The following is a 144,179-nucleotide window of genomic DNA, read 5'->3' as shown; positions in this document are numbered from 1 at the left end:
TTCTTCTTTTATACCCTTTCTTGCCAGCCACGCTGTGGAGTACTTGGACGCGTGTGATGGAGCATTGTCCTGCATGAAAATCATGTTTTTCTTGAAGGATGCAGACTTCTTCCTGTACCACTGCTTGAAGAAGGTGTCTTCCAGAAACTGGCAGTAGGACTGGGAGTTGAGCTTGACTCCATCCTCAACCCGAAAAGGCCCCACAAGGTCATCTTTGATGATACCAGCCCAAACCAGTACTCCACCTCCACCTTGCTGGCGTCTGAGTCGGACTGGAGCTCTCTGCCCTTTACCAATCCAGCCATGGGCCCATCAAGACTCACTCTCATTTCATCAGTCCATAAAACCTTAGAAAAATCAGTCTTGAGATATTTCTTGGCCCAGTCTTGACGTTTCAGCTTGTGTGTCTTGTTCAGTGGTGGTCGTCTTTCAGCCTTTCTTATCTTGGCCATGTCTCTGAGTATTGCACACCTTGTGCTTTTGGGCACTCCAGTGATGTTGCAGCTCTAATATATATGGCTTAACTGGTGGCAAGTGGCATCTTGGCAGCTGCACGCTTGACTTTTCTCAGTTCATGGGCAGTTATTTTGCGCCTTGGTTTTTCCACACGCTTCTTGCGACCCTGTTGACTATTTTGAATAAAACGCTTGATTGTTCGATGATCACGCTTCAGAAGCTTTGCAATTTTAAGAGTGCTGCATCCCTCTGCAAGATATCTCACTATTTTTGACTTTTCTGAGCCTGTCAAGTCCTTCTTTTGACCCATTTTGCCAAAGGAAAGGAAGTTGCCTAATAATGATGCACACCTGATATAGGGTGTTGATGTCATTAGACCACACCCCTTCTCATTACAGAGATGCACATCACCTAATATGCTTAATTGGTAGTAGGCTTTCGAGCCTATACAGCTTGGAGTAAGACAACATGCATAAAGAGGATGATGTGGTCAAAATACTCATTTGCCTAATATTTCTGTACAGGGTGTATTTAGTCTGGCTTCACCCATCATGCTATGCGGTTGATGACTTCAGTTTTGTATTGGAAGAGCTGGTGTGTTGTCCTCTGAGTTCCTGCTCGTCCATTTACTCCAGAAGTTAAAGGGGTAGTCCCATCTTAATGATCACTGTTAAATCTGTTAATGATTTAACAGTGATCATTTTTCTAAATATATTTAATTAACTAATTCCCACCCCTTAGAAGAAAATAAACATATACTTACCTGACTGTTGTCTTCCGTCTCCCCTGGTTACGGTCACCGCTCTTCTCAGGAATCGCGGTGACCGCGATTGCGCAGAGGACTTCTTCTCTTTTCCCGGCCGGCCGCGCGCAGTCCCGAAAGCGCACGCCGAGGCTGCGCATGCGCTATGGTGATTTCTTCCTGGCCAGTATAGTATACTTGCCAGGAGGAAGTCACCAGGGCGCATGCGCGGCCTCGGCGTGCGCGTTCAGTCCAGCGCGGCGGCCCGGCCGGGAGAAGACTTTAATCAAGATGGAGCCCGCCCCCTGCCGAGTGCCGAAACCAGGAAGTGGACAGCGCGCCGGGAGCAGGTAAGTATGAAATAGCGTATTGAGAATACCCCTTTAAGTGTTACTTCCCTTTTATATTTAGTTGTTTCCCCTCTGTGTTTTGTTACTAGGCCTCAGGGAGACGCTTGTTCATTCATATCGGAAGGAACAGGTCATCTTAAGCCCTGACTCTATTCCAGGGCAATTCAGGGTTTCCAGGGTCATAGGTTCCAGTGTATGAACATTCCTACCCTCAAGGTCCGTTCATATGGATAGGAGTCAGGGCTAGGTTTAGGGTTTCCAAAGGTGGTGACTGTTTCCCTTTCCCTAGCTTTGAGGCCTAGTTCCTTTTCCCTTCCCTCCTGTTGTTGGTGTGGTGTTCCCTCCCACATCACTTACATGACACTTTAGTTGTATTAGTTGTTTTACTTACTCCTTGTACTGTGTCTGATGATGCCCTGACAATTATATATTTTTTTTAGTTGGTAGGGTGCTGCAGAGCTCTCCTAAAGGGCATCTGTCAGCAGATTTGTTCCTATGACACTGGCTGACCTGTTACATATGCACATGGCAGCTGAATGGATCTGTGTTGGCCCCATGTTCATATGTGTCCGCATTGCTCAGAAAAATGAGGTTCTGTTATATGCAAAAGAGCCTCTAGGAGCAACGGGGGCGTTGCCATTACACCTAGAGGCTCTGCTCTGTCTGCAACTGCAGGCAGTGTAAACATCATCACATCTGGTCCTGTCAATTAATGTGCAGAGAGAGCAGAGCCTCTAAGGTACAAATCTACAGATGCCATTTAAAAGAATCCCCCCAGCCTTCACATGTATAACTGTATCCTTATCCTCAGAATGTGTTATTGTGAAGAAGGAAGCTGTCGGCCCACTGTCCGCCATTCGCTGGGACCAGTCTGCTAGGTGCTGGGACAATGCTGCCCAAACCCCTGATGAAGCCAGATTAGCTGGTGAAACATGTTGGGGGGCGTCTTAGGTTTTAGTTTGCTGACCTCTTATGTTTATGTGCCTTCAAGTATTTGATTAATACACAGATACGTGCTATGCTATAAGCGACCAGTGTGTGCCAGTGCGCACTTCAATCAGAGTGGTGGTGTGGGGCAGTGCACTCCCAGCCACCGTCTAAAAACAAAGCAATTCAATAGCATAGTGATCTGGCACTAATAATGAGCATCAGCTAGTTTTAACCCACAGTGTTTAGAGCTCTCTTATAGTAGTTAATAGATGTGCTGACTTCATTTTAAGCGAATCATTAAAAGTTACATTTTATTATCTCGGACAAGAAAGGAAATTAGCCTGTAGCTATGTGATTGTGTATTGTTAAATCCTTTCCCAGATAGCGTCTAATTTATTCCTGTGCTGGGACCTCGGCACAGGTGATGAGGAGCAGAATATTGTTATTTCCTCCGATCACTAAACCTAGAAGTGAAGGAGCTGAGAGAAGTCTCTAATCTATAGACCGATCTACAGGAGGCCATGTATTCAGTCACTGTGTGCTTGTGTCTCCACAGATGGATCCCGGAGGAGAAATCCACCAGAGAGATGTCCCCGTCCTCTGTATTCCCAGGACTGTCCAGAGGAGAAGGTCCCGGAGAACCCTCAGGTAGATGGAGCTGAGCCCTATACACATCTATATAGGGGGGTCCTGCAGTCATAGAGGGGTCATAGATTGTGGGGGTCTCTTATGTGGATCTGTTAGATTTCCCACCTGTCTGCTGTATTGTACTGAATTGAAATGGGGTGTTACACCCATATAAGTGCCTCCTTATTTCCTTTTGTCAACACTAGTTTGTGTCTCTCAATATATCACACATTGGAGGATAACCTAATAAGTCGCTTTGGGATGATTCCCTATCTACACCACATTGTATGCGACTTGCTGCCGCTAGAGTGTCTGAGTATGGAGAGTCTGCAGATGCCCACCACTAAGACACTAAATCCCACATGCACCTAATTTAAAAAACAAAGTATAGCTCCCCCAACATGTTTCACCACTAGCTGTGGCTTCATCAGGGGATGGAGCTACTGTCAACACGAGTGCTTCGCAAGTGAGTGTTTATAACTGATGGGGGTGGGTCATTGATCGTCCTGTGACCAATCCCTTCTTAGAACTCGTGTGACAGTATGAGAAACCAACTTAAAAGTACCTGCGCATGCGCGGAGGTTTACTATGATTAAAACGGGAGAGAGGAAAAATCTTATAAGTACCAGAGCATGCGCAGTTTGGTGATATAAAGGAATGGCGTCACGCGATCCGGGACAAATGGAAAAGATCGTGCGAATAAATCTAAGTCCTAAGGCATGCGCCGTTGGATTTAAAAGACAGGATCGAACTTAAAGTACTTGCGCATGCGCAGAGGGCATTTGGACTAACACGGGAGAGAGAAAAATCTTCCAAGTATCTGAGCATGCGCAGTTGACGATACAGAGGGACGGCGCTAACATATGACGGAAGAAACGTCTTGAAGGTACCGGATTGGTTTCTCATACTGTCACACGAGTTCTAAGAAGGGATTGGTCACAGGACGATCAATGACCCACCCCCATCAGTTATAAACACTCACTTGCGAAGCACTCGTGTTGACAGTAGCTCCATCCCCTGATGAAGCCACAGCTAGTGGTGAAACATGTTGGGGGAGCTATACTTTGTTTTTTAAATTAGGTGCATGAGGGATATAGTGTCTTAGTGGTGGGCATCTGCAGACTCTCCATACTCAGACACTCTAGCGGCAGCAAGTCGCATAAAATGTGGTGTAGATAGGGAATCATCCCAAAGCAACTTATTAGGTTATCCTCCAATGTGTGATATATTGAGAGACACAAACTAGTGTTGACAAAAGGAAATAAGGAGGCACTTATATGGGTGTAACACCCCATTTCACTGCCGCTTGTATCCACATAGCACCTTTAAATTTTAAAAGCATTTTTTCTTTTTTCTCCTGTTTTGTATTAGTTTTAATGAAAGAAATAAACGTTACGCTTTATTTGACCAGAAACAGGAGTCTTGTAGCTTATGGCTATCTGAACTATATTATTTGTAAAATATCCTGGGTCTAAAGGGTCTATGAAAAATAATTGTACTGAATTGTTACAGATGAGAAATCAGGGAGAAGATCTGACTGATATTAAAATGGAGGATGAAGAAGAGAGGATGATGGGCGATCCCCCGTGTAAGAGTGAGGTGGAGGAGGACATTCCAGGAGATGTCACCACAGGTATGGAATCATGAATGGAGAAAGTGACTTCAGATTCTGTCCTTGGTGCCTTCAAGGCAGGAGGAGAATCTGATCTCTGGCTGCTGCTCTGCTCTTTGATTGGAGATGTCCCTATGACATCATGAAGCTGACGGTGATCTCTGATCAGATTCTTCTCTGATCCCGGCTGTTCCTGCAGAACATGACGGTCAGTCACATCCACACACCCCGTGGGGATTATGGGGGCACAGCTTTTGTGTCTGTGCTGTCATGATGGATACATGTACGCCAGTGTGCAGGAATTACATGCCGCCAGTTAGGGTTAAGCATCTTTTTGAGATAGTAAAGAAATATTAAACTACAATCCATACAGTTTGGTGATTTCCATTGTAAAAGTTAAAGGGGGTTTACAAAAAAAATATAATACAGCTCTAAAACTGTCCTCATAAGAGAAGTCCATTTCATCTGCTGATCATGTGACTTCCCCACTTTGTTGCCCCGCCCCTTACAACATGCCGTTTATTTCTTTAACCACTTAACAGTTTTGCTTGAGCTCGACCTTTGAGAAAAGGATTAAAAAATTCAGCTCCGGCAGCCAGGTGGTGGTGGGGGGGCTGCTTTAACTGCTCATATGTTACAATTGGTAGCAGCTAGAGATATGGTCAAGCTTTCAAACAAGATGAGAATCACTCATATCTCTAGCAGCTACCAATTGCCAGATATGGGGGGTAAAGCAGCCCAAAAATGAAGACCACTCTTCCTGATTCTCCGAGACAAAACATCTCCAGTAAGTCTCCAGATTCTGGTTAGTGCGCTCAGTCTGTCCATTCGACTGAGGGTGAAAGGCCGAAGAGAAGGACAGTTGTACCCACAGGTGAGTACAGAACGCTATCCAGAATTTGGAAACTTGAGTCCCCCTATCAGACACCACATCAGAAGGAATACCATGTAATTTCACGATGTTGTCGACAAACACTTGTGCAAGAGTTTTAGCATTAGGTAGACCTGGCAATGCTATAAAGTGAGCCATCTTACTAAAGCGATCAACAACAACCAAAATTACAGTTTTTCCTGAAGAATTAGGCAAATCTGTGATAAAATCCATGGTTAAATGAGTCCAAGGTCGGGACGGGATGGGCAACAGAAGTAAAGATCCGGAAGGTCGAGTATGTGTCTCCTTAGCACATGCACAAATACTACAAGCTGACACATAGTCCTCAACGCTCTTACGCAACCCCGACCACTAGAATCTACGAGAGATGAGATCGACAGTGGATCTGCTCCCAGGGTGTCCTGTAAGAACTGTACAGTGATGTTCCTCGAACACCTTGTAACGTAATTCAGAAGGAACAAACAACTTCCCCGGAGGGCAAAAATCCAGTGCATCCCCCTGGGCTTCCAACACCTCTGCCTCAAGGTCGGAACATAGGGCGGATATTACTATCCCTTCAGACAATATCGGACCAGGATCTTCCGAATCACCTTCCCCAGGAAAGCTACGCGACAAAACATCAGCCTTGACGTTCTTAATCCCAGGATGATAGGTGACAATAAAAATTAAATCTGGTAAAAAATAACGACCATCTGGCCTGCCTTGGGTTCAGTCGCTTAGCCGACTCCAAGTAAGCCAGATTTTTGTGATCAGTAAGCACAGTAATAGGATGAATTGCTCCTTCCAACCAATGACGACATTCCTTAAAAGCCAACTTTAAGGCCAGCAATTCTCTATTACCCACATCATAATTCCTTTCTGCAGCCGAGAGTTTCTTAGAGAAGAATGCACATGGGCGCCATTTACTAGGTGAAGGACCCTGCGACAAGACTGCTCCTACCCCCGCCTTGGATGTGTCAACTTGCACAATGAATGGCTGTGACACATTCGGTTGCACCAGTATAGGAGCAGAAGCAAAGCATTCCTTCACCCTTGAAAAGGCTTGTATTGCTGCATCAAACCAGACTGAGACATCCTAACCTTTCCTAGTCATGTCCGTTAAAGGTTTAACCACAGTCGATTAGTTAAAAATGAAAAAACGGATATGCTGGCTTACTCCACAATAACAAGAAAGGTGCTACCGAGAATAACCGAGAACTCGCATCCAGATTGCAAGGTAAAATATACAACGCAAAAGTATACCAAGAACATTTGTATATAATTGGTGCGAGATAAAGTCTACTCTCTATGTATACCCTATATATTTATATTTTATATATTTAAATATTTTATATCTGATGGGAACCACATTCCGTGGATGGATGCCTCTTGGCTGCTGTGAGACCGGAGGTGCTTTGCTTCACGCACTCTTGGTCTCCCTCCACCAACCATATATGAGATATGGGGAATCAATACCCTTTGATCTGTAGTACAGAGGTGATGTTTCAAATTATAATCTAAGTTCCTTTGTGATGATTGAAAAACTGTTCATAGAGAACCATATTGAGGTTATTTAAGCAATATTGAGACAAAAACGCAATTTGCAGAAAAAAACGCATAAAAAACGCATATGCGTATATATGGTTCCTTTAATTTATCACCTTGCAAGTGGATTTTAATGTACAAAGTAGGAATACAAGATGGCAGATATACTCCATTTCAGATTTTGAAATTAACATATACTCCAGGTTTTGAAAATAGCCCATGGCAGGTTACCACTGAGGAAGGGGCCAAGAGTGGTACCCGAAACGCATATGGTTGATACCTGTCTACCCAAGAAGGACTTTTTATGAACTTTCTATGAAGTTTAATCCTTTACTGGACTTTGTTAGCTAGCCAAACGAACATTCCACCTGGAAGGATCTGCCCTCAAGCTCACGTCACGTGACACAGCATGTGATGCACCACAGGTCCTACGATTGCTGAGGACACGGACACACTTCCTTACCTGCTCCACTTGTTGGGAAAAGAAACAAATACGAAAATCGTCTGGAGAGGTAATTTTGGTATTGGAAGTCCAGGCCTAGTGAGACGCCACAGAGAGCCGGACTCTATGCCGTACCACATTGTGTTATAGAACTAAGATTTATGCCAGTATATTTGCACATGCTGTGGTTGAGCTTTTAAAAATGGGTCAAATCACATTTTTGCTTTTAAAGGAATATACCCATGAAAGTGGACTATATGTGCTACTAAGGACTATTCTGCGATATCAAGTGCACAAAATACAATTTTGTCTAGAGCAAGACATTTTATCTGCCATCTTATATGCACCTGTATGTGCCTGCAGCAACATTGTTTGAATTTGTAGTGATTACCTCCGGCTTCTTGTTGGAATGAACGTTCCTTAATTTTTATATGTTTTAGGATTTTTTTTTATTAATTGATATGTTTTTTTACCTTGCAATCTGGATGTGAGTGCTCGGTCCATACTAGCTGTTTTGAATAGTTAAAAATGAATTTACAGTATTAGTTGGTGAACCCCAAAAGCCGCAAAAGCACTTTGAGATTTTCGGGTCGATCCCAGTCCAACACAGCACGGACCTTCTCTGGATCCATACGAAAACCTGAAGATGAGAGTAAGTAACCCAGGAATTGGACTTCCTGAACTGCAAATACACACTTCTCCAACTTACATACGATTTATTCTCTCTTAGGATCTGTAACGCCTGTCTCATATGATCCTGATGAGTCTCCATGTCTGGAGAATAAATTAGTATGTCATTCAAATACACAACAACAAACCTCCCCACCAGATAATGAAAGATATCATTAACAAAATGCTGGAAAACCGCAGGAGCATTAGTTAACCCAAACGGCATGACCAGATTCTCAAAATGACCCTCTGGGGTATGAAACGCCATCTTCCATTCATCCCCTTCCTTGATCCTGACCAGATTATATGCCCCCCCTTAAGTCCAACTTGGAGAACACCTTGGCACCAACAATCTGATTAAACAAGTCAGGAATCAAAGGAAGGGGGTACGGATGACAGACCGTAATCTGATTGAGCTCACGGAAGTCCAGACATGGCCTAAGAGTTCTGTCTTTCTTCTTTACAAAGAAAAACCTTCTGCCAGTGGGGATTTGGAAGGTCTAATATGTCCCTTTTGCCAAACTTTCGGCAATATACTCTCTCATGGCCGCTTTTTCGGGTTCAAAAAGGTTATATAACCTAGATTTGGGCAACTTCGCTCCGGGAATAAGATTAATAGGACAGTCATATTCCCGATGTGGGGGTAAATCCTGGCAACCACTCTCAGAAAATACATCAGAAAAATCAGAAATTAAAGTGGGTACAGCTTTAGGGGTCAAGACAGAAAGCAATGTATTTGTAACGGTCGCGTACACACACACACAGGGGAAAGGGAAGTGACCACTGCGCTCCACCCTTACCCCTGGCGATGCCTACTTGCCTCGCGAGTCGTAATGACAGGGGACAACTGGACGGCAATCCCTAACTTGGAATAAGTGCAGGGATGACAGACAGACAAACAGAACGTGAACGGACCGAGTCAATACCAAGAGAGCTACGCAGTACAAAGGATTAAGCAAAGAATGGTCAGGAGAAGCCGGGGTCAAATACCAGGAGAGCAGAGAAGTACAAGAGGAGTCCTAAGAGAGTAGTCAGGTGGGAGCCGAGGTCACAATACCAGGACGGATGCGCAGTACAGGAGGAGCAGGCAAAAGGATGGTCAGGGAACAGGATCAGGTAAGTATTCAGCAGTCCAACAAATAGCCAGGAACCTAGAAATTAACAGGCAACCTGTAGCCAGCAGGCTGCCTGTATTTATAGTGGGGAGTGAGGGTCATGTGACGTGGACAGCGTCACATGACCGACAAACCAACCAGTCGAGCACCGAGTGATCAGCTCGGCGCTCAAGGCAGACTAGGAGCAGGGAGCCACCCAGCTAGTAAAGCCGCCCTGGGAATGAGGTCAAACACAGATCCTCATTCCCAAAGCTAAGCAACAGGTCTGCGGGCAATGGGGGACCGAGTACACCTTCGGAACCCCGTGACAGTATTAAGACAGTTGTCCATGCAATAATCACTCCAATCGAGAATCTGTCTCGCTTGCCAGTCATTGGTAGGATTATGTTTGCTTAACCAAGGTAAACCTAGAACCAACAGAGCAGGCAGACCCTCCAGCACAAAACACGAAATGGATTCCTGATGAAAATCGCCCACTCTTAAACGGATGTCCTGCACCATCTGTGAAAAATATTTGACAAACATGAGTAAGTGGTGCGGAGTCTATTGCAAACACCGAAATACTTTTTTCTAATTCACTTGTTGTTAACCCATGCATACGGACGAACTGACCATCAACCAGGTTAACCTCTGCCCCACTGTCGATAAACACCTCAATTCCCACAGTTTTGGAATCTAGCGCGACGTCGGCAGACAGGAGAAATCGGGTACTACCAGTAAATGACAAAAATAAGTTCTCTCCACTCCCCACCCACACCACCAAGAGTAAGATGGGGATTAAACGTTTTTTTCTTGTTTTCACATTGACGCTGAACGTAAGGACAAATATTAACAAAATGTCTTCTACTCTTCATACTCTCTTCTTATGACTAAAACTCTTGCAAGCAGGCCCAGGGGTGGCTCCACCTAACTGCAAAGGGTTCGTCACCAGACATCAAACTCAGGAGTCTCTCCACCCAAAGTGTCAGAGGAAGCCGCCACGTTATATGATGATTCATCCTGAGAGGGAGGGACCTCTCTCTCAGGCGTCTATCAATATGTATGGCAAGGGACATAGCCGATTCCAATGACTCAGGATTTTCATTAAAGGCCAACGTGTCCTTAAGCCTCTTGAATAATCCCTGACAGAATTGGCTACGGAGAGCTGGATCATTCCACTCCATATCCGTAGCCCATCTCCTAAATTCAGAGCAAAAGATCTCCACAGAACGCTCGTCCTGCCGTAAACCACGTAACTTAGTCTCGGCCAGGGAGATCCGATCCAGATCATCGTAGATAAGACCTAGAGCTCTGAAAAATGAATCTACCGACCGGAGGGACTGTGATCCGGTTGGTAGAGAAAAAGCCCAAGACTGAGTGTCCCCTTTAAGCAACAAAATGATAATACCATTTCTTTGACTCTCATCTCCAGATGAGAGCGGACGTAACTTAAAGGGAACCTGTCACTAGTTTTATGGTGTCCTAACTAAGGGCAACATAAATAAGTGACTGATTCTCTTAGCAAAATGCTGGCTCACTTTCTTTAATTGACCAATTAAATCTGCCAACATCTTGTATTGAAAAGCTCCAGCTGATAATGATGAGTCATGAATATTTATGAGCTCCTGACTCTCCCCGCCCACCTGCTGCTGAATGACAGTTTTTTTCCATATGAATCAGCAGCAGGTGGGCAGGGGAGTGGCTATAGCTCTAAATTAGATATACGCTGGACTCAATGACATCACGCTGGACTCAAATCAGCTCATTAGTATGCAGCATCTTTATGTGTATATTATGAGGTAACCATCTGTCACACCAGTAAGTGAATACATCTAAGGTGCTTTTTAGTAGTTAATGATTGTACAATTTACACGACTCCCTGAACCGAATGAAATTATCGCTTCCCCCAAAAAATTTATCCAGAAGTGCAACCTTAGGTTCAGGACAGGCCTGGTAACTACTATTGGCACCAGCAGCCTGTGATTCCTGGATCTGCGTGCGGAGGTAGGCTACCTCCAAATACAGACCCTGCAATTGTCCATCCAGTGCAGTGATAGAATCCATAGCCTCATTGACACAAACAAAAATGACTGTTTTAAGGCGGTTGATAATGTCAGGGCTTGAGACGACCTGTTCCTTCCCATATGTAAGAACAAGCGTCTCCCTAAGGCCTAGTAACAAAACACAGAGGGGGAACAACAAAATATGAAAGGGAAGTAACACTTAACTTCTGAAGTAAATGAACGAGCAGGAACTCAGAAGAGGACCATACACCAGCACTTCCAATACCAAACTGAAGCTATCAACCGCATAGCATGATGGGTGAAGCCAGACTAAATAGAGGAGTAGGAATGACCACTAAGCTACACCTGAGACAAGAGGTGTGGTAATTACCAGCAACAACACTTAAAACAAGTGAAACCAAAGAGGCTGTCAGATCACATCACGTGCAGCCAGTCTCTTAGATCTTCTGACACCTGTCACGTTTAGAGACCGTGACACCACCAAGAGCCTCTGTAGGCCTCTGCTTCCAAGGTTTCTCTTCCCCCAGACTGACACACAGAGGGTGGGTTTTATTCCTCCTTGATTACAGCAGGCCTCACCTGCGATGACCTCAGGCTAGGGGAAAACCTGCCGTGGACTGGGAAGGTCCCACTACCAAACCTACCTTCCCATCCCTCCAACAAAACAGATAGTTCTAGCAGCTATGTTTGCTGAAGCCAGTGCCATCCTCCTGGATTTTACTTATTTCATCCAGTTGAGGAACCTGGGTGAGATATACACCCCTTCCAGGACTTTTACTGTACACATCGCCACATATACCCCCCCCCCCCCCCCCCCTTCTCCAGACCGGAGGTCTGGGCATTTCTCTACGCCATACCATGCCCTCTGGAAGATGCGGTCAGTGTCCCATTTCTTTTTCTTTATTCTGCTACACCCAGGCCAGCAGAGCTCGGTTTGTCACAAACACCCACTTTCTACCTAGTAGATAATACCTAAAGGCCTCTGGTGCCCATCTAATGGCCAGGCACTCTCTTTCTATTCTTTCAAGAGCAACGATGCTGCACTCTTGCACTTTTTGATCTCTCTCTCTTTGTCTCTCTATTTCCTCAAAAGATTGCATCTTTCTTTTTTCTTTACTCTTAGCGTTTCGATCTTGGCTTCTGATACTTCCTTCAGAATATATTTTTTTCCAAACAGGCTCTCCTATTAACTTCTCTGGATTTTGCACATACTCAGGCCCTTTTTTGGACTGCTGCATCTCTTGACTGAACTTTTCGCACCGTTGTTTCCAGCCATGGTCGTGTCCAGACACTTTCTCCTTTGCTTTGTGGAGCTCCTTCAGCAGAGCATGCTTTCCCCCACTCTCTTCTTTTAAGTGCCTCTAGTTCACTTTCTTCTTGTCAGTGGTTTCCTCAGATTTGACAGCAGCTTCAGAGTCCTCTGCTTCATCAGTGGCTTTTTCCACTTCAATAGACTCTCCTTCAGCCTCTTCTTTGAGCTTTGCAGCATCTGAGGATTTCTCCCACTCCAACTCATCGGCCTTAGCTTCTTCAGCCTGTGTCTCTTTGGAGTCTTCATTCACTTTGTTAATCTTCTCATCTTTCTAGGACATGGCATCTTTTAATTCCTCCTTTTCTTTCTCATTGAGGCTGGAGGCACTGGGGATATTGGGGTCCTTATTAGAGTCTTCATCTTCCTCTTCTGGCCTTCTCTCCAGAGGGTCACCCAGGACATTGTTCTCCATTCAGCTCCAGGAGAGCCATCCCAGAGAAGTAGACAGCATCTGCATATTTAAAAAGAGAGAAATAAGGCGGCTCAACTGTTCAATAGAATGGTAGAGGTGCTGAGCTGCTGATTTGACTCACCCAGTCAAAGAAAGAGCAGTTTAAAATAGGAAAGTAGCAGGCACACTCATAAATGGGATTGAATAAAATAGTTTTATTAAAATACTAAATTAAAATTTGGCAGGGATATTTTTAGAGCATAGGTGAGTAGGTGAGGAAATCTGGGCACTGGTGGTGTGTGCCAGATAAGGGGTGGCTGGTACCAGGTATTGGAATATTCTGTGAGAAAAAATAGTGAATCTAGTCCATTTATATAAATGGTATATAAAGTTGTGATTGAGAGTTGAATATTTTTTTAAAAAGTTCCAATAAAAAAGAAAAAATTGAGAAATAAAATAAAATGGTAAAAATTAATGATTGGCTATATAAGCCATGCAGTCTTAGTGTTATCAACCGTGTATTTGGTCTTTTCTGGTGGGCTCTTGTGGATATGATATCATTTCCCAGTAGTTGATAGATAGTCTATGTCCCTTTATTTATAAGTATATATGGTTGCGCTGTAAAAGATGGTGTTGCACAGTCATGTACAATATGGTCATGTACAATATGGTTTCATGTAGAATTCTTGTTTGTGAGGAAAGCAACCTGTGGGGGAATTGGTGTTCTGGACCTCGGTACGGCGTCCCGTACTGTCTTAGGTTCCGAATTCACTTACCCACCACGCGGTGATGTACTCAGTCAGTGCTCCAGCCAGGTATTCCTTGTGGCTCTGCTCTCCGGCTGTCGGCGTCCCACGTGGTATCCAAGCGCGCGCGTCTGTTGTCTGACGTGTAGCGTGCACGTGACCTTAGGTTGGTCTTGTGATCGGGATCCTCCGGGCCGTTTTGAGTGAGGCAATAAAGTTAGGGGAGCGCTCCTGCTTCTAAGTGTTTGGTTGTATGTTGTTGCTTATGTATTTAGCAATGATCCTCCGTACCCTTAAATGCGTTTCGGGACTTCACTTGGTCCCTTCATCAGTAAGTGGAGGACTTGCGGTGTCTGCTTGGTATTTATTGGGTGGACCATTAAGTGTCAATCAATCAATTTGAAGTTCAACCCATCAATTAGGGTTGATCTGTGACTGATTAAAACAGATATTTTATAGTGAAACGTAGAGGTGTTGCAATATAAAACCAGGAATGGATCCCAGTGTAAAATGGGATAGGGGTAGAAATACAATTGGGATTGGAGCTAGAAGTTAAAAATGGGAACTGGAGGTGGAAAGTTAAAATGGGAACACACTATTGACAATATTGAGGTAATATAGGATATATAGATTATTTCTACAGTCTAATATGTGGAGATGTAGATAATATATATCCTTAGAGTATATAGAGATGGGGGATTTGGTCAATATTGGTGTGTATATGTATCTATATTTTTGTGTGTGTATATGTGTGTGTATATATATATATATATATATATATATATATATATATATATATATAGATACATGAGAGATTATAAGAAATTGAGAGAAAATTTCACTGCCATGTCCCATATAATTTTCTCTCAATTTCTTATAATCTCTCATGTATATATACAGTCGTGGCCAAAAGTTTTGAGAATTACATAAATATTGGAAATTGGAAAAGTTGCTGCTTAAGTTTTTATAATAGCAATTTGCATATACTCCAGAATGTTATGAAGAGTGATCAGATGAATTGCATAGTCCTTCTTTGCCATGAAAATTAACTTAATCCCCAAAAAAACTTTCCACTGCATTTCATTGCTGTCATTAAAGGACCTGCTGAGATCATTTCAGTAATTGTCTTGTTAACTCAGGTGAGATTGTTGACGAGCACAAGGCTGGAGATCATTATGTCTGGCTGATTGGGTTAAAATGGCAGACTTGACATGTTAAAAGGAGGGTGATGCTTGAAATCATTGTTCCTCCATTGTTAACCATGGTGACCTGCAAAGAAACGCGTACAGCCATCATTGCGTTGCATAAAAATGGCTTCACAGGCAAGGATATTGTGGCTACTAAGATTGCACCTCAATCAACAATTTATAGGATCATCAAGAACTTCAAGGAAAGAGGTTCAATTCTTGTTAAGAAGGCTTCAGGGCGTCCAAGAAAGTCCAGCAAGTGCCAGGATCGTCTCCTAAAGAGGATTCAGCTGCGGGATCGGAGTGCCACCAGTGCAAAGCTTGCTCAGGAATGGCAGCAGGCAGGTGTGAGTGCATCTGCACGCACAGTGAGGCAAAGACTTTTGGAAGATGGCCTGGTGTCAAGAAGGGCAGCAAAGAAGCCACTTCTTTCCAAAAAAAACCATCAGGGACAGATTGATCTTCTGCAGAAAGTATGGTGAATGGACTGCTGAGGACTGGGGCAAAGTCATATTCTCCAATAAAGCCTCTTTCCGATTGTTTGGGGCATCTGGAAAAAGGCTTGTCCGGAGAAGAAAAGGTGAGCGCTACCATCAGTCCTGTGTCATGCCAACAGTAAAGCATCCTGAGACCATTCATGTGTGGGGTTGCTTCTCATCCAAGGGAGTGGGCTCACTCACAATTTTGCCCAAAAACACAGCCATGAATAAAGAATGGTACCAAAACACCCTCCAACAGCAACTTCTTCCAACAATCCAACAACAGTTTGGTGAAGAACAATGCATTTTCCAGCACGATGGAGCACCGTGCCATAAGGCAAAAGTGATAACTAAGTGGCTCAGGGACCAAAACGTTGACATTTTGGGTCCATGGCCTGAAAACTCCCCAGATCTTAATCCCATTGAGATCTTGTGGTCAATCCTCAAGAAGCGGGTGGACAAACAAAAACCCACTAATTCTGACAAACTCCAAGAAGGGATTATGAAAGAATGGTTTGCTATCAGTCAGGAATTGGCCCAGAAGTTGATTGAGAGCATGCCCAGTCGAATTGCAGAGGTCCTGAAAAAGAAGGGCCAACACTGCAAATACTGACTCTTTGCATAAATGTCATGTAATTGTCGATAAAAGCCTTTTAAACGTATGAAGTGTGTGTAATTATATTTCACTACATCACAGAAACAACTGAAACAAAGATCTAAAAGCGGTTTAGCAGCAAACTTTGTGAAAACTAATATTTTTGTCATTCTCAAAACTTTTGGCCACGACTTTATATACAAAAATATAGATACATATACACACCAATATTGACCAAATCCCCCATCTCTATATACTAAGGATATATATTATCTACATCTCCACATATTAGACTGTAGAAATAATCTATATATCCTATATTACCTCAATATTGTCAATATTGTGTTCCCTTTTTTCATTTCCACCTCCAGTTCCCATTTTTAACTTCTAGCTCCAATGCCAATTGTATTTCTACCCCTATCCCATTTTACTCTGGGATCCATTCCTGGTTTTATATTGCAAGACCTCTACCTTTCACTATGAAACATCTGTTTTAATCAGTCACAGACCAACACACTCTCCAATCAACCCTAATTGATGGGTTGAACTTCAAATTGATTGACCCTTAATGGTCCACCCAATAAATACCAAGCAGACGCCGCAAGTCCTCCACTTACTGATGAAGGGACCAAGTGAAGTCCCGAAACGCGTTTAAGGGTACGGAGGATCATTGCTAAATACATCAGCAACAACATACAACCAAACACTTAGAAGCAGGAGCACTCCCCTAACTTTATTGCCTCACTCAAAACGGCCCGGAGGATCCCGATCACAAGACCAACCTAAGGTCACATGCACGCTACACGTCAGACAACAGACGCGCGCGCTTGGATACCACGTGGGACGCCGACAGCCGGAGAGCAGGGCCGCAAGGAATACCTGGCTGGAGCACTGACGGAGGACATCACCGCGTGGTGGGTAAGTGAATTCTGAACCTAAGACAGTACGGGACGCCGTACCGAGGTCCAGAACACCAATTCCCCCACAGGTTGCTTTCCTCACAAACAAGAATTCTACATAAAACCATATTGTACATGACCATATTGTACATGACTGTGCAACACCATCTTTTACAGCGCAACCATACACTGCGTGCAGAATTATTAGGCAAATGAGTATTTTGACCACATCATCCTCTTTATGCATGTTGTCTTACTCCAAGCTGTATAGGCTCGAAAGCCTACTACCAATTAAGCATATTAGGTGATGTGCATCTCTGTAATGAGAAGGGGTGTGGTCTAATGACATCAACACCCTATATCAGGTGTGCATCATTATTAGGCAACTTCCTTTCCTTTGGCAAAATGGGTCAAAAGAAGGACTTGACAGGCTCAGAAAAGTCAAAAATAGTGAGATATATTGCAGAGGGATGCAGCACTCTTAAAATTGCAAAGCTTCTGAAGCGTGATCATCGAACAATCAAGCGTTTCATTCAAAATAGTCAACAGGGTCGCAAGAAGCGTGTGGAAAAACCAAGGCGCAAAATAACTGCCCATGAACTGAGAAAAGTCAAGCGTGCAGCTGCCAAGATGCCACTTGCCACCAGTTTGGCCATATTTCAGAGCTGCAACATCACTGGAGTGCCCAAAAGCACAAGGTGTGCAATTCTCAGAGACATGGCCAAGGTAAGAAAGGCTGACACACAAGCTAAAAACGTCAAGACTGGGCCAAGAAATATCTCAAGACTGATTTTTCTAAGGTTTTATGGACTGATGAAATGAGAGTGAGTCTTGATGGGCCAGATGGATGGGCCCGTGGCTGGATTGGTAAAGGGCAGAGAGCTCCAGTCCGACTCAGACGCCAGCAAGGTGAAGGTGGAGTACTGGTTTGGGCTGGTATCATCAAAGATGAGCTTGTGGGGCCTTTTCGGGTTAAGGGTGGAGTCAAGCTCAACTCCCAGTCCTACTGCCAGTTTCTGGAAGACACCTACCAAGCAGTGGTACAGGAAAAAGTCTGCATCCTTCAAGAAAAACATGATTTTCATGCAGGACAATGCTCCATCACACGCGTCCAAGTACTCCACAGCGTGGCTGGCAAGAAAGGGTATAAAAGAAGAAAATCTAATGACATGGCCTCCTTGTTCACCTGATCTGAACCCCATTGAGAACCTGTGGTCCATCATCAAATGTGAGATTTACAAGGAGGGAAAACAGTACACCTCTCTGAACAGTGTCTGGGAGGCTGTGGTTGCTGCTGCACGCAATGTTGATGGTGAACAGATCAAAACACTGACAGAATCCATGGATGGCAGGCTTTTGAGTGTCCTTGCAAAGAAAGGTGGCTATATTGGTCACTGATTTGTTTTTGTTTTGTTTTTGAATGTCAGAAATGTATATTTGTGAATGTTGAGATGTTATATTGGTTTCACTGGTAAAAATAAATAATTGAAATGGGTATTTATTTGTTTTTTGTTAAGTTGCCTAATAATTATGCACAGTAATAGTCACCTGCACACACAGATATCCCCCTAAAATAGCTAAAACTAAAAACAAACTAAAAACTACTTCCAAAAATATTCAGCTTTGATATTAATGAGTTTTTTGGGTTCATTGAGAACATGGTTTTTGTTCAATAATAAAATTAATCCTCAAAAATACAACTTGCCTAATAATTCTGCACTCCCTGTATATACTTATAAATAAAGGGACATAGATTATCTATCAACTACTGGGAAATGATATCATATCCACAAGAGCCCACCAGAAAAGACAAAATACACGGTTGATAACACTAAGACTGCACGGCTTATATAGCCAATCATTCATTTTTACCATTTTATTTTATTTCTCCATTTTTTCTTTTTTATTGGAACTTTCTTACATTTTTTTCAACTCTTAATCATAACTTTATATACCATTTATCTAAATGGACTAGATTCACTATTTTTTCTCACAGAATATTCCAATACCTGGTACCAGCCACCCCTTATCTGGCACACACCACCAGTGCCAGATTTCCTCACCTACTCACCTATGCTCTAAAAATATCCCTGCCAAATTTTAATTTAGTATTTTAATAAAACCATTTTATTCAATCCCATTTATGAGTGTGCCTGCTACTTTCCTATTTTAAACAGCATATGCATATTGGTCGTCCATCTTACTGTATTTCCTCCCCAGAAGGCTGTGGACTTCCTGGAAAGCGTCGGCGACAGAGCGGATGTCTATCATGACCAAGTCCTGACCACTCACTGCCATGAGTCTCTTGGCTTCTTCATCCACATCAGCCCTTTCAACTTGTTCAGCAGAAACTTCTTCCATCTTCTCTGCCTCGGCTGGCACCGCAGCGCCACCATCTTCAGACCCATTCTCAACAGGTGCTGACTTAGATTTCTTGGCCTCTTCTACCTGGCGTTTCAAACTGTTCAGCATTGCGCCTTTCATCTTCCAGTTGCATTAGCACATCCTTCAGCTTTTTCTCTGAGCGAGAGACTTGTTTACTTGCAGCCTGACGGGCATTTTCATTCTTCTGAGCATTACTAAGTTTGGCCTTCAAATCGGCATTCATCTGGTCAATCTGGAGAGTAGCCTTTCTCAGTCTGTCGTTGGCCAGTTCAGTATAACTCTGTTGGGCTTGCCTGTTGGGCCACTCTGCCGTAGCAAGCTCCTCCTGGATATGGATCATCTCCGCCTCCAGACTTTTACGTTTCTTTTTAGTTTCTTTAGACTGACTTAAACTATCATCTCTGGATGCTTTAGTGACTTCCAACTCTCTCTGCTAATCCTTCATTTGTGCCTGCACTTTAAGCAGTTGTTTGATGGCTTCTTCTCTATTTTGGTTTGCAGAGTTAATTTATTCCTCTAAGTCTTTTAGATCCATCTCGAGCTTCTTTCTAGCTGCTACGGCCAATGAACATTGCTTCCTTTCATCTACAAGCTCCGCTTCCATTTCTTTTACTTGTCTTGTATCTTCTTGTCTTCACTCTGCTCATATTGTGACCTTACAGCTTGCAGGTTAACTTCTAAGTGCAACTTGGTATCCTTTGTGGCTTGTAATTCATTTTCATCCACCCTGCCCCCGAGCTCACTAACCATAGAACACTGTGAGACTGCTTACCCGCACATGGTACGTGTGGTACACCCTCTAACACTGCCACACTTTCCTGCACATTTACCACAGTGTGTTCCCTTAGTTGTGTGCTACCTTATTAATCAGCATTGTCAAATCACATATATTTTTACCAGCAGGAGGAGCTTCTTCCACGATCGCAGCCTGCAAAGGAAAAGGGGTGTCATCATCATCATCACAATTACATATTTCATATAACTTTACATTTTCATTAGGCATTTTCTCAGTAACCACATCTGCCTCAGATTTTACAACAGTTTTGGCAACCTCGGGTTTCACTATCCTACTTCCTCTGTTGTGGAAATTTTATTAGGATTATTAATTAGGGTTATTCACTTTAGAAAAAAGACGACTGAGGGGAGATCTAATTAATATGTATAAATATATCAGGGGTCAGTACAGAGATCTATCCCATCATCTATTTATCCCCAGGACTGTGACTGTGACGAGGGGACATCCTCTGCGTCTGGAGGAATGAAGGTTTGTACACAAACATAGAAGAGGATTCTTTACGGTAAGAGCAGTGAGACTATGGAACTCTCTGCCTGAGGAGGTGGTGATGGTGAGTACAATAAAGGAATTCAAGAGGGGCCTGGATGTATGTTGGAGCGTAATAATATTACAGGCTATAGCTACTAGAGAGGGGTCGTTGATCCAGGGAGTTATTCTGATGCCTGATTGGAGTCGGGAAGGAATTTTTTAGTCGCCTAAAGTGAGGAAAATTGGCTTCTACCTCACAGGGTTTTTTTTGCCTTCCTCTGGATCAACTTGCAGGATAACAGGCCGAACTGGATGGACAAATGTAATTTTTCTGGCCTTATGTACTATGTTACTATGTGTTTCTAATATATTGCGTATTGTCATCATGTCTCTCAGTGTCAGGGTAAACCATTGGAGTGGATATCTTCCTGTGTATGTGGAGACACAGCTGCCGGGCGCAGAGGTCTCCGTCGGCGAATGGTCCATGTGCTATGCACTGGGCTGTGGGCCGGGGGAGACTGATGTGTTCAGCAGAGCAGTGTTTTCTTGGCTGATGTATGGACGCCGGCTAGGGCCCCCGCGCAAGACGCGGATTTATTGGTTCGGCGTGGATACATTTGTTAAGAGAACAATATATGAAAGGAACGTCTGTTTGTTGTCTCTAGTGCGCCTGATCAGCCGCTGGAGATAATGACGTTGTCCTGTAAATATACATGCATGAGGATCATAGTAACTTTATTTGGCATTGATCACTGAGCAAGGCTGGATAAAGTTCACTCCAGTGGTAATGGGTGTTAGCTTGCTATGTTATTCTAAATGATGGTGTCTTGTCTTCCTATGTCATCACTTCCTGTATGTCATCACTTCCTGCATCCTTGTTACATGAAGTAAGTGGTCGGGTGATGGGCCAGACCCTTTTCTATTGTTACACCTTTTGTGAGTAAACAATAAAAGTGAACAGACTGGGCGGGAGGAAGGAGTTGCTCAGCAGAACTGAACATGATAACACCTTGGTCTGCCTCTGACTGCGGTTGAGAGATTTACCTTTCCTTACACAAAGTCTGATGCGAGCGGATTTCTACTATTAATATTTGTATCACACCTCTTACACGGGTTAGCATAGGATCCCTGAGTTTAGCCATCCCAAAGTTACCTCGTGTAACTGACAATTCACTTTGCACCTTATCTGCACCTTAATGGGTCATTTCACACCACAGTTCGTGGCTTCTGAGGTATCAGGGCAGTGGTCAGCATTGTGTCCCCACTCATGGCACCTCCAGCACTGGTGCATCCCCGGTCTCCGTGGGACTGTCTTTAGTCCACGCCCAACCTCTTGAGCCTTACTCAATTTGTCTGCTACACAAGCAATAACAGGAAAGCTCTTACCCATTGACGTCACACGTTCGGCACTCCCGGGAGAGGAGGGTGCTCCAGGAACATCTTCCTTCTCCTGGATCTTAGGAACCTCCGATCCTGGGTTCCTGGTGCCGCGATCACATACAGACTCCTCAATGCAGTGGTTTCCATAGGAAACGCCTTGGCCTTGAATCCCGTCTTTTTCCAGACTGCGAGTCACACACTCTGAAGACTGTTCCTCGGATTCTCCAGCCACATCACCGACACAATGGACCTTCACAAAGTGTCCTCTCAGTGTCGAAGACCCCCACTTCAGGGCCAACTGCAGTTGTGCCTCCAAAGCCTCCCGCTCTGCATCAAACCGCATTAATTCACTTTGGGTGTAACCAGTCAGCGTAGCCATCTCTTCCTGCTGTTTTCTCTGCCACAACCGCCTGACATATTCCTCCATGAAACCCATGGTAACAGACAGTCCTGTAGCAACTAGTTACCCCAAGAATTTTTTTCCCCCCACAGAACAGTCTCTTTACTGGGGCTTCTGACCCTTTAAATCACTGCAAGATTTCCTTGCAACAGAGAGCGAATTGTCCAGATCTGCAACAACAACAGATTCACCGGAGAAACAGGCTTCTGGCTTTTTCGGTCAGGTCGTTGCCCCTGGCAACACTTTGCCTTTTCAGCATGGACACTTTGTTGCCCCTAGCAACAGCGGTGTGTCCTTTTAGCATGGACACTTCCCGCATCCTCCACCTAGTGTAAGGGATCGCTCTCTCTCAGGGGGTCGCAGTCACAGACTTTTTCACAGACAACCGGATTTCATGTCCAAACTGGTGCTTTATTGTGGCAGTGCAGCACCTGCACAAACAAACGCATCAAAATGAAATAAACAACTGCCCATCTGGGCTCTAACTAATACACATTAGTTTTCCCTGACTCACCTCTAAGTACAGGTTCTACATAGTATCTCAGGCTCCAAGCCTTAGCAGATCCAGTCATCAAACACAAGTCCATACGGGAAAGAGATCTGGCTACACGTATCCTCTTGACCCCTCAGCCCTTCTGGCTGAGACCACCCAGAGCCTCTGTAGGCCTTTGCTTCCCAGGTTTCTCTTCTCCCTGACTGACACACAGAGGGTGGTGTTACGGCACCCCGGTCATAAAAGGGGTTAAAACCGTTTAGGCGATCTTCCCCTTCCAGAGCTACAGGCACAGCTACTTACAGAACACCAATCTCCCGAACTGGAAACCATATGAATGCTGCATACAGCCGAATAGGAAAAACCATATGAAAGGTTTACACTCCTAGCAGTCGACTAGAACAGCATACAATCCCCCCAAGAACGAGCCTAAGCTCTATGTTGAGGGTAAAGCAGTGGCTAGCCGAGCATGACAAGCCAGAGGGAGAGGAGTTGGATGGTCCTGGCTTGTTATGGGAGACTTTTTCAGAGCCGCAGTTTGGGAGCCCTACACAAGCCCCGTTCAGGGACCTCTTTGAGTGGCGGGAGAGCAGGTACAGGGAGTGCAGAATTATTAGGCATGTTGTATTTTTGAGGATTAATTTTATTATTGAACAACAACCATGTTCTCAATGAACCCAAAAAACTCATTAATATCAAAGCTGAATATTTTTGGAAGTAGTTTTTAGTTTGTTTTTAGTTTTAGCTATTTTAGGGGGGATATCTGTGTGTGCAGGTGACTATTACTGTGCATAATTATTAGGCAACTTAACAAAAAACAAATATATACCCATTTCAATTATTTATTTTTACCAGTGAAACCAATATAACATCTCAACATTCACAAATATACATTTCTGACATTCAAAAACAAAACAAAAACAAATCAGTGACCAATATAGCCACCTTTCTTTGCAAGGACACTCAAAAGCCTGCCATCCATGGATTCTGTCAGTGTTTTGATCTGTTCACCATCAACATTGCGTGCAGCAGCAACCACAGCCTCCCAGACACTGTTCAGAGAGGTGTACTGTTTTCCCTCCTTGTAAATCTCACATTTGATGATGGACCACAGGTTCTCAATGGGGTTCAGATCAGGTGAACAAGGAGGCCATGTCATTAGATTTTCTTCTTTTATACCCTTTCTTGCCAGCCATGCTGTGGAGTACTTGGACGCGTGTGATGGAGCATTGTCCTGCATGAAAATCATGTTTTTCTTGAAGGATGCAGACTTCTTCCTGTACCACTGCTTGAAGAAGGTGTCTTCCAGAAACTGGCAGTAGGACTGGGAGTTGAGCTTGACTCCATCCTCAACCCGAAAAGGCCCCACAAGCTCATCTTTGATGATACCAGCCCAAACCAGTACTCCACCTCCACCTTGCTGGTGTCTGAGTCGGACTGGAGCTCTCTGCCCTTTACCAATCCAGCCACGGGCCCATCCATCTGGCCCATCAAGACTCACTCTCATTTCATCAGTCCATAAAACCTTAGAAAAATCAGTCTTGAGATATTTCTTGGCCCAGTCTTGACGTTTCAGCTTGTGTGTCTTGTTCAGTGGTGGTCGTCTTTCAGCCTTTCTTACCTCAACCATGTCTCTGAGTATTGCACACCTTGTGCTTTTGGGCACTCCAGTGATGTTGCAGCTCTGAAATATGGCCAAACTGGTGGCAAGTGGCATCTTGGCAGCTTCACGCTTGACTTTTCTCAGTTCATGGGCAGTTATTTTGCGCCTTGGTTTTTCCACACGCTTCTTGCGACCCTGTTGACTATTTTGAATGAAACGCTTGATTGTTCGATGATCACGCTTCAGAAGGTTTGCAATTTTAAGAGTGCTGCATCCCTCTGCAAGATATCTCACTATTTTTGACTTTTCTGAGCCTGTCAAGTCCTTCTTTTGACCCATTTTGCCAAAGGAAAGGAAGTTGCCTAATAATTATGCACACCTGATATAGGGTGTTGATGTCATTAGACCACACCCCTTCCCATTACAGATATGCACATCACCTAATATGCTTAATTGGTAGTAGGCTTTCGAGCCTATACAGCTTGGAGTAAGACAACATGCATAAAGAGGATGATGTGGTCAAAATACTCATTTGCCTAATAAATCTGCACACAGTGTATGACTGGGACGACACTCACAAAATTGAGCAAGACCTGGTGACCCGGGAGATGAAGCTGGAACAGGACTACCAGCAGCTGTTCCACTCCAGTGAGAGGGCTCAGCGAGAGAGCAGAGTGTCAGACCCAGGTCCAGAGCCCTTCAGCTAGGAGGATATTGTGGAGGTTTACTGGGAAGAACCCCAGTTGGCCGGTGGAGGTGGGATAGAGGTCTCTCCACCAGTCCTGCAGGGAATTGGGATCCCAATCTCCATTCCCCAGCGGCAGGCTGAGTTACAGGGGGCAGAGACAGTCGGTCCTGTCCCCCAGCGGCAATGTGATTTATTGGGAATTGGGAGCCCAGTCTCCATTCCCCAGCGGCAGGCTGAGTTACAGGGGGCAGAGACAGTCGGTCCTGTCCCCCCGCGGCAGAGTGTCCAGCAGGGAATAGAGAGCCCAGTCTCCTTTCCCCAGCAGCAGGACACTGTATTGGGAGCGGAGACGGTCGATTGCCCTCCCCACCGGCTGGAAGTATGTATGGGAGAGGAGCTCGTTACCCCCTCTCCCCAGCGGCAGCTTAACGCACCAGGGGGAGACAGTAAGCCCCAAAACAGTGCAGATGGGACCGTGGTCTCTGCACTTACAGCACAGGGGGTAGGGACAGTAGGTCCTGTCCCCCAGCAACAGGGCTGTTTAGCCAAAGGGGAGACAGTCGGTCTCCCCCTCCAGCAGCAGAGCTGGGTATCCAAAGGTGAGACAGTCGGTCTCCCCCTCTGACAACCAGGCTTCTTCCGTGGTAGCGCTGGCACCAGGGCATAGTACCGATGATCCCTGCCCACAAAGCAACCGGGAGTACCAGTTACCAACATAACCTTGGTGGACTCACTGGACAGAGACAGGCTACCAAAATCAACAGGTCCAGTATTTGGTTGTGGGTGGACTGCACGACTAACTCAGATACCGACCGGCGTGAGGTCAGGTATCTGGTTAGTCTTCCCTGGGAGGGGGGGGGGTGTGGTGAAACTAACCTCGCCACTGGGTTTTGGAGGGGCCTGTTTGCCAGCCTCTTGCCTCAGGATTATGGCCCATATACTAACTTTGAAGGAGAAGACAGACCGGCCACACAGCCTAAATCTGTGGAACTGTTTTGGGCAGGAAAGCCATGCTTGCGGTCGGCCAAATGTGACTTCCATGGAATTCGGGAACCCCTGCTCGGATCTGGGTGATTTTTGGATTTGTTGTTCACCCAGATCAGAGCTGAGTTACAGGGGGCAAAGACAGTCGGTCCTGTATGTATACATGGTTGTATACATTATGGGGATATGTGGGGTTTTGAGGTGTTTTCTGTGTTTTGGGAAAAATGTGTGTTTTCTGCCTGTGAGTGATTAAGTTATGTTTGGTAATTGTATCACAGGCAGAGCCCAATGTGTTTTGGTAATTGTATTTTGTTAATTGCGTCACAGACCATGCCATTGTGTTTGTTAATTGCGCCACAGACTGCCATTGTGTTTGTTGAATAGGGTTAGTTTTTGTGTTTAAACCGTAAAGCTGTAAAGGATTGGCTGCTATGTCATGTTCTCAGTTCCCAACCAGGTCCACGGGGGTGGTACCCTTGTTGGAAAATGTGTATATAAGTCAATGCTGGTGTGTTCAATAAAGAGTTCTTGTTTTACATTCATCATAGAGCCTTGTCTCATGTGTGTGGGGATTGCTATACGTGTATACTCCCCGGGCTATAACTCCTAGCTCTTGTAATAGCTGTTCCTGTTCCTGGTTCCTGTGGTGGTATCGGTGTCGAGTGGAGTGCTTGGAGTCCTCGGGAAGCACTAGGAGCATCCATCAACGGAGGTACGCAGTCGGGGTGTCAGGAGTAGTATTGAGCGCGAATATTCGAATATCGAATTTTTTTAGCGAATATCGGCACTTCGCTAATTCGGGACTATTTCGAATATAGTGCTATAAATTCGCTATTTCGAATATTCGTTTTTTTTATTGTTATATTATTTTCTTTCCCACTTCCCAAAAGTAGTAATTACCTGTCCTTAGGATTCCTGGCTGCTCCAGTCAGTGCCCGTTGCCGCTTCTGCCGACTTCCGTGCTCATGGAGCGTCCCCATCACCATGGGAACGTTTCCATACTAGAATGTACTTCGGATTTAAGAATTATGTTGAAATCGCAATGCGATTAATGTAACTTGAATTAATCGCATTGCAATTTCAACTTACACCTGGTTTACTATGGTTGGCTTGGTAGAATTAGCAAATATGACGAATGTATTCGTCATATTCCTCAAAATGAAGATAAGTATTCTCCATCTTCGTTTTAGCTACCTATTCGTCAACTTCGCTAATTCTAGCAATCAAATAGGAAAGTTGACTATAGAGACAGCTGTGTTAAATTCGCTATGCGATTATATTATTATAATAATTTTTTTAATAAATAGAATAATTATAATACTTATCAAGTATTATAATTCTATTTATTTAAAAAAAAGCTAAGTAACATAATCGCATAGCGAATTAAACACAGCTGTCTCTATAGTCAACCTTCCTATTTGATTGCTAGAATTATCGAAGTTGACGAATATGGAGCAAAAACAAAGATGGAGAATACTTCGTTATCTTCGTTTTGAGGAATATGACGAATACATTCGTCATCTTCGCTAATTCTACCAAGCCAACCATAGTAAACCAGGTCTAAGTTGAAATCGCAATGCGATTAATTCAAGTTGTATTAATCGCATTGCGATTTCAACTTAGCACTGCTATATTCCATATTCGTTAACTTCGTTAATTCTAGCAAGCTGACCCATTAGAAACCCAGCTCTAAGTTGAAATCGCAATGCGATTAATATAACTTGAAGTCATCGCATTGCGATTTCAACTTAGACCTGGTTTACTATGGTTGGCTTGGTAGAATTAGCGAAGATGACGAATGTATTCATCATATTCCTCAAAACGAAGATAACGAAGTATTCTCCATCTTCGTTTCTGCTCCATATTCGTCAACTTCGATAATTCTAGCAATCAAATAGGAAGGTTGACTATAGAGACAGCTGTATTTAATTCGCTATGCGATTTATATTACTTTGCTTTTTTAAAAAAAATAAATTGAATAATTATAATACTTGATAAATATTATAATTTTTCTATTTATAAAAAAAATAATATATAATCGCATAGCGAATTAAACACAGCTGTCTCTATAGTCAACTTTCCTATTTGATTGCTAGAATTAGCGAAGTTGACGAATAGGTAGCTAAAACAAAGATGGAGAATACTTCATTATCTTCGTTTTGAGGAATATGACAAATACATTCGTCATATTCGTCATCTTCGCTAATTCTAGATATCAAACCAATAGGAAAGTAGCCTTAAGTTACAATCGCAATATGCGATTATTTAAATCGCATATTAATCGCGATAACTAGTATAATGACGAATATTCGATTTCAACGAATATTCTATCGAATATTCGCGAATTTCGTCGAAATCGAATATGGCACCTGCCGCTCATCACTAGTCAGGAGATCCGTTACAGGTGGATTTTATTCCTCCTTGATTACAGCAAGACTCACCTGCGATGACCTCAGGCTAGGGGAAAACCTGCCGTGGAATGGGGGGGTGGACTGGGAAGGTCCCACTCCCAAACCTACCTTCCCAGTCCAAATAAAATCCAGCCCTTGTACGCCAACAAAACAAATAGCTCCAGCAACTATCAAATGAAGTGGAGGGCGGCACAATCAAACACGCACAGGATCGATGTGGAGCGGTCAGTGCAGGTAACAAGGCTGGTGAGGAGACACGCACTCGGCGGTGCACAGCTGAGACAGTAGATAAAACGTAACAGACTCCGGTAAGTAGAAAATGAACAGCGGCACTCACCAATGTGCGTTCACAGACAGCAGCTTTATTCCATAAGATTAAGGCAAGGGGCAGACAGTTCAAGCACGCAACTAACAGCGGCGGCCGTTTCGCGCTAACTCTGCTTCGTCAGGCTGTGCGTCAATGCATGCTTGCGTCAATGCTCCTTTTAAACCCAGGTGTTAGGTTTCCGTCACACTATCAGACGAATCAGAACCGCACCTGAGCAGGAAAAACTACATTCCAACAAATACAAACAATGAACAAGCAATACATCAGGGACATATACAAGCACATCGTGCACACTTATTTAGACGAACTTAAGGAAAACAAACTTGAGAGGCTTACTTAAAGAAATGGGCTGAGGTCATTTCTGTCCTTCAGCCCAAGTTCACCTAGCGCTTGTGTGCGCAAGACCCACCTGGCTTCCCTCTGCAGGAGGAGGCGGTGTCTATCCCCCCCTGCAGGGGGGCAGGGACTGTCTCTAAACCGGAGAATGAGATGCAACTCGCATCTCCATTATGGGCTTCTCTGACATGTTGGATAAACCTAGGGCACCCCTTTCCTGTTTTGATGGAGTTTAAATGCTCCCTAAACCTCTCAAACAAGCACCTAATAGTCTTGCCGATATAAAATCGACCGCAGGGGCACAATAGCAGATACACCACATATGTGCTCCTGCAGTTGATAAAGGTGCTGACTCTGTGTTGGACACCCCCAAATTCAATCCATTTCTTAAGGGAATTGTACTGGCAAAACGAGCAACTGCCACACTTAAAATTCCCTTTAGGTAGATTGCTGTTCAGCCAACTCTCACTCCTACTGTGCTTAAACCTGCTTCTAACCAATCTGTCTTTTATCGTATGAGCCCTTCTAAAGGAAATCAATGGTTTATGCTCGGTAAGCTCATGTAGGGTTGCATCTCTTCTCAATACGTATATAGGTGAACAGGGCACTCAAGGATAGCTGCGACCGTGTATTTAAGGCAAAGATGAGCTTTATTGATAATATAAATATATTTGATGCATAAAACAATCAAGAATGCAGTAGAATAAATAGGTTATTAACAAATAAATATAATGAATATTCGACAGAGCAAAGGCTATTATTCGATTAATCAGCAAATATTCAATAGTCCAATATTGTAAATCTTGGATCCAATGATTGTGAACATCCAAAGACTTTTTTGCAATAAGTCTATTCGTTTTTTACTTTCATATTGAGACAACAGTCATATGCTTTGCAGTTATTCAAATAGTCGCGGCGGCGTCCCGCCAAAGCGACGTGAATGGCAGCAACTCACTGCTGAAAAGCTTGCAAGCGAATTAAGTCCATTACCTTTGTATCGACCAAGTGTTCGTCCGAAATAATCACAAGAGCCTTCAAGTGTACTTACTCCCAGGATCTGCCTTTAGATATTTGTAGCAGTATTCAATCAGGAGATTAAAGCCGGCTCTCTGTTCGGTTATGGTCGATTTAATGGTAAGGTAGGTTTTTCAGTACAAAGATGGGGTGTAGCACCAGACGCGTTTCGGGGTCCAACCCCTTCCTCAGTGGTATCTTTGGATGTTCACAATCATTGGATCCAAGATTTACAAAATTGGACTATTGAATATTTGCTGATTAATCGAATAATAGCCTTTGCTCTGTCGAATATTCATTATATTTATTTGTTAATAACCTATTTATTCTACTGCATTCTTGATTGTTTTATGCATCAAATATATTTATATTATCAATAAAGCTCATCTTTGCCTTAACTACACGGTCGCAGCTATCCTTGAGTGCCCTGTTCACCTATATACGTATATGCTTTTCTAAATTGAGTGAGTGCCCTCAATTTACAGGAGCACCTGGTGTCGTTTGAGTGTTCTTAGTGCGACATCTTACTCAATTTTACATCTTCTCAATACGTCCCAATTTTTAAAAATGACAGAGCGAATGCGCTCTGCCATCGGACTATATTTGAATGAGAATGCAAACCTAGTAGGTTTGGCGTCTGCAATCCCTTGTTTGTTCTTTTCACTCCCTCTACTGAGTAGGCTCTCCTGGGAAAAATCTTCTTCAACCCTCCTCATATCCTCATCAAGTGGTCCCTCCGGGTAACCCCTCTCTTTTAGACGTTTTTTAAGGTCTTGGGCCTGGCTACAATAACTGCTGTTTTTGCTATTAATGCGTCTCAATCTTACAAATTGGCCATGTGGTACAGCTCTTTTGACGCTATATGGATGGAAGCTGTCGTGGTGGAGCAAGGAGTTGGTCGCCGTGGGCTTCCGAAAGCCCTCCGTGTCCAACCCGTCGCCTTCCACCAGGACAGCCACATCCAGAAACTCCAATCTAGAGCCTCCAAAATTAAGAGTAAACGTCATACCCATATCATTTCTGTTGAGGAAGTCCACGAACTCGCTGCATTCGCTTTTCGTACCCTCCCACACTATGAACACGTCATCTACAAAGCGTAGATACGTTTTCAGTTTAGATACATACGGGTTCATAGTGGAATAGATATACCTATCCTCAAATCTAGCGAGGTACATGTTGGCGAACGTACAGGAGACGGGGGTCCCCATGGCCGTACCCAGTTTTTGCCTGTACCAATCAGACCCAAACTGAAACACGTTATTGGTTAGGATAAACTCCAGTGCTTCACCGATAAATCCACAGTATATCTGACTCTTGCCCAAATTGGCCACGATGTCAAGGACCGCCTCTACACCCGCATCATGTGGGATGCGGGTGTAGAGGCTTTCCACATCGAGGGATACCAACTGGTAACCATCCTGCCAATGCAATTCCTTAAGGGCTAGCAAAAAGTCATTTGTGTCTTTAAGATACGCTGGAGCACTGGTGAGAATCGGTCTCAAGAGCCAGTCCACATACTTGGACAGATGCTCCGTCACTGAGCCAATCCCCGCGACGATGGGACGCCCCGGGGGGTGGCTCAGTGATTTATGGACCTTCGGTAAAAAGTACCAAGACGGTCTAGCTGGGGATGATGGGACAAGCTTGTCCAGCATATTTCTAGGGAGGAAACCAGCCTCCACATATTTAGTAATCAAGGACTTGAGTGACTGTTGGATATTGGCCACAGGGTCCCCCCGTATCCTTTCGTACACGCGGACATCTCCCAACTGTCTATGGGCCTCATTCAAATAGAACTCCCTAGACATAAGAACAATATTGCCCCCCTTGTCCGCCGGTTTCACAATGATATTGTCCTGGGAACTAAGCCAGGAAAGGGCTCTCTGCTCTTCCTGGGTAATATTAGGTTGAGCAGTAGAGTATATAATTGCCCTGATATCCTTCATCACCTGGTGTTGAAAAATATCAATGCTACTGCCGGCGGGCATAGGGGGACAAAAGCTGGATTGAACTCCGCCTCTGAATGGGTACACGGGGGTATCAAGGAGGGACTCTTCAGTGGCATCTTAACCAGAGAGTAGGTTGATGCACTTAATTTCCTCATCACTGAATTTCGTGGATATTTGGAACGCTCCAGGGTCGGGATGAAGTGGAGACTCTCCCTGTGTGGTCACTAGGGGTGCACCGAAATTCCGGCAGCCGAAAATATCGGCCGAAAATGCACCTAATCCACTTCGGCCGATATTGTTACATATCGGCCGAAAATATGGGGTGTGGGATTTGTCACCCACCATCTGCGGGCGGGCGCCGGGCGGGCGGTTTACTTTGTCACTGCATCTTAATTTTACCTTACAATCGTGAGGCTCCAGTAACTAACAACTCTGCAGGCAGAGCGGAGGGCGGCGTAACGTCACTTACTCACGTGACGCGCCTGCTCCGCCTCCTTCATTCATAAAGTGGGCGGAGCAGGTGCGTCACGTGAGTAAGTGACGTTACGCCGCCCTCCGCTCTGCCTGCAGAGTTGTTACTGGAGCGTCACGATTGTAAGGTAAAATAAAGATGCAGTGAGTGATGCTGTGAGCAGCAGGGCCGGGGCTGTTATGGGTAGGGGGATCGGTCTATGGCACTGCTATGGGGAGGGGGGATCTGTGCACTGTTATGGGGAAAGGGATCTGTGCACTGTTATGGGGAAAGGGATCTGTGCACTGTTATGCCCATAACAGTGCACATATCCCCTTTCCATAACAGTGCACAGATCCCCCTCTCCATAACAGAGCCACCCACAGATCCCCCTCTCCATAACAGAGCCACCCACAGATCCCCCTCTCCATAACAGCGCCACCCTCAGATCCCCCTCTCCATAACAGCGCCACCCACAGATCCCCCTCTCCATAACAGCGCCACCCACAGATCCCCCTCTCCATAACAGCGCCACCCACAGATCCCCCTCTCCATAACAGCGCCACCCACAGATCCCCCTCTCCATAACAGCGCCACCCACAGATCCCCCTCTCCATAACAGCGCCACCCACAGATCCCCCTCTCCATAACAGCGCCACCCACAGATCCCCCTCTCCATAACAGCGCCACCCACAGATCCCCCTCTCCATAACAGCGCCACCCACAGATGAATTTCATTCATGAAAAAGAATTATTAATAAAATCATTAAAAAAAAAGTATTTTAAAAGTATTTGGGCAAAAAGGCCGTTTCGGTTTTCGGTCAAGGGCATCCTGAATTTTCGGTTTCGGACCAGAATTTTCATTTCGGTGCACCCCTAGTGGTCACTACTTTCTTGGGGACATTCTTAAACAATTTATGTAGATATAACTTGCGGGTGGCCTTAAATAAATCAATTTCAAAGGTCACGGGGTCAAATTGCTCTGTAAGACTGTAACCAAGTCCTTTATTCAGGATACTGGTACAGCCGGGTGGTAGGACACAGTCCGTAAGGTTGATCACTAAATTCACATCTGGTGGCACGGGAGGACTGGTCATTTTCTCCAAGACACCTGCTTCTTCTCCCTTTCCGACTTCCTGACACCTGTTCTTCTTTGTTTTCCTCCGTCCCCTTCTGGTCTTTTTCCTAAAGGGTCCTGTGACTCCCCTAAATCTGTTGATGTTTGGTTGGGGTCATCCGACACACTGGAATCGGAATCAGTGGTCCAGTAATCATTATTTTGACGGCGTTTAGGTTTTCTTTTTTGTTGTTTTTTGAACCTTCTGCCAGTATTCCACTCAAAGATGTGACCGGACTCATAATCTTGCTTGTCTCTTATAAATTTATCCTTTTTTCTTTCTTTGACCTCAGCCTGTACAATTGTAAGCTTCATATTTAGTTTTTTCTCAAATGCCTCCAGAAGGCTCTCAGGCAGCCTAGATTCCAATTCTAACCTCGCTTTGGCGAGTTCTTCCTTCAGCATATCATATTCTTTAATGTCTCTTTTTAAGACCACATCTAGAACTTGCAAGGAAAAATTTGCATGCAACTGCTGCCATTCCTTCAGGAATAATTCGTCATATTCATACTGCGCAGGATACTTGTACACCCTCAAGCCTCTAGGCACTCTTCCACTCTCTTGGTATGATTTCAGTGACTTGATCGTCCAGAATAGACGAATCTCTTTGTCGGCTAATTGCGCGACTTTCACTTCAAGTGCACGAGTGCTGAGGTGAAAACAAAGAAGAACAGGTGTCAGGAAGTCGGAAAGGGAGAAGAAGCCGGTGTCTTGGAGAAAATGACCAGTCCTCCCGTGCCACCAGATGTGAATTTAGTGATCAACCTTACGGACTGTGTCCTACCACCCGGCTGTACCAGTATCCTGAATAAAGGACTTGGTTACAGTCTTACAGAGCAATTTGACCCCGTGACCTTTGAAATTGATTTATTTAAGGCCACCCGCAAGTTATATCTACATAAATTGTTTAAGAATGTCCCCAAGAAAGTAGTGACCACACAGGGAGAGTCTCCACTTCATCCCGACCCTGGAGCGTTCTAAATATCCACGAAATTCAGTGATGAGGAAATTAAGTGCATCAACCTACTCTCTGGTTAAGATGCCACTGAAGAGTCCCTCCTTGATACCCCCGTGTACCCATTCAGAGGCGGAGTTCAATCCAGCTTTTGTCCCCCTATGCCCGCCGGCAGTAGCATTGATATTTTTCAACACCAGGTGATGAAGGATATCAGGGCAATTATATACTCTACTGCTCAACCTAATATTACCCAGGAAGAGCAGAGAGCCCTTTCCTGGCTTAGTTCCCAGGACAATATCATTCTGAAACCGGCGGACAAGGGGGGCAATATTGTTCTTATGTCTAGGGAGTTCTATTTGAATGAGGCCCATAGACAGTTGGGAGATGTCCGCGTGTACGAAAGGATACGGGGGGACCCTGTGGCCAATATCCAACAGTCACTCAAGTCCTTGATTACTAAATATGTGGAGGCTGGTTTCCTCCCTAGAAATATGCTGGACAAGCTTGTCCCATCATCCCCAGCTAGACCGTCTTGGTACTTTTTACCGAAGGTCCATAAATCACTGAGCCACCCCCCGGGGCGTCCCATCGTCGCAGGGATTGGCTCAGTGACGGAGCATCTGTCCAAGTATGTGGACTGGCTCTTGAGACCGATTCTCACCAGTGCTCCAGCGTATCTTAAAGACACAAATGACTTTTTGCTAGCCCTTAAGGAATTGCATTGGCAGGATGGTTACCAGTTGGTATCCCTCGATGTGGAAAGCCTCTACACCCGCATCCCACATGATGCGGGTGTAGAGGCGGTCCTTGACATCGTGGCCAATTTGGGCAAGAGTCAGATATACTGTGGATTTATCGGTGAAGCACTGGAGTTTATCCTAACCAATAACGTGTTTCAGTTTGGGTCTGATTGGTACAGGCAAAAACTGGGTACGGCCATGGGGACCCCCGTCTCCTGTACGTTCGCCAACATGTACCTCGCTAGATTTGAGGATAGGTATATCTATTCCACTATGAACCCGTATGTATCTAAACTGAAAACGTATCTACGCTTTGTAGATGACGTGTTCACAGTGTGGGAGGGTACGAAAAGCGAATGCAGTGAGTTCGTGGACTTCCTCAACAGTAATGATATGGGTATGACGTTTACTCTTAATTTTGGAGGCTCTAGATTGGAGTTTCTGGATGTGGCTGTCCTGGTGGAAGCCCACGGCGACCAACTCCTTGCTCCACCACGACAGCTTCCATCCATATAGCGTCAAAAGAGCTGTACCACATGGCCAATTTGTAAGATTGAGACGCATTAATAGAAAAAACAGCAGTTATTGTAGCCAGGCCCAAGACCTTAAAAAACGTCTAAAAGAGAGGGGTTACCCGGAGGGACCACTTGATGAGGATATGAGGAGGGTTAAAGAAGATTTTTCCCAGGAGAGCCTACTCAGTAGAGGGAGTGAAAAGAACAAACAAGGGATTGCAGACGCCAAACCTACTAGGTTTGCATTCTCATTCAAATATAGTCCGATGGCAGAGCGCATTCGCTCTGTCATTTTTAAAAATTGGGACGTATTGAGAAGAGATGCAACCCTACATGAGCTTACCGAGCATAAACCATTGATTTCCTTTAGAAGGGCTCATACGGTAAAAGACAGATTGGTTAGAAGCAGGTTTAAGCACAGTAGGAGTGAGAGTTGGCTGAACAGCAATCTACCTAAAGGGAATTTTAAGTGTGGCAGTTGCTCGTTTTGCCAGTACAATTCCCTTAAGAAATGGATTGAATTTGGGGGTGTCCAACACAGAGTCGGCACCTTTATCAACTGCAGGAGCACATATGTGGTGTACCAGGGCTCGACAAATCCCAGGCGCCAGGTCGCCATGGCGACCAGGAATTTAGTCCTGGCGCTTGGGTATTTGTCAGCCCGTTTTCAAAGGTGCCCGGGCGATGGGTGCGGAGCTGCCGTTCTGTCTGGAGGCAGCACCGTTTGAAACAGCTCCGTCACAGCACACAATAGCAGAGACGCTGGCAGCAGGGAGGGGAGGGGCTCGGGAGGAGTGTAATCTGATCCTAGAGTGGAAGCTGCTTCTGCCAGCCCCTCCCCTCCCCGCCCACCAACCAATCAGAGCTGAGGCAAGGACTAGCAGTAGCAGCTCTGAGCCCGAGTCACTGACACAAGTACAGGGAGTCTAAGTAAGAAAGAATCGAATGAGTCTCAGGTTAAAAGAATCTAAAGATCCGACTCAGTTAGTGACTCATTCGATTCTTTGAGTTAAAAGAGCCGAGAGTCAGAGTCTAGAACAGTTTACACTGAGGCTGTGGCTGATGCTTTCGCAGCAGTGATAAGATTAAGGGACAGGAGCAGAGATATGAGAGAAGTGACAGGACACAGTTTAGATTACAGTTTGAATTAACCCTTTAGGATCAAATTGGCTTCTAAAGGAGATCTATGTTAAAGGCATCCCTTCTTCTGTCTGATTCAGTAGCTATAGAACTAAGGCCTCTTTCACACTTGCGTTGTCCGGATCCGGCGTGTACTCCACTTGCCGGAATTACACGCCGGATCCGGAAAAACGCAAGTGTACTGAAAGCATTTGAAGACGGAACCGTCTTCCAAATGCGTTCAGTGTTACTATGGCACCCAGGACGCTATTAAAGTCCTGGTTGCCATAGTAGTAGTGGGGAGCGGGGGAGCAGCATACTTACCGTCCGTGCGGCTCCCCGGGCGCTCCAGAGTGACGTCAGAGCGCCCCATGCGCATGGATGACGTGATCCATGTGATCACATGATCCATGAGCTTGGGGCGCCCTGACGTCACTCTGGAGCGCCCGGGGAGCCGCACGGACGGTAAGTATGCTGCTCCCCCGCTCCCCACTACACTTACCATGGCTGTCAGGACTTTAGCGTCCCGGCAGCCATGGTAACCACTCTGAAAAAGCTAAATGTCGGCTCCGGCAATGCGCCGAAACGACGTTTAGCTTAAGGCCGGATCCGGATCAATGCCTTTCAATGGGCATTAATTCCGGATCCGGCCTTGCGGCAAGTGTTCCGGATTTTTGGCCGGAGCAAAAAGCGCAGCATGCTGCGGTATTTTCTCCGGCCAAAAAACGTTCCGTTCCGGAACTGAAGACATCCTGATGCATCCTGAACGGATTTCTCTCCATTCAGAATGCATTAGGATAATCCTGATCAGGATTCTTCCGGCATAGAGCCCCGACGACGGAACTCTATGCCGGAAGACAAGAACGCAAGTGTGAAAGAGCCCTAAGGCTACTTTCACACTTGCGGCAGGATGGATCTGGCAGGCTGTTCACCCTGTCGAATCCGTCCTTCCGCTGTTTCGCCGGACCGCAGCTCTGTCCCCATTGACTATAATGGGGGCAGAGCTCTGGCGCAGCACGGCAGTGCATGGTAAGGCTACTTTCACACCTGCGTTCGGGTGTCCGCTCGTGAGCTCCGTTTGAAGGGGCTCACAAGCGGCCCCGAACGCATCCGTCCAGCCCTAATGCATTCTCAGTGGAGGCGGATCCGCTCAGAATGCATCAGTCTGGCGGTGTTCAGCCTCCGCTCCGCTCAGTGAGCGGACACCTGAACGCTGCTTGCAGCGTTCGGGTGTCCGCCTGGCCGTGCGGAGGCAAGCGGATCCATCCAGACTTACAATGGAAGTCAATGGGGACGGATCCGCTTGAAGATGACACTATATGGCTCAATCTTCAAACGGATCTGCCCCCATTGACTTTCAATGTAAAGTCTGGACGGATCCGCTCAGGCTACTTTCAGACTTAGAAATTTTCTAAGTTATAATGCAGACGGATCTGTTCTGAACGGATGCAAACGTCTGCATTATAGGAGCGGATCCGTCTGATGAAACATCAGACGGACCCGCTCCGAACGCTAGTCTGAAAGTAGCCTAAAAGTACTGCATGTCCAACTTTTTAGTCCGGCGGCCTCTCACCGCGAACTGCCGTACTGCGCCGGAGCTCCACCCCCGTCCCCATTATAGTCAATAGGGTCAGGGGACGGAGCGGCGGTATATGTAACATGGTATACAGCATTATTGGGGGGGCTCTATGGAGAAGTGGGGGGGGGGGGCACTATGGGGGCACCTACTAGGGGCTTTATGACGCGGCTCCGCCTGGCTCCTAACTTCTTTAGCTGGCTCCTAGATTCCGAGGAAATTTGTCAAGCCCTGTGCTATTGTGCCCCTGCGGTCGATTTTATATCGGCAAGACTATTAGGTGCTTGTTTGAGAGGTTTAGGGAGCATTTAAACTCCATCAAAACAGGAAAGGGGTGCCCTAGGTTTATCCAACATGTCAGAGAAGCCCATAATGGAGATGCGAGTTGCATCTCATTCTCCGGTTTAGAGACAGTCCCTGCCCCCCTGCAGGGGGGGATAGACACCGCCTCCTCCTGCAGAGGGAAGCCAGGTGGGTCTTGCGCACACAAGCGCTAGGTGAACTTGGGCTGAAGGACAGAAATGACCTCAGCCCATTTCTTTAACCACCTCAGCCCCCAGTGCTTAAACACCCTGAAAGACCAGGCCACTTTTTACACTTCTGACCTACACTACTTTCACCGTTTATTGCTCGGTCATGCAACTTACCACCCAAATGAATTTTACCTCCTTTTCTTCTCACTAATAGAGCTTTCATTTGGTGATATTTCATTGCTGCTGACATTTTTACTTTTTTTGTTATTAATCGAAATTTAACGATTTTTTTGCAAAAAAATGACATTTTTCACTTTCAGTTGTAAAATTTTGCAAAAAAAACGACATCCATATATAAATTTTGCTCTAAATTTATTGTTCTACATGTCTTTGATAAAAAAAAAAATGTTTGGGTAAAAAAAAAAATGGTTTGGGTAAAAGTTATAGCGTTTACAAACTATGGTACAAAAATGTGAATTTCCGCTTTTTGAAGCAGCTCTGACTTTCTGAGCACCTGTCATGTTTCCTGAGGTTCTACAATGCCCAGACAGTACAAACACCCCACAAATGACCCCATTTCGGAAAGTACACACCCTAAGGTATTCGCTGATGGGCATAGTGAGTTCATAGAACTTTCTATTTTTTGTCACAAGTTAGCGGAAAATGATGATTTATTTATTTTTTTTTTTCTTACGAAGTCTCATATTCCACTAACTTGTGACAAAAAATAAAAAGTTCTATGAACTCACTATGCCCATCACGAAATACCTTGGGGTCTCTTCTTTCCAAAATGGGGTCACTTGTGGGGTAGTTATACTGCCCTGGCATTCTAGGGGCCCAAATGTGTGGTAAGGAGTTTGAAATCAAATTCTGTAAAAAATGACCTGTGAAATCCGAAAGGTGCTCTTTGGAATATGGGCCCCTTTGCCCATCTAGGCTGCAAAAAAGTGTCACACATCTGGTATCTCCGTACTCAGGAGAAGTTGAGGAATGTGTTTTGGGGTGTCTTTTTACATATACCCATGCTGGGTGAGATAAATATCTTGGTCAAATGCCAACTTTGTATAAAAAAATGGGAAAAGTTGTCTTTTGCCAAGATATTTCTCTCACCCAGCATGGGTATATGTAAAATGACACCCCAAAACACATTCCCCACCTTCTCCTGAGTACGGAGATACCAGATGTGTGACACTTTTTTGCAGCCTAGGTGGGCAAAGGGGCCCATATTCCAAAGAGCACCTTTCGGATTTCACTCCTCATTTTTTCCTGAATTTGATTTCAAACTCCTTACCACACATTTGGGCCCCTAGAATACCAGGGCAGTATAACTACCCCACAAGTGACCCCATTTTGGAAAGAAGACACCCCAAGGTATTCCGTGAGGGGCATGGCGAGTTCCTAGAATTTTTAATTTTTTGTCACAAGTTAGTGGAAAATGATGATTTTTTTTTATTTTTTTTTTTTTCATACAAAGTCTCATATTCCACAAACTTGTGACAAAAAATAAAAACTTCCATGAACTCACTATGCCCATCAGCGAATACCTTGGGGTCTCTTCTTTCCAAAATGGGGTCACTTGTGGGGTAGTTATACTGCCCTGGCATTCTAGGGGCCCAAATGTGTGGTAAGTAGGTAAATGACCTGTGAAATCCGAAAGGTGCTCTTTGGAATGTGGGCCCCTTTGCCCACCTAGGCTGCAAAAAAGTGTCACACATCTGGTATCTCTGTATTCAGGAGAAGTTGAGGAATGTGTTTTGGGGTGTCTTTTTACATATACCCATGCTGGGTGAGATAAATATCTTGGTCAAATGCCAACTTTGTATAAAAAAATGGGAAAAGTTGTCTTTTGCCAAGATATTTCTCTCACCCAGCATGGGTATATGTAAAATGACACCCCAAAACACATTCCCCAACTTCTCCCGATTACGGAGATACCAGATGTGTGACACTTTTTTGCAGCCGAGGTGGGCAAAGGGGCCCATATTCAAAAGAGCACCTTTCGGATTTCACAGGTCATTTTTTACAGAATTTGATTTCAAACTCCTTACCACACATTTGGGCCCCTAGAATGCCAGGGCAGTATAACTACCCCACAAGTGACCCCATTTTGGAAAGAAGAGACCCCAAGGTATTCGCTGATGGGCATAGTGAGTTCATGGAAGTTTTTATTTTTTGTCACAAGTTAGTGGAATATGAGACTTTGTATGAAAAAAATAAAAAAATAAAAAATCATCATTTTCCACTAACTTGTGACAAAAAATAAAAAATTCTAGGAACTTGCCATGCCCCTCACGGAATACCTTGGGGTGTCTTCTTTCCAAAATGGGGTCACTTGTGGGGTAGTTATACTGCCCTGGCATTTTCCAGGGGCCCTAATGTGTGGTAAGTAGGTAAATGACCTGTGAAATCCGAAAGGTGCTCTTTGGAATGTGGGCCCCTTTGCCCACCTAGGCTGCAAAAAAGTGTCACACATCTGGTATCTCCGTACTCGGGAGAAGGTTAGAAATGTGTTTTGTGGTGTCATTTTACATATACCCATGCTGGGTGAGAGAAATATCTTGGCAAAAGACAACTTTTCCCATTTTTTTATACAAAGTTGGCATTTGACCAAGATATTTATCTCACCCAGCATGGGTATATGTAAAAAGACACCCCAAAACACATTCCTCAACTTCTCCTGAATACAGAGATACCAGATGTGTGACACTTTTTTGCAGCCTAGGTGGGCAAAGGTGCCCAAATTCCTTTTAGGAGGGCATTTTTAGACATTTGGATACCAGACTTCTTCTCACACTTTGGGGCCCCTAAAATGCCAGGGCAGTATAAATACCCCACATGTGACCCCATTTTGGAAAGAAGACACCCCAAGGTATTCAATGAGGGGCATGGCGAGTTCATAGAAAAAAAAAAATTTTGGCACAAGTTAGCGGAAATTGATTTTTTTGATTTTGTTCTCACAAAGTCTCCCTTTCCGCTAACTTGGGACAAAAATTTCAATCTTTCATGGACTCAATATGCCCCTCAGCGAATACCTTGGGGTGTCTTCTTTCCAAAATGGGGTCATTTGTGGGGTGTTTGTACTGCCCTGGCATTTGAGGGTCTCCGCAATCATTACATGTATGCCCAGCATTAGGAGTTTCTGCTATTCTCCTTATATTGAGCATACAGGTAATGAGATTTTTTTTTTCCGTTCAGCCTCTGGGCTGAAAGAAAAAAATGAACGGCACAGATTTCTTCATTCACATCGATCAATGTGGATGAAAAAATCTCTGCCAAAAAAAGAAAAAGGAGGGGAAAGGTGTCTGCCAGGACATAGGAGCTCCGCCCAACATCCATACCCACTTCAGCTCGTATGCCCTGGCAAACCCGATTTCTCCATTCACATCAATCGATGTGGATGAATAAATCATTGCCGGGATTTTTTTTTTTATATATATACAAAGTGTTTGCCAAAGTATATGAACACCGCCACCTCCTCAGCTCATATGCCTCGGCAAACATATCTTTTACTGCAGAGGAGAAATCTCGTCTTGCAGCGCCGCATACACCGACTTGCGTGTAATCTGACAGCAGCGCAATGCTTCTGTCCGAATGCACATCAGTGCTGCAGCTAGTCGATCGGTTGGTCCACCTGGAAGGTAAAAAAAACAAAACAAAAAAGAAAAAACCAGGCCGCAAAGCAATAACTTTATTAACTTTAGAACAGAACATATTAACTTTTTTTAAACTTTTTAAACTTTTTTACTTACCGGTAATTTTTTTTTTGTTTAGTTTTTTTTACCTTTATAGAACAAACCTCTCCTTACCCATGGGACAATGTGCAAAGCGCAAAGCGCCCAAAGATGTGGCGAAGTACGTTATGCACTTTATCCCAGGTGAAAGGAGAGGTTTGCAGCAGCTGTGAGTAAAAGGGCCCTAATAGCCCTGTGTGCCTGTCCTGTGAGATGCAATCCCTATGCTAGGTGTACCTGTGTGTGGTACTTCCGGAAACACTCACCTAAGCATAGGGCAGGGTGGTCAGGGCAGTCAGGACAGAAATAGCGGGTGTCACGCCTTATTCCACTCCAGCTACAGACACGACATTTTTTTCGGGGTGGCGGTTGGGTTGAGGTACCAGCAACGACACTGGGGAAATGTCGCTCGTGTAGACGGCTAACTACACTGGTGGATGGGGCCCCGGAACCTCCTGGGTAAAGGAGGTTCGCGATGATCTCTTCCTGGAATTTGAGGAAGGATCCTGTTCTCCCAGCCTTACTGTAGAGAACAAAACTATTGTACAGCGCCAATTGAATTAAATATACAGACACCTTCTTATACCAGCGTCTGGTTCTGCGGGAAACTAAATAGGGAGCCAACATCTGGTCATTGAAGTCCACCCCTCCCATGAGCGCATTATAGTCGTGGACTGAGAGGGGCTTTTCAATGACACGGGTTGCCCTTTCAATTTGGATTGTCGTGTCTGCGTGAATGGAGGAGAGCATGTAAACGTCACGCTTGTCTCTCCATTTCACCGCGAGCAGTTCTTCGTTACACAAGGCAGCCCTCTCCCCCCTTGCAAGACGGGTGATTACAAGCCGTTGGGGGAAGCCCACGCGACTAGTTCGCGCGGTGCCACAGGCGCAAATCCGTTCTAGAAACAAATGCCTAAAGAGGGCCACACTTGTGTAAAAATTGTCCACATAAAGATGGTACCCCTTGCCGAATAAGGGTGACACCAAGTCCCAGACTGTCTTCCCACTGCTCCCCAGGTAGTCAGGGCAACCGACCGGCTCCAGGGTCTGATCTTTTCCCTCATAGATCCGAAATTTGTGGGTATAGCCTGTGGCCCTTTCACAGAGCTTATACAATTTGACCCCATACCGGGCACGCTTGCTTGGGATGTATTGTTTGAAGCCAAGGCGCCCGGTAAAATGTATTAGGGACTCGTCTACGCAGATGTTTTGCTCAGGGGTATACAAATCTGCAAATTTCTGGTTGAAATGGTCTATGAGGGGCCGAATTTTGTGGAGCCGGTCAAAAGCTGGGTGGCCTCTGGGACGGGAGGTGGTGTTGTCGCTAAAATGCAGGAAACGCAGGATGGTCTCAAATCGTGTCCTGGACATAGCAGCAGAGAACATGGGCATGTGATGAATTGGGTTCGTGGACCAATATGACCGCAATTCATGTTTTTTTGTCAGGCCCATGTTGAGGAGAAGGCCCAGAAAAATTTTAAGTTCGGAAACTTGGACTGGTTTCCACCGGAAAGGCTGGGCATAATAGCTTTCCGGGTTTGCGGTTATAAATTGTGTGGCATACTGGTTGGTCTCTGCCACGACTAAGTCCAAGAGCTCCGCAGTCAAGAACAGCTCAAAAAATCCCAGGGCCGAACCGATTTGAGCCGTCTCAACCCGAACTCCAGACTGGGCGGTGAAAGGGGGAACTACAGGTGCGGCTGAAGTTGGTGACTGCCAATCAGGGTTTGCCAGCACCTCAGGGACTCTAGGGGGTCTACGGGCCTGTCTGCGCGGTGGCTGCGACGGGGTAACTACTGCACGTGCCACCGTACCAGCTTCAACTGCCCTTCTGGTGCTCGCTACTTCACCATGTTGTACGGCAGTGCTGGTACTAGGTCCAGGAAGGGCTGCGCTGCTGGTGTATGCCTCACCACGTGATCCGGCAGCGACAGCCCCACTCTGCTGCTCTTGAAACGGATCCTGCGTAACCTGTGGTCTAGCGACACGGGGCCGGGTACGCCTGGTGCTGCCAGGGACCTCCACCTCCTCGTCCGAACTTTGGGTCAGAGAGCCACTGCTTTCCACAGGTTCATATTCTGACCCGCTAGATTCGTCAGATGAGGGTTCCCACTCCTCATCCGACTGGGTCAGAATCCTGTAGGCCTCTTCAGAAGAATACCCCCTGTTTGACATTTTGGACTACTAAATTTAGGGGTATTCCCTGAGACTACCCAAGAAAAAAAGCAAACCTGTCTTACAAATGAGAGGCTAGCAAAGTACCGGAGGCCGCTGCGGTTGATAAAAAATATCAAAACTGATTTTTTTATCGCCGCAGTGCTTGTAAAGTGATTGTGCAGTGATCAAAAAATAATAATTTTTTGTCACTGCGGTGGGGCGGGTGTGGGTGAACGCACGTGTGGGCGACCGATCAGGCCTGATCGGGCAAACACTGCGTTTTGGGTGGAGGGCGAACTAAAGTGACACTAATACTATTATAGATCTGACCATGATCAGTTTTGATCACTTACAGATACTATAAAAGTACAAATGCTGATTAGCGATACGCTAATCAGCGAAAAAAAGTGACTGCGGTGCGGTGGGGTGGGCGCTAACTGACGCTAACTACCTAACCAAGGGGCCTAAACTATCCCTAAAACCTATCAGTCAATACCAGTGAAAAAAAAAAAGTGACAGTTTACACTGATCACTTTTTTTCCTTTCACTAGTGATTGACAGGGGCGATCAAAGGGGTGATCAAAGGGTTAATTGGGGTGCAGGGGGGTGATCTGGGGCTAAGGTGTAGTGTTTGGTGTACTCACAGTTCAGTCTGCTCCTGTGCTGGATCCAACCGACGAAAAGGACCAGCACAGGAGCAGAGAAGCCATATAACAGATCATATTTACTAATATGATCTGTTATCTGGCTTGTGATTCGATTTTTTAAAAATCAGCAACCTGCCAGCGACGATCATTGGCTGGCAGGTTGCTGATGCAATTCTCCTCGAACTTTTGCCGGCCCGCGATGCGCATGCGCGGGCCGGCTGAGACCGAAATCTCGCGTCTCGCGAGAGGACGCGCCGGCGCGTCCACTCGGAATGAAACAACCACCTCCAGGACGCGTCTGTGCGTACAGCGGTCCGGAGGTGGTTAAGTAAGCCTCTCAAGTTTGTTTTCCTTAAGTTCGTCTAAATAAGTGTGCACGATGTGCTTGTATATGTCCCTGATGTATTGCTTGTTCATTGTTTGTTTGTTTGTATTTGTTGGAATGTAGTTTTTCCTGCTCATGTGCGGTTCTGATTCGTCTGATAGTGTGACGGAAACCTAACACCTGGGTTTAAAAGGAGCATTGACGCAAGCACGCATTGACGCACAGCCTGACGAAGCGCAGTTAGCGCGAAACGGCCGCCGCTGTTAGTTGCGTGCTTGAACTGTCTGCCCCTTGCCTTAATCTTGTGGAATAAAGCTGCTGTCTGTGAACGCACATTGGTGAGTGCCGCTGTTCATTTTCTACTTACCGGAGGCTCCAGCAACTATGTTTGCTGAAGCCAGTGCCATCCTCCTGGATTTTACTTATCTCACCCAGTTGAGGAACCTGGGTGAGATATACACCCCTTCCAGGACTTTTACTGTACACATATGCTATATGTACCCCAAAATAATTCCTAAAAAAAACTACAACTCCTACTGCAAAATTCAAGGTCTCACAGTAAAATTGAAGAAAAAGCAAAAGTAAAACCCTTAAAAGGGTTGGCAAGATTGGGAGAGTTTTTGGCAAACCCCCCATTTATCGGGACCTACAAAGGGAAGCCTACATACCTGCTTCCCGGTGCCGGCTTCCTGCTCCCGGCCTGGGATGCTCCTCAGGTGTTCAGCGATGTCAACATCCAGTTTGACATTGCCGCAGCAATCACATGCCGTGCCGGTGTCAGGCTCCCCTTGTAACCAGATGACACTCCTGCGTCTAGTAATTGGCTGCGGTGATGTCAAACCGGATGTTGACACCACTGAAGCCCAACGGAGCATCACAGGTCCAGAGAAGAAGGAATGGGAAGCAGGTAAGCAAGCTTCCCTTTGCAGATTCTGCAGGGTGGAGACAGGGGCAGTCTTTCATTCTTGCATAACCTCTTCAAGGCTAAAAATAGTTATGTCACTAAGGGGTTAAAAATGCACTAGTTGTACGCCAACTATATTTATTTAGACGTATATAAAAATCAATAAAACAATTAAAAAAGTGATGTAATTTAATTTGACTGTTAAGAGGTTAAACTTCCTTTATGACAGCATCCCCCGCTGCCCCCTCCCCCCCAAAAAAAGAAAGTCCTCATGTATGTCACTGGAAAAAGAAAAAAGTTGGAATGCAAAAGTACATAAAATTGCTATTTTTTTTAAAAATATATGTTTTAAAGTGCAAAAATACGTGGTAAACAGTAAAAACTACAATTTCTGGGACTTTGTGTTCATTCAGCAAAGAAATTTAATACAAGCTCAACAATAAATTACATGTAAATGTCGCCATTGAAACGTACAACTTCACACAAAAAGCAGGCCCTCGTACAGCTGCATTGACAGAAAAATATAATCGTTTTAGGTCTTTAGAATGTGACAATGAAAATGCAAAAAGAAGTGCATGGTCATTAAATAACTACCAGACATGGTCAGCCTGGTTCTTAAGGGGTTAAAGATATTTGGTCGTTGTATTTTTTTTTTCCTTCCTTTCGGTGTACTCCAGTCTTCAGCTGCATGATTATCAGGAAGCTCCAATGTCACATGTGATTATTGTAGACACAGACGTCTCGGTGATGGTGACCTGCACTCACAGGACACTTCATTAGCTCCACCTTCTTAATTCTTTATAGGACCCTGGTTCCCCTTAGAACACCCTGAGTTCTTAGTGTAATGGACCCAACAAGGTTCTGGAAACCTTTATTCCAGATTCTAATTGATGACCTCACTCTGTCTATTCCACTGTATCCTAATGATGTCTATAAACCTGAGATCTGGTGACTGTGCGGCCATTAGAGTTTACAGGCCTCATTGTCATGTCAGTAGGGCTCTTTCACACTTGCATTGTCCGGATCCGGCGTGTACTCCATTTGCCGGAATTACACACCGGATCCGGAAAAACGCAAGTGAACTGAAAGCATTTGAAGACGGATCCGTCTTCAAAATGCGTTCAGTGTTACTATGGCACCCAGGACGCTATTAATGTCCTGGTTGCCATAGTAGTAGTGGGGAGCGGGGGAGCAGTATACTTACAGTCCGTGCGGCTCCCAGGGCGCTCCAGAATGACGTCAGAGCGCCCCATGCGCATGGATGATGTGTCCATGTGATCACGTCATCCATGCGCGTGGGGCGCCCTGACGTCACTCTGGAGCGCCCGGGGAGCCGCACGGACGGTAAGTATACTGCTCCCCCGCTCCCCACTACACTTTACCATGGCTGCCAGGACTTAAGCGTCCTGGCAGCCATGGTAACCACTCTGAAAAAGCTAAACGTCAGATCCGGCAATGCGCCGAAACGACGTTTAGCTTAAGGCCGAATCCGGATCAATGCCTTTCAATGGGCATTAATTCCGGATCCGGCCTTGCGGCAAGTGTTCAGGATTCTTGACCGGAGCAAAAAGCGCAGCATGCTGCGGTATTTTCTCCGGCCAAAAAACGTTCCGGTCCGGAACTGAAGACATCCTGATGCATCCTGAACGGATTTCTCTCCATTCAGAATGCATTAGGATAAAACTGATCAGGATTCTTCCGGCATAGAGCCCCGACGACGGAACTCTATGCCGGAAGAAAAGAACACAAGTGTGAAAGAGCCCTAAGGCGTGTACTTTATATCATGGCACATCACCTTGTTAAATGTAGACTGTGCTCATAATCAGATTGTCCATACCAATAGGGTCTCTTGCTAGACTCCACAATACACACTGCTTGTAGTATTTTAATAGATCTCTTGTAACTGATGAGGCCGGTGTACTTACTTTGAAACTCCATGTTAGAATAGCTGTGTAATAGTTTTTGAACAATAAGCATATTATGACTCCAGCTAGAGAGTGAGAGTCCTCATGAGTCCTGTATTGAAAAGCTAAATTCAGTCTCCGTACATCTATAGCTTAGTTGACAAGCTCCTTTCAGTGCACCTCCTCCTTTGCTGCTGTCTCACACATGCTTAGTACAGGCTGCAGTAAAATAAAGCTGAAGATGGAATTAGAATCTGTAATACCACACTGAAACTGCTGCTGGAAGATCTCTTACTGCAGAGCCAGGGAGACTACAGCTTGTACTGAGTGTGTGAGATTTCAGCAGCAGCAGGGGATCAGCTAAGGGCCGGTGCAAGGATTTTTGCCGCCCTAGGCAAGATAAAAATTGCCCCCCCCCCCCTTATCAGATGATCTGCCCATATCATGACATCACATATGTTCCACCCCTTTCTCAGCATTTAAATTAAAAGAACTGCTATGTTTCCCTTAGGGTTAATCAAGCTTCTTGTAGCTGTCTCCCTGACAGCCGCTAGAGGTGCTTCCACGATCCTTACTGTGAAAATTACAGTGGGAAGACGCGGAACATAGTTTTGAATGCGTGTGCATTCGCAGCTGAGAGGAGGATCAGGGAGAAGAGTTCCCAGTGACGGCGCAGGAGAAAGGTAAGTGGCTGAAGGGGTTTTAACCCCTTCAGCCCAGTGGGAGGGGGACACGACTATATAGTGCCAGGAAAATGAGTTTGTTTTCCTGGCACTATAGTGCTCCTTTGCCACCAGTACTGCACAGTGTCTTTTCTCTGCAGGTATGAGAGAAAAAAATGTAGAGGGTTAATCACAAGACTTACTTGGAACCAAATCCAAGTAGTCTATATAATTAGTTGCAGGGCGCAGAGGAGGTGGAAAAAGAGTAAGTAGGACAAAGAATTGGATCGAGTACTTGATAGGCAGCCAGATGTGGTCAGTAGTGTGAACTAGTTCAACACGTACATGGAGTAAAGGAGGAAAAAAATAGAGTAGGTGACCACAATATGGGGCGCCAGTCAAGGTAGAGAAAAAATAACAATAACTATCTATAAGGTAGGTATATTCAACCCGTACGGATCAATATTGAAAGTCGCACTAGAAGTATAGAAGGTTAGGACCAGTTCTTGGTCACTGTATAACGGTAATAGCAGTGAGAGGGGTAGAAGACGGGATTAAATCTTAAACATTCAGATACTGGGTAGGTATCGTACTCAGAAATCAAATAGTATTAAAAATAAATATATATATATATATATATATATATATTTTTTTTTTTTAAATTATAAGCATAAAAGCACACAATCGCACCAACAGGTTTCAGACCCATTCAGTACCTATGCATATAAGTGGATATAAATGCATATACTTGATAAAATCAATGAATAATAGTGGTCTCCACTCACTTCACAGGGAGGAAATTTTGAGGGATAAAGCTCAAGACACCCAAAAAAGTTTCCTCCCAATCCTGGATCGCTTCAAAGATCTTAGGAAGAGGCGGCAGTTCCCAACTCGGTACTTCTTGCAAATTCCTTTATTTTCAAAAAGGCAGGAAAAAAAAGCTCTACGCGTTTCGGGGCACAGGAAGGGTTCCCTTACAGGTGGAGCTGGCCCTGGATCAGGTGGGTAATATGGCTCTAGGTGGGTAATATGGCATGGATTTTTCTAATGAAACCACCATCTTCATCAGATTTAAAAGATCTATTTGATAATGAATGCAGTTTGTGTTGAGGAATGTGGGGACAGATCCTCAGTAGATTTGTATTAATATGATGCTTACTTGGCATTGAAGATCAAAATGTGTTGATATGAGGCAGAATGTCAATTGAAAAAAATCACAAATTCTAATTTTTATCTTCACAGAGAATCCCAATAAGAATTCTGAGGATGTCATGTTATCACTAAATTATAATGTAGAAGATAAAGATATCACGCCACACCCTTTAGGAGGAAACCTTTATACTCTTAATTTATATCCAGGACTTCACAGCACAGATCTGTCATGTAATCTCTCTAATCACGAGGAACCTTCTTCTGACCAATCAAAAATTATCACATGTACAGGCCGGAAAGGGGGTAAATATTTTCAGCAGGGTAAAGAGTTCACAAAAAGTTCAGTTCTTTCTACACACAAAAAGACTCGCAAAGCGAGGAAGCCATACTCCTGTTCAGAATGTGGTAAGTGCTTTACAGATGAATCCCATCTTGCTACACATAAGAAAAGTCACACAGGAGAGAAACAATATTCATGTGCAGAATGTGAGAAATGTTTTACAGATAAATCAAGTCTTGTTAGACATGAGAAAATTCACGCAGGGGAGAAACCATATTCATGTTCAGAATGTGGGAAATGTTTTGCAGATAAAACACATCTTGTTATACATGAGAGACGTCACACAGGAGTGAAACCGTATTCCTGTTCAGAATGTAGGAAATGTTTTGCCCAGAAATCAACATTAGTTATACATGAGAGAAGTCACACAGGGGAGAAACCATATTCATGTTCAGAATGTGGGAAATGTTTTGCAGATAAAACACATCTTGTTAAACATGAGAGAATTCACACAGGACAGAAGCCGTATTCATGTTCAGAATGTGGAAAATGTTTTGCAACAAAATCATATCTTGTTACACATGAGAAAAATCACACAGGACAGAAGCCGTATTCATGTTCAGAATGTGGAAAATGTTTCACACGAAAATCACATCTTGTTTTACACAAGAGAAGTCACACAGGAGAGAAGCCGTATTCATGTTCAGAATGTGGGAAATGTTTTGCAGATAAATCACATCTTGTTTTACACAAGAGAATTCACACAGGAGAGAAGCCATATTCATGTTCAGAATGTGGAAAACGTTTCACACGAAAGTCATATCTTGTTTTACACGAGAGAAGTCACACAGGAGAGAAGCCGTATTCATGTTTAGAATGTGGAAAATGTTTCACACGAAAAATCACATCTTGTTTTACACGAGAGAAATCACAAAGGAGAGAAGCCGTATTCATGTTCAGAATGTGGGAAATGTTTTGCAGATAAATCACATCTTGTTTTACACGAGAGAATTCACACAGGAGAGAAGCCATATTCATGTTCAGAATGTGGAAAACGTTTCACACGAAAATCACATCTTGTTTTACACGAGAGAAATCACACAGGAGTGAAACCGTATTCCTGTTCAGAATGTAGGAAATGTTTTGCCCAGAAATCAACTTTAGTTATACATGAGAGAAATCACACAGGGGAGAAACCATATTCATGTTAAGAATGTGGGAAATGTTTTGCAGATAAAACACATCTTGTTAAACATGAGAGAATTCACACAGGACAGAAGCCGTATTCATGTTCAGAATGTGGAAAATGTTTCACACGAAAATCACATCTTGTTACACATGAGAGAAGTCACACAGGAGAGAAGCCATATTCATGTTCAGAACGTGGGAAAGGTTTTACACAGAAATCAAATGTCCCAATAAGAATTCATGTTCAGAATGTGGGAAATGTTTTGCAGATAAAACACATCTTGTTAAACATGAGAGAATTCACACAGGACAGAAGCCGTATTCATGTTCAGAATGTGGAAAATGTTTCACACGAAAATCACATCTTGTTACACATGAGAGAAGTCACACAGGAGAGAAGCCATATAATTATGTTCAGAACGTGGGAAAGGTTTTACACAGAAATCAAATGTCCCAATAAGAATTCATGTTCAGAATGTGGGAAATGTTTTGCAGATAAAACACATCTTGTTACACATCAGAGAAATCACACAGGAGTGAAACCGTATTCCTGTTCAGAATGTAGGAAATGTTTTGCCCAGAAATCAACTTTAGTTATACATGAGAGAAGTCACACAGGGGAGAAACCATATTCATGTGCAGAATGTGGGAAATGTTTTGCAGATAAAACATATCTTGTTACACATGAGAGAATTCACAAAGGACAGAAACCATATTCATGTTCAGAATGTGGAAAATGTTTCACAGTAAAATCTAATTTTGTTTTACACGAGAATAGTCACAAAGGAGAGAAGCTGTATTTATGTTCAGAATGTGGGAAATGCTTTACAGATAAATCACATCTTGTTACACATGAGAGAAGTCACAAAGGAGATAAGCCATATTCATGTTCAGAATGTGGAAAATGTTTCACACAAAAATCACATCTTGTTTTACACGAGAGAAGTCACAAAGGAGAGAAGCCATATTCATGTTAAGAACGTGGGAAAGGTTTTACACAGAAATCAAATGTTGTTACACATGAGTGAATTCACGCAAGAGAGAGAACCTGTAATGCTGAATTGCTATCTGGCAGCACATGTGTGCAAGCATTAGTACGGATCCGGCAGGCTGTTCTCCTGCCAGAACAGACTGTCGGACAAACCTAACACTAATGTTAAAGTAGCCTTACAAAGTTGGGGCTATATGGCAACATGATTCGCTCCACAGCAAGTCTCAGAATAGTCAAGCAACTTGTCTGCAACTTGCTGTCGCGCAGATTTTTTTAGCTGTTATTTTTTTTGGATGGAATTATCTTGGCTCTATCAAACAATGTAATGCTCAAAAGAAAAGAGCCTTGTTTACTTCCAGAGCAGCGAATTTGAACTGTCCCCATGAACCGTGCTTCTTATCACTGTATTCACACCTCCACCCACACTGCGGGAGAGTCCAGAGTGACATGGGGAGAAGTAACGACGTTCCATGTAATTGTTTTATAACGTATATGGACATAGTAATATTTCATCTTCATATAGTATTTAAAGGTGTTCTCCAGCTTTTGGTTCAATTAGTGAACAGTGGTAATCTGTGAGCTCTTTTACATAGGACCTACCATCCCTTGCTTCCCCCGATACTGCAGCAGCAGTGCAGATGGCAGCATTGGGGGAGTGAGGGAGGGTAAGTCCTACGTAAAAGAGCTTCCCTCCACAGGCTAGGACCATTAACTACTTAGACCAAATGCCTAAAGATAAAATAACATTTTCTATTTGCTCCACGACAGTGTCACCATTGTCACTGACAGACATTGTCTTCTTGGCTCATATATTTTCTTTTAGCACTGTGACCTTCATTACTCCTACAGAGTAACCCTCCTGTGCGGAGACAGTGATATTGGTGGCATGATGACTATATCGCTGATTTATCTGACCGGGTGATCTGTGATAATTAACCCCATATGTACATTCCTGCGGTTTAATGGTAAGCCTATCTAGATACTGGAGCACATTAGGGCTCTGCTTGTTGAATAAAGAATACACTTCCTGCATTATTTCATTTGTAACACGCATTTTTATAATTTTTTTTCCAGAATATTTTATTATATTTTCTCTATATAACATTGAACCTTAGCTGTGGGGAATAAAAAAAACTATAGCAAAAATAATATATAATTGCACAAGAACAACATCATATACAGCTTTATACAGTAAAGCCAAACAACATATCTCTGGGTGATTCACAGGTTTATTTCAGGTTGTATATTTGGATATAAAAGCTCCATTGATGCCACATAACGACTTCTAGGAAACATCTGATAAATCCTAGGAAGATACATAGGGGAACATTTATCATTTGTGGTACCTTTTCTGTCATTTTTAAATCTGTCTTTGGTTTTTGTGTCTGGGCCAAATTTCTGAAATGGTGCACCATAATAATATATTTGGCTCGGTGGCAATGTGGTTTACACCTAAATGTTTAAGAGTACACTAATTTACTCCTCTTAATGTAATTCCTAGTATGGAGTATATAACTCATAAGCTGAAGGCATGGGTGACACTTCCACTGTCGTTGATAGGATGATAATATTACCTAAGCTTTTCTATTTCTATAGGGCAGCCCCAGTGATCCTTCAGAAATGCCACTTTGTGGCTGATAGACTACTTACCCCATTTCTCTGGCCTAACACCCAACCCAGGATTGCTAGCGATACGCTAAAGAACCTTATTTTAGGGGAGGTCTGCCTTGCCCAATTTATATACCAGGATGTCCAACTAACGTATGCAAGTTGGTGGATTCGGGCAGATGCCAATAACCCGGCATTTGTGCTAGAGGCGGCACTCTTGAGATTATATGATGCCTTGGCAAATTTCCTGTATTGAGAAGTCAAGTGTCTCACGTCCAATATGTCAGCAGTGATCAATATACCCTGAGAGATGAGATGGTAATGGGCAGTGGAGGGTGGTCCCCGGTGCTCCCTTTGTGGCCAAACACTAAACTGCCTGTTTTGTTTATCCTAACTGACTTTTGGCCACAACACGGCATTAAGTATGTTACACTATAAGTAGGATTCTGAGCGGCACACTCCACGTCTATCCCCCAACAACCCGTTACCCAGTTATATCTTAATGATAATTTTAAGACCTTCATGGTCTTAAAGAGAGAATTGCAGTTCCCGCAGTCCAGCCTTTTTAGGTACTTCTGGCTCAGACACGCGTGTGCAGAGCAATTTGGAATAGACCCGATCAAGCTGGAATACAGAGAGATTGAAAAAATTGCAAGACAAAGAAATCTGTGCAAGCCGGTGTCTTCCTTTTATTTGCTCCTTTTGTCACAGCTTTTTTCACCACTGTCCAGATCTCTGGTAAAATGGAAGGCGGATATTTCAGAATTGTAAGATAGACATGAGAAGGAGATAATGTATAACTGGAGGACTACAGTTATTAGTGCTAGGGATCAGATTCAGATCAAATGGTTCCATCGTATCTATTTAACTCCAGTTAGACTGGAGTGTATGCATAAACTGGATAGTGCCCAGTGCACTAGATGTGATGGAGACAGAGGGACTCTGATCCACATGATCTGGAGCTTTACAGTTATTGCTGCGTACTGGTTGGAGGTGCATGAGTTTCTAAATAAGAAACTGGGTCTACCAGCGCTCTGTTCTCCAGAGAACAGTCTTCTTGGACTAATCAGTGATCTGATCCAGACCAAACTTTTTATGATGTTGTACCGGCTCCTAATGTTCTATGACAGGAAAACCGTCCTATTAAACTGGAAACCCCCTAAAATCCCTTCTGTCCAGCACTGGATGCAGGTCATTGATGCCGCTCTGCCGATGGACAGATTAACCTTCTTAGCGAGGGGCAAGCAGGAGAAATTAGAGAAAATCTGGGGACCTTGGTTGGGAAATTAATCCCCTAGATCTGGTGTGAGCCTGTGGCACTGTGTTTGGATGTGTGTGAAGAAGTGGGGATGGAATACGGTGGGGATGTGGCTGTACGTCCACATTACTGACATGTACTGGAAGAGAGCTGTTTCTATTGCTGTATAAAATTGCCATGACTGTGTTATCAGTGAGAAGGAGCAGTTTTTGAGACTTGTACTGTAAGTCTGTTATATCTCTGAAAAAAATAAAATAAATACATACTTTAATCTTGTGCTGTTTTTTTGTCTCGATCTATGAACCCCATGCTTCTGTGTCTCGGTATAATGTTACATGCTACTTGGGCTGGTTTCTGGCCCGATATAATCCCGTTAATGGACTGGACTTATATCTAACGAGGAACTGGTGGCAGTCTACTGGGTGGGCAGGGCTCTGTTTCACTGTCAGGGGTGTAAGCCTGTGTTGTGCACTGCCAGAGTTGAAGGACCTGGGGTGACATCACCATCATGTGATCAGTGAAGGGGGCGGGGTTGAGCATCGGAGAGAAGTTGTGAAGGACCTGGGATGACGTCACTGTCATGTGATCAGTTTCTGCCATCCCCCCTGGCAGGGCCGGAATGGCCTGCCGGGATATCTGGAAATTTCCCGTTAGGCCGGCAGGCCTGAGTGCCGCAAGGCCGCGGCCCTGGTGATAAGTGGGGGCAGCAGGTCACAGGGAGATGCGTGCTTCCATTATGGAAGCGTTCATCTCCATAGTCATCTGTATCGCCATCCTCAGGACGGCGATACAGATGTCTATGCTATGGCAGGGGAGGGAGAGGTGTGTCCCTTCCTGTTCCTCTGATAGGCTGCCAGCACTAGGCCAGCAGCCTATCAGAGGCCGGTGCAGGCGGCGCAATGACGTCATCGCGCCGCCTGAGCCGTATAATGAGGGACACAGGCCGGAAGAGGCCTGCATCCCATCGCTGGAGGTAAGTATGTGTTTTTATTTTTTATATAGGTACAATACTGGATCATGATGGGGGGGCTACTGGCACATAAGGATGACCACTGGCACATGATGGGGGGCTACTGGCACATGATAAGGGGGTCTACTGGCACATAAGGGGGGCTGCTGGCACATGGGGGGCTATTGGCACATAGGGGGGCTACTGACCCATGATAAGGGGGCTGCTGGAACATGATAAGGGGGGCTACTGGCACATAGGGGGGCTACTGACCCATGATAAGGGGGGGGCTACTGGCACATGATAAGGGGGCTACTGGCACATGATAAGGGGCTGCTACTGGCACATAAGGGGGCTACTGGAACATGATAGGGGGGGCTACTGGCACATAAGGGGGCTACTGGAACATGATAAGGGGGGCTACTGGCACATAAGGGGGCTACTGGCACATGATAAGGAGGCTACTGGCACATAAGGGGGGCTACTGACCCATCATAAGTGGGGCTACTGACCCATGATAAGGGGGGGGCTACTGGCACATGATAAGGGGGGCTGCTGGCACATGATAAGGGGGCTACTGGCACATAAGGGGGCTACTGGAACATGATAAGGAGGCTACTGGCACATAAGGGGGGCTACTGACCCATCATAAGTGGGGGGCTACTGACCCATGATAAGGGGGGGCTGCTGGCACATGATAAGGGGGCTACTGGCACATGATAAGGGGCTGCTACTGGCACATGATAAGGGGTGGCTACTGGCACATAAGGGGCTACTGGAACATGATAAGGGGGGCTACTGGCACATGACGGGGGCTGCTGGCACAGGGGGGGCTATTGGCACATGATAAGGGGGCTACTGGCACATGATAAGAGGGGGCTACTGGCACATGAGGGCGGCTACTGGCACATAATAAGGGGGGCTACTGGCACATGATAGGGGGGGCACTCTGGCTACTGGCACATGATGGTGGGGGGGCTCTTATTACTGGCACATGAATGGGGGGCATCTATGGGGGCACATCTTACTGGCACATGATTGGGGATATGTGAATGAGGCTCAGAATTGAACTGCCTCACTAATAGTAACATAGTACATAAGGCCGAAAAAAGACATTTGTCCATCCAGTTCGGCCTGTTATCCTGCAAGTTGATCCAGAGGAAGGCAAAAAAAACCCTGTGAGGTAGAAGCCAATTTTCCTCACTTTAGGGGAATAAAAAATTCCTTCCCGACTCCAATCAGGCAATCAGAATAACTCCCTGGATCAACGACCCCTCTCTAGTAGCTATAGCCTGTAATATTATTACGCTCCAGAAACACATCCAAGCCCCTCTTGAATTCCTTTATTGTACTCACCATCACCACCTCCTGGTGGTAATATTCCAAGATTCAACACAAATGGGGCCCACTGAGAAAGGGGGGGGGGAATATGCTCAATAAGATATAACTTTTAATAAGATATGCAATAAAATACACCACAAGGATGCATCAACATAACAAATAAACAATGGAGGGGTCCAATCTTGGTACCCCAATACTGGTAGCAAGAAAATAGATCTGCTACACCTCTGGGGGTGCACGCAGTCTTACCAGACCAAGCAAACAGCTAGGATCAGCTTGACTTGGGTAATGCCTGGACCAGAGGACGTCCCGTGGTGGTGTGGTGTCAATGGAGGCAGTGATGGAACTGTTGGAACTGTACCCTATCTCACCCTAGAGAAAGGGGAAGGGGACTGCTCCCATACTGCCTGTCTACATAGAGCACCCGCCCCGAAAGGGGCGACCCCGTCCGGATACCTGTCCCTAACTGGGACCTTATCTCTAACACAAAAAATATATATGTTCCTTCAGACCTCCCGACGTGGCAAGTTTCTGTCGTGTCGACTCCTCAGGGGAAGATGGTACACATAGGAAGAACAAGATGTGAAACCGCAGGTAAAAAGACCCTGCAGCAAAAAAGCTCCTGCAATTTTAGGAATAACTTGTGGATTGTCACCCCCGATAATGGGATGCAGTACTGCAGAAGGATAGATGTTCCTCTGCTGGTCGGTGTATGAGGGTACGGTGGTCCTCACTAAAGGTAGTGTCCCTATAGTTTTGGGGAATATACTAATCATCTGCCAGCCACACTGATACATACCTCTGTGGGATTTAAATAAGACCCATGTGCGCCTTTCCTAGAAGGACTGCCCTGCGATCATCTGCTCCGGCGTCTGACGTCACACGTACGCTCCGCACGCGACACGTCAGACGCCGGCGCCGACACCACGTGATGCAGGCGGCCAGTCACAATCGCGGAGAGGCGTCCAAGGAGGTTGCCTAGACAACGATAGGTAGGCAACCATACAGAGCGCTGACAATCTAGCGCGTCCATAGTTACGCTGTGACCCAAAATCGCAGCAAGGTTACAATGACATTTATTGCACGGATACAAAGGACAGGGTTCATCATAGAGAGGGCTAAGACATGAAGCCATATACCATATGAATATGATACCAATTAAGGAGTTAGTATTCCAAACCCCCCCCCCCCCCCCCCCCCCCCCAGGAAACCTCGGAGAGTGTTTAGATAAAACAGCAAAAATCAAGCCTCTCATTAAGACCCAGGGGGCGGAGGTCTTCAGACAAAATATCCAGCGTGATTCGCGCTGGAGAAGATTCTTATCCCAATCGCCTCCCCTGAATGGAGGCTTGACAAGATCAATGCCCATAAATCTCAATTGGGCTCTGCCATTATGGACTGTATGTACATGCTTGGACACCGGGTTATCCCGTTTGTGTGAGATATCCCCCAGGTGTTCCCCTATCCTCCTCCTGAATTCACGTATGGTTTTACCTATGCACTCCATCCCACATTCGCACTGAATGCGATATACAACTCCTCTGGACCTACAGTTAATGAAATGTGGGATGGAGTACTGTTTACCTGTAACTGAACTCACAAATGATTTTGTAGTCTGTATATATTTACACCCTACACAGTTGCCACACTTGTGACAGCCCACGATCTTTGACCGCAGCCAGGTGGATTGCATCACGTTGGAGGAAAAGTGGCTGTGCACGAGTTTGTCACTCAGATTGTGCCCCCGTCTTTAAGTGATCTGGGGGTGTTCTCCTAATACCTCGTCCAAGTCAGGGTCCATTTTGAGGACATCCCAGTGACGTTGTATGATATTGGGGGGCATCTATGGGGGCACATCTTACTGGCACATGATTGGGGGCATCTATTGGGGCACTTATTACTGGCAGATTATTGGGTGGCACTATAGGGGCATCTACTGAGGCTAAAAAGAAGGGGTATTTTATATGGGGGGCTCTGTTTAGAGGCATTTTATACTGGGACACATTATGGTGGGTACTATGGGGAATGGGGGGGAGCACTATGGGGTCATCTACGGGGGCACTGAGAAGGGGTATTTTATATTGGCACATTATGGGAACATTAGCTCAACTGGGGGCATTACAAGGGGGTATGTTTTGCACATTATAAGGAGAATTATTACTACTGGGGGGGGGGGCATTATGGTGGGCTTTATTACTCCCCCATGGTATGACCCACTAGTAGCAGCACCAGCCTCTCCCTGCTCTGCTATCCTTCTGCCCCTTCTCCAAATCCTTATTACATAGTAACATAGTACATAAGGCCGGAAAAAGACATTTGTCCATCCAGTTCGGCCTGTTATCCTGCAAGTTGATCCAGAGGAAGGCAAAAAAACCCTGTGAGGTAGAAGCAAATTTTCCTCACTTTAGGGGAATAAAAAATTCCTTCCCGACTCCAATCAGGCAATCAGAATAACTCCCTGGATCAACGACCCCTCTCTAGTAGCTATAGCCTCTAATATTATTGCGCTCCAGAAACACATCCAGGCCCCTCTTGAATTCCTTTATTGTACTCACCATGACCACCTCCTCAGGCAGAGAGTTCCATAGTCTCACTGCTCTTACCGTAAAGAATCCTTTTCTATGTTTGTGTACAAACCTTCTTTCCTCCAAACGCAGAGGAAGTCCCCTCGTCACAGTCACAGTCCTGGGGATAAATAGATGATGGGATAGATCTCTGTACTGACCCCTGATATATTTATACATAGTAATTAGATCTCCCCTCAGTCGTCTTTTTTCTAACGTGAATAACCCTAATTTTGATAATCTTTCAGGGTACTGTAGTTGCCCCATTCCAGTTATTACTTTAGTTGCCCTCCTCTGGACCCTCTCCAGCTCTGCTCTGTCTGCCTTGTTCACTGGAGCCCAGAACTGTACACAGTACTCCATGTGTGGTCTGACTAATGATTTATAAAGTAGTAGGAATATGTTCTCATCACGGGCATCTATGCCCCTTTTGATGCAACCCATTATCTTATTGGCCTTGGCAGCAGCTGCCTGACACTGTTTTTTGCAGCTTAGTTTGCTGTTTATTAAAATTCCTAGATCCTTTTCCATGTCAGTGTTACCGAGTGTTTTATCATTTAGTATGTACGGGTGACTTGCATTATTCCTTCCCATGTGCATAACTTTACATTTGTCAGTGTTAAACCTCATCTGCCACTTATCTGCCCAAGCCTGCAATCTATCCAGATCCCTCTGTAGCAGTATACTGTCCTCCTCGGTATTAATTACTTTACACAGTTTTGTGTCATCTGCGAAAATTGATATTTTACTATGCAAGCCTTCTACAAGATCATTAATAAATATATTGAAGAGAATAGGGCCCAATACTGACCCCTGAGGTACTCCACTATTGACAGTGACCCAATCTGAGTATGTACCGTTAATAACCACCCTCTGTTTTCTATCATTGAGCCAGTTACTTACCCACTTACAGACGTTTTCTCCCAGTCCAAGCATTCTCATTTTATATACTAACCTTTTATGTGAAATCTTTTTCATTAGGATAAAACACAACATCAGCTCCACCGAGCCCCCCGGCCAAAGTGTTGAAGTGGTGTCCGAGATCCCCAAGGGCCAAGCGAAGTAATTGTAAGTTTTCATGTGGAATATGTTTGTTTGTAGTTGATCTTTATTATCGATTTTACATTGCAGATTTAAAAAATTTTTTTGCAGCATATGGGTGAGATTTTATAAATATTTTTATTATTTGGTCGAAAGGCTCATTGGGGGGAGGGGGGATTGTACAGGACTGCCGTAGAATATCTAAAATAGCTGGTCAAGTAAAATGTTGCATGCAACAATCATTAAATAGGTGGCCAACAAAAAAGGGGCGGGTCAAAGGGCCTGGTAAAACACTGTCTGAGCATGCTGAGAGTTGTAGTTTTACAACAGTTGGAGGCATCCTGGTTGGGAAAACACTGTGATAATATGAACAATGGGGGTTCTACAAAAGAGCTATCGTGGGTAGAGTTGAGCGAACACCTGGATGTTCGGGTTCCAGAAGTTCGGCCGAACTTCCCGGAAATGTTCGGGTTCGGGATCCGAACCCGACCCGAACTTCGTCCCGAACCCGAACCCCATTGAAGTCAACGGGGACCCGAACTTTTCGGCACTAAAAAGGCTGTAAAACAGCCCAGGAAAGAGCTAGAGGGCTGCAAAAGGCAGCAACATGTAGGTAAATCCCCTGCAAACAAATGTGGATAGGGAAATGAATTAAAATAAAAATAAAAAAAATAAAAATTAACCAATATCAATTGGACAGAGGTCCCATAGCAGAGAATCTGGCTTCACGTCAGCAGAGAATCAGTCTCTTCATGCCATAGCAGAGAATCTGGCTTCATGTCAGCAGAGAATCAGTCTTCATGTCATAGCAGAGAATCAGGCTTCACGTCACCCACCACTGGAACAGGCCACTGTCACATATTTAGGCCCCGGCACCCAGACAGAGGATGGAGGTCCCGTAACAGAGAATCTGGCTTCATGTCAGCACAGAATCAGTCTTCATGTCATAGCAGAGAATCAGGCTTCACGTCACCCACCACTGGAACAGGCCACTGTCACATATTTAGGCCCAGGCACCCAGGCAGAGGAGAGAGGTCCCGTAACAGAGAATCTGGCTTCATGTCAGCAGAGAATCAGTCTTCATGTCATAGCAGAGAATCAGGCTTCACGTCACCCACCACTGGAACAGGCCACTGTCACATATTTAGGCCCCGGCACCCAGACAGAGGAGAGAGGTCCCGTAACAGAGAATCTGGCTTCATGTCAGCACAGAATCAGTCTTCATGTCATAGCAGAGAATCAGGCTTCACGTCACCCACCACTGGAACAGGCCACTGTCACATATTTAGGCCCCGGCACCCATACAGAGGAGAGAGGTCCCGTAACAGAGAATCTGGCTTCATGTCAGCACAGAATCAGTCTTCATGTCATAGCAGAGAATCAGGCTTCACGTCACCCACCACTGGAACAGGCCACTGTCACATATTTAGGCCCAGGCACCCAGGCAGAGGAGAGAGGTCCCGTAACAGAGAATCTGGCTTCATGTCAGCAGAGAATCAGTCTTCATGTCATAGCAGAGAATCAGGCTTCACGTCACCCACCACTGGAACAGGCCACTGTCACATATTTAGGCCCCGGCACCCAGACAGAGGAGAGAGGCCCCGTAACAGAGAATCTGGCTTCATGTCAGCACAGAATCAGTCTTCATGTCATAGCAGAGAATCAGGCTTCACGTCACCCACCACTGGAACAGGCCACTGTCACATATTTAGGCCCAGGCACCCAGGCAGAGGAGAGAGGTCCCGTAACAGAGAATCTGGCTTCATGTCAGCACAGAATCAGTCTTCATGTTATAGCAGAGAATCAGGCTTCACGTCACCCACCACTGGAACAGGCCACTGTCACATATTTAGGCCCCGGCACCCAGACAGAGGAGAGGTTCATTCAACTTTGGGTTGCCCCGCAATATAATGGTAAAATGAAAATAAAAATAGGATTGAATGAGGAAGTGCCCTGGAGTACAATAATATATTGTTAAGGGGAGGTAGTTAATGTCTAATCTGCACAAGGGATGGACAGGTCCTGTGGGATCCATGCCTGGTTCATTTTTATGAACGTCAGCTTGTCCACATTGGCTGTAGACAGGCGGCTGCGTTTGTCTGTAATGACGCCCCCTGCCGTGCTGAATACACGTTCAGATAAAACGCTGGCCGCCGGGCAGGCCAGCACCTCCAAGGCATAAAAGGCTAGCTCTGGCCACGTGGACAATTTGGAGACCCAGAAGTTGAATGGGGCCGAACCATCAGTCAGTATGTGGAGGGGTGTGCACAGGTACTGTTCCACCATGTTATTGAAATGTTGCCTCCTGCTAACACGTTCCGTATCAGGTGGTGGTGCAGTTAGCTGTGGCGTGGTGACAAAACTTTTCCACATCTCTGCCATGCTAACCCTGCCCTCAGAGGAGCTGGCCGTGACACAGCTGCGTTGGCGACCTCTTGCTCCTCCTCTGCCTTCGCCTTGGGCTTCCACTGGTTCCCCTGTGACATTTGGGAATGCTCTCAGTAGCGCGTCTACCAACGTGCGCTTGTACTCGTGCATTTTCCTATCACGCTCCAGTGTAGGAAGTAAGGTGGGCACATTGTCTTTGTACCGGGGATCCAGCAGGGTGGCAACCCAGTAGTCCGCACACGTTAAAATGTGGGCAACTCTGCTGTCGTTGCGCAGGCACTGCAGCATTTAGTCGCTCATGTGTGCCAGGCTGCCCAGAGGTAAGGACAAGCTGTCCTCTGTGGGAGGCGTATCGCCATCGTCCTGCGTTTCCCCCCAGCCACGCACCAGTGATGGGCCCGAGCTGCGTTGGGTGCCACCCCGCTGTGAACATGCTTCATCCTCATCCTCTTCCACCTCCTCCTCATCCTCGTCCTCCTCGTCCTCCAGTAGTGGGCCCTGTCTGGCCACATTTGTACCTGGCCTCTGCTGTTGCAAAAAAACCTCCCTCTGAGTCACTTCGAAGAGACTGGCCTGAAATCGCTAAAAATGACCCCTCTTCCTCCTGGGACACCTCCTCTTCCATCATCGCCCTAAGTGTTTTCTCAAGGAGACATAGAAGTGGTATTGTAACGCTGATAACGGCGTCATCGCCACTGGCCATGTTGGTGGAGTACTCGAAACAGCGCAACAGGGCACACAGGTCTCGCATGGAGGCCCAGTCATTGGTGGTGAAGTGGGGCTGATCGGCAGTGCGACTGACCCGTGCGTGCTGCAGCTGAAACTCCACTATGGCCTGCTGCTGCTCGCACAGTCTGTCCAGCATGTGCAAGGTGGAGTTCCACCTGGTGGGCACGTCGCATATGAGGCGGTGAGCGGGAAGGCCGAAGTTACGCTGTAGCGCAGACAGGCGAGCAGCGGCAGGGTGTGAACGCCGGAAGCGCGAACAGACGGCCAGCAGCTCTGACATGTCGGGGTAGTTGCGAATGAACTTCTGCACCACCAAATTCAGCACATGCGCCAGGCAAGGGATGTGCGTCAAACCGGCTAGTCCCAGAGCTGCAACGAGATTTCGCCCATTATCGCACACCACCAGGCCAGGCTTGAGGCTCACCGGCAGCAACCACTCGTCGGTCTGTTGTTCTATACCCCGCCACAACTCCTGTGCGGTGTGGGGCATGTCCCCCAAACATATGAGTTTCAGAACGGCCTGCTGACGTTTACCCCGGGCTGTGCTGAAGTTGGTGGTGAAGGTGTGTGGCTGACTGGATGAGCAGGTGGAAGAAGAGGAGGAGGAAGCTGAGTAGGAGGAGGAGGAGACAGAAGGCAAAGATCCTTGGCGGCGGAAGGACGTGCGCCAAACAGCTCTCCGCCTGGGGCCCAGCCGCCACTACATTTACCCAGTGTGCAGTTAGGGAGATATAGCGTCCCTGGCCGTGCTTACTGGTCCACGTATCTGTGGTTAGGTGGACCTTGCCACAGATGGCGTTGCGCAGTGCACACTTGATTTTATCGGATACTTGGTTGTGCAGGGAAGGCACGGCTCTCTTGGAGAAGTAGTGCCGGCTGGGAACAACATACTGTGGGACAGCAAGCGACATGAGCTGTTTGAAGCTGTGTGTGTCCACCAGCCTAAATGACAGCATTTCATAGGCCAGTAGTTTAGAAATGCTGGCATTCAGGGCCAGGGATCGAGGGTGGCTAGGTGGGAATTTACGCTTTCTCTCAAATGTTTGTGAGATGGAGAGCTGAACGCTGCCGTGTGACATGGTTGAGATGCTTGGTGACGCAGGTGGTGGTGTTGGTGGTACATCCCATGTTTGCTGGGCGGCAAGTGCCAACGTCCCTCCAGAGGCGGAGGAAGAGGCCGAGGCGGCGACAGCAGCAGAAGAGGCCGAGGCGGCAGCAGCAGAAGAGGTAGCAGGGGGAGCCTGAGTGACTTCCTTGTTTTTAAGGTGTTTACTCCACTGCAGTTCATGCTTTGCATGCAGGTGCCTGGTCATGCAGGTTGTGCTAAGGTTCAGAACGTTAATGCCTCGCTTCAGGCTCTGATGGCACAGCGTGCAAACCACTCGGGTCTTGTCGTCAGCACATTGTTTGAAGAAGTGCCATGCCAGGGAACTCCTTGAAGCTGCCTTTGGGGTGCTCGGTCCCAGATGGCGGCGGTCAGTAGCAGGCGGAGTCTCTTGGCGGCGGGTGTTCTGATTTTGCCCACTGCTCCCTCTTTTGCTACGCTGTTGGCTCGGTCTCACCACTGCCTCTTCCTCTGAACTGTGAAATTCAGTGGCACGACCTTCATTCCATGTGGGGTCTAGGACCTCGTCGTCCCCTGCATCGTCTTCCACCCAGTCTTGATCCCTGACCTCCTGTTCAGTCTGCACACTGCAGAAAGACGCAGCAGTTGGCACCTGTGTTTCGTCATCATCAGAGACGTGCTGAGGTGGTATTCCCATGTCCTCATCATCAGGAAACATAAGTGGTTGTGCGTTAGTGCATTCTATCTCTTCCACCCCTGGGGAAGGGGTAGGTGGATGCCCTTGGGAAACCCTGGCAGCAGAGTCTTTAAACAGCATAAGAGACTGCTGCATAACTTGAGGCTCAGACTGTTTCCCTGATATGCATGGGGGTGATGTGACAGACTGATGGGCTTGGTTTTCATGCGCCATCTGTGCGCTTTCTGCAGAAGACTGGGTGGGAGATAATGTGAACGTGCTGGATGCACTGTCGGCCACCCAATTGACTAATGCCTGTACCTGCTCAGGCCTTACCATCCTTAGAACGGCATTGGGCCCCACCAAATATCCCTGTAAATTCTGGCGGCTACTGGGACCTGAGGTAGTTGGTACACTAGGACGTGTGGCTGTGGCAGAACGGCCACGTCCTCTCCCAGCACCAGAGGGTCCACTAACACCACCACGACCATGTCCACGTCCGCGTCCCTTACTAGATGTTTTCCTCATTGTTACCGTTCACCACAATAAGAAAAATATTATTCAGGCCAATGTATTGAATTAAAATTCAGGCCTTTTTTTTACAGACACCTAACACTATCTGGCTATCTATTTAGGTACCGTATTACACTAATACAGGCACACCAGTAATGACAGATTTAGCTGAATATAAATGTGAGGCCTATTTTTTAGGCGCTGTGTGACAGGTATAGGTTTAATCACAGAATTAGACTTGTATCTGCACTGTAGCGTGTGTTTTAAGTTTTTCAGAATGACCCTATCAGCACCTTGAATCTAATATACCCTTTTAGGGATAGATTTAAAGTAGGCCTGATATAGCAGAAACTACTAATTTTGAGAATGGCAAATTTGGGAATTGTTTTTCAACCCAGAACAAAAACTGTGCTTTTACGGTCACTAAAAATAACTTGACCAGCTAAAACAGTACTGATTTGGAGGAATATAAATGTCAGGCCTATTTTTTAGGCGCTGGGTGACAGGCTCAACTTGCCCCTGATGTAGTATATGGCCAAAAAATAACCACACTATTGATGGTTAAATGCACTTGGGTGACACAGGCTCAGCCTGCACCTGATGTAGTATATGGCCAAAAAATAACCACACTATTGATGGTTAAATGCACTTGATGAAAGCTTGACCCTGATGTAGGATATAGCAAAAAATAACCACACTATTGATGGTTAAATACACTTGGTGATAGCTTGTGCTGGCGCACCACAAGCCACAAAATGGCCACCGATCACCCCAGAAAAAAGTGATATAAAAACGCTCTGGGCAGCCTAAAAAAAGTGAGCAATTGAATATCAGCACTTCAATGATCCACAGCTGGAGATCGATCACTGAATGAAGTCTTTTGGAGGAGTTAATCTGCCTAATCTCGCCCTAACGTCGCAGCAGCAACCTCTCCCTATGCTTGAATCAGCAGAGTGACGTGCAGCGCTACGTGACCCAAGCTTATATAGAGGCTGGGTCACATGCTGCACTGGCCAATCACAGCCATGCCAATAGTAGGCAAGGCTGTGATGGCCTCTTGGGGCAAGTAGTATGACGCTTGTTGATTGGCTGCTTTGCAGCCTTTCAAAAAGCGCCGAACACCGAACCCGAACCCGGACTTTTACGAAAATGTTCGGGTTCGGGTCCGTGTCACGGACACCCCAAAATTCGGTACGAACCCGAACTATACAGTTCGGGTTCGCTCATCCCTACTCAGCTGGTTTCAATCCTTCCTATCTGGCAGATCACAGCAAGTGTGCCTGGGCACCCTCTACTCTAATCCTGTACCACTTACTTATGGAGTCCCACAGGGGTCGGTGTTATCGCCTCTTTGCAGTCTACATGCTTCCAGTGGGCAAAATTGTCCAGAACTATGGCCTAGGTTACCATTGTTACGCAGACGACACACAACTGTATCTGTCCTTCAAGCCTGGCACTCAAGACCCATCAATGCCTGTCTAGTGGAATTACAAAACTGGATGAACACCAACTGGCTGAGGCTGAATTCGGACAAAACAGAGGTGTTGGTAGTAGGCTGTCCTCACATGGTGGATAAAGTCCAAAAGTCCTCACACTTCAAACTAGCAATTGGGGGAGATACCGTGCAATATAAAGACTCTGTGCGAAACCTGGGGGTGATCCTGGATGGAAAGCTAACACTCAGACTGCAGGCATCAGCGGTCGTCAAATCCTCTTTCTTCCATCTGAGAAATATAGCGAGAATTAAACACCTTATCCCAGCAGAAGACCTGCCTTCACTAATTCATGCATTTGTATCCTCCCGCCTGGACTACTGCAATGCTCAATTCATCAGATCCCCGGATAAAGTTCTGCGCCCCTTACAACTTGTACAGAATGCAGCAGCCAGACTCCTAGCCAATGCCCCACGTGGCTCACACATCTCCCCAGTACTGCAAACTCTTCACTGGTTGCCAGTAAAATTGAGAATTAATTTTAAGATCTGCCTGATGACATTCAAGGCATTAAACAACAGGGGACCCAAGTACATAGCGGACCTATTGGAACTTTATGCCCTTACACGGCCTCTCCGCTCCACCAATAAGATGAATTTGGTTATTCCCAGGATCGACTTAAAATATCATTTGGTGGAACTCACTCCCACAATCAGTGCGAGAGGCCCCTTCTGTGGACAGCTTTAAGATAAGGCTAAAAACCCACCTCTTTTCCCAAGCCTTTGAGACTGCAGAATGCAGGGTCACAGCGCTTTGAGTCCCCAGGGAGAAAAGCGCTATAAAAATATAATTATTATTATTACTATGATTGCACACTAAAGTATGTGAACTTCCAATGCACTCTAAAATAAGTGAATCGCTTATTGCATCATAAAGAATGCAATTTAACGTAAGTAAACCCACTTTGCACTCAAGTATTTATTTGTATGCTAAATCACACAGTTCAAACAGTAAATCTATATCTCATTGTGACTTTGACCCTGACCTGTGAAGAAAGTCAGACATCAAAGTCAAACTCAGATATCGGTGTCAGAGATAGTATTTTGCCTCACACTGATATTCTGATACTTGACTATATCTGACCATGTCCTAAAATAAACACTGTACAAGTGAGAAAGAAGACTATTGAATGTTATTTTCTCATTTACTTTATGTATTGGTAAGCTAAGGGATGTAATATATCGCTTCTACAATATAGGCCTTTGTAGATATAAATAAGGTTCTATGGTTCCCAGATAACTTGAGCTGATTTATAACAGACAGAAGGACCATGTCCTTTATTGCATTAAGTCTAGCATATACATTGAAAAAACTTAGAAATCAGGGTGTATAAACCTGCACAAAGCCCAGCATCCATACATAATAAAGGGGGAACTTTCACAGCTTTTTTGCCTTTGGAACATAATCTCTTCATACTCCGACTCTGGAGATAGGTGGTACACTCTACTCTGTTCTTCAGAATCATAGCAATTCAAGTTCTGTACTTGCAAGAGCCATCAACAACTGTTAGAGACTGATCTTTACAGAGTGTTGCTTCTCTATACAAGAAATATATATTTTGTATATCAGTCAGCACTTGTTAAACGCTACTCTGAAAGTTAGATCGCATGCTATAAGACACACTTCTACATAGTGTTTAAATGTGAGAGCCATTATTGTTTGGTAACAAGTGCTGTTAACTCATGCAGCTAATTTATTATACTAATGATAATAGCGCTGGTATACTCTGCCGTGCTGTACACAAAGTATCACACATTTGTCCATGTCACTCTTGAGGTTTACAGGTGCTGTACTACAACACCAGAGATGAAAAGTTAACATCTAGGGATGAGCGAATCGACTTCGGATGCTTCACAGGAAGTGGATTCGTAAATAACTTTGTTGTAATACTGTAAGGAGCGGGAGAATAAGCTATTTCCTAGTCAGCAGAGGGACCAGGTGCTTTATCCTATAGTATTCAGCCTTTGTATATATTATAAGCTATTTCCTAGTCAACAGATGGACCAGGTCCTTTATCCTATAGTATCCAGCCTTTGTATATATTATAAGCTATTTCCTAGGCAGCAGAAGGACAAGGTCCTTTATCCTATAGTATCCAGCCTTTGTATATATTATAAGCTATTTCCTAGTCATCAGAGGGACCAGTTCCTTTAGCCTATAGTATCCAGCCTTTGTATATAGAATTAGCAAATTTCTTAGTCAACAGAAGGACCAGGTCCTTTAGCTGGCTAGGATTTAGCAATCTAACATAGAGCAAGCTACTTCCTAGTCATCAGAGTGACCAGGTCCTTTATCCTATAGTATCCAGCCGTTTTATGTAGCATAAGCTAATTTCCTAGTCAACAGAAGGACCAGGTCCGTTAGCTGGCTAGGATTTAGACTCTACCCACCCCTGACAGTGACACAGAGCCCTGCCCGCCCAGAAGACTGCCACCAGTTCCTCGTTAGATATAAGTCCGGTCCGTTAACGGGATTATATTGGGCCAGAAACCAGCCCACGTAGCATGTAACGTTATACCGAGACATAGAAGCATGGGGTTCATGGATCGAGACAAAAAAAACTGCACAAGATTAAAGTATATATATTTTTTAAAGTCTTTATTTTAGTTTTTCAGAGATATAACAGACTTACAGTACAACTCTCAAAAACTGCTCCTTCTCACTGATAACACACAGTTATGGCAATTTTGTACAGCAATAGAAAAATCCCTCTCCCAGTACATGTCAGTAATGTGGACATACAGCCACGTCCCCGCTGTATTCCATCACCACTTCTTCCCACACACAGTGCCGCGGGCTCAAACCAGATCTAGGGGATTCATTTCCCAACCAAGGTCCCCAGATTTTTTCAAATTTCTCTGGCTTGCCCCTTGCTAAGAAGGTTAATCTGTCCATCGGCAGAGCGGCATCAATGACCTGCATCCAGTGCTGGACAGAAGGGATTTTAGGGGGTTTCCAGTTTAATAGGACGGTTTTCCGGTCATAGAACATTAGGAGCCGGTACAACATCCTAAAATGTTTGGTCTGGATCAGATCACTGATTAGTCCCAGAAGACTGTTCTCCGGAGAACAGACTGCTGGTAGACCCAGTTTCTTATTTAGAAACTCATGCACCTCCAACCAGTACGCAGCAATAACTGGACAGCTCCAGATCATGTGGATCAGAGTCCCTCTGTCTCCAACACATCTAGTGCACTGGGCACTATCCAGTTTGTGCATACGCTCCAGTCTAACTGGAGTTAAATAGATATGATGGAACTATTTGATCTGAATCTACTGATCCCTAGCACTAATAACTGTAGTCCTCCAGTTATACATTATCTCCTTCTCGTGTCTATCCTCCAATTCCGAAATATCCGCCTTCCATTTTACCAGAGATCTGGACAATAATAAAGAAAGCTGTGACAAAAGGACCAAATAAAAGGAAGACACCGGCTTGCACAGATTTCTTTGTCTTGCAATTTTTTCAATCTCTCTGTATTCCAGCTTGATCAAGTCTCTTCCAAATTGCTCTGCACACGCGTGTCTGAGCTGGAAGTACCTAAAAAGGCTGGACTGGGGGAACTGCAATTCTCCCTTTAAGACCATGAAGGTCTTAAAATTATCATTAAGATATAACTAGGTAACATACTTAATGCCGTGTTGCAGCCAAAAGTCAGTCAGGTTAAACAAAACAGGCAGTTTACTGTTTGGCCACAAAGGGAGCACCGGGGACCAACCTCCACTGCCCATTACGGTCTCACCTGTCAGGGTATATTGATCACTGCTGACATATTGGACGTGAGACACTTGACTTGGTATTTGCTTGCTCGGTACAGGAAATTTGCCAAAGCTTCATATGATCTCAAGAGTGCCGCCTCTAGCACAAATGCCAGGTTAATGGCATCTGCCCGGATCTACCAACTTGCATACGTTAGTTGGACAGTCTGGTAGTATCTATATAAATTGGCTAAGGCCAGACCTCCCCTAACATAAGGCGCTTTTAGCGTATCGCTAGCAATCCTGGGTTGGGTGTTAGGCCAGAGAAATGGGGTAAGTAGTCTATCAATAGCCACATAGTGGGATTTCTGAAGTATCACTGGGGCTGCCCTATAGAAATAGAAAAGCTTAGGTAATATTATCATCCTATCAACGACAGTGGAAGTGTCACCCATGCTTTCAGCTTCTGAGTTATATACTCTATACTTTACATTAAGAGGAGTAAATTAGTGTAGTTTTAAACATTTAGGTGTAAACCACATTGCCACCATGCCAAATATATTATTAAGGTGCACCATTTCAGAAATTTGGCCCAGACACAAAAATCAAAGACAGATTTAAAAATGACACAAAAGGTACCGCAAATGATAAATGTCCCCCTATGTATCTTCCTAGGATTTATCAGATGTTTCCTAGAAGTCGTCATGTGGCATTAATGGAGCTTTTATATCCAAATATACAACCTGAAATAAACCTGTGAATCACCCAGAGATATGTTGTTTGGCTTTACTGTATAAGGCTACTTTCACACTTGCGTTAGGAGCGGATCCGTCTGGTGTCTGCACAGACGGATCCGCTCCTATAATGCAAACGCTTGCATCCGTTCAGAACGGATCCGTCTGCATAACTGTTTATTTCAGATCAGATTTTTCACTTCGGAAAACTCAGATCCGACAGTATATTCTAAACACAGAAGCGTTCCCATGGTGATGGGGACGCTTCAAGTTAGAATATACTGAGAACTGTGTACATGACTGCCAGGCAGCAGGGGGCAGACCCCCCCTCCTGTATTTAACTTATTGGTGGCCAGTGCGGCCCCCCCTACCTCCCCAGTATTAATTGTAACCAGTGCGGCCCCCCTCCCTCTATATTCATCGGTGGCCAGTACGGATTCCCAGTATTAAATATGACCAGTGCGGCCTCCCCCTCCCTCCCTCCCCAGTATTAAATATGACCAGTGCGGCCTCCCCCTCCCTCTATATTTATTGGTGGCCAGTGCGGATTCCAAGTATTGTGACCAGTGCGGCCTCCCCTCCCCCCCCCCCTAATTAAAATCACCCCCCCCCCCCCATCATTGGTGGCAGCGGAGAGTACCGATCGGAGTCCCAGTTTAAATCGCTGGGGCTCCGATCGGTTACCATGGCAGCCAAGACGCTATTGCAGTCTTGGCTGCCATGGTTACTTAGCAATAAATAGAAGCATTATACTTACCTGAAGGGCTGTGTCTGGCCGGGAGCTCCTCCTACTGGTAAGTGACAGGTCTGTGCTATAGGCAATGCGCCGCAGCAGGGGGCAGTCATGTACACAGTTCTCAGTATATTCTAACTTGAAGCGTCCCCGTCACCATGGGAACGCCTCTGTGTTAGAATATACTGTCGGATCTGAGTTTCACGATGTAACTCAAATCCGATGGTATATTCTAACATAGAGGCGTTCCCATGGTGAAAACTCCGATCTGATGGTATATTAATAGGGACTCCTGACTTTACATTGAAAGTCAATGGGGGACGGATATGTTTGAAATTGCACCATATTGTGTCAACGTCAAACGGATCCGTCCCCATTGACTTGCATTGTAAGTCTGGACGGATCCGTTTGGCTCCGCACGGCCAGGCGGACACAAAAACGCTGCAAGCTGCGTTCGGGTGTCCGCCTGCTGAGCGGAGGCCAAACGGTGCCAAACTGATGCATTCTGAGCGGATCCGTATCCACTCAGAATGCATTGGGGCTGTACGGATCCGTTCGGGGCCACTTGTGAGAGCCTTCAAACAGAACTCACAAGCGGAGCCCCGAACGCTAGTGTGAAAGTAGCCTAAAGCTGTATATTATGTTGTTCATGTGCAATTACAGTCAGGTCCATAAATATTGGGACATCGACACAATTCTAACATTTTTGGCTCTATACACCACCACAATGAATTTGAAATGAAACGATAAAGATGTGCCTTAACTGCAGACTGTTTGCTTTTATTTGAGGGTATTTACATCCAAGTCAGGTGAACGGTGTAGGAATTACAACAGATTGCATATGTGCCTCTGACTTGTTAAGAAACCAAAAGTAATGGGACATAATAATAATAATAATAATCATAAATCAAACTTTCACTTTTAAATCCTTTGCAGTCAATTACAGCCTGAAGTCTGAAACACATAGACATCACCAGACGCTGGGTTTCATCCCTGGAGGAAAAAAAAGAGACAATGCAGCAGCACCCTGCAAATCAAATAAAGTCCAATAATGCCAAAAATTATAGTGCTAATGCTACACTGATTTATAAAGTGAGATGCTTGGCCAATGCATTTTGTACAAAACCATCTGAGCCCGTCTGCCGTACGTCAAGGCGATCTCCGTTAGACGGGTTCTTTTTTTCCTCTAGGTCTTTGCCATGGCGGCGTGCACCTGCACACTGGGAGGTGCTGACTAACCCCCTTTTTTTGCAGGGTTTCATCCCTGGTGATGCTCTGCCAGGCCTCTACTGCAACTGTCTTCAGTTCCTGCTTGTTCTTGGGGCATTTTCCCTTCAGTTTTGTCTTCAGCAAGTGAAATGCATGCTCAATCGGATTCAGGTCAGGTGATTGACTTGGCCATTGCATAACATTCCACTTCTTTCCCTCAAAAAACTCTTTGGTTGCTTTTGCAGTATGCTTTGGGTCATTGTCCAGCTGTACTGTGAAGCGCCGTACAATGAGTTCTGAAGCATTTGGCCGAATATGAGCAGATAATATTGCCCGAAACACTTCAGAATTCATCCTGCTGCTTTTGTCAGCAGTCACATCATCATTAAATACAAGAGAACCACTTCCATTGGCAGCCATACATGCCCACGCCATGACACTACCACCACCATGCTTCACTGATGAGGTGGTATGCTTAGGATCATGAGCAGTTCCTTTCCTTCTCCATACTCTTCTCTTCCCATCACTCTGGTCCAAGTTGATCTTGGTCTCATCTGTCCATAGGATGTTGTTCCAGAACTGTGAAGGCTTTTTTAGATGTCGTTTGGCAAACTCTAATCTGACCTTCCTGTTTTTGAGGCTCACCAATGGTTTACATCTTGTGGTGAACTCTCTGTATTCACTCTGAAGTCTTCTCTTGATTGTTGACTTTGACACACATACACCTACCTCCTGGAGAGTGTTCTTGATCTGGCCAACTGTTGTGAAGGGTGTTTTCTTCACCAGGGAAAGAATTCTTTGGTCATCCACCACAGTTGTTTTCCGTGGTCTTCCGGGTCTTTTGATGTTTCTGAGCTCACCGTTGCGTTCCTTCTTTTTAAGAATGTTCCAAACAGTTGTTTTGGCCACGCCTAATGTTTTTGCTATCTCTCTGATGGGTTTGTTTTGTTTTTTCAGCCTAATGATGGCTTGCTTCACTGATAGTGACAGCTCTTTGGATCTTATCTTGATAGTTGACAGCAACAGATTCCAAATGCAAATAGCACACTTGAAATTAACTCTGGACCTTTTATCTGCTCATTGTAATTGGGATAATGAGGGAATAACACACACCTGGCCATGGAACAGCTGAGAAGCCAATTGTCCCATTATTTTTGGTTCCTTAACAAGTGGAACGCAAATATGCAAACTGTTGTAATTCTTACATCGTTCACCTGATTTGGATGTAAATACCCTCAAATTAAAGCTGACAGTCTGCAGTTAAAGCACATCTTGTTCGTTTCATTTCATATCCATTGTGGTGGTTTATAGAGCCACAAAATGTTTCAATTGTGTTTATGTCCCAATATTTATGGACCTGACTGTATATATTATTTTTGTTATAATTTTTTTTATTCCCCACACCCGAGGTTCAATGCTATATAGAGAAAATATCATAAAATATTCTAGAGAAAAATTATAAAAATGCATGTTACAAATGAAATAATGTAGGAAGTGTATTCATTATTCGACAAGCAAAGCCCTAATGTGCTCCAGTACCTAGATAGGTTTACCATTACACAGCAGGAATGTACATATGGGGTAAATTATCACAGATCACCCGGTCAGATAAATCAGTGATATAGTCATCATGCCATCAATATCACTGTCTCCGCACAGGAGGGTTAATCTGTAGGAGCAATGAAGGTCACAGCGCTAGGAGAAAATATATGAGCCAAGAAGACAATGTCTGTCAGTGACAATGGTGACGCTGTCATGGAGCAAATAGAAGATTTTATTTTATCTTTTAGCATTTAGTCTAAGTAGTGAATGGTGCTAACCTGTGGAGGGAAGCTCTTTCATGTAAGACTTACCCTCCCTCGCTCCCCCAATGTTGCCATCTGCACTGCACTGTTGCTGCAGCATCGGGGGAGCAAGGGATGGTAGGCCCTATGTAAAAGAGCTGCCCCTCACAGATTACCACTGTTCACTAATTGAACCAAAAGCTGGAGAACACCTTTAAATACTGTATGAAGATGAAATATTACTATGTCCAAATACGTTATAAAACAATTACATGGAACGTCGTTACTTCTCCCCATGTCAATCTGGACTCTCCCGCAGTGTGGGTGGAGGTGTGAATACAGTGATAAGAAGCAAGGTTCATGGGGACAGTTCATATTCGCTGCTCTGGAGGTAGGTAACTTTGTAAGGCTACTTTAACATTAGTGTTAGGTTTGTCCGACAGTCTGTTCTGGCAGGAGAACAGCCTGCCGGATCTGTACTAATGCTTGCACACAGGTGCTGCAGGATATCAATTCAACATTACAGGTTCTCTCTCTTGTGTGAATTCACTCATGTGTAACAACATGGCTTCTCTCCTTTGTGACTTCTCTCGTGTAAAACAAGATGTGATTTTCGTGTGAAACATTTTCCACATTCTGAACATGAATATGGCTTCTCTCCTTTGTGACTTCTCTCGTGTGTAACAAGATATGATTTTGTTGTAAAACATTTCCTACATTCTGAACATGAATATGGCTTCTCTCCTGTGTGACTTCTCTTGTGTAAAACAAGATGTGATTTTCGTGTGAAACATTTTCCACATTCTGAACATGAATACGGCTTCTGTCCTGTGTGAATTCTCTCATGTGTAACAAGATGTGTTTTATCTGCAAAACATTTCCCACATTCTGAACATGAATATGGTTTCTCCCCTGTGTGACTTCTCTCATGTATAACTAAAGTTGATTTCTGGGCAAAACATTTCCTACATTCTGAACATGAATACGGTTTCACTCCTGTGTGACTTCTCTGATGTGTAACAAGATGTGATTTATCTGCAAAACATTTCCCACATTCTGAACATGAATACGGCTTCTCTCCTGTGTGACTTCTCTGATGTGTAACAAGATATGATTTCTGTGTAAAACATTTCCCACATTCTGAACATGAATATGGCTTCTCTCCTTTGTGAATTTTCTCATGTCTAACAAGACTTGATTTATCTGTAAAACATTTCCCACATTCTGGACATGAATATGGTTTCTCCCCTGTGTGACTTTTCTCATGTGTAGCAAGATGGGATTCATCTGTAAAGCACTTACCACATTCTGAACAGGAGAATGGCTTCCTCCCTGTGCGAGTCATTTTGTGTGTAGAAAGACCTGAACTTTTTGTGAACTCTTTACCACGATGAAAACATTTACCCCCTTTCTGGCCTGCACTTGTGATCATTTTTGATTGGTCAGGAGAAGGTTCCTCATAATTAGAGGGATTATATGACAGATCTTTGCTGTGAAGTCCTGGATATAAATTAAGAGTAATGAGATTTCCTCCTGAAGGGCGTGGCGTGATATCTTTACCTTCTACATTATAATTTAGTGATAACATGACATCCTCAGAATTCTTATTGGGATCCTCTGTGAAGATAAAAATTAGAATTTGTGATTTTTTCAATTGACCTTCAATGCCAAGTAAGCATCATATTAATGCAACAAATCTACTGAGGATCTGTCCCCTCAACACAAACTGCATTCATTATCAAATAGATCTTTTAAATCTGATGAAGATGGTGGTTTCATTAGAAAAATCCATGCTATAATGTCCACCTAGAGCTTAATTGTCAAGCTGATCCCCTGCTGCTGCTGAAATCTCCCACACTCTCAGTACAAGCTGTAGTCTCCCTGGCTCTGCAGTAAGAGATCCCCCATTGTCCAGCAGCAGTTTCAGTGTGGTATTACAGATTCTAATTCCATCTTCCGCTTTATTTTACTGCAGCCTGTACTGAGCATGTGTGAGACAACAGCAGAGGAGGAGGTGCACTGAAAGGAGCTTGTCAACTAAGCTATAGATGTACGGAGACTGAATTTAGCTTGTCAATGCAGGAGTCATGAGGACTCTCACTCTCTAGCTGGAGTCATAATATGCTCATTGTTCAAAAACTATTACACAGCCATTCTGACATGGAGTTTCAAAGTAAGTACACCGGCCACATCAGTTACAAGAGATCTATTTAATACTACAAGCAGTGTGTATTGTGGAGTCTAGTGAGAGACCCTATTGGTATGGACAATCTAATTATGAGCACAGTCTACATTTAACAAGGTGATGTAAAGTACACGCCTGAATCCACGGACATGACAATGAGGTCTGTATAGTCTAATGGCCACACAGTCACCAGATCTCAGGTTAATAGACATCATTAGGATACAGTGGAATAGACAGTGTGAGGTCATCAATCAGAATCTAGATTAAAGGTTTCCAGCACCTTGTTGGGTCCACTACACTAAGAACTCAGGGTGTTCTAAGGGGAATTAAGAAAGTGGAGCTGCTAAATTCTGGAAAGAGGTGCCAGAGTTCCTCTCCAAAATGTTGCCGATGCGGGTGGCCCACAATCCTGAGGTTTTCTTGCTGGGGATAGTGGATGGAGATAACTGGGATCACTACATGACAATTTTCCAGAGAGAATCACTATTTATGGCACGGAAATGAATCGTATTGAGATGGTACAGCCCCAATACACCGAATCTGGCCATATGGAAATTACAAATAAACCAAACTCTACCATATATAGTGCTGGTGTTTAAATATCATAACAAACCACAAAAGTTTTATAAAATCTTGGGCCTCTGGTGTGGATCACCACATATTATGTACTCGACCTCGAGACTTAGACAGAATTTGTCATCAATTCGAGGGAACATGGCTCAACCGGTTTAGAGGGGATGTCGGATAATATTGTGTTTCGATATCACAGTTAGTTATAGGGGGGGGGGGGGACACTGTAGCGGCTGATTGCAGTAGTAGAGAACAGGTTTGAAGCACCGTTGCCAATAATCTATTATACATTGTATGTAACAGTTTTAAAAATGTTCAGCAGTTTATATATAATGTGCTATGCAATATGCAAAACTGACAACATGACCTTTGTAACTCAGTGTGCAATATGCTGTATATTAGTGTGTGATGTTGATGCTATGTTATTTTTATTAATAAAAGAGTAAAAAAAAAAAAAAAGAAGGTGGAGCTAATGAAGTGTCCTGCGAGTGCAGGTGACCATCACCGAGACGTCTGTGTCTGTACAATAACCACATGTGACATCGGAGCTTCCTGATAATCATGCAGCTGAAGACTGGAGTACACCGTAAGGAAGGAAACAAATACCACGACCAAATATCTTTAACCCCTTAACAACCAGGCTGACCATGTCTGGTAGTTATTTAATGACCATGCACTTCTTTTTGTATTTTCATTGTCACATTCTAAAGACCTAAAACTTTTATATTTTTCTGTCGATGCAGCTTTACGAGGGCCTGCTTTTTGTCTGAAGTTGTACGTTTACATGTAATTTATTGTTCAGCTTGTATTAAATTTCTTTGTTGAATGAACACAAAGTCCCAGAAATGGTAGTTTTTACTGTTTACCATGTATTTTTGCACTTAAAACATATTTTATAGGAAAAATAGCAATAACTTTTTTCTTTTTTCAGTGACATACATGAGGACTTTCTTTTTGGGGGGGAGGGGGTGGAGGCGGGCTGGTGATGCTGTCAAAAAGGGAGTTTAACCTCTTAACAGTCAAATTAAATTGGAAAAACACTCCCCAAAACATCACTTTTTTAATTGTTTTATTAATTTTGACTTATGTCTAAGTAAATATATGCACAACTAGTGCATTTTTACCCCCCTTAGTGACATAACTATTTTTATTCTTAAAGGGGTTATGCAAGAATAAAAGACTGCCCCCACCCCCACCCTGCAGAATCTGTAATGGGAAGCTTGCTTACCTGCTTCCCATTCCTTCTTCTCCGGACCTGTGATGCTCCATTGGGCTTCAGTGGTGTCGACATCCGATTTGACATCACTGCAGCCAATTACTAGCAGCAGGAGTGTCACATGGTTACAAGGGGAGCCTGACACCGGCACGGCTGCGGCAATGTCAAACTGGATGTTGACATCGCTGAACTCCTGAAGAGCATCCCAGGCCGGGAGAAGAAGAAGCAGGAAGCCAGAACCGGGAAGCAGGTATGTAAGCTTCCCTTTGTAGGTTCCGATGAATGGGGGGTTTGCCAAAAACTCTCCCAATCTTGCCAACCCCTTTAAGGACCTGTAACATTTTCCCATTTGGTGTTCCAATGGTCATAACTTTTTTACTTTTCTTCAATTTAACTGTATAATACCTTGAATTTTGTAGTAGGAGTTGTAGTTTTTTTTGGAATTATTTTGGGGTACATATAGCATATGTGGCGATGTGTACAGTAAAAGTCCTGGAAGGGGTGTATATCTCACCCAGGTTCCTCAACTGGGTAAGATAAGTAAAATCCAGGAGTTGCTGGAGCCATTTGTTTTGTTGGAGTACAAGGGCTGCATTTTATTTGGACTGGGAAAGTAGGTTTGGTAGTAAGACCTTCCCAGTCCGCCTCCATATGGCCATATACAGTGCTTACATGGCTCTGTAGCACACCTATACAGGATTGTAACGGTACCTTTGTTCTTTTCTTTAGACTTGCACCAGCAGGAAAAACGAAGTTTAATTCATATGTAAATGAGCACTCGCAAGTGCCCAGGGGCGGCGTTCAGTGTGTAGGTGCCCAGGCTGCTCTGCCTTCTTTTCACTTTACTCCTCCCCAGTCTCTGCCTTTGCCCGCCCTCCAAGTCTCTTGCCTCATCGATAGGTCCAGACTTGGAGGGCGGGCAAAGGCAGAGACTTGCGGATCCGCAAAACACGGACACTTGCAATGTGCGTTCCGCATTTTGCGGACCGCACATCGCCAGCACTAATAGAATATGCCTATTCTTGTCTGCAATTGTGGACAAGAATAGGACATGTTCTATTTTTCTCGGGAACGGAAATGCGGACCTGGAAGTGCGGGTCCGCATTTCCAGATCCGGACCGCACAATGGAGCCTTAGTCAGTAAAGAAACTAAAAATAAACTTAAAAGTCTGGAGGCGGAGATGATCCATATGCAGGAGGAGCTTGCTATGGCAGAGTGGCCCAACAGGCAAGCCCAACAGGGTTATACTGAACTGGCCAACGACAGACTGAGAAAGGCTACTCTCCAGATTGACCAGATGAATGCTGATCTGAAGGCCGAACGTAATAATGCTCAGAAGAATGAAAATGCCGTCAGCAATTGGAGCGACAAAACAAGGAGTTAAAAACAAAATTGCAAGAATTGGAAGACTCTATTGAAACCAAATTCAAAGGATCCATAATGGCCTTGGCAGCAAGGATCGCACAACTGGAGGAACAGCTTGATACTGAAACAAAAGAAAGACGGGCTGAAAGTAAACAAGTCTCTTGCTCAGAGAATAAGCTGAAGGATGTGCTAATGCAACTGGAAGATGAAAGGCGCAATTCTGAACAGTAGAAGAGGCCAAGAGCACCTGTTGAGAATGAATCTGAAGATGGTGGCGCTGCGGTTCCGGCCGAGGCAGAGAAGATGGAAGAAGTTTCTGCTGAACAATTTGAAGGGGCTGATATGGATGAAGAAGCCAAGAGACTCATGGCAGTTTGTGGTCAGGACTTGTTTATGATAGACATCCGCTCCGTCGCCAATGCTTTCCAGGAAGTCCACAGCCTTCTGCGGATAAAATACAGTAAGATGGACGACCAATATGCAGATGCTGTCTACTTCTCTGGGATGGCTCTCCTGGAGCTTGCATGAATGGAGAACAATGTCATGGGTGACCCTCTGGAGGGAAGGCCAGAAAAGGAAGATGAAGACTCTAATAAGGACCCCAATATCCCCAGTGCCTCCAATACCAATGAAAAAGAAAAGGAGGAATTAAAAGTGCAAGTATATGATGCCATGTCTGAGAAAGATGAGAAGGCTAAAAAAGTGAGAGGAGACTCCAAAGAGACACAGGCTGAAGATTCTAAGGGCGATGAGTTGAAGTGGGAGAAATTCTCAGCTGCTGCAGAGCTCAAAGAAGAGACTGAAGGAGAGTCTGCCGAAGTGGACTGACAAGAAGGAAGTGAACTAGAGGCACTTAAAAGAAGCGAGTGGGGGCAAGCATGCTCTGCTGAAGGAGCTCCGTAAAGCAAAAGGAGAAAGTGTCTGGACATGACCATGGCTGGAAACAACTGGGCGAACAGTTCAGTCAAGAGATGCAGCAGTCCAAGAAAGGGCCTGAGTATGTGCAAGAGCCAGAGAAGTTAATGGGAAGGCATGTTTGTCACGATCAGTGTGGGGGAAAAACTCCACACTAAACACAGGAGGGAAGGGGAACAGAAACTGGGCCAGAAAATAGGTAAGAAACAGGTCACCTTCTAAACAACCCAAATCCGGGCCCTAACTACCTATCAATATGAATAGACCTTGAAGGTAGTTATATTCATATGCTGGATACCTAGGCCCTTATATCCCTATAAGGCACTGGAATGAGGTTAGGACCAGAGACAACCCATTCCTCCCCAGAAGGACGAATGGAAGTCTCTGTCTCAGGCCCAGATACAATCAACAGGGAATATAACAAACACAAAACAATAAGAACAGACAAGACTTATCTGAAAGTAGAAAACTGGCAACTCCAGAAGCACCACAGAGTAAAACCGACCAGCTATTTAGAAAGCAGGAAGAAAATCTATAAACCGCACCTCGAAAAGTGAGAAGCTGCTACTTATGGGAAAGGTAGTTTACCAACAAGCAACACCTGAAGCAAGGGGTGTGGCATTCACCAAAACACAGACACAATAAGATCCACAGTAAACTTGTCAATTTAACCCACGAGTTGCCAATCTCTCCGATCTCCTGGTACCTGCTACGGGAACGTCTGTGACACTGTTGTTTGGAAAACAATATCTTCTGAAGGAAGTATCAGAAGCCAAGATCGAAACGCTGAGAGTAAAGAAAAAAGAAAGATGCAATCTTTTGAGGAAATAGAGAGATGAAGAGAGAGAGGTCAAAAGGTGCGAGAGTGCAGCACCATCGCTCTCGAAAGAGTAGAAAGAGAGTGTCTGGCCATTAGATGGGCACCGGAGGCCTTTAGGAATTATCTACTAGGTAGAAAGTGGGTGTTTGTGACAAACCGAGCTCTGCTCGCCTGGGTGTAGCAGAATAAAGGAAAAATTTTTACACTGACCACATCTTCCAGAGGGCATGGTATGGTGTGGAGAAATGCACAGACCTCCGGTCTGGAGAAGGGGGGGCGGATATGTGACGATGTGTACAGTAAAAGTCCTGAAAGGGGTATATATCTTACCCAGGTTCCTCAACTGGATGAGATAAGTAAAATCCAGGAGGATGGCACTGGCTTCAGAAAACATAGTTGCTGGAGCTATTTGTTTTGTTGGAGTACAAGGGCTTGATTTTACTTGGACTGGGAAAGTAGGTTTGGTAGTGGGACCTTCCCATTCCACGGCAGGTTTTCCCCTAGCCTGAGGTCATTGCAGATGAGGCCTGCTGTAATCAAGAAGGAATAAAACCCACCCTCTGTGTTTCAGTCTGGGGGAAGAGAAACCTTGGAAGAAGAGGCCTACAGAGACTCTGGGTGGTGTCACGTTCTCTTACGTGACAGGTGTCAGAAGATGTAAGAGACCGGCTGCATGTGATGTGATCTAACAGCCTCTTTGGTTTCACTTATTTTCAGTGTTGTTGCTGGTAATGACCACACCACTTGTCTCAGGTGTAGCTTAGTGGTCATTCCTACTCCTCTATTTAGTCTGGCTTCACCCATCATGCTATGCGGTTGATAACTTCAGTTTGGTATTGGAAGTGCTCGTGTATGGTCCTCTTCTGAGTTCCTGCTCGTTCATTTACTCCAGAAGTTAAGTGTTACTTCCCTTTTATATTTTGTTGTTTCCCCTCAGTTTTTTGTTACTAGGCCTCAGGGAAACACTTGTTCTTTCATATGGGAAGGAACCGGTCATCTCAAGCCCTGACATTATCAACCGCCTAAAAACTGTCATTTTTGTTTGTGTCAGTGAGGCTATGGATTCTATTGTCTGGGGGTGAGAGACAAAGTTGGCATTATCATTTCGTTGCTTAAAGGGGACGCTCAGTCTTGGGCTTTTTCTCTACCAGCCGGATCACAGTCCCTCCGGTCGGTAGATGAATTTTTCAGAGCTCTAGGTCTTACCTACGACGATCCGGATCGGATCTCCCTGGCCGAGACTAAGTTATGTGCTTTACGGCAGGGAGAGCGTTCTGCAGAGATCTATTGCTCTGAATTTAGGAGATGGGCTACGGATATGGAGTGGAATGATCCAGCTCTCCGTAGCCAATTCTGTCAGGGATTATCCGAGAGGCTAAAGGACGTGTTGGCCTTTCACGGAAATCCCATTGCAATTGGCTATGTCCCTTGATGTACATATTGATAGATGCCTGAGAGGAAGATCTAATGTCCCTCCCTCTCAGGATGAATCATCATATAGCGTGGCAGCTTCCTCTGACACTTTGGGTGGAGAGATCCTGAGTTTATGTCTGGTGACGAACCTATGCAGTAAGGGGGAGCTACCCCTGGGCCTGCTTGCAAGAGTTTTAGTCATTAGAAGGGAGTATGTTTTTCCTGTGGAAAAAAGGAACATTTTGTTAATATTTGTCCTTACGTTCAGTGTCAATGTAAAAACAAGAAAAAACGTTTAATCCCCATCTTACTCTTGGTGGTGTGGGTGGGGAATCAGAGAACTTAATTTTGTCATTTACTGGTAGTACCCGATTTCTCCTGTCTGCCGACGTGGCGCTAGAGTCCAAAAACTGTAAGAATTGAGGTGTTTAACAGTGGGGCAGCGGTTAACCTAGTTGATGGTCAGTTCGTCCGTATGCATGGGTTAACAACAAGTGAATTAGAAAAAAGTATTTCGGTGTATGCAATAGACTCCGCACCACTTACTCATAAATGTTTGTCACAGATGGTGCAGTACATCCGTTTAAGAGTGGGTGATTTTCATCAGGAATACATTTCGTGTTTTGTGCTGGAGGGTCTGCCTGCTCCATTGGTTCTGGATTTACCTTGGTTAAGCAAACATAATCCTATCATTGACTGGCAAGCGAGACAGATTCTTGATTGGAGTGATTATTGCATGGACAACTGTCTTAATACATCGCTTTCTGTCTTAACCACTAAAGCTGTACCCACTTTCATTTCAGATTTTTCTGATGTATTTTCTGAGAGTGGTTGCCAGGATTTACCACCACATCGGGAATATGACCTATCAATCTTATTCCCGGTGTGAAGTTGCCCAAATCTAGGTTATATAACCTTTCTGAACTCGAAAGAGCAGCCATGCGAGAGTATATTGCCGGAAATTTAGCAAAGGGACACATTAGACCTTCTAAATCCCTACTGGCAGCAGGGTTTTTCTTTGTAAAGAAGAAAGAAGGAACTCTTAGGCCATGTCTGGACTTCCGTGAGCTCAATCAGATTACGGTCTGTGATCCGTACCCCCTTCCTTTGATTCCTGACTTGTTTAATCAGATTGTTGGTGCCAATGTGTTCTCCAAGTTGGACTTAAGGGGGGCATATAATCTGGTCCGGATCAAGGAAGGGGATGAATGGAAGACGGCGTTTAATACACCAGAGGGTCATTTTGAGAATCTGGTCATGCCGTTTGGGTTAACTAATGCTCCTGCGGTTTGGTTTTTCAGCATTTTGTGAATGATATCTTTCATCATATGGCGGGAGGGTTGTTGTGTATCTGGATGACATACTAATTTATTCTCCAGACATAGAGACTCATCAGGATCGTATGAGACAGGTGTTACAAATCCTAAGAGAGAATAAATTGTATGCCAAGTTGGAGAAGTGTGTATTTGCAGTTCAGGAAGTACAAATCCTGGGTTACCTACTCTTATCTTCAGGTTTTTGTATGGATCCAGAAAAGGTCCGTGCTGTGTTTGACTGTGATCGACCCAAAAATCTGAAAGTGCTTATGCGGTTTTTGGGGTTCACCAACTACTACCGTAAATTCATTTTTAACTATTCGACTGTGGTTAAACCTTTAACGGGCATGACTAGGAAAGGTTCGGTTGTCTGTCTGGTTTGATGAGGCATTACAAGCCTTTTAAGCGGTGAAGGAATGTTTTGCTTCTGCTCCTATACTGGTGCAACCGGATGTGTCACAGCCATTCATTGTGGAAGTTGACGCATCCAAGGTGGGGGGTAGAAGCAGTCTTGTCGCAGGGTCCTTCACCTAGTAAATGGCGCCCATGTGCATTCTTCTCTAAGAAACTTTCGGTTGCAGAAAGGAATTATGACGTGGGTAATAGAGAATTGCTGGCCATTAAGTTGGCTTTTGAGGAGTGGCGTCATTGGTTGGAAGGAGCAATTAATCCTATTACTGTGTTTAGTGATCACAAAAATCTGGTTTACCTGGAGTTGGCTAAGCGACTGAACCCGAAACAGGCCAGATGGTCGTTGTTTGGATGGATTCGGAAGATCCTGGTCTGATATTGTCTGAAGGGGTAGTAATATCCTCCCTATGTCCCGACCTTCAGGCAGAGGTGTTGGAGGCCCAGGGGGATGCACTGGATTCTTGCCCTCCGGGGAAGTTGTGTGTTCCTTCTAAATTACATCACAAGGTGTTCAAGGAACATCACTGTACAGTTCTTACAGGACACAATGGGAGCAGACCCACGGTCGATCTCATCTCTCATAGATTCTAGTGGCCGGGGTTGCATAAGTGTGTTGAGGACTAAGTGTCAGCTTGTAGTACTTGTGCATGTGCTAAGGTGACAAATACTCTGCCTTCCGGATCTTTACTTCCGTTGCCCATACTGTCCCGACCTTGGACTCATTTATCCATGGATTTTATTATAGATTTACCAAATTCTTCAGGAAAAACTGTTATTCTGGTGGTTGTTGATAGCTTTAGTAAAATGGCTCACTTTATAGCATTGCCAGGTCTACCTAATGCTAAAACTCTTGCAAAAGTGTTTGTCGATAACATCGTGAAATTACATGGTATTCCTTCTGATGTGGTGTCTGATAAGGGGACTCAGTTTGTTTCCAAATTCTGGAAAGAGTTCTGTACTCGTCTGGGGGCTACAATTGTTCTTCTCTTCGGCCTTTCACCTTCAGTTGAATGGACAGACTGAACGCACAAATCAGAATCTGGAGACTTACTTGAGATGTTTTGTCTCGGAGAATCAGGAAGAGTGGTCTTCATTTTGGGCTGCTTTACCCCCCATATCTGATGATTGGTAGCTGCTAGAGATATGGGTGATTCTCATCTTGTTTGAAAGCTTGACCATATCTCTAACTGCTACTATTTGTAACATATGAGCAGTTACAGCAGCCCTCCACCACCCGGCTGCCGGAGCTCTGCTGGGGGTGAATTTTTTAATCCTTTTCTCAAAGGTCGAGCTCAAGCAAAACTGTTAAGTGGTTAAAGAAATAAACGGCATGTTGTAAAGGGCGGGGCAACAAAGTGGGGAAGTCACATGATCAGCAGATGAAATTGACTTCTCTTATGAGGACAGTTTTAGAGCTGTATTATATTTTTGGGGTAAACCCCCTTTAACTATTACAATGGAAATCACCAAACTGTATGGATTGTAGCTTAATCCCTTTCCTGCACAATGATGTACCCCTTAGTCAATGGCGGCACGTAATTCCTGCACACTGGCGTACATGTATCCATCATGACAGCACAGACACAAAAGCTGTGCCCCCAGTGGGTGTGTGGATGTGACTGACCGTCATGTCCTGCAGGAACAGCCGGGATCAGAGAAGAATCTGATCAGAGATCACTGTCAGCTGAATAAGGGGAACACTTCATGATGTGATGGGGACATCTACAAACAAAGAGTAGAGCAGCAGCCGGAGATCAGATTCTCCTCCTGCCCTGAAGGCACCAAGGACAGAATCTGAAGTCACTTTCTGCATTCATGATTCCATACCTGTGGTGACATCTCCTGGAATGTCCTCCTCCACCTCACTCTTACACGGGGGATCGCCCATCATCTTCTCTTCTTCATCCTCCACTTTAATATCAGTCATATCTTCTCCCTGATTTCTCATCTGTAATAATTCAGTACAATACAGCGGACAGGTGGGAAATATAACAGATCCACATAAGAGACCCCCACAATCTATGACCCCTCTATGACTGCAGGACCCCCCTATATAGATGTGTATAGGGCCCAGCTTCATCTACCTGAGGATTCTCTGGGACATTCTCCTCTGGAGAGTTCTGGGAATACAGAAGACGGGGATATCTCTCTGGTGGATTTCTCCTACGGGATCCAACTGTGGAGACACAAGCACACAGTGACTGAATACATGGCCTCCTGTAGATCTGTCTATAGATCAGACACTTCTCTCAGCTCCTTCACTTCTAGGTTTAGTTATCAGGGATAAATAATATTCTGCTCCTCACCACCTCTGCCGAGGTCCCAGCACCTAGCAGACCACAGGCCCAAAGTAACCACCAGCAAATGGCGAACAGTGGGCCAACAGCTTCCTTCTTCATAATAACACATTCTGAGGATAAGGATACAGTTATACATGTGAAGTCTGGGTGGATTCTTTTAAATGGCATCTGTCTGTAGATTTGTACCTTAAAGGCTCTGCTTTCTCTGAATATTAATTGACAGGACCAGATGTGATGATGTTTACACTGCCTGGAGTTGCAGACAGAGCAGAGCCTCATTTGCATATATTAGAACCTCATTTTTCTCAGCAATGCGGACACATATGAACATGGGACCAACACAGATCCATTCAGCTGCCAAGTGCACTGCCCTTTAAGAGTGCTCTGCAGCACCCTACCAACTAAAAAAGAAAAACTGTCAGGGCATCATCAGACACAGTACAAGGAGTAAGTAAAACATCTAATAATACTAAAGTGTCATGTAAGTGTTGTGGGGGGGAACACCACACGACAACAGGAGGGAAGGTTAAAGGAACGAGGCCTCAAAGCTAGGGAAAGGGAAACTGTCACAACCTATGGAAACCCTAATCCTAGCCCTGACTCCTATCTGTATGAACGGACCTTGAGGGTAGGAATGTTTATATACTGGAACTTATGACCCTGGAAACCCTGAATTGCCCTGGAATAGAGTCAGGGCTTGAGACGACCTGTTCCTTCCGATATGAATGAACAAGCGTCTCTCTGAGGCGGAGTAACAAAACACAGAGGGGAAACAACAAAATATGAAAGGGAAGTAACACTTAACTTCTGGAGTAAATGGACAAGCAGGAACAAAACTGAAGCTATCAACCGCATAGCATGATGGGTGAAGCCAGACTAAATAGAGGAGTAGGAATGACCACTAAGCTACGCCTGAGACAAGAGGTGTGGTCATCACCAACAACAACACTGAAACAAGTGAAATCAAAGAGTCTGTCAGATCACATCACGTGTCGCCAGTCTCTTAGATCTTCTGACACCTGTCATGTTAGAGACTGTGACAGTACCCCACTGTGAGGGATATCACCCCTCGTGCCTGCTTGACGTCAACTACGTCGAGCTCAAGAGACGCGGTATGGTCACTGGTTACCAAGGGATGACGTTAGCCCTCCCAGAGGAGCGAGTAAGGTCAGCTTGGTACAGTTTACACCGACTCCTCCTGTCCACACAGGCACAGAGAGGCAACAAGCTGAGGGAGCCTGGTCACTGTCCCAGTGAAACAGCGCGTTCTCAGCCCGGGAAATCTGCCACCAGCTTCTCGTTTGATATAAGCCCGATCCGCTAATGAGATTATATAGGGTGAGAAACCAACCCGCGGTAGCTTATAACTAGGCCGAAACATGGACATGGGGATTCGTGATCGAGATACAAGACAGCACAAGGATAAATTATATATTTAATCGCCTTAAGGGCACACTAGATAACACACTATACACAAAGAATATATACAGTAGTCTGAGGTTACTAATACAGATAGTATGGTACAAACAGTATTACACAGAGTACAAGTCAGTTACCAGGTAGATAAATGTTCCTTTGGGTTATTATAGTGAAATAGTCCTTGGCTGCAGTCACATGGGGTCAGTGATTTCAGCAGTTTCCAGGTCTCTCCAAACACATGACACGATGTGACCCCCTTTCAGAGAAAGACGCCGCCCGCTGGCTTGCATGGGCTTTTGACCTGTAGCCGATCCCTCCCCTCCCCGCCTCTGGGAAGGGTCCCCTCCTCCTCTTCTGGGCTGGCAGCCAAAGAGCCCACAAAACCCATTAGGGCCCATAGCTCCAGACAAGGAGGTCACAGGGAGATGATTGTAGTACCAACAGACCCACCTGGTTTCCGGCTACAATTAGAGTCCAAGCATGGCACCGTTATTAGGTTTCTGTGGGGAGATATGTATATCTCCCTTCCCTGGCACCCAACCTCTGACCATGGGCATGTTCATTGTGGCCACCGGGACACAAATATGTATCCGGTTTGCACCTGTTATGGCCGGGCGATAATTATAATTTCCTATAAATCGCCGGTTCCATGCTGTCTGCTACATTTGATTGAACTGGAAAATGGCTTAGACCTCATGCTAAGCGACTGAGCCCGAGGCAGGCCAGATGGTCGTTGTTTTTTACCAGATTTAATTTCATTGTCACCTATTGCTCTGGTGTTAAGAACATCAAGGCTGATTCTTTGTCACGTAGCTTTCCTAGGGGAGGGTGATTCGGAATATCCTGGACCGATATTGTCTGCAGGGGTAGTAATATCCGCCCTATATACCGACCTTGAGGCATAGGTGTTGGAGGCCCAGGGAGATGTAGCGGATTCTTGTCCTCCGGGGAAGTTGATTGTTCCTTCTGAATTACGTCACAAGGTGTTCGAGGAACATCACTGTACGGTTCTCACAGGACATCCTGGGAGCAGATCCACTGTCGATCTCATCTCTCGTAGATTCTGGTGGCCGGGGTTGCATAAGTGTGTTGAGGACTATGTGTCAGCTTGCAGTACTTGTGCACATGCTAAGGTGACACATACTCTGCCTTCCGGATCTTTATTTCCGTTGCCCATCCCGTCCCGACCTTGGACTCATTTATCCATGGATTTTATTATAGATTTACCGAATTCTTCAGGAAAAACTGTTATTCAGGTGGTTGTTGATCGCTTTAGTAAAATGGCACACTTTATAGTATTGCCAGGTCTACCTAATGCTAAAACTCTTGCACAAGTGTTTGGTCGATAACATCGTGAAGCTACATGGTATTCCCTCTGATGTGGTGTCTAATAGGGGGACTCAGTTTGTATCCAGATTCTGGAAGGCGTTCTGTACTCGTCAGAGGGTAACCCTATCACACACTTTTTTGGGTTAGCGGTTAAGCCAGCCTTCCTAAGGGAGTCCACTACAGCCTGTACTTTAGGTAGGTGACTTTCCCAGTCGATGCTATGGACAACGATATCGTCCAGGTACACCGAAGCGTACCAACGATGTGGATGGAGTACAAGGTCCATTAGCCTTTGAAACGTGGCGGGAGCGCCGTGTGGACCAAAGGGTAACAACTTGTACTGATACAGCCCCTCTGGCGTGATGAAAGCCGTTTTTTCCTTGGCAACCTCCGTCAAGGATACCTGCCAGTACCCTTTGGTGAGGTCAAACACAGAAAAATATCGGGCTTGGCCTAACTTATCAATAAGCTCATCTACTCGGGGCATGGGATACACGTCAAACTTGGACACCTCATTCAGTTTGCGGAAATCGTTACAGAACCCTATCTTTCCAGGGTTTGAGCAGATTCACATGGTACACTTGCTCCGGCTTTCGCCTCCCTGGCTAGTGTACCTTGTAATCTACCTCTCCAATTTTTTCAAGTACCTCGTAGCCACCTAGCTAGGAACTTACTGTCTACGGTCGTTACCAGAACCAACACCCGAGTTAAAGTTCTGGACCCGAGCCTGCCTATTATAGACTCTACTGTGCTGCCTCCTTTTGCTCCCTAACCAGAGGCAACACTGTTTCCATCCATCCCTGCATCTGGGTGACGTACTCAAAAACACTTTTGTGTGGTGTGGGCTGTTGTTCCCGCGCCTCTTTGGCGATGTCCAACAGACCGCGAGGGTGTCTGCCGTATAGCAGTTCGAAGGGCGAGAACCCAGTAGAGGCCTGGGGCACTTCTCGCAATGCGAACATGAGATAGGGCAGAAAAAGGTCCCTCCCATCCTTAGACACCACTGTTTTTAACATATTTTTTAGTGTTTGATTAAACCTCTCTACCAGGCCATCCGTTTGCAGATGATACACGGACGTCCATAGCTGTTTTATGTGGAGCAACTTACAGAGTTCCCTCATGACCTTGGACATAAACGGGGTCCCTTGGTCAGTCAGAACCTCCTTAGGCAGACCCACTCGAGAAAACATCTCCATTAACTCCTTAGCTATGAGTTTGGCTGATGTATGACGCAGCGGCACCGCCTCCGGGTACCGAGTGGCGTAGTCGAGGACGACTAAGATGTGTTGGTGCCCTCTAGCGGACTTCGGTACTGGGCCTATGAGATCCATAGCGATTCGCTCGAATGGAACCTCAATAATCGGGAGAGGGACCAGAGGACTACGGAAATGTGGCTGGGGGCTGGTTATCTGGCAGGTTGGGCAAGACTTGCAATACTCTTCCACCTCTCTGAACACACTGGGCCAGTAGAACCGCTGTAGAATCTGGTCCTGCGTTTTCTGCTGGCCCAGGTGTCCCCCAAGAACATGTTGGTGGGCTAACTCCGACACGAGCTTGCGATACGCCTTAGGCACCACCAGCTGTTCAATATGCTCACCCCGAAGTTGATTTACCCGGTAAAGCATCTCCTATTAAACCACAAAACGGGGGTACATAGACTCGGCCCCCGGTTGTTGCGGCTCACCCTCAACTACTACAACATTTTCCCAGGCTTGGGATAGAGTCGGGTCCTGCTGCTGTGCTGTACCAAAGTTATCTCCGGAGACGTTGAGGTCTGCCAACTCCGGACCCGGCGGCAAGTCCTCCACGTCTCCCACCACCACACTTAGTGGGGTTGTCTCCCCCTCTTCCACCGAAGTGGCAGTCAGCCCTACCGCTGGCCCTTCGGACTCAGGTTCCCAGGGTTCTGGTCTCCCCCCTGAGCTGGGCCACTCTGCTAGGGTCACATCTGTCGCCTGGGTATCGGTAACTTTCGTATCCGGCCATAGTGCTGGGAAACCGGGGAAATCTCTCCCAATTAGTTCTTAGTGCAACTTTGTGGCGACGGCCACCTCATGAGTCCACGTACCGACCACAGTGGATAGTGACAACAGGGTGGTGGGATAGTCCTTTAAATCTCCATGGATGCACACTACGCCTATTTTTCGGCCAGTATACTCGGCGGGCCGCACCAGGGCAGCTCTTACCAGGGACTCCAGGCTCCCCGAGTCCAGCAGCGCCACTGCCAGGGTATCTCCCACTTGCACCTGGCACAGATGACTATTGTCTATTGTCTCAGAGTTACCGGATGCACACAGCCTCCTGGCATACATTGAGGGGCAGGAGCCGAAGTTAGCGTCCATGGGTTCACCCCGATGGGGACAGTCGGCCCTTATGTGTCCAGGCTCGTGACACCGCCAGCAGACCACCGGGGCTGGGTCTGCAGTGGGCACGTCCCAGGCGGGTTTGGCTGGCACCTGCAGCCGGGCCTGGGGTGGAGATTTCCACGGTTTGACTGGCCCCATCCCAAAAGAACCCCCCTGCAGACTTCTGGTGGCCTCGTAGTGCTCAACCAGGTCGACCATCTCTAGGGCATTACCAGGAGACACCAGGCCGATCCAGTGCTGGAGAGGGTACGGCAAAGCCCTCCAGAACACATCCGCCAACAGGCGGTCCAGCAGATCATAATACTGCGGTCTGGTGGGTTCAGCCAGGTTAAATTCCCACTGACGCACTCGGTGGGCCCGGACCAATACATTCACCCCCAGTCTTGCCAGAATCTCACCTTTTACGGTCAAGTAGTCGGCCGCTTGTTTAGCTGGTAGCTCGAAAAACACCTGCTGGGGTCCAGACGCCAGGAACAGAGCGACAACCTCAGCCATTGGTCTCGGGATAACTTCTCCCGCACGGCCACCTTTTCGAACACCGCCAGATACGTCTCAACGTCGTCCGATTGGGTCATCTTAGGGATCGCCGCACTAACAGCTTTCCGGGCATCATGGACGTTCTGGGACGCTCCTGCCGCTTGTAATGCTATCACATGCTGTAATAGCAGCTCGTTGGTTTCCTGCTGCTGCAAGTTAGCCTCCATGAGGGCTTTTACGACCGCCTCCATTTTGTCAGGGGGTACGGGTCGTAACCTTGCCGGCTTGATAAAGGACATACACCCGTGCCCGGGGAAAAAACTAAAACGTTTCAGCCTTCAGGCCTGCCTCACTGCGTTTGCCCGCATCCGACACCAAATGTTGAGATTTGCTCTGGTAGACAGGTTAGCGGACGCAGTATAGAGGCAATCACAAAGTCTTTAACTTAAATAGTTCAGTGTTTATTCACACAAAAGGCAAAACAAAATAACAGTTCGCAGTATTGGTGTATGTTCACACCATGGAAAGTCCACCGAACACAAACATTCACCTGGTTAGCAGTTTTTCATCAGCCATCCACAGCAGGCTTTAGGGGGCCTGTTTTCCAGCAATGCGGCTCTCAGCCCTTTAGCACGGCACACCTCATGCAGATCCCAAAACCACAGCGTCTCCACAGCTTCACTGTGAAATGGAGGATAATCCACACAGCTGAGACTGCTGGCTGGGTTTTTATATCCCAGCCAAAACCCGGCCTGGAACGTGGGGAGCAGCCACCCAACCTGCACTTTGAAGGCTTCCAGTAAGAGCCGGCCCGGATTGTCTTTACAGCCATACTAAATAACAGTGTCAGTCAGCACTAACTGCCGCTGACATCTAAAATTACCGGCTCTTACCTCACCGAGGCCAGGAATCTCGGTGACTCATACCTTCCGTCAATGACGGACCGTTGCGCCTTCCTACAGTGGGTATGTGGAAATAGCTCGCTTGGTGCTCTGAAATTGAGCTTGGAGAGCAGGTCGTACCTGCAAATATCTAAAGATATGAGTACGTATGATCCCATATTTTTCCTGCAGCTGAGTAAATGAGCATAATGTCCTATTATGGTATATATCCTTTAAGGTAAGTATCCCATATTCTTTCCAAATTTATGTCCCCTCCGGTGTTTGCAGGTGCGGAAACAGCGGATTGTCCTACAGTGGTATGACATCCGCCAAGTCCCTATATTGTTGGCATTTCGTAGCATTCCATACCTAGTGTGCAAGTCTATGAATTTGTAGGGCCTGCTTGGGGAACAATCTTCTATCCTCCAATATCGGCCACATGGTGGTAAGATTTAAGTAATGTTGTAGGTAATATTCAGCGTTTGGTAGCATAGTCTGTGTCACCCAGGTTTTATAAAATCTCTGCCCAGCTAGAAAGTATAAGTAAAAGTCAGGCAAAGCGGCACCCCCTTGTTGCCATGTCCTCTGTAACGTACACAATGCTAGTTTCCATCTCTCCTTTCCCCATACAAAGGCCGCCATCAGAGCATGCAATAGGTCATCTAAACTACGAGGGATAGGTGTACATGCATGTTCTAAGAGGTATAGACCCTTTGGTAATAATATCATTTTGATTAGCTTTAGTCTCCCCATAACCGATAGAGGGAGACTTCTCCAGACTTTAAATTTATCAACAAAGAAGGATTCTATAGGAGCAATGTTTTTAGTGTAGGACAAAAGTGGATCCCTGGTGATCAGTATACCCAAATACTTATATTGCTCCACCACCAATAGGTTGTTGTATATTGAGGGCCATCCAGGTGACTACAGCGGCATAAGGGCAGACTTTGACCAATTTATGCGAAGGCCGGAAAAGTGGCCATAACCCTCAATGAGTGGCAGGTATTTCTCTACGTCATCCATATACAATATTAGATCGTCCACATATAATCCTATCCTGTCTTTTCTTCCTCCCATAGCTATTCCTTTGAATATAAAATCTTGACGAATTCTGAGAGCTAGATGTTCTATTGCTACCGCAAACAGGAGGGGTGACAAGGGACATCCTTGCCTTGTTCCCCTATTCAGTTGAAATATAGGTGGCAGAGATCCATTGACCGATATCTTAGCTTTAGGTTTTTGGTACAGTATATGGATCCAGTTAATGAATACTTGGCCAAACCCAAAGCTCTTTAGTGTTTCTATTTGAAAAGGCCATTCCACGGAGTCGAACGCCTTAGCTTTATCTAGGGAGGCTAGGGACCAGTGTTTATGTTCTTCCCGCCCCATTTGTGCTATGACTTGTGCTATTCTAATATTGCTGGATGTAGACCTGTCTGGAATGAAGCCTGTCTGATCCTCATGTACTATAGAAGTCATCACTTTATTCAATCTGTTTGCCAGTATTTTGTAATCTATGTTTATAAGATCCACATTCCAGCGGGTTCTTATCGGGGTTTAGTAATACTACCATTGATGCATCGTACAATGATTCAGGGAGACAACCCTGTTGTAGTGATGTTTTGTACATTTTATGTAGTTGCGGTCCCAAAATGTCTACGTACTTGGAGTACACTTCCAGCTAAATACCGTCCGGGCCAGAAAATGTCCCCAGGTTCAGTCCTTTAATGGCCACCTTAACCTCCTCTAGCGTTATCTCTTCATCTAGAGGTTCCCTATCCTGAACTGTGGGTACATTATCTCCTGAGGATAGCTATCTAACTCATAGTGAGTGTACTGAATCGTAGATGAATACAAGTCTTGGGAAAATTATTTGAATCTATTAAGTATACCATTAGCATCGTCCACTAGCACTCCGTCAGTAGTGTGTAGGCGCAACACCGATGGCGGCGCCATATTTCTCTGTACTACATGTGCCAGTACTTTCCCGGCTTTATTGCCTAGCTCAAATGTTTGCTGTTTGAGAAAGAACATTTTACGTTCGCATTTTTCCTTAAGGTATATCAAGTATTGCCTCCCTTTTTGCATCCAATCCCTCCTATTATCATCTGTGGGATCAGAGGTAAAGCGGCTCTCCGCTTCTTTGCATTGGTCACTTAATTCATCCTCTTTTACGCCGGGTAGATGATATAGAGGATTTAAGGCATCCACGCAAGTAAGCTTTCAAAGTCTCCCATATTAGTAAGTCTTTCGCCTCGTCCGTATGTATTTCCAGAAACACATTAAGTTGGTCTGGAATATGATTGTTGTTTGTCATTAAAGTCAACCAAAAGGGATGCATACAAGTCCTACTACTACATGTCACTGAATCAGGTAACATCAGTTTCATTGTCACCGGTGCATGGTCCGACAGTCCTTGCAGCTCATACTGAATATCCATCAAATCTGAATACGTGTTCCCAGTGCCAAATATGTAGTCTATCCTGGATAGCGCACCCCTTGACAGAGTAAAACACGAGTACTCTTCTCGTTCAAAGTTTTTCTCCCTCCACATGTCTATATCTTCCACCCCATTTCAGCAGCAAATCTTGCTAAATAAAATGTTGCTAAATGACCGCTGACTGGACCGTCAAGACGGGTCCTGGAATCTGTCTAACCGATCATTCATCACCATGTTATAATCTACCATACATATCATCCTAACATTGGGGTATTGTGCTGCAAATCCCGCCGCTGCTTGTAAACAGAATTTTTTAAATACATTTTCTATAATAATTGGCAAAGCCCAAAAATGTCTGCAAGGCTTCAAGATATTTTCAAGGAGCCCAGTCCTTTATCGCCTGAATCTTAACTGAATCCATAATGGCTCTTACCTTGTGATATAAGAGGCTGGTGCTCCTCCATTACATGTCACTGCACACACGTGTATACACTGCACATGACGGCTCTTACCTTGTGATATAAGAGGCCGGTGCTCCTCCATTACATGTCACTGCACACACGTGTATACACTGCACATGACGGGTCTTACCTTGTGATATAAGAGGCTGGTGCTCCTCCATTACATGTCACTGCACACACGTGTACACACTGCACATGACGGCTCTTACCTTGTGATATAAGAGGCTGGTGCTCCTCCATTACATGTCACTGCACACACGTGTATACACTGCACATGACGGCTCTTACCTTGTGATATGAGAGGCTGGTGCTCCTCCATTACATGTCACTGCACACACGTGTATACACTGCACATGACGGCTCTTACCTTGTGATATAAGAGGCTGGTGCTCCTCCATTACATGTCACTGCACACACGTGTATACACTGCACATGACGGCTCTTACCCTGTGATATAAGAGGCTGGTGCTCCTCCATTACAGGTCACTGCACACACGTGTATACACTGCACATGACGGCTCTTACCCTGTGATACAAGAGGCTGGTGCTCCTCCATCATGGCCTCCTTGTACAGATCCTTGTGTCCTTCTATATACTCCCACTCCTCCATGGAGAAATAGACAGTGACATCCTGACACCTTATAGGAACCTGACAACACAATGACACCGTCATCACCCAGACCCCTCCAGTGCTGTTACTGGAGAATTTCCCAGCATTCCCAGCAGTGTCACCTCTCCAGTCAGCAGCTCCATCATCTTGTGGGTGAGTTCTAGGATCTTCTGCTCATGTATCAGGGGGTGAGGGGGAGGCTCTGTGATGGAGGGAGGGGTCCTGCTCCGCCCTCCTGACTCCTGGAGATGGATGATGGGAGTCACACAGTCCCCCGATGTCTTCTTCACTATTGTGTACTCCTGTGGATGGAGAGAGACACTTAGGGAATAAACCCTTCAGGGGCCATGTGCTCCCCTCCGGCCCTTTCCTACTGGTACAACGTGCCTACTTACCTTCTCATGGCTCCTACAACATGACTATTGGTCACTGGTCACATGACACATCACTCACCATACTGGGGGCTGATCTTCAGGTTCTCCGTCACTTGGAAGGTCTGGAGGCCGTTCTCCAGGACCCTGGACTCTTCCTATCACTTCCTATGATGGATTCTCCTTCCCGATGTCTGACTTGTTACAGAATACAATAAAGAGGAGAGAAATCTAGAAAAGTTTACCTCTCCGCTCAGCAGGGAGATGATCTCCAAGGTGAGGTCTAATATTCTTCTGCCGATCTCCTTCCTGTCCATCCTTGGTGGCTCATTCAGGAGAAGGCTCGTATTGCTGGTTTTCTTCATGACGCCTCTAAAAACAGGAATAAAGGTTAATCAGTGAGTCCCATGTCCCCGATAATGAGGCCGAGAAAAAGTACAACTCATCCCGCAAAATTTAGATTCTGACCTCTCTCTGTGTATCTAAGCTCCTGGTGGTTAAAAACTCATACACATGGAGCAGATTCTCTCATCCAGCAGTGAATGATGACAACCCCCACTATCCCCACTACTACTCCCCCCATCATACTAAGCTGAGGAGAGGAGAAGGATCCCTTGTGTGTAATGGAGGAGAATCTCCAGAGGTGACATGTCTGAGCTCTCCACCACACTGTCTCCTCACTGCTCATCTTACCTGCAGGCTGGAGGAATGGCTGATACCAGAGAGAACAAGAGCCCTGACTACCGACCAGGACCTGCCCAGTATCTGCTGCACTGCCAGAGCTGAAGGACCTGCGGTGACGTCACCGTCATGTGATCAATGCAGGGGGCGGGGCTCAACCATGTTGAGCAGGGATGAGCGAATCGACTTCGGCTGCTTCATCATAAGGCTATTTGCATAAAACTTTGTTGTGATACTGTACCGAGCGCATCATACCGTACAAAAAACCTTTGTTCGGTTCGTAGGTACCACTTGGAACTGAACCCGAGTTCGGTGTCAAGGTTTTTTACAATAATAATGAATTCATAAAGTTATTACACGAAGTCTCGAAGAAAGAGCTGAAGGACCTGGGGTGATGTCACTGTCATGTGATCAACTGCTTGAGCCCCACCCCCTACTGATCATATGACGGTGACGTCACCCTAGGTCCTTCAGCTCTGGCAGTGCAGCAGATACTGGGCAGGTCCTGGTCGGTAGTCAGGGCTCTTGTTCTCTCTGGTATCAGCCATTCCTCCAGCCTGCAGGTAAGATGAGCTGTGAGGAGACAGTGTGGTGGAGAGCTCAGACATGTCACCTCTGGAGATTCTCCTCCATTACACACAAGGAATCCTTCTCCGCTCCTCAGCTTAGTATGATGGGGGAGTAGTAGTGGGGGTTGTCATCATTAGGTGGCCCCTGGCTGTCCTGGTGAGGGGCCCCTGCCTCCATGAGAAGAATGAATGGATCGGGGGCCCGGCCTGAGCTCAGCTCTCTCCAGTCTCTTCTCTAGGATTTGTGGACACAGCTGAGCACAGCCCAGAGGTAGGACCTGCATCTATCAGACATTTATCTCCTGTGGATCCACCAGAAATCTCCATGTTGGGGCCCCTGGAATCCATATCATAGGGGCTCTGAGAAGCGGGGCCCCTCCAGGCTCAGGAAGTGCGGTTCTGGAGGTGACGTCTCGTCTTGTCCCCTGGATGATTTCCTCTCCTCTTCTCATAAAGGTGCCTGCAGTCCTAGAAGCCTCCAGCTCCTCTAGTTCTCTCCTCTTCTCCTGAATGAGCCACCAAGGATGGACAGGAAGGAGATCAGCAGAAGAATATTAGACCTCACCTTGGAGATCATCTCCCTGCTGAGCGGAGAGGTAAACTTTTCTAGATTTCTCTCCTCTTTATTGTATTCTGTAACAAGTCAGACATCGGGAAGGAGAATCCATCATAGGAAGTGATAGGAAGAGTCCAGGGTCCTGGAGAACGGCCTCCAGACCTTCCAAGTGACGGAGAACCTGAAGATCAGCCCCCAGTATGGTGAGTGATGTATCATGTGACCAGTGACTAATAGTCATGTTGTAGGAGCCATGAGGAGGTAAGTAGGCACGTTGTACCCAGGAGGGAAGGGCCGGAGGAGAGCACATGGCCCCTGAAGGGTTTATTCCCTAAGTGTCTCTCTCCATCCACAGGAGTACACAATAGTGAAGAAGACATCGGGGGACTGTGTGACTCCCATCATCCATCTCCAGGAGTCAGGAGGGCGGAGCAGGACCCCTCCCCCCATCACAGAGCCTCCCCCTCACCTCCTGATACATGAGCAGAAGATCCTAGAGCTCACCCACAGGATGATGGAGCTGCTGACTGGAGAGGTGACACTGCTGGGAATGCTGGGAAATTCTCCAGTAACAGCACTGGAGGGGTCTGGGTGATGACGGTGTCATTGTGTTGTCAGGTTCCTATAAGGTGTCAGGATGTCACTGTCTATTTCTCCATGGAGGAGTGGGAGTATATAGAAGGACACCAGGATCTGTACAAGGAGGCCATGATGGAGGAGCAGCAGCCTCTTATATCACAAGGTAAGACCCGTCATGTGCAGTGTATACACGTGTGTGCAGTGACATGTAATGGAGGAGCTCCAGCCTCTTATATCACAAGGTAAGACCCGTCATGTGCAGTGTATACACGTGTGTGCAGTGACATGTAATGGAGGAGCACCAGCCTCTTATATCACAAGGTAAGAGCCGTCATGTGCAGTGTATACACGTGTGTGCAGTGACATGTAATGGAGGAGCACCAGCCTCTTATATCACAAGGTAAGAGCTGTCATGTGCAGTGTATACACGTGTGTGCAGTGACATGTAATGGAGGAGCACCAGCCTCTTATATCACAAGGTAAGAACCGTCATGTGCAGTGTATACACGTGTGTGTGCAGTGACATGTAATGGAGGAGCACCAGCCTCTTATATCATAAGGTAAGAGCCGTCATGTGCAGTGTATACACGTGTGTGCAGTGACATGTAATGGAGGAGCACCAGCCTCTTATATCACAAGGTAAGAGCCGTCATGTGCAGTGTATACACGTGTGTGCAGTGACATGTAATGGAGGAGCACCAGCCTCTTATATCACAAGGTAAGACCCGTCATGTGCAGTGTATACACGTGTGTGCAGTGACGTGTAATGGAGGAGCACCAGCCTCTTATATCACAAGGTAAGAGCCGTCATGTGCAGTGTATACACGTGTGTGCAGTGACATGTAATGGAGGAGCACCAGCCTCTCATATCACAAGGTAAGAGCCGTCATGTGCAGTGTATACACGTGTGTGCAGTGACATGTAATGGAGGAGCACCAGCCTCTTATATCACAAGGTAAGAGCCGTCATGTGCAGTGTATACACGTGTGTGCAGTGACATGTAGTGGAGGAGCACCAGCCTCTTATATCACAGGGTAAGAGCCGTCATGTGCAGTGTATACATGTGTGTGCAGTGACATGTAATGGAGGAGCACCAGCCTCTTATATCGCTCGGTAAGAGCCGTCATGTGCAGTGTATACACGTGTGTGCATGTAATAGAGGAACTTTGAAAATCTACAGGCTCTTTTAACATCAAGTTAAGGCCTTGCATTTGCCTTATAAATCAAACATATCCATAGGGCTCCATTCACCTGACAGACAGTAAGTGGGTGTCATATTGGCATCAGTTGGTCCCAGTATTATACAAATGAATTTGTTTGGAACGTCCCAAAATTTAAGCCTCTGTGTGAAGCCAAAGCTTTTGTGATTCGATTCTAGTGAATCGGTGAGAACTGAATTTTACAGGTAAGAAGACGACAGACCAGGGCAGTTAAGATGAAGAAGGATACCATGACCCAGGCTGGGGATCTGGCGGCAGGCTTGCTCATAGTGCCTGGCAGTCAGCCTCAGCCAATCAGAAGGGATGATATTAACATGTGTCATAGGAGGGAAGCCATATATATTCTGAGCTTATATAGGATGTCTGTCAGAGCAAAGAAATCTCTATCTATAGACATACAATTCAACTATTTAGGGTCAGAAAGGGACCGTTTTAGGGAAGTGTAGTGTATGTTTCACTGGGCTGCAGCATTTTACAACCACTGAGGCTCTGGTTGCACTGCACATCAATATTTAAATCTACAGTACTCATTTTTTTTTATGTGTAAGAGCCAGTCTAATTATCATAAAGTTTCATAAATGCACTGGCTGACATATTTTTATGCATCATAATTGCACTGAACTCTGTTCAGTTGTACATTGTTTTCTCTAAAAACCTGTTGCAAAGTGTATTAAACCTGATGTGAGAAATCTGGGAAGTTATGATTCAAAGCAGACCACATGTTTACATTTCACACTCCAATCTGCCAACCTGGAGAAAAGCTCCACTGGCAGGATGACCACCTGCTGGGGGGCTAAGGTGCTCTTCCTAGGACAAAAAGACCTCCTCAGATAACACGGTACTGGGAGTTCATAAGAAATTATGAACTGACCGTACAACCCATAAATATGAGACCTTTAAAACCCTGGGACCGAGATAGACATTCTCCCAATCTTTGATTTGCTTGTGGGGCGCAGGGAAGGGGAGATGCAGAGAACTCCTTGTAGGAACCAAATAGCAGCGCCGTGTTTGGTCTCCAAATGCACCAGCGATCCAGGCGGAACCTTCTCCCTATGACCTTCCAGTGAGGAGCCATGATCCATAATGGGTTTTTTGGATTTCTAGCTGCCAAGCCCAAGGGAGGGGGAGTGGGATCCTCCCAGTTGGAAGGACGGGCGTGACCAACTAAGGGTTATGTGCCCATGAAGGGCAGAGGCCATTGTCTTTTCTGAAGGGAGGTCACGCCGTGTAACTTGTTTGGAGGTACCTGGAAATCCTGCTTACGTCGCTGCCTCCCGTGTGTCTATAGCATCCACGACTACAGTGTATCCGGCAGATTGTCCTTAAAAGGAATCTGTCACCCCGATTTTGGAATATTATCTACAATAATACAGCAGTAGTAATGAAGATGAGTCCAGATCACAATTTTTTATTTTCCTACTGCCTCTGTTACCCCGCTGTCAGCACTCAAAGCTGAACTGAAATACACAGTCCAGACTGCTGTGCTGTTCTAACATGATGGAGAGGACTTGTGTGCGCATGCACGGCAATCCTGACAATGACTGAAACCTATTCTCACAGTGCGCTTCTCTGTACCTGAGTTGCCGTGTAGGCTGGCTGCATGCGCCCTTGCGTACTGGCTGCAGGCCGAGATCCTGTCCAGGCTGGTTGCTAGGGGCTGCGTGCTGGCTGCGGTATCCGTGTTGAACCGCCTGTGTATGTTTTCCCTCCCTGATTGTGTCTGCGGTTTCACGGGTTGGTTGTGCTCTGGCGTACTGACTACGGGTGTCTCCGTGGATGCCGGTTGCCAGGGACAACAGCCTGTGCTGCTGTCTGTCTGTTCTGGACTCTGGTTCTGTTGGGGTTAACTCCCCTGTTCTGTGGCTGGGTGGGGCTTCTCAGGTGCCTCGTTATGCAGCTTTAAGTTTCTGTGAGCTGTGGGGATTGGAGTCAGTTTGTCCTGTTCTGTTCTAGGTTTAGCTCCTTGCTGCTGACCCAAGGTGTCTTACCTTCTGCCTGTTTGTTTGGTTCCGCCTAGGTTTACATTGTTGTATTCCGTATCTTGTTTTTGCCATGTCCTGTTCTGTCTGAACCTGTCCTGTATTATGTTATGTTCCTGGTCTGTTCCCTGTTCGCCTAGCAGTGCGTAACTGTGTCTGAGAGCCTGACCATGCGTCACTGCTTCCGATGTATCCTGTCTCATGTCTGTCCTTGCCTGTTTTGTTTATGTCCGTGCAGCTCTTCCTGGGGCCGTCTAGCTGCTATTGCTAGCGGTCCAGGTATCTGTTTCTGTCTCTGTTCGGTTATGCCTGTCTCCTGTCCGTTATGTTCATGTCTGCCTTCGGAAGAGGGTCCCTGGCTTCCCCAGAGGGGGAATCGCCATCCGTGTGCAGCTCTGCCTGGGGCCGCTTAGCTTCTATCACTTGCGGTGCAGGTAACTGCTTCTGTCTTTGCTATGCCTTGCCTGTCTGTAGTATCTGTATCGCTGTCTGACTCTGCTGGTACCATTGTTGGTATCTTATGGGTCTGCTGGACCAGCTGCCACTGACTCGGTTAACGCTCTGGAGTCGCCCCTGGCAATTACCGTGGCTCAAGTCTATCCTCACTACCAGAGGCGCTAGTGAAGACCTGGTGTTGCTTAGTTATGCCCCTCCAGAGTATTGCTAATCAGTGGCACAGTGGGTACACACCAACTGGTTCGTTACAACCCTTTAGGTGATGACAACTCTAGCTCCCACATATGGCGCATCCACATCTACAAAGAACTGCTTTGAGATGTTTGGGCAATGCAACACTAAGGCTGTGGATAAGTCCAGCTTGAGGGTCTGGAATCACCCCTTTTGTGGATTTGTACTTAGATAATGGCTGTAAGAGTAAAGAAATGAAGGATAAATTGCCTGTAGTAATTGGCAAAGCCCAAAAACCATTGGATGGCTCTCAGGCCTAAGGGACAAGGCCATTCCAGAACCACAATCATCTTCTCTGGGTCTGCCTTTGTACCATTTGATCTGCGACATTCTAACTTTCTGGAATTCCACCTTGCATAAGCTGGACCGTCTACAGAAGCAATGTATAGCGATCAATGCTTACATCAGGCACTAGACCACCACAGCAGGAGGCATGTGTTATTTTGAGCTCAGGCAGTTGCATCTCATCAGGGACTCATGTCGTATTCTCAGGCTCCTCAAAGAGGCCACCAGTATTGTGAGTAGGTACAACAGCAGTATCAACACTGCAGTGTTGGTGAAAGGAGAACACCTTCCACCTATTGCTCATCACCCTGTGGCTCTTGAGGACCCACATGGAGGAGGAAGTAAGGGAGAATGAGGAGCTGCCACTGGAGGAGGATTAGGATGGTGCAGGAGGAAATGGGGCCTGGGTCAGATGAAAGAGAAATCCAATAAGTGCAGGAACATAGCTAGTGAGTCAGAGATTATCACTGCGATTATTTACAATAGGTCACTAGGACCACAAATTGTCTCTGGGTTTACATATGTTACTAATTTGAATATGTAAAATATAACTTTTATTTGTTGCCTCTAAAAAGTTGCTATCTGAGACTGACACTTAAAATTATCAGCTGGGTCTGCACTACTGCTAGTACGTAGCTATATCAAGCAGTGGTGCTGGCTAAGGGGCTGTACTTAATGCTACTTTGCATGCTAATTGTTTTACACGCAATCCTCTCATGCTATGTTCAGGTCGCTCTGTTTGTCTCACAGTGCGCTACTTAAGAGTAGGTCAGTCCCCTGCTAGCACTCTCTATTCGCTCTGTACTATATCATAGTCTCGGCTGGTGCAGACATAAGCTGGTTAAAACACATAGAAGTTCACACTCTGCCCCCCGACATGTTACGCCAAGCTCTTGGCGTCTTCAGGGGTTTGGGCAGTTTGCTCGTGAACGGGGGCGGGACCAGGCTTTTAAAACCTCCCTCACAGCATCATAGTTGCGGCAGCTACTGTGTAAGCGTTACCCCACATACTAGTTCCAGAGATCTCTAGTAAACGAGTCTGGTATACCGCCCCAGGGCAACAGTATATAACATTTAAACGGTACCTAAGAGCAAAACCTAACTGCAGTGTTCATATCTGACACATCCCAGGTAGCCATGCACTGTCCCCCCCACCAAGGTACTGATGGTCAGCAGTTGTCCATCGTCAACCTCCCCTTCAAAGTCTCTTTCTACAATTAATTAAAAGCTGCTGCCGTTAGGCTGGAGTCTTGTCCAGGCCTTAAAAGTCATCGGAGCACACAGACCTAGCTGCCTAGGCCAGACTTAGTCCTGCTAGTCATGTTTAGCGATGGTCAGAGCCTAGAGGTCATATCTGGTGGCAAGTCCATGGCGCCAATCATCCACCACAAAATGAAGCATTGGTATTGGAGTGGCAGGTACAGGTAAGAAAAGACGGGTGGAACTAACTAGCAAACAGTCTGCAATGTTAGCTCTGCCCACACAGAATTTCCTGGTGCTGGCCAGTGGCCTGTGTCTGGACTGTAGAGGAAGGGGTAAACTGATGTCATTTCAATTATACAGTTGTTTTCAAAATTATTCAACCCCCACTGAAATTGAGTGTTTTGACCAGTTTGACATTGATTTTGATCATTTCAGTCATCTTGTTTACAATTAAATCAAAGAGGCACTTGTAAGTCAGACAAATATAACATAACATTTATAATGAAATAACCACAAATGTATTTTCTGTGCTCACATCATTATCAGTTTTATTCAACCCCCAAGTGACATTCAATCTTAGTACTTAGTACAACATCCTTTTCCAGTTATAACAGCTTTTAAACGTGAAGCATAGCTTGACACAAGTGTCTTGCAGCGATCTACGGGTATCTTCGCCCATTCTTCATGGGCAAAAGCCTCCAGTTCAGTCACATTCTTAGGCTTGCGCGCTGCAACTGCTTTCTTTAAGTCCCACCAGAGGTTCTCAATCGGATTTAAGTCTGGTGACTGCGATGGCCACTTCAAAATGTTCCAGCCTTTAATCTGCAACCATGCTCTAGTGGACTTGGAGGTATGCTTGGGATCATTGTCCTGTTGAAAGGTCCAACGTCTCCCAAGCCTCAGGTTTGTGACGGACTGCATCACATTTTCATCCAATATCTCCTGGTACTGAAGAGAATTCATGGTACCTTGCACACGCTGAAGCTTCCCTGTACCTGTAGAAGCAAAACAGCCCCAAAGCATGATTGACCCCCCACCATGCTTCACAGTAGGCAAGGTGTTCTTTTCTTCATAGGCCTTGTTCTTCCTCCTCCAAACATAGCGTTGATCCATGGGCCCAAACAGTTCTAATTTTTTTTCATCAGTCCACAGAACACTATCCCAAAACTTTTGTGGTTTGTCCACATGACTTTTGGCATACTGCAGTCGACTCTTCTTATTCTTTGGAGACAGCAAGGGGGTGCGCCTGGGAGTTCTGGCATGGAGGCCTTCATTACGCAGTGTGCGCCTTATTGTCTGAGCTGAAACCTCAGTACCCACATCTGACAAATCTTTTTTCAGTTCCTCAGCAGTCACACGGGGACTTTTCTCCACTTTGCGCTTCAGGTAGCGCACAGCAGTCGGCAGCATCTTCTTTCTGCCACGACCAGGTAGCGTTTCAACAGTGCCCTTTGCCTTGAATTTGCGAATGATGCTTCCTATGATGTCTCCTGGTATGTTTAACATCTTTGCAATCTTCTTATAGCCATTGCCCTTCCTGTGAAGAGAAATCACCTCTTCTCTTGTCTTCCTGGACCATTCTCTTGACTTCACCATGTTTGTAAACACACCAGTAAATGTCTAGAAGGAGCTGAGTATCACAGTCCTTTTAAATCTGCCTAATTGGTGCTTATTATGCTTGATTGCTGCTCCTTGACATCCACAGGTGTTTTCAATACCTGATCGAAAACACTTGAATGAACCTCTGTTCTTAAGAGTGGTAGTCTTTAAGGGGTTGAATAATTGTGTCAATGAAGAAATCACAAAAAAAAACATTTAATACTGTATTACAAAAACAATTGATGTCATTTTAGTTGCATTTGGTTCTTTAAAAAGTCCTTGTAAGATTTGATTCTGAACACAATTACAAATGTACACTAAATTCCCTAAAACCCTTTACAGCATTGGGGGTTGAATAATTTGGAATACAACTGTAGGGCTCACGCAAGGAAGCAAATCATATAAATTAAAGGGGCTGACAGAAACGGTGGCTCGGCGGGATTCTGCCTGCTGCTGCTGTCTTACAAGCTATAGTTAAATAAAGCAGTAGATGAAATTAGAAGATGTAATTCCACACTGAAGCTGCTACTGGAGGAAGGGGGATCTTTCACTACGGAGCCAAGGACACAGCATAAGACTGATTTTAGCAGCATCATGGGAGGAGGTCTACTGAAAAGTGCATTTAAACTCTAGGAGGGCATTATTACATTGGCTTTGCAAGTGAATCCACCAGCTTCATTAGGTCTAAGATGTCTATTCAATAATGAATGCAGCATCAGGGGGGGAGGTCTACTGAAAAGTGCTTTTTATTTAAACTACAGGTGGGCATTATGACATTGGCTTTACTAGTGAATCCACCAGCTTCATCAGGTCTAAGAGGTCTATTCAATAATGAATGCAGCATCAGGGGAGGAGGTCTACTGAAAAGTGCTTTTTATTTAAGCTCTAGGAGGACATTATGACATTGGCTTTACTAGTGAATCCACCAGCTTCATCAGGTCTAAGAGGTCTATTCAATAATGAATGCAGCATCAGGGGGGGAGGTCTACTGAAAAGTGCTTTTTATTTAAGCTCTAGGAGGACATTATGACATTGGCTTTACTAGTGAATCCACCAGCTTTGTGAGGTCTATTCAATAATCAATGTGGTGACGGATCTGAATCCTGAACTTTGTCAGAGTGATATAGAAAGCTTTATAAGGCTGGAATCACAAGTGCAGTTTTTTTTATCACCAAATCCAAGAGTGCATTCAAAATGAATGGCTTATACCACTAGTTCTTGCTCAATCCACTTCCAGCATAATTGGAATGTTATAAGTTTGTATGCTCCATTGTTTGTGGGGGAAATTTTTTAATAATTTTTTATTTTTTTTTATCTTTACAGAAAATCCCAGTAAGAATTCTGAGGAAAATGTCATGTTATCACTAAATTATAAAATAGAAGATAAAGATGTCAATCAAAGCTCTTTAGGAGACGAACTTGATGGCCATGCAAGAATTCACAGTACAAATGTGTCATATAACCCCCCTAATCATGAGGAACCTTCTCCTGACATTGTTATCACAAGTACAGGTCAGAAAGGGGCTAAAATTGATGGCAAAGAGCTCACAAACAGATCAAAGTTTTTTACACACAGAAGAATTTGCACAGGAGAAAAGCCATATGCATGTTCAGAATGTGGAAAAAGTTTTACCGATAAATCAAATCTTGTTAAACATGAGAGAATTCACACAGGGGAGAAACCATATTTATGTTCAGAATGTGGGAAACGTTTTACAAATAAATCACATCTTGTTACACATCATAGATTTCACACAGGGGAGAAGCCATACTCCTGTTCAGAATGTTTTAAGTGTTTCACAAAGAAATCAAGTCTTGTTAGACATGAGAGAAGTCACACAGGAGAGAAGCCGTATTCATGCTTAGAATGTGGGAAATGTTTTACAGATAACTCAACTCTTGTTGCTCATGAAAGAAGTCACACAGGAGAGAAGCCGTATTCATGTTCAGAATGTGGGAAATACTTTATAAATAAATCGCATCTTATTACACATGAAAGAATTCACACAGGAAAGAAACCATATTCATGTTCAGAATGTGGGAAATGTTTTACAGATAAATCAAATCTTGTTAGACATGAGAGGAGTCACACAGGAGAGAGGCCATATTCATGTTCAGGATGTGGGAAATGTTTTAAACAAAAATCAAATCTCATTAAACATGAGAGAGTTCACACAGGAGAGAAGCCATATTTATGTTCAGAATGTGGGAAATGTTTTATAGATAAATCGCATCTTTTTAGACATAGGAGAATTCACACAGGAGAGAAGCCATTTTCATGCACAAAGTGGGAAATGGTATACTAGTAAAGACAAACTGAAGGAGCATCAGAGAAGTCACACATAAGAAAAGCTATTTTTATGTTTTATATGTGGAAAATTAGTTTTGTAATGAAATGAAATTATATTTGTGTTATAATATAGAATATATAAAATTGTGAATAAGAAGGTTTTAACCCCAGTTATTCACTAACATTATTGTTGGGGCTAAACAGTAAGGGCTTGTTTACATGAACGTTTTTTGTGTTCCGTATATGGGCAGTACACGGAACCATTCATTTCAATGGGTCCGCAAAAGATGCGGACAGCACTCTGTGTGCTGTCCGCATCTGTTGCTCCGTTCTGTGGCCCCGCAAAAATTATGAGGCATGTCCTATTCTTGTCCGTTTTGCGGTCAAGAATAGGCATTTCTATAATGGGCCTCCTGGCCTGCATCGCATCGCTGACACTGAGGTAAGTATAAGTGTTTTTTTTTTTTTTTGTTGTTTTTTTTTTATATACTGTATGCAATACTTTTACTGGCACATTGGGGGGCTGTTATTACTGGCACATGATGGGGGGCTGTTATTACTGGCACATGATGGTGGGGCATTCCGCAAATTGTGGAAGGCACACGGGCGGCATCCGTTTTTTGCGGATCTGCAATTTGCGGACCGCAAAAAATGTCACAGTTGTTGTGTGCATGAGCCCTAAGTCTCAGAATAGTTGCACAACTTGTCTACAACTGTAAAAATACAAGATACTCTTAACCACAAAATATCCAAAACAATCTCTCTACCCAGAAAAATAAATTTACCTACCCAAGTACAATGCACACATCAGTCCCACCAGGCACTCTAATTATCCTTCTTCCTAGGGAGAATCAAGTGTATGAGAGATGTCAGCTGCAGAGGGATAGTCTAGGGAGGGATGATAAGGTAGGATCAGGGATATTGGGTTATTCAGGTATAGGAAATGGTTAGAGGGGTACAAGAAGAGGTATCGAGAGAGGGTCTGTAGGATAGTGCAGGGCCGTATGTCATCATCCTGTAGTCTAAAGATCTTGTGGTTGGAGCTGGGTCTGCTTTTTTTTATTCACCACCTGGAACCGGAAGTGACATCACCACTACTTCCGGTTCGGCAATCACAGGCTCAATGCACGTGGATGAATTCCATTGGGTGTACAACACCCTCTACCCCTATTTATATGCAGACATGTATGTTATTTGATTGATTTTTTTTATGCTCCTGAAGAAGGGGACTTGCTGTTATCCCCGAAACGCTCATGCTTTGTAGAATAAAAAAACTTCTGAAATCTTTCCTGAAGTCCATGGTACCATCTTTGGGATATTGAAGTTCCACCATACATTCAAGGCGACCTCTGTGAGGGAGGATAGGGTACAAGTGTATTGAGTTTATCTTGATGCCTCATGACGACCTTTGGGAAAAATCTGATAAAGTTATATACACTAGGGATATTTGGATTTCAAGTGAAATTTATGGAAAACGTAAAAAGTTCCATCTCCAGTGATATTATATCATGAAAGTCGGGCATTTAAGTAGAAGCAGCAATGGTGATTTCCTCATCTCAAAAATTTATTGAAACAACAGCCAACACCAGTGCTGGGTTTACCCTACAAAATGTCAGTGTCTCAATAACTTGTCATGTGGCCTTGAGCATCAATTACAGCTTGACAACGATGTCTCCTGCTTTTCACAAGTTGACTTATTTTCTGCTGAGGCATGGCATCCCACTTTTCTTTAAGGGCGGTCCTAAGGTCATTGAGGTTCTGGGGTACAGAGTTACGAGCCTCTACACGGCGACTCAGGTGATCCCATAGGTTTTCAATGGAATTCAGGTCTGCAGAAAGTACAGGCCACTCCATTTGAGGTCCCCCAGTCTCCAGCAGCCATTCCCTAATGATGCGACCTCGATGAGCTGGCGCATTGTCCTCCATAAAGATGAAATTAGGCCTTTGTTGTTCATGCAGAGGCACAATGACTGGATTAATGATGTTCTTCAAGTAGTATGGGCTTGTCACTGGACCATTCACAAAGTGTAGGTCAGTTCTGTATTGACTAGACACACCTGCCCACACTGTAAAACCACCACGACCAAAGGCTCGTCTGGTGACAACAGTGGCTGATGCGTAGCGCTCTCCTTGATGTCTCTAACACTGTTGGGGGTCATCATTTCTGCCCAGCATGAATCGACTTTCATCAGGGAACAGCATTGAGGCCGACTAGTCCCTCGTCCAGCGTAGATGCTCCCTGGCCCAAGCAAGACAACGACGCCTGTGCCTGGTGGTGTGGTCAGGTACCCTTGCAGGTCATCTAGCACGCAGACCATGCTGAGGTAAACAGTTTTAAATGGTCTGATATGACACTTTGGTGCCTCTCACCTCCCTTAAATGTGCCTGGAGTTGTGTGGTATTTATCATTCGGTTCCGCAGGGAATTGTTCACAATGAAGCGGTCATCAGTGTGGGATGTGGCCATAGGATGTCCACTTCTCTGCCTTTCTGTGACTCTTCCAGTCTCTGTATCTCTGATACAACCTGCTGATGACACTCTGTGACACTCTAAGCTCAGTGGCCACTTCCGTCTGAGAACATCCTGCTTGAAGCCTCTCGATGGAGATGTACTGCTGATCAATTGTTAGGTGTCGTCTTAGTCTTATGATATCAAAATGTGAACAGCATGATCAGGAGGACTGTTTAAATACCAATTCTAATTGAACCAGGAAATGTATTGGGCGATTAATGGATCAAACACCTGTTGTGAATTTTGCCGTTAAGCTCCTTGTTAGAGAACAGCAAGTTGTGCAAAAAGTACTGAAACACTGTTGGACATGTGCATTCAAAAGTTTAGAGAAGGTCACATTAAGTTCTCCTGTAAAGGCATTTTAAGTTCATCCTGAAATTTCACCCACAAGCCAAATATACCTAACTTTTTTGAGTAGTGTATATTTAATTTATTTAAAATCTTTAAAATTAGGGGTATTCTCATTTCAGACATTTGTCATCCACAGGCCGAGAGAGGTGGTCTGGTTTACTGATACTGTACTGCGTTGGTGCTCTAAATCCCATTCATTTCAATGGGCATTACAGAAACAGTAGGGCAGAAAGTTTTGCTCTTTTTGTACACCCAACCAGATCTTGCAGTTCAGATATTATGCCATTGGGAAGAGGTTAGGCCTAGAGATGGGTGCAGATTCCAGTGGTGGGACCCACATGTCATGTGTACCATAAATTTCTGAAATGAGAATAAAACAACTTTGCCTTTTTAATGATATTGGAGATAGCGTTATGTATCATTGCCCTGATGTGAAATCCTGAATGACTGTCTACTGCTCTGACTTGCTCCATGTGCTCCCACCTGAAGCTGTGTTCCAGGAAGAATTCAGATTAAGGACCCTCAGAGTTCCTCACAAACTATTGAGTGTTTATTGTCATAGGCTAGACTATTTTTGTCCTTGACCAATGTCTGACAATAAAGGGTTTTTATTCATCAAATGCTTTTTGGTGTTTCCTTGTGTTGTACCACGTATGTCCTCTTAGGCTGGACAATTTCTGTTGCTTTCATTCATTTGTGTATTCGTTTTTGGCTTGGAGGGGTTCTCAAGAATGAGTATGATGTCATTGATTTACTGGACTCTTCTTTAAAGGGTTATTCCCATCTCAGACATTGGAGGCATATCCTAGCGATATGCCCCCAATGCCTGATAAGTGCGGGTACCGAGCTCACATGCTCTGACACCCTCCATTCATTCCTATGAGAGCACCGAATTTTCATCAGCCCCATAGAAGTGAATGCAGCGGTTGCTGTGCTTGCGCAGTGCACTTCGCAAGATCCTCGTTGCCAGCCTAAGATTGTCACTGTGGTTTGTGTGGACAACCATAATTACCAGAGCCACTAATACTCCCATCCTCTGCTCACCCTCTCTTGGGCTGCTACTGTATATTAATGTAGTTTTAGACTGATAGCAACCATCGTCACTAAGAGCAGATGGGGTGAGTGAGCCCCCTCTCTCCGTAAAAACTGCATAGATGCAGCAGTCAGCATTGACCGCCACATGAATGAGGTTATATAGCTGGAATTGGAACTATCAGCAAGGGTTTGGCTGCCCTGATTGATCGAGCACAGCTCCTGTGCCTGCCTGATCAGTGTGCCGCAATGTGGGAACCCCTTGCCCACTGTGCTGTACAAGTATGGGTCATGCCAGTAAGGGGTTAAAATTGGGAAAGCATCCACTAACTCTTGTTTGGGCCCGACATCTTGTATATCTCGGCCCAGCTGGCTAGCAGGTGGAGATCAACTGCTAAAATTTACCTCAAAAGTTTTGGTGTAAAGGATATAAAATCTGTCCTCGGTCACATGACTCAATTTTCAGAAGCATTAAAAGAACAAAAAGCTGTAGGATTTAGCAGAAATAGGCCTGCATCAAAACATGTGACTTATAACCTTGATTGTCCTACATGTTATAATACAGAAAAGCCTCTGCCTAATGTAAAGAATTTAGATTGTCAGCTCCACCAGCCACAGAGACAGTGAGGGTTAGCTACAATCTACGTCTTCTGATGGTGCAATAAAATAAATGAAAAAAATCTCCTGTTAAACCGCGTTCAAGTCTGTGTCAGAGGCAATTAGAGGCCACCATCACAGATTCCGTCAAAAATAGTGAAGCTGCTGCGTTATTTTCTCCAATAAAATGGTGACTCAACGACAGAAACCTGACCGATCACAATGTAGTCAATGAGGATTGGTCATAAAATGTATCCGATATTTCATTGTTCTGCTCCAGTGACCGGAGATCAGCGGACATGAAGACAATGACGTGATCCCGGCCGTACATTGTCCACATCTGAGACGAACCCCAAAAAGTTATAAGAAATCTTCACAGAATAGCGTTGATTTATAAACACAGAACAAATGGGGGCGGCCATTGTCTCCTCACTCCAGGGTCCTTCATCCAGCCTCCTCTGTACGGAGTCCACCAGAGTGGAGGTTCTACCAGCCACTCCTGACAGGTCATCTCCTCAGCACCTCCATCCCAGCGTCCTCACTGCTGACCTGTCCAGACTGGAGCGGCTGAAGAGAGAACCTGGCAGGAGCAACACCGAGATGTGGTGGGGGACATGTGACCCTGGTTGTCTCGTTTTTTTCTTAAATTAAGTATTTTTTTTTAAATTTTGATAAATTATCATAACCCTAGTATCTCCTCCCTCACAATGTCCAAAAGATGATCTCCATCCGCCACAGCGCAGTATTGTAAGATTGCCACCACAGCGATAATGAGAGCATATGCACTTCCCACCCGCACGCTCCCTCTGGTACACAGGAAACTAACCATAGGATTAGACAGCAATGGTTTCGGTGGGTGCCGGGCTCAGCTCGCCTCCACCGAGCAAAAGGAATGTAGACACAGAGGCACTTAGAGCACCACCACCCACAAGCTTGTCCTTGGTAGAAGTACAAAGTGCCATCGGCAATACCAATCACACCAGGCCCGGGCAATATCTCTGAAGCTCCCGTGATGCCAATCCAGAGAAATAGATCCAAGGTGCCCAAAGTTTCTCAAATTTAGCGAGGGCCCCCCTCTTCCGATAAAACCCCTGCTCTAGGTTAAGTAGCCAGTTGATCTTGTCTATGTATTCGGTACTACTGGGATTGCACTCGTCCAGCTAATGCTGAGCATTTCATTTCCGTGCCACATATAGCATTATGGCCACTACCACCTTACCGGGCTCGGTGATTGGCAGGTCCTCCACATAACTGAAGACACGTACAAAGGAGGTGACATCCAGTGTAACAGTGTCAAAAGCCCTCCAGAGCCGAGCACGACCACAGCATGTGCAGCATATCCGCCCCCTCCCGACACTGGGGACACGTAGAGTCCGATATCAAATAGGAACTGAGGGGTTTTATAGGACCGCTGAACCAGGTACAGAGGTGACAACCTATGGGCTTCGCTGAGTGAGAGCTGTGGAATCCTCCCTAATATCTCCAGTAGTGTTGATTGAGCACCAAAGTGCTCGGGTGCTCGAGTAGAACACCTCGGAAAGCTTGGGTGCTCTACCGAGCACAACGGAAGTCAATGGGAGAACCCAAGCATTAAACCAGGCACCCCCTGCTCTGAAGAGGGGAGGGTGTCTGGTTCACATGAAAAGGTCAGAAATTGATGAAAACACCACTAAAATGGTTCAGGAATAGCATGGGGAGGATGTCTGGATGCATCTTGGACTCCCAGGTCGCTGCTAGGAACGATGTTGTCAGAGTAGTACGCCAATATTACAGACTGACAATAATACGCACAAAACCGAAGATAAAATCGATTTTAGAGGAAAAATTGTTAGGAAACATTCTTTCCTGTATATTTACTTGTATATAAAGTGCAAGTTCTGCCAAAAATTACAAGGAAGAGGCACTCCGATACAAACTCTATCACATAAAGGAGGAACTCATTCACATTGTGGTACAATAGTTCAGGTAGTGGGACTCCTACACTCATTCATGGGCAGTTATTTTGCGCCTTGGTTTTTCCACACGCTTCTTGCGACCCTGTTGACTATTTTGAATGAAACGCTTGATTGTTCGATGATCACGCTTCAGAAGCTTTGCAATTTTAAGAGTGCTGCATCCCTCTGCAAGATATCTCACTATTTTTGACTTTTCTGAGCCTGTCAAGTCCTTCTTTTGACCCATTTTGCCAAAGGAAAGGAAGTTGCCTAATAATTATGCACACCTAATATAGGGTGTTGATGTCATTAGACCACACCCCTTCTCATTACAGAGATGCACATCACCTAATATGCTTAATTGGTAGTAGGCTTTCGAGCCTATACAGCTTGGAGTAAGACAACATGCATAAAGAGGATGATGTGGTCAAAATACTCATTTGCCTAATAATTCTGCACTCCCTGTATACTCCATCCGGTCCTTGCCGGAAACCATGCCCAAGCACGGTCCCCTGCAGAGAACAGCTCCCTCCTAGTCCTTCTTCCCATACTCACCCGCCTCTGCACCATCAGATCCTCGTGACCATCAGCAATGTAGGAGGCGGGGACTAACCTGACTAAGGAGCATGACCCTTTAGCATTCGTGGGAATGACTCTGTAAGCAGCCTGCCCACACAAGAAGTAATAGGGCCTAGTTAGAGAGACACAAAGGTCATTAGGGTTACGGGAGTTGAACAACAGCTGGATGGATAAAGGGATTGCTGCACCGTCCTGAATGTCACACCCTCCCCCCCAGCAGATATAGTCGTGTCTGGTGGTTAGGTTGTTACGGTCAGGGATTCTATGGTCAATCTGGACAGTGATCCCAGATGGGCATTCGGTCCGACCCATGGACATAGCTCCAAATCCAGAGCTGATATTAAAACAAATCTGGGGTCGCCCTAATTGACCGGATACCCACACAGGTCTACTAAGCCTACTACAAGTCTCAGGGCTGAAATCAAGACCATAATTGACGTTACCATCTAAGAATGTATGGTTGAACTCTATGGATAGGTGACGCTCCACAGATTTACCTAAAGTGTTGATTTTTCTCATGCCCTCCCTGATGTCAAAAAGGGCATGAACTGCCGCCATGGCCGGGAGGCTCTGACCCGGAGGTGGTTTGGAGCACACCCAGCAGTTGGATCTATTTGCCGTCTTTGCTAACTGCAAATGCATTCTGAATAACAAATTCGAATGTGACTCATAACATTTTCCAAAGTGCATTAGACAGAAAGAATAAAGGAATACGAGGTACCTGATCATTGCGCTTTGTGGTCCAGTAGCTTCTTGCAATGGCTGGCGTGGATCAACCCGTCATGTTCCTCGACCTTGAGGGAGGTTGGTGTCATCAGCAGCACCTGGAATGGCCCAAGATATCTGGGCTCTAGTCCCGTCCTCGGATGTTTCTTTAGCACGACCCAATCACCTGGTTGACTAGAATGAACACTGGTTATTGAGTCTGGGTCCGGGAGAGAACCCCGGAATCCGGTGGTGGACATCGGGTGATAACCAGTGGGGCTCTCTGGGGGCATCCCTGATGGAATAAAGGGTTACAGCGGAACAAGTTTATTCACCTCCAAAGTCGATCGAAAGTCTTAATCTCTGTTCCAAGCATGGGGGTCCATCAGTGGCTCTGATGAAGGAGTCAGTTGCTCTAACCCCGAAACGCGTATGGTAAATGGACCCCCATGCTTGGAACAGAGATTAAGACTTTCGATCGACTTTGGAGGTGAATAAACTTAATGCTGCTATAATCCTGAGAACGCCCGCTACAGGAGGTCTTTGCTGGACAAGGGAAGCTTACCTTCAGCGAGACTACGCGGACTTCCGGCGGTGGCATGGGATTCCTTCGAGAAAAAAAAAGCCCTCGGGACCGAAGCACCGACACATCCAGCAGGTGCATCGAGACGAGGGTAGGAGATCTTCATCAAATTGTGAGAATTAAGCGATCCCTTTTGGAAATTACAGCGGGACGCCGCTGTCTCAGGCTAAGGAGCGGGACGCCGCTCTGTGTATAACTATTAATAATCGAAATTAAGATCGGAGTGCTAATAATTGAGACCTGAGAGTGGAATTTAAGAATCGAGACTGGAATATTGTTAACAGTTGTGGATACTCAGAACTTTTAGTTATTTTCGTAAGCAAGTTTTCATCGATTTTATGAAGTGACCTTCTTGTTGAATGCTAATGGTATTTTATCCTTATTTATTCACAATAGTGTTTTAGCATGCCTATCTTACTTTTTTATGCTGCTATATATGTAAATTTACACTGTGAATAATTGAATATTAATACTGCAACGGGTATTTTAAATTATCAATAAAAATTTCTATGTACCAGTATCCACTGTTCCCTTTACTATAGAGTGCCCCATTGTTATTTATCTATTTATTATACCCCTTTTCAGATTGGTGATCTGGTAGTGGGTGCACCTCACGTTGGTTCCTGGTCACTCTAGTGCAACATATTCTTCTTCTTTTTCCATGACCCAAGTACCGTCAAAGAAAAGGCAGTCGTGATGGTTCTCAACCTAATTCCCTACTAGGTTAGAAAATTGATTGACAGTTGAGAGGTTAGAATGGTTAGTAAAAAGTTTGAAGATTGTTGTTTTCTGCACCACTTTCCCCCCTTCTCATCGTCCTTAAAACCAGGACGAAGAGAAGCTGGATTCAACATGGTGCATCATCTGTCCCTGGCTTCTATTGGACTCCGTAGTTTTTGTTGGAAGGGAGTACATGACAGTATTAGTTCGCACTGTCTGGGACTTTTGAATGCCCTGCTGCTGGAGATCGATGGATTTGTGAAGCCACAGTTCTGCTTTCTGGAGGGAACCATGGCTTTGGAGTCTAGTGGGGAATTCACAGACAAACTTTTCCCCAAATCTAGACCTCAAAGGTCCCTTCTTTGGGGATGGTCCACTCTGAACCTACAGTCCATTGGTGCCAATATTTGAGGGGCTTAACAACTCCTCCTCCATAGATGGATTTCATGTGCTGCTTAGCTGTCCTATACTCAGAAGTGGTACCCTTCTGTTCCCTAGATTTCCCTACACCCATGCACGAGCCTTCTAAAAGTAGGTACGTCCACCTACAGTGTCCCGCGACACACGCCTGGACGGCTGCTACTCCCCTTCGTTCGCCTCTGAGTTGCCCTAGGGTTTCTGGCACCGACACACGGACTCCATTCACCCTAGTTAGACCTCAGGAGTAGCAGCGTGAGGAAAAGGGCTCTCGCCGACACACAGCGGCCCTTAGAGTCTCCTAATGAGATATACCAGCCTCGGTTTTGGCTCTGAATAGTGACCTGACCACAGGATAGGGCTTCCAATTGACCTGGAGTGGAATGTGCACACAGGAAACACACAGTACTCCCATGGGGGAAGGATCAACAGAGAACACACAGTACCAGCTGTTGGAAAAGGGGGTAATCACAGAAAACACACAGTACCTCTGTGGGGACGAGGGGCGCACAGGAAACACACAGCACTGCGGGGAAAGGGGTTACCCACACAGCTATTGGTATGCCCGGGTGATATACAGTACAGACCAAAAGTTTGGACACACCTTCTCATTCAAAGAGTTTTCTTTATTTTCATGACTATGAAAGCATCAAAACTATGAATTAACACGTGGAATTATATACATAACAAACAAGTGTGAAACAACTGAAAATATGTCATATTCTAGGTTCTTCAAAGTAGCCACCTTTTGCTTTGATTACTGCTTTGCACACTCTTGGCATTCTCTTGATGAGCTTCAAGAGGTAGTCCCCTGAAATGGTCTTCCAACAGTCTTGAAGGAGTTCCCAGAGATGCTTAGCACTTGTTGGCCCTTTTGCCTTCACTCTGCAGTCCAGCTCACCCCAAACCATCTCGATTGGGTTCAGGTCCGGTGACTGTGGAGGCCAGTTCATCTGGCGCAGCACCCCATCACTCTCCTTCATGGTCAAATAGCCCTTACTTTCAAAGTTTTCCCAAATTTTCGGCTGACTGACTGACCTTCATTTCTTAAAGTAATGATGGCCACTCATTTTTCTTTACTTAGCTGCTTTTTTCTTGCCATAATACCAATTCTAACAGTCTATTCAGTAGGACTATCAGCTGTGTAGCCACCTGACTTCTCCTCAACGCAACTGATGGTCCCAACCCTATTTATAAGACAAGAAATCCCAGTTATTAAACCTGACAGGGCACACCTGTGAAGTGAAAACCATTTAAGGGGACTACCTCTTGAAGCTCATCAAGAGTATGCCAAGAGTGTGCAAAGCAGTAATCAAAGCAAAAGGTGGCTACTTTGAAGAACCTAGAATATGACATTTTCAGTTGTTTCACACTTGTTTGTTATGTATATAATTCCACATGTGTTAATTCATAGTTTTGATGCCTTCATAGTCATGAAAATAAAAATAAAAATCTTTGAATGAGGTGTGTCCAAACTTTTGGTCTGTACTGTATATATATATATATACACACGTGTAATGAACCTTAATTCTTTAAGAATAAGATAATCAATAGGATATATGGTATTCTTATGTATGTTGTTAAATGTTACAAAATATATATAATACATCTATTATCTTATATAACTCTCACTAAGAATGCTTCCACCCCTAAAATATAGTAACAATCTTTTAGTATTAGACTGTGTTAATGAGTCTCTGTCCGAAGAAAGCTGTTATTCTAACTAGCAATTAACTACTCTTTGAAGACACATGTGCAAGTGTTTGATTGTATTCTTATCTGTACCATAAATTTGACAGATTGAGAGATGTCTAATGGTACCACTAAGTCTGCATTTTAATTAGTATGTGTGTCAAAGTTAATCCTTATCATTCTGATTTAAGGTTCCATATGTATGGTATGTAAGATGAAGTCAAGTATAATCATTTAACTCTTTCTGGTAATGATGCTAATAGCTTATACAATAGTGCCACCTGGCGTATAAGCACAGTCATTACCCCAACAGCAGAAATGCATTTTGGTTAATACAATGACATCATAGTCCTTATCGTGTGTACATGCCTAACTGACAATGATTGGAAAACTCCAAGTTAGGAAGGTGTGTCTTTGGTAATAAACCAGATACATGGATGAGGAGGGAACCAAGCAACCAGGAGATCAGAAAACCAAAGAGCTAGACACCTACAGAGGTTAGAAGACGGGCTTAGACACACAAGAACAAGTTGAGCTCTATAGAGGGGTCTATCAAGATGAAAGCCATGGTGAGATATGTGATGATGGACCACCCAGCTTTCCTAGGAGCAGAAGTGAGATTTCTACTAGGACTTGGTAAGAGACACAAAGAATGATATTTCATTTTATTAAGACTAATTGGATAATGTGGGTGAAATTATACCATCTAGATTGGCGAATAAATAAATAAATTATCTTCATATTGAGATGTAGTCTTAGGATATTGTGAGGCTTCATTCTACCTGCAGAAGAATCAAGACTCATATCTATCAAAGCATTAAATGATTGCTTATATATATTGATAGTAATATTCTTTGCCAAGCTAAGTGATAGATTCCCACAGGAAAGACTTGTTCCAAGTTCTTCACATTTAAGATATAATAGCTTTGATCATAGATCCCTGTTGTTTGTCTTAATAGTCTTACCAAAGTCATATGTGTGAAAATAGTCCAGGATGGGGCGGAAGGATACAGTTATCTCTTCTAAGTTATATCCTTGAATGGGTCTCACCTCTGGGCTGTGCTCAGCTGTGTCCAGAACTCCTAGAGAAGAGACTGGAGAGAGCTGAGCTCATGCTGGGCCTCCACTCCATTCATTCTCCTCCTGGATACAGGGGCCCCTCACCAGGACAGTCAGGGGCCACTGAATAATGACACCCGCCTTTATCTGCACTACTTTTCCTCCATCATACTAAGCTGAGGATCGGAGAAGGATTCCTTGTGTGTAATGGAGGAGAATCTCCAGAGGTGACATGTCTGAGCTCTCTACCACACTGTCCCCTCACAGCTCATCTTACCTGCAGGCTGGAGGAATGGCTGATACCAGAGAGAACAAGAGCCCTGACTACCGACCAGGACCTGCCCAGTATCTGCTGGGTAGATGGTAGATGCTATTTCTTAGCCAGCTAAAGAACCTCTGATGATGTCATGCCCATGTGACCAGACTCGAGTAAGCGGAGCCTCCTGCCTGCCCAGTAGACTGCCACCAGTTCCTCGTTAGATATAAGTCGTCTGGTCCGTTAACGGGATTATATCGGGCCAGAAACCGGCCAACGTAGTATGTAACGTTATACCGACACAGAAGCATGTCGTCCATGGATCAAGACAAAAAAACAGCGCAAAATTAAAGTATATATATTTTTTAAAGTCTTTATTTTCGTTTTTCAGAGATATAACAGACTTACAGTACAAGTCTCAAAAACTGCTCCTTCTCACTGATAACACACAGTCATGGCAATTTTGTACAGCAATAGAAACATCTCTCTCCCAGTACATGTCAGTAATGTGGACATGCAGCCACGTCCCCGCTGCATTCCATCACCACTTCTTCACACACGCATCCAAACACAGCGCCGCGGGCTCACACCAGATCTAGGGCATTCATTTCCCAAAAAAGGTCCCCAGATTTTCTCAAATTTCTCCGGCTTGCCCTTCGCTAAGAAGGTTAATCTGTCCATCGGCAAAGCGGCATCAATGACCTGCATCCAGTGCTGGACAGAAGGGATTTTAGGGGGTTTCCAATTTAATAGGACGGTTTTCCTGTCATAGAACATTAGGAGCCGGTACAACATCCTAAAATGTTTGGTCTGGATCAGATCACTGATTAGTCCCAGAAGACTGTTCTCCGGAGACAGATTTAAAAATGACACAAAAATGTGCCGCAAATGATAAATGTCCCCCTATATATCTTCCTAGGATTTATCAGATGTTTCCTAGAAGTCGTCATGTGGCATCAACGGAGCTTTTATATCCAAATATACAACCTGAAATAAACCTGTGAATCACCCAGAGATATGTTGTTTGGCTTTATTGTATAAAGCTGTATATTATGTTGTTCTTGTGCAATTATATATTATTTTTGTTATAGTTTTATTATTCCCCACACCCAAGGTTCAATGTTATATAGAAAAAATATAATAAAATATTCTGGAAAAAATATATAAAAATGTGTGCTACAAATGAAATAATGCAGGAAGTGTATTCATTATTCGACAAGCAGAGCCCTAATGTGCTCCAGTATCTAGATAGGTTTACCATTAAACCGCAGGAATGTACATATGGGGTTAATTATCAGATAAATCAGTGATATAGTCATCATGCCACCAATATCACTGTCTCCGCACAGGAGGGTTAGTCTGTAGGAGCAATGAAGGTCACAGCGCTAGGAAAAAATATATGAGCCAAAAAGACAATGGTGATGCTGTCTTGGAGCAAATAGAAGATTTTATTTTATCTTTTGGCATTTGGTCTAAGTAGTGAATGGTCCTAACCTGTGGAGGGAAGCTCTTTTACGTAGGAGTTACCCTCCTTTGCACCCCAATGCTGCCATCTGCACTGCACTGTTGCTGCAGTATCGGGAGAGCAAGGGATGGTAGGTCCTATGTAAAAGAGCTTCCCCTCACAGATTACCACTGTTCACTAATTGAACCAAAAGCTGGAGAACACCTTTAACCACCTCAGCTCCCCTAGCTTAAACCCCCTTAATGACCAGACCACTTTTTACAATTCTGCACTACACTACTTTCACGGTTTATTGCTCGGTCATACAACTTACCACCCAAATGAATTTGACTTCCTTTTCTTCTCACTAATAGAGCTTTTATTTGGTGGTATTTTATTGCTGCTGACATTTTAACATTTTTTGATATTAATCGAAATTGACCGAAATTTTTGCAAAAAAATGTAATTTTTCACTTTCTGTTGTAAAACTTTTCAAATATAACTACATTTCTATATAAATTTTTCTCTAAATGTATTGTTCTACATGTCTTTAATAAAATAAAATGCAATAAGTGTATATTTATTGGTTTGGGTAAAAGTTATAGCGTTTACAAACTATGGTGCAAAAATGTGAATTTACGCACTTTGACTTTCTGAGCACCTGTCATGTTTCCTGAGGTTCTACAATGCCCAGACAGTAGAAACACCCCACAAATGACCCCATTTCGGAAAGTACACACCCTAAGGTATTCGCTGATGGGCACAGTTTGTTTATGGAAGTTTTTATTTTTTGTCACAAGTTAGCGGAAAATGATTTATTTTTTATTTTTTTCTTACAAAGTCTCATATTCCACTAACTTGTGACACAAAGTTCAATCTTTTATGGACTCAATATGCCCCTCAGTGAATACCTTGGGGTGTCTATTTTCCGAAATGGGTTCATTTGTGGGGTGTTTTTACTGTTCTGGCATTTTGGGCGGGGCTAAATTGTGAGCAACCCTGTAAAGCCTAAAGGTACTCGTTGGACTTTCGGCCCCTTTACGCACCTAGGCTGCAAAAAAGTGTCACACATGTGGTATCGCCGTACTCAGAAGAAGTAGGGCAATGTGTTTTGGGGTGTATTGTTAAATATACCCATGCTAGGTGAGAGAAATATCTCTGTAAAATGACAACTTTGTATAAAAAAATGGGAAAAGTTGTCTTTTACAGAGATATTTATCTCACACAGTATAGGTATATGTAAAAATACACCCCAAAACACATTGCCCTACTTCTCCTGAGTACGGCGATACCACATGTGTGACACTTTTTTGCAGCCTAGGTGCGCAAAGGGGCCAAAATTCCAATGAGAATCTTTACGATTTCACAGGGCATTTTTTACGCATTTGGATTCCAAACTACTTCTCACGCTTTAGGCTAGGTCTACACGACGACAATAAGTCGCGCGACAGATAGGGCACAACTACACTGCAACATTTGTAGCGCAACATTTTGTTGCAGCTAATGACGCACGACAATTTTTATAATGGCAGTCTATGGTGTCACACTGCAACATGCTGTGACTGCGACGCAACAGTCGCAGAAAAATCCATCTCGAATGGATTTTCTGCGACTGTTGCGTCACAGTCGCAGCATGTTGCAGTGCGACACCATAGACTGCCATTATAAAAATTGTCGCGCGACATTAGTGCAACAAAATGTCACGCGACAAATGTCGTCGTGTAGACGTAGCCTTAGGTCCCCTAAAATGCCAGGACAGTATAAATACCCCACAAGTGACCCCATTTTGGAAAGAAGACACCCCAAGGTATTCCGTGAGGGGCATGGCGAGTTCCTAGAATATTTTTTTTTTTGGCACAAGTTAGCGGAAAATTATTTATTTATTTTTTTCTCTAACAAAAGTCTCATATTCCACTAAAAAAATTTTTTTTACATGAACTCGCCATGCCCCTCACGAAATACCTTGGGGTGTCTTCTTTCCAAAATGGGGTCACATGTGGGGTATTTATACTGCCCTGGCATTTTAGGGGCCCTAAAGCGTGAGAAGAAGTCTGGAATATAAATGTCTAAAAAATGTTACGCATTTGGATTCCGTGAGGGGTATGGTGAGTTCATGTGAGATTTTATTTTTTGTCATAAGTTAGTGGAATATGAGACTTTGTAAGAAAAAACAAAAAAATAAAAAATATCAATTTCCGCTAACTTGTGCCAAAAAAAAAATCTTCTATGAACTTTATAGCGCCGCAGCAATTTTACGGTGTTTTTGCAGTGATCAGTCCGCGGTGGGTGTTTTTCAGTCCGCGGTGGGGCGGACTGAACGCAAGTGTGCGCACAAGATCAGGCCTGATCGGGCGAACACTGCGTTTTTTGTAGAGCCTATAGAATATGTCCTATTCTTGTCCGCAATTGCGGACAAGAAAAGGCATTTTCTATATAGTTCTGGCAATGTGCGGATCCGCAAAATGCGCAAAGCACATTGCCGGTGTCCGTGTTTTGCGGATCCGCGATGTCCGTGTTTTGTGGATCTGCAAAACACATACGGATTTCTGAATGGAGCCTTACAGGGGGGTGATCAATGACAGGGGGGTGATCAGGGATTCTATATGGGGTGATCAGGGGTTAATAAGGGGATAATAAGTGACAGGGGGGGGTGTAGTGTAGTGTGGTGATTGGTGCTACTTTACAGAGCTGCCTGTGTCCTCTGGTGGTCGATCCAAGCAAAAGGGACCACCAGAGGACCAGGTAGCAGGTATATCAGACGCTGTTAACAAAACAGAGTCTGATATACCTTTCAGGGGTTAAAAAAAAAAATCGCATCTACAGCCTGCCAGCAAATGATCTGGCAGGCTGTAGATCAGCTCGTTTACCTTCCGATCCTGTGAACGCGCGCTCCTGTGTGCGCGCGTTCACAGGAAATCTCGCATCTCGCGAGATGACGCGTATATGCGTCTACGAGGAACAAACCGACCGCCTGCAGGACGCATCCCTGCGTTAGGCGGTCGGGAGATGGTTAAATACTGCATGAAGATGAAATATTACTATGTCCACATACATTATAAAACAATTACATGGAGCCTCGTTACTTCTCCCCATGTCACTCTGGACTCTCTCGCAGTGTGGGTGGAGGTGTGAATACAGTGTTAAGAAGCAAGGTTCTTGGGGACAGTTCATATTTACTGCTCTGGAAGTAAACAAGGCTCTTTTCTTCTGAGCATTACATTGTTTGATAGAGCCAGGATAATTCCATCCCCCAAAAAAAACAGCTAAAAAAAGCTGCGCGACAGCAAGTTGCAGACAAGATGCTTGACTATTCTGAGACTTACTGTGGAGCGATTGAAGCTATCATCACCTGTATTTGAGAAAGGCAAATCTTATGCCAAAACGTGCGTCACATGGGTGACGAATAAAGAAGTTTTCAGCTCAGCAAAACGGAGTGCTGGTCTTTTCAATATATTACTGTGGAGCGAATCATGTTGCCATATAGCCCCAAATTTGTAAGGCTACTTTAACATTAGTGTTAGGTTTGTCCAACAGTCTGTTCTGGCAGGAGAACAGCTTGCCAGATCCGTACTAATGCTTGCAAACCAGCTGCCGGATAGCAATTTAGCATTACAGGTTCTCTCTCTCTTGTGTGAATTTACTCATGTGTAACAACATTTGATTTCTGTGTAAAACCTTTCCCACTTTCTGAACATGAATATGGCTTCTCTCCTGTGTGACTTCTCTTATGTAAAACAAGATTTGATTTTCGTGTGAAACCTTTTCCACATTCTGAACATGAATACGGCTTCTGTCCTGTGTGAATTCTCTCATGTGTAACACGCTGTCTTTTATCAGCAAAACATTTCCCACATTCTGAACAGGAATATGGTTTCTCCCCTGTGTGACTTCTCTCATGTATAACTAAAGTTGATTTCTGGGCAAAACATTTCCTACATTCTGAACATGAATACGGTTTCACTCCTGTGTGACTTCTCTGATGTGTAACAAGATGTGATTTATCTGCAAAACATTTCCCACATTCTGAACATGAATACGGCTTCTCTCCTGTGTGACTTCTCTGATGTGTAACAAGATATGTTTTCTGTGTAAAACATTTACCACATTCTGAACAATATGGCTTCTCTCCTTTGTGAATTATCTCATGTCTAACAAGACTGTATTTATCTGCAAAACATTTCCCACATTCTGGGCATGAATATGGTTTCTCCCCTGTGTGACTTTTCTCATGTCTAGCAAGATGGGATTCATCTTTAAAGCACTTACCACATTCTGAACAGGAGTATGGCTTCCTCCCTGTGCGAGTCGTTTTGTGTGTAGAAAGACCTGAACTTTTTGTGAACTCTTTACCACGCTGAAAACATTTACCCCCTTTCTGGCCTGCACTTGTGATCATTTTTGATTGGTCAGGAGAAGGTTCCTCATGATTAGAGGGATTATATGACAGATCTTTGCTGTGAAGTCCTGGATATAAATTAAGAGTAATGAGGTTTCCTCCTGAAGGGTGTGGCGTGATATCTTTATCTTCTACATTATAATTTAGTGATAACATGACATCCTCAGAATTCTTATTGGGATTCTCTGTGAAGATAAAAATTTGAATTTGTGATTTTTTCCATTGACATCCTGCCTCCTATCAACACATTTTGACCTTCAATGCCAAGTAAGCATCATATTAATACAACAAATCTACTGAGGATCTGTCCCCACATTCCTCAACACAAACTGCATTCATTATCAAATAGATCTTTTAAATCTGATGAAGATGGTGGTTTCATTAGAAAAATCCATGCCATAATGCCCACATAGAGCTTAATTGTTAAGCTGACCCCTAATTCCATCTTCAGCTTTATTTTACTGCAGCCTGTAATGAGCATGTGTGAGACAGCAGCAGAAAAGGAGGTGCACTGAAAGGAGCTTGTCAACTAAGCTATAGATGTACGGAGACTGAATTTAGCTTGTCAATACAGGAGTCATGAGGACTCTCACTCTCTAGCTGGAGTCATAATATGCTTATTGTTCAAAAACTGTTACACAGCCATTCTGAATTGGAGTTTCAAAGTAAGTACACCGGCCTCATCAGTTACAAGAGATCTATTTAATACTACAAGCAGTGTGTATTGTGGAGTCTAGTGAGAGACCCTATTGGTATGGACAATCTAATTATGAGCACAGTCTACATTTAACAAGGTGATGTGCATGATGTAAAGTACAAGCCTGAATCCACGGACATGACAATGAGGTGTGTATAGTCTAATGGCCGCACAGTCACCAGATCCCAGGTTTATAGACATCATTAGGATACAGTGGAATAGACAGAGTGAGGTCATCAATCAGAATCTGGAATAAAGGTTTCCAGCACCTTTTTGGGTCTATTACAATAAGAACTCAGGGTGTTCTAAGGGGAACGAGGGTCCTATCAGGAATTAAGAAAGTGGAGCTGCTAAATTCTGGAAAGAGGTGCCCGAGTTCCTCTCTGAAATGTTGCCGATGCGGGTAGCCCACAATCCTGAGGTTTGCCTCCTGGGGATAGTGGATGGAGATAACTGGGAATCACTACATGACAATTTTCCAGAGAGAATCACTATTTATTGCACGGAAATGTATCGCATTGAGATGGTACAGCCCCAATACACCGAATCTGGCCATATGGAAATTACAAATATACCAAACTCTACTATATATAGTGCTGGTGTTTAAACATCGTAACAAACCACAAACATTTTATAAAATCTTGGGCCTCTGGTGTGGATCACCACATACTATGTACCCGACTTCGAGACTTAGACAGGATTTGTCATCAACTCAAGGGAACATGGCTCAGCCGGTTTAGAGGGGATGCCGGATAATATTGTGTTTGGATATCACAGTTAGTTATAGGGGGCGGGTGACACTCAGCGGCTGATTGCAGTAGTAGAGAACAGGTTTGAAGCACCGTTGCCAATATTGTATTATAAATCGTATGTAACAGTTTTAAAAAATGTTCAGCAGTTTATATATAATGTGCTATGCAATATGCGAAACTGACATGACCTCTGTAACTCAGTGTGCAATATGCTGTATATTAGGGTGTGATGTTGATGCTATGTTATTTTTATTAATAAAAGATAAAAAATAAAAGTAAGAAGGTGGAGCTAATGAAGTGTCCTGTGAGTGCAGGTGACCATCACCGAGACGTCTGTGTCTGTACAATAATCACATGCGACATCGGAGCTCCCTGATAATCATGGAGCTGAAGACTGGAGTACACCGTAAGGAAGGAAACAAATACAACGACCAAATATCTTTAACCTCTTAACAACCAGGCTGACCATGTCTGGTAGTTATTTAATGACCATGCACTTCTTTTTGTATTTTCATTGTCACATTCTAAAGACCTAAAACTTTTATATTTTTCTGTCGATGCAGCTGTACGAGGGCCTGCTTTTTGTGTGAAGTTGTACGTTTACATGTAATTTATTGTTCAGCTTGTATTAAATTTCTTTGTTGAATGAACACAAAGTCTCAGAAATTGTAGTTTTTATTGTTTACCATGTATTTTTGTACTTTAAAACATATTTTATAGGAAAAATAGCAATAGATTTTTTCTTTTTTCAGTGACATATATGAGGACTTTTTTTTTTCGGGGGGGGGGGGGGGGGGGTTGGGGGCGAACTGGGGATGCTGTCATAAAGGGAGTTTAATCTCTTAACAGCTAAATTAAATTGGAAAAACACTCCCAAAAACATCACTTTTTTAATTGTTTTATTGATTTTTACATTTGTCTAAGTAAATATATGCACAACTAGTGCATTTTTAACCCCTTGGGGACATAACTATTTTATCCTTAAAGGGGTTATGCAAGAATGAAAGACTGCCCCCACCCCCACCCTGCAGAATCTGTAAAGGGAAACTTGCTTACCTGCTTCCCATTCCTTCTTCTCCGGACCTGTGATGCTCCATTGGGCTTCAGTGGTGTCAACATCCGGTTTGACATCACTGCAGCCAATTACTAGCCGCAGGAGTGTCACATGGTTACAAGGGGAGCCTGACACCGACATGATTGCGGTAATCAAAAAAATAGAGGTTAGAGAGGGCTCACCTACTAGTCAAGGATGCTATGGGTGCTCCTACGAAAGGATTCACCCAATCCTCTAAAATTATTGGACAAGAAATCCTGGGCTTCACAAGGAGAGTTTGATATAACGATATATTTATTGTGACATATAATACTATCTATTCCGACATATTAAAATACATAGCTAAAATACATAAAATACTTCAATTACAGTATAATTTAAATGAAACAATAAAGAAATAAATATATAAATAATTTTCTATATTTAACCAGAGTTTCAGAGTCTGTTGTGTTGATATAGTCTCTCCAAAAAATTCCCGACTAATAAAGTTCAGATAGTAGGAATTATTCAGTAATCAGATATAATTTTGTTCAAATGATCATTTTTATCTTGTATAGCTGCTTCACATACTCGGTACAGTGTGATCTTACTGTAAAGTCACTATTGTTATAAAGTCGCTTCCTATTTGTAAAGATAAACCGCAGTTGTTTTTACTCACTGTTTTTAGCTGGAGTACTGCCGGTTTTATTGCAACACTCGTGGCGTCCCACGAGATTGCGGTAATGTCAAACTGGATGTTGACATCGCTGAACTCCTGAGGAGCATCCCAGGCCGGGAGAAGAAGGAGCAGGAAGCCGGAACCAGGAAGCAGGTATGTAAGCTTCCCTTTGTAGGTCCCGATGAATGGGGGGTTCGCCAAAAACTCTCCTAATCTTGCCAACTCCTTTTAAGGACCTGTAACACTTTCCCATTTGGTGTTCCAGTGTTCATAACTTTTTTTACTTTTTCTTCAATTTAACTGTATGATACCTTGAATTTTAGAGTAGCAGTTGTAGTTTTTTTAGGAATTATTTTGGGGTACATATAATATATGTGGCAATGTGTACAGTAAAAGTCCTGGAAGGGGTGTATATCTCACCCCAGGTTCCTCAACTGGGTGAGATAAGTAAAATACAGGAGGATGGCGCTGGCTTCAGCAAACATAGTTGCTGGAGCTATTTGTTTTGTTGGAGTTCAAGGGCTGCATTTTATTTGGACTGGGAAGGTAGGTTTGGTAGTGGGACCTTACCAATCCACCCCCCATTCCACGGCAGGTTTTCCCCTAGCCTGAGGTCATCGCAGATGAGGCCTGTTGTAATCAAGGAGGAATAAAATCCACCCTCTGTGGGTCAGTCAGGGAGAAGAGAAACCTTGGAGGCAGAGGCCTACAGAGGCTCTGGGTGGTCTCAGTCAGGAGAGCTGAGGGGCCACGAGGCTACGTGTAGCCGGATCTCTTTCCCATATGTGTTAGATAACCAGATCTGCTAAGGCTTGGAGCCTGAGATACTGTGTAGAACCTGTACTTAGAGGTGAGTCAGGGAAAACTACTGTGTATTAGTTAGAGCTCAGACGGGCAGGTGTTTATTTCATTTTGATGCTTCTGTTTGTGTGGGTGCTGCAGTGCCACAATAAGGCACCAGTTTGGACATTAAATCTGGTTGTCTGTGAAGAAGTCTGTGACTGCGACCCCCTGAGAGAGAGCGATCCCTTACAATTGGTGGAGGATGCAGGCAGTGTCCATGCTAAAAGGACGCAACATTGTTGCTGAAAAGGCAAAGTGTTGCCAGGGGCAACGACCTGACTGAACGAGCCAGAAGCCTCTTTCTCCGGTGAATCTGTTGTTATTGCAGATCTGAACAATTCGTGCTCTGTTGCAAGGAAATCTTGCAGTGATTTAAAGGGCCAGAAGCCCCAGAAAAGAGACTGATCTGTGGAAAAAAAAAAAAAATTGGGGGGGTCACTAGTTGCTACAGGACAGTCTGTTACCATGGGTCTCATGGAAGAATATGTCAAGCAGTTGTGGCAGATAAAACAGCAGGAAGAGATGGCCACGCTGACTGGTTACACCCAAAGTGAATTAATGCGGTTTGATGCAGAGCGGGAGGCTTTGGAGGCACAACTGCAGTTGGCCCTGAAGTGGGGGTCTTCGAAGCTGAGAGGACACTTTGTGAAGGTCCAGGGTGTCGGTGATGTTGCTGGAGAATCCAAGGAACAGTCTTCAGAGTGTGTGACTCGCAGTCCGGAAAAAGACGGGATTCAAGGCCAAGGCGTTTTCCTATGGCAACCACTGCATTGAGGAGTATGTATGTGATCGTGGCGCCAGGAACCCAGGGCCGGAGGTTCCTAAGATCCAGGAGAAGGAAGATGTTCCTGGAGAACTTTCCTCTCCCGGGAGTGCCGAACCTGTGATGTCAATGGGTAAGAGCGTTCCTGTTATTGCTTGTGTAGCAGACAAATAGAGCAAGGCTCTAGAGGTTGGACGTGGACTAAAGACTGAGTCCCACGCTCAGTCTGGTCCCGGCGAGGTCTTCCCACCGAGGAGACCGGGGATGCTCCAGTGCTGGAGGTGCCATGAGTAGGCACACACTGCTGACCAGTGCCCTGATACCTCAGAAGCTACGAACTGTGGTGTGAGCCGGTGGCATATGCTACCTGCCGAGCCGGTAGGTGTTAAGAAATCGGGACTGGAGACTGCTCCAAAAATGTGTGAAATTGTGGTGGATGGCAGTCCGGTCCAAGCATTGGTGGACATTCATGCATATAGCAAGGACTATCCGGTGGCTCTCACTGAGGGTGAGACTCCAGTGGGAACTGGGACTTATGAACTTGAAGTTGCAAACACTTCTGCAGCAAGTGACGAAACTTCTGCAGAACTTGTGCCTATCCCTTTAAATGAAGGTGTGAGGGAGATGCACATTGAACACAATGGTCTAAGTGAAATGACCATTGAAAACAATGGTGCAGATAAGGTGCAAAGTGAATTGTCAGTTACAAGAGGTAACTTTGGGATGGCTAAACTCAGGGATCCTATGCTAACCCGTGTAAGAGGAAGCAGGATAGTGAAACCCGAGGTTGACAAAACTGTTATAAAATCTGAAGCAGATGTGGTTACTGAGAAAATGCCTAATGAAAATGTGAAGTTATGTGAAATATGTAATTGTGATGATGATGATGACACCCCTTTTCCTTTGCAGGCTGTGATCATGGAAGAAGCTCCCCCTGCTGGTAAAAATATATGTGATTTGACAATGCTGATTAATAAGGTAGCACACAGCTGAAGGAACACACTGTGGTAAATGTGCAGGAAAGTGTGGCAGTGTTAGAGGGTGTACCACACGTACCAGGTGCGGGTAAGCAGTCTCCACAGTGTTCTATGGTTAGTGAGCTCGGGGGCAGGGTGGATGAAAATGAATTACAAGCCACAAAGGATGCCAAGTTGCACTTAGAAGTTAACCTGTAAGCTATGAGGGCAAAATATGAGCAGAGTGAAGACAAGAAGATACAACTGGTCAGACAAGTAAAAGAAATGGAAGCGTAGCTTGTAGATGAAAGGAAGCAATGTTCATTGGCCATAGCAGCTAGAAAGAAGCTCGAGATGGATCTAAAAGACTTAGAGGGACAAATTAACTCTGCAAACCAAAATAGAGAAGAAGCCATCAAACAACTGCTTAAAGTGCAGGCACAAATGAAGGATTACTAGAGAGAGTTGGAAGTCACTAAAGCGTGCAGAGATGATAGTTTAAGTCAGTAAAGAAAATAAAAAGAAACTTAAAAGTCTGGAGGCGGAGATGATCCATATGCAGGAGGAGCTTGCTACGGCAGAGCGGCCCAAAAGGCAAGCCCAACAGGGTTATACTGAACTGGCCAACGACAGACTGAGAAAGGCTACTCTCCAGATTGACCAGATAAATTCTGATCTGAAAGCCGAACGTAGTAATGCTCAGAAGAATAAAAATGCCCGTCAGCAATTGGAGCTACAAAACAAGGAGTTAAAAACAAAATTGCAAGAATTGGAAGACTCAATTGAAACCAAATTCAAAGCATCCATAACGGCCTTGGCAGAGGAACAGCTTGATACTGAAACAAAAGAAAGACAGGCTGCAAGTAAACAAGTCTCTCGCTCAGAGAAAAAGCTGAAGGATGTGCTAATGCACTGGAAGATGAAAGGTGCAATGCTGAACAGTTGAAGCGCCAGGTAGAAGAGGCCAAGGAATCTAAGTCAGCACCTGTTGAGAATGGGTCTGAAGATGGTGGCGATACGGTTCCGGCCGAGGCAGAGAAGAAGGAAGAAATTTCTGCTGAACAAGTTGAAAGGGCTGATATGGATGAAGAAGCCAAGAGATTCATGGCAGTGAGTGGCCAGGACTTGGTCATGATAGACATCCGCTCCATCGCCGACGCTTTCCAGGAAGTCCACAGCCTTCTGGAGAGGAAATATAGTAAGATGGACTACCAATATGCAGATGCTGTCTACTTCTCTGGGATCGCTGTCCTGGAGCTTGCATGAATGGAGAACAATATCCTGGGTGACCCTCTGGAGGGAAGACCAGAAAAGGAAGATGAAGACTCTAATAAGGACCCCAATTTCCCCAGTGCCTCCAACCTTAATGAGAAAGAAAATGAGGAATTAAAAGTGCAGGTATATGATGCCATGTCCTAGAAAGATCAGAAGGCTAACAAAGTGAATGGAGACTCCAAAGAGACACAGGCTGAAGAAGCTAAGGCTGATGAGTTGGAGTAGGAGAAATCCTCAGATGCAGCAGAGCTCAAAGAAGAGGCTTAAGGAGAGTCTGCCGAAGTGGAAAAAGCCACTGAAGAAGCAGAGAACTCTGGAGCTGCTGTCAAATCTGACGAAACCACTGACAAGAAGGAAGTGAACTAAAGGCACTAAAAAGAAGCGAGCGGGGGAAGTATCAGAAGCCAAAATCAAAACGCTGAGAGTAAAGAAAAAAGAAAGATGCAATCTTTTGAGGAAATAGAGAGAGAGAGAAAGAGAGAGATCACAAAGTGCGAGAGTGCAGCATCGTTGCTCTTTAAAGAGTAGAAAGAGAGTGTCTGGCCATTAGAAAGTGGGTGTTTGTGACAAACCAAGCTCTGCTGGCCTGGGTGTAGCAGAATAAAGGAAAAAATGTGACACTGACCACATCTTCCAGAGGGCATGGTATGGTGTGGAGAAATGCCCAGACCTCCGGTCTGGAGAAGAGAGGGGGGGGGGGGATATATGTGGCGATGTGTACAGTAAAAGTCTTGGAAGGGGTGTATATCTTACCCAGGTTCCTCAACTGGATGAGATAAGTAAAATCCAAGAGGATGGCACTAGCTTCAGCAAACATAGTTGCTGGAACTATTTGATTTGTTGGATTACAAGGGCTGGATTTTAATTTGCTGGGAAGGTAGGTTTGGTAGTGGGACCTTCCCAGTCCACGGCAGGTTTTCCCCTAGCCTGAGGTCATCGCAGGTGAGGCCTGCTGTAATCAAGGAGGAATAAAACCCACCCTCTGTGTGTCAGTCTGGGGGAAGAGAAACCTTTGTAGCAGAAGCCTACAGAGGCTCTGGGTGGTGTCACGGTCTCTAACGTGACAGGTGTCAGAAGATCTAAGAGATTGGCTGCACGTGACAGCCTCTTTAGTTTCACTTGTTTTCAGTGTTGTTGCTGGTAATGATTACACCTCTTGTCTCAGGTGTAGCTTAGTGGTCATTAGTGATAGCTTCAGTTTTGTATTGGAAGTGCTGGTGTATGGTCCTCTTCTGAGTTCCTGCTCGTTCATTTACTTCAAAAGTTAAGTGTTACTTCACTTTTATATTTTGTTGTTTCCCCTCTGTGTTTTGTTATTAGGCCTCAGGGAGACGCTTGTATTTTCATATGGGAAGGAACAGGTCGTCTCAAGCCCTGACATTATCAACCGCCTAAAAACCGTATTTTTGTTTGTGTCAGTGAGGCTATGGATTCTATCACTGCACTGGCTGGATAATTGCAGGGTCTGTCTTTGGAAGTAGCCAACCTCCGCACGCAGATCCAGGAATCACAGGCTTCTGGTGCCAGTAGTAGTAGTGTCTGTGGAGATCTATTGCTCTGAATTTAGGAGATGGGCTACGAATATGGAGTGAAATTATCCAGCTCTCCGTAGCCAATTCTGTCAGGGATTATCCGAGAGGCTATAGGACGCATTGGCCTTTCACAAAAATCCTGAATCATTGGAATCGGCTATTTCCCGTGCCGTACATATTGATAGACGCCTGAAAGAGAGATCTAAGGTCCCTCCCTCTCAGGATTTAATCATCATATAACGTGGCGGCTTCCTCTGACATTGTGGGGGGAGAGACTCCTGAGTTTATGTCTGGTGACGACCCTATACAGTTAGGTGGAGCTACCCCTGGCCAAGCTTGCAAGAATTTTAGTCATAAGAAGGGAGTATGTTTTTCCTGTGGAGAAAAGGGACATTTTGTTAATATTTGTCCTTACGTTCAGCGTCAATGTGAAAACAAGGAAAAAAACATTTAATCCCCATCTTACTCTTGGTGGTGTGGGTGGGGAGTCAGAGAACTTACTTTTGTCATTTACTGGTAGTACCCGATTTCTCCTGTCTGCCGACATGGCGCTAGAATCAAAAACTGTGGGAATTGAGGTGTTTATTGACAGTGGGGCAGCGGTTAACCTAGTTGATGGTCAGTTCGTCCGTATGCATGGGTTAACAACAAGTGAATTAGAAAAAAGTATTTCTGTGTTTGCAAAAGACTCCACACCAATTACTCATAAATGTTTGTCACAGATGGTGCAGGACATCCGTTTAAGAGTGGGTGATTTTCATCAGGAATCCATTTTGTGTTTTTTGCTGGAGGGTCTGCCTGCTCCGTTGGTTCTGGGTTTACCTTGGTTAAGCAAACATAATCCTACCATTGACTGGCAAGCGAAACAGATTTTCTGAGAGTGTTTGCCAGGATTTACCCCCACATCGGGATTATGACTGTCCTATCAATCTTATTCCTGGAGCGAAGTTGCCCAAATCTAGGTTATATAACCTTTCTGAACCCGTAATAGCGTCCATGCGAGAGTATATTGCCGAAAGTGTGGCAAAGGGACATATTAGACCTTCCAAATCCCCACTGGCAGCAGGGTTTTTTCTTTGTAAAGAATAAAGACGGAACTCTTAGGCCATGTCTGGACTTCCGTGAGCTCAATCAGATTACGGTCTGTGATTCGTACCCCCTTCCTTTGATTCCTGACTTGTTTAATCAGATTGTTGGTGCCAAAGTGCTTTCCAAGTTGGACGTAAGGGGGGCATATATTCTGGTCAGGATCATGGAAGGGGATGAATGGAAGACGGCGTTTCATACCCCAGAGGGTCATTTTGAGAATTTGGTGATGCTATTTGGGTTAACTAATGCTCCTGCGGTTTTCCAGCATTTTGTTAATGATATCTTTCATTATCTGGTGGGGAGGTTTGTTGTTGTGTATCTGGATGACTTACTAATTTATTCTCCAAACATGGAGACTCATCAGGATCATGAGAAAGGTGTTACAGATCTAAGAGAGAATAAATCGTATGCTAAGTTGGAGAAGTGTGTATTTGTGTACCTACTCTCATCTTCAGGTTTTCGTATGGATCCAGAGAAGGTCCGTGCTGTGTTCGACTGGGATCAACCCGAAAATCTCGGTTTTTGGGGTTCACCAACTAATACCGTAAATTCATTTTTAACTATTCGACTGTGGTTAAACCTTTAACGGACATGACTAGGAAAGGTTCGGATGTCTCTGTCTGGTTTGATGCAGCAAAACAAGCCTTCTCAGCGGTGAAGGAATGTTTTGCTTCTGCTCCTATACTGGTGCAACTGGATGTGTCACAGCCATTCATTGTGGAAGTTGACGCAGCTGAAGTAGGGGTAGGAGCAGTCTTGTCGCAGGGTCCTTCACCTAGTAAATGGCGCCCATGTGCATTCTTCTCTAAGAAACTCTCGGCTGCAGAAAGGAATTATAACGTGGGTAATAGAGAATTGCTGGCCATTAAGTTGGCTTTTGAGGAGTGGCGTCATTGGTTGCAAGGAGCAATTCATCCTATTACTGTGCTTACTGATCACAAAAATCTGGCCTACCTTGAGTCAGCTAAGCGACTGAACCCAAGTCAGGCCAGATGGTCGTTATTTTTTACCAGATTTAATTTCATTGTCACCTATCACCCTGGGGTTTAGAACGTCAAGGCTAATGCTTTGTCCTGTAGCTTTCCTGGGGAAGCTGATTCGGAAGATGCTGGTCCGAAATTGTCTGAAGGGGTAGTAATATCCGTCCTATGTTCCGCCCTTGAGGCAGAGGTGTTGGAGGCCCAGGGGGATGCACTGGATTTTTGCCCTCCGGGGAAGTTGTGTGTTCCTTCTGAATTACATCACAAGTTGTTCGAGGAACATCACTGTACAGTTCTAACAGGACACCCTGGGAGCAGATCCATGGTCGATCTCATCTCTCGTAGATTCTGGAGGCCGGGGTTGCATAAGTGTGTTGAGTACTATGTGTCAGCTTGTAGTACTTGTGCATGTGCTAAGGTGACACATACTCGACCTTCCGGATCTTTACATCCGTTGCCCATCCCGTCCCGACCTTGGACTCATTTAACCATGGATTTTATCACAGATTTACCGAATTCTTCAGGAAAAACTGTTATTCTGGTGGTTGTTGATCGCTTTAGTAAGATGGCACACATTATAGCATTGCCAAGTCTACCTAATGCTAAAACTCTTGCACAAGTGTTTGTCGATAACATCGTGAAATTACACGGTATTCCTTCTGATGTGGTGTCTGATAGTGTCACGACTGTGACTGATCCAGACAGGTCTGGGAGGAGAAGGTCGCAGCGACTTGCTACTCGCGATAGCTTGTGAGTTTGCTCCATGGTTCAGGGTATGTCATCCAGGTTTTGCCTTGTGAACCTTTTTGTCCTGACTGGGAGTTTGTAGGCATCCTTCTCAGGTGAGTCCTGTCTGCCACTCCCAGATACTATATTAGTTTCAGTTTCACTTGCAGTCATTGCCAGATATAGTCCTTACTTCCAGTGCTACTCTGACCTTTGAAGGAGATCGTTTGATGGTGTTGCTGTGGAGCTCTTGTCCGGCGTGGACTGTCGTGTTTGGGATCGCCTTCTCTGCTCGTGACTGGATAAGTCTATCTCTGCTGTTGTTTGTTTGTTGCTGTCTTCCCCTGTTGTTTTCCTAGATGTGAGTGATGGTGACTAGCGCTCCCATCGGCCTTTTCCCAGTCCAGTCTTGTTAGGGCGACTGAGGGTTTAGGCATCCTGCTCGCCGCACGGGTTTACACCCCGTCTAGGGTATCAGGGCAGACAGGTGCCAGCTTAGGGTTAGTCAGGGGTGGCCATTCTATTTCCCATCCGTAGATAAGGGTCCCCCTTCCCCTCCGTCTGGTGCGACACGACTGCTGCTGGGATAGCGGTCGTGACAGATAGGGGGAAGGCGTTCTGTACTCGTCTGGGGGTACAATTGTCCTTCTCTTCGGCCTTTCACCCTCAGTCGAACGGACAGACTGAATGCACGAATCAGAATCTGGAGACTTACTTGAGATGTTTTGTTTCAGAGAATCAGGAGGAGTGGTCTTCATTTTTGGGCTGCTTTACCCCCCATATCTGACGATTGGTAGCTGCTAGAGATATGGGTGATTCTCATCTTGTTTGAAAGTTTGACCATATCTCTAGCTGCTACCAATTGTAACATATGAGCAGTTAAAGCAGCCCCCCCACCACCACCTGGCTGCCGGAGCTGAATTTTTAAATCCTTTTCTCAAAGGTCGAGCTCAAGCAAAACTGTTAAGTGGTTAAAAAAATAAACGGCATGTTGTAAGGGGCGGTGCAACAAAGTGGGGAAGTCACATGATCATCAGATGAAATTGACTTCTCTTATGAGGAGTTTTAGAGCTGTATTATATTTTGTTAGTAAACCCCCTTTAACTTTAACTTTTACAATGGAAATCACAAAACTGTATGGATTGTAGTTTAATATTTCTTTACTATCCCAAAATGATGCTTAACCCTTTCCTGCACAATGATGTACCTCTTAGTCACTGGCGGCATGTAATTCCTGCACACTGGCGTACATGTATCCATCATGATAGCACAGACACAAAAGCTGTGCCCCCATAATCCCCAGTGGATGTGACTGACCGTCATGTCCTGCAGGAACAGCCGGGATCAGAGAAGAATCTGATCAGAGATCGCCATCAGCTGGATAAGGCTATATGCACACGACCGTGGTGTGCTTTGCGGTCAATTTGCGGAACGGCACCGACAGCCTGTAATATAACTGCCTATTCTTGTCCGCAAAGTACTGACAAGAATAGGACATTTTTTTTTTCGGTCCACGGAACGGAGCAACGGATGCGGACAGCACACAGAGTGATGTTCGCATCTTTTGCAGCTCCATTGAAGTGAATGGGTCCGCATCCAAGCCGCAAAAACTGCAGCTCGGATGCGGACCTAAACCACGGCCGTGTGCATGTAGCCTAAGGGGAACACTTTATGATGTGATGGGGACATCTCCAATCAAAGAGCAGCGCAGCAGCCGGAGATCAGATTCTCCTCCTGCCCTGAAGGCACCAAGGACAGTATCTGAAGTCACTTTCTGCATGATTTCATACCTGTGGTGACATCTCCTGGAATGTCCTCCTCCACCTCACTCTTACACCGGGGATCGCCCATCATCCTCTCTTCTTCATCCTCCACTGTAATATCAGTCAGATCTTCTCCCTGATTTCTCATCTGTAACAATTCAGTACAATACAGCAGACAGGTGGGAAATATAACAGATCCACATAAGAGACCCCCACAATCTATGACCCCTCTATGACTGCAGGACCCCCCTATCTACATGTGTATAGGGCCCTGCTCCATCTACCTGAGGATTCTCTGGGACATTCTCCTCTGGACAGTCCTGGGAATACAGAGGACGGGGACATCTCTCTGGTGGATTTCTCCTCCTGGATCCATCTGTGGAGACACAAGCACACAGTGACTGAATACATGGCCTCCTGTAGATCTGTCTATAGATCAGACACTTCTCTCAGCTCCTTCACTTCTAGGTTTAGTTATCAGGGATAAATAATATTCTACTTCTCACCACCTGTGCCGAGGTCCCAGCACCTAGCAGACCACAGTCCCAAAGTAACCACCAGTGAATGGCAGACAGTGGGCCGACAGTTTCCTCCTTCACAATAACACATTCAGAGGATAAGGATACAGTTATACATGTAAAGGCTGGGGGAATTCTTTTAACCGCCTCCGGGCCGCCTAACGCAGGATCGCGTTCCGGAGGTGGTTCACTCAGGCACAGTCACGCATCTACGCGTCATCGCGCGAGATTACGCTCACAGCCGGCCCACGCATGCGCATCGCGGGCCGGCAAAAGTTAGAGGACAAGTTCGTCATCAGCCTGCCAGCCAATGATCGTCGCTGGCAGGCTGATGATTTTCAAAAAAACTAATCAGAAGCCAATCTAACACATTATATTTATAAATATAATGTGTTAAATGGCTTCTGTGCTCCTCTGCTGGTCCTTTTCGTCGGTTGGTCCCAGCAGAGGAGCACACATCACTGTAAGTACACAAGACACAACACTTAGCCCCAGATCACCCCCCATCACCCCAATTAACCCCTTGATCGCCCCTGTCAATCACCTAGTGAAAGGGAAAAAAGTGATCAGTGTAAACTGTCACTTTTTTTTCTCACTAGTATTGACGGTTAGGTTTAGGATAGTTTAGGCCCCTTTGTTAGGCAGTTAGCGTCTGTTAGCGCCCAGCCCACCGCACCGCAGTCACTGATTCGCTGATTAGCGTATCACTAATCAGCATTTGTACTTTTATAGTATCTGTAAGTGATCAGAACTGATCACAGTCAGATCTATAATAGTATTAGTGTCACCTTAGTTCACCCTCCACCCAAAATGCAGTGTTTGCCCGATCAGGCCTGATCGGTCGCCCAAACGTGCGTTTACCCACACCCGCCCCGCCGCAGTGACAAAAATATATATTTTTT

General features: G+C 45.0%; 2 protein-coding genes across 2 annotated transcripts; one reads left to right on the top strand and one right to left on the bottom strand.

The window, feature by feature from the left end:
* Positions 1-64,674: 64,674 nt before the first annotated feature.
* LOC120991270 (oocyte zinc finger protein XlCOF6.1-like) lies at positions 64,675-99,347 on the bottom strand (the record flags this gene model as incomplete). The annotated part of the gene is made up of 5 exons (XM_040420112.1): positions 99,292-99,347; positions 89,178-89,269; positions 88,921-89,041; positions 77,443-78,498; positions 64,675-64,679 (listed from the first exon to the last, which is right to left on the bottom strand). Coding segments are annotated over exons 1-5 (1,308 nt in total), but the record flags the coding sequence as incomplete, so codon positions are not given.
* A 2,903-nt stretch (positions 99,348-102,250) lies between these two features.
* Positions 102,251-111,727, top strand: LOC120991273 (zinc finger protein 34-like). The gene is made up of 3 exons (XM_040420117.1): positions 102,251-102,295; positions 110,429-110,617; positions 110,993-111,727. Exons 1-3 carry the CDS (start codon positions 102,262-102,264, stop codon positions 111,409-111,411), a joined length of 642 nt encoding a protein of 213 aa, XP_040276051.1. The 5' UTR covers positions 102,251-102,261; the 3' UTR covers positions 111,412-111,727.
* Positions 111,728-144,179: the final 32,452 nt, after the last annotated feature.

Source organism: Bufo bufo, chromosome 2 (genome assembly GCF_905171765.1).
Source record: "Bufo bufo chromosome 2, aBufBuf1.1, whole genome shotgun sequence".
Taxonomy (NCBI): domain Eukaryota; kingdom Metazoa; phylum Chordata; class Amphibia; order Anura; family Bufonidae; genus Bufo; species Bufo bufo.
Note: the sequence above shows the minus strand (reverse complement) of the source record. Positions and strands in the feature narration are given on the sequence as shown.

Coding starts and splice junctions, on each gene's coding strand:
- LOC120991273 (XM_040420117.1), top strand. CDS start 102,262: ATGATGGAGGAGCAGCAGCCTCTTATATCACAAG. Junction 102,296..110,428: donor GCAGCCTCTTATATCACAAG/GTAAGACCCGTC, acceptor TTATCTTTACAG/AAAATCCCAGTAAGAATTCT. Junction 110,618..110,992: donor CATTGTTATCACAAGTACAG/GTCAGAAAGGGG, acceptor AATGTTTTACAG/ATAACTCAACTCTTGTTGCT.